Source organism: Antechinus flavipes, chromosome 5, assembly GCF_016432865.1.
Source record: "Antechinus flavipes isolate AdamAnt ecotype Samford, QLD, Australia chromosome 5, AdamAnt_v2, whole genome shotgun sequence".
Classification (NCBI taxonomy): Eukaryota; Metazoa; Chordata; class Mammalia; order Dasyuromorphia; family Dasyuridae; genus Antechinus; species Antechinus flavipes.
The window spans coordinates 55482249-55626427 of NC_067402.1; the positions used below are offsets into that span (position 1 = coordinate 55482249).

Consider the following 144179-nt stretch of genomic DNA (forward strand, 5'->3'; position numbering starts at 1 on the left):
CTGAGAATGAAGCTTTCTGACTTACACAGGATATAATTATTTCACTTAAAAGCTGCAGCTTTACATAGCCTCTTCAGTCTAGGCACAAGAAGGTTCTAGCTAATGACCAACTATTTTGAGCAGGAAGAGAGGGGAAGAACACCAATGAGGAAATGTATTCTAGAAATGGAAATTATGACAGTTTTTAGTGATTATAATTGAGGGATAGGCTGAATTATTTCTAATACAAAGATAACAATTTTCATAGGATAATATGATACTGTTAGATATTAAAAGGTGACTATGTGACTGCTTCCTGAATCATTTGACTGTGGATCCTGCTGGATCAATGTGAAACTGATTTTTCACCTTAATCTCATAGGGATTAGGATTGGGATGTTTCCAAGGGAAATAAGACTTCTTTAAGAGAAATAGTGAATATTGACTTGTTATAAAACTATCTATCATCAGGATGTTTTGTTTTTGTTCAGAAATGTCCAATAGTTTAATTGCTGAATTAGCTCCATTTTTTCAAAAAAGCTTTTATGACAAACTTGAACAGTTCTAATTATGGAATTGAAGGATATAGATTCTAGTCACACCTTTGCCTCATCTTAACTGCTTGATTTTCAATAACTACCTTTGATAGGGACCTTTTTTGGCCCCTGTAAAAGAAATAAACTAATAAAAAAAAACTAGATAATCTCTAAAGTCCTTTCTAATTCTAGTCCATGGATTAAATTAATGAAATATAAATACAGGAGTGCAGAAGAATGTGGAGATTTCTGTTTTTATCATCAAAGTAACAATATATAAACCAGTAAAATGTGGAAGCTAGTATCTATTCATTTTGAGTCAATATTTCCTATATTTCATATACAATTTAGCCAATGTAAGTTTTATTCTTCTAGTCTGTTGAAATTGGTATAATGATATTTCACTTTTTAGAAAATCTCTTCAGTTTATTAGAAATGAATAAACAGAAATGGTTTATAACATTTTATTTATAACATTTTAAAAAGGAGGTTGATAAAGTGGAAATAACCCATGATATATGCAGCACTTGAAGGAAGTAGAGATGTTTAAACTAGAGAAGAGACAAGTTAGGTATTACATTATATCTATTCTCAGATATTTGAAGGGTTGTAATATTTGCCTCAGGCCCCAGAATGCTGAAAGACTTCAACATTGAGATTTTTTTTGGTCTGTGGTTGTCATTTGATAGATACTGGATACTCAAAAGGTAGGGTGTGTTTTCACTGATGCAGAATAGCAATTTATCTATAGACTATTATCTTAGAGAGATGCTTGCATTACTGAGAAATTAATTATGTTGATAAAGTTGTTAAATGTTAAAAGTAAGATTTGAATTTGTTTCTAAACCTAATTCCTATGTTTATTATATTTATGTTGATACTTAGTTAATTGCTACAATAAATTAGCCTAATAATCTATACAACAGAAAAAAACAATAAAAATTTCTTTTGATTGGCATATAGAAAGTATATAAATATTAGATACTGTTATTATTTTGAACAGTATGTGATTTGAATTTGAATGGAAAGTCAATTAATTGAATCTATTAGTTCATATATTTTGGATAGCTGCTGCAAAATAAGTGATGAGATGACCCAAAACAGAATAGAAAGAACAGATTAAAAAAACTGGATGAAAAATCTAAAGTCTGTTCCAATAAGATGAGAGTATGAATTAATTGAAATGTTATATGTATTTAATAACACGACTATTGAGATGATCCCTAAAAGAATATTTGTATTGTTATTTTGTGGTATAGATAGTATTATCTACAGAATAATATGTGTGTATGCATGCACATAATATCCCTTCCATGGTCATGATGTTGTGTAAAATATAAAACATTTCCTATATTTTTTTAAAACATCAAATAAATTAGTCCATACAATTTTCTGTAGAAGTAATGAATAAGTCAGCAAAACCAAATGTGTCTGCTATTGTGACATTAGACATTGCCTTTCGGCAATTCTTCATCATAAAAATAATTAAGATGTGATTATACTTGACATTTGCCATGTAATATTATATTGAGGAAAACAGATAATTTGGGGAAGGACAGTGATATTTTTAATAACTGCAAAGCATAAGGAATTCAAAAGAAAAAAAAACCTATATGTGGAATCAAATATTTTAAAGTAGGTATGTGATCCTGTCCAATACTTTCTTCTACTTTTACCATTGGTTGTAAAATCTAGTGGTATGGTCCAAAATAAATAATATTAAAAACTTTGTTTCTAAAATGTGTTTTCTGCTTTTTCTCAGTTAAAAATTATGTCTGCCATCAGAGTAGTTAATAACTCCTGAAAGACTCAGCAGTAGCACCTTGACCATTGGTGAAAAATCCATTCACCATGGATGCTCATGATCTAATATAAATATCCAAAATGGCTGTCAATCCTAGTTTGTGTCCTTGTGCTTTAGGAATCTATCTCCTCAACAAGATGCATACCCAGTCAAAAGAAATTTCCCTATAATGCACACAACAGAAAAAATAGACAAATGAATAAAGACTCTATATTGTCTTCTTTATGGCATACATTTGAATGGCTAATGCATTTAGGTTACTCCAGCAGTATATATATATATATTATGAGCAGGTATTACAAATACACATTTAACTTGACCAAAAAGAAAAAGGAAAGTGCCTTCTAATTTTTAAAGAATTGTCATATGAAAAATGAATTACTTTTGTTCTGCTTGACCCCAGATGATAGAATTTATAATAAGGCAGTTGAAAAGAATTACCTTTGGTTGAAAAGAAACAAACACTTTCTAACAATTAGAGTTAACTAAAATTAGAATGGGCTGCTTCAAGAAGTAATAGATGTCCTCTAACAAGACAAATTAAGTCATAGGTTGAATGACCATTTGCTGGGATTGATGTTAATGTAAATTTTGTTTAGATAATGTTGGATAGGATGGGCTGTGGGGTCTTTGCAACACCTTATACACGTTACAATTTCACTTTCTAGTGAACAAATGAGAATAATCAAAAAGGCCATTAAGATAATCCACACTTTGAGAACTGAAAGGAATCTTAGAATGTTTGCATTAACTTCTGATGCAAAGAATGAAGAGTAAGAGAATTCTCCTAAGAATTAGATAAAACTTTAAGTTAAATTCACTGAGTACTTAAGTTCAGTAGGATGAAAAATGCAACTGGTTATTCCACAAAGACATTTTAGACAGAAATAACAGTTGTACATATATCTTGGAGATGCTGCTTATCCCAATGACCTGAGTCTAGAATTAAACAGATGGTAGAAAAGATTAGGATTCCATTGAGGAAATTGTACAGTGCTTTCAATAATCCCCAAACTTCCTAAGGAAACTAAAAAATTAATTTTAGTAGTCTTCTGGAAATACTATAGAATTGTGAACATTAAAGTATTATGTTTTCCAAAGAATCAAAATTACCCATCAAGAAGGCATTGGAGGAGTGTTTGTATCATCAGAGTACCTAGACTTCAGTAAGTTGTGAATAGCTTGCATAAAAGAAGTTTGAAAGATAATGGGTTAGGAGATGTATGACAACACAAAGAGCAAACTAGACAGTAATAACAAGGGATTCCAGATGGAGAGCGAACATACTATATTTGTACCCACATAATGGCAAGTAAACTTAATGAAGTCCTCCAATAGACTGGACACAGTCTCAAAGGCTGAAAACATATGAATAAGTTTTAATAAGCTCAGTTAATAAGAGAGATGCAGATTAAATCATAACACAATTAAGTGAAAGCAGAATTTGTTGGTTGCATGGCCAAAATCAAAGAATTATTGTTAAAGGTTCATCGTCAGTTTAGCAAGATTTCTCTAGTGTAGTGCCCAGTAATCTGTGCATGGTCCTGTGCTCTTTAACAATACCCAAATTATACATATACTAATCAAATATGAAAATGATAAAGCTGAGGGACCATCTTCATCCCCTGAAGAAGACCAAAAAATCTGGACTTGTGAGTCAGAGAAAATGATTTGAATCCATCTGAACTGATATACCCATGATCCTCTGAGACACTCTCTGAGTGAACCTCAAATCTTCTGCTGTGTCATCAACCATAAGACAGGATTAAATTCGAACAGGCATCCTGAGTTAGGGACACTTCCTTATTTAAGGATACTATAATATTGACTGAAAATAGGGCAGACATCCTGAGTCAAGGTCACTTCCTTGCTTTATAGCTTTATAATTCCCCTTACCTAACCCTTTTCTGAACTCAGTTCAATTTGCAACTCCAATGCTTGCCATCCGCTTGAGAGAAATAAAGCACATCTACAGCCTAATACTGTTTTATCTTTCTTAGACTGAACTCTGAGGAAAAGTTGACATAATGGATGACAGAGTTAAGATCCAAAAGAATTTTCAGTATAGAGTATTGGACAGAATCTAATAAGATTAATTAATAATGGATTAATAATAAATAATAATGGATTAATGAAACACCATGAATTTATGTGTATTTAAAACAGGGTAGGCACAGATAGATTACATTTGTTCTAAAAAAAGATTTTGTGATTTTAGTGAATCATCAACTCAGTATGGATTAGCAGTGTGATTTAGCAGCTTTAAAGTTAATAACATCTTGAGCTGCCTTGAAGACCATAGCTTTGAAAGAGAGAGTGATAATTGTGTTACTATAATCTTCTTTGGAATAGCTAGATACAGCAGTTGATAGAATTCTGGGCCTGGACTGAATTCCTCATTTTTCTGAGTGAAATCTGGTCTAATTATTTTTGTTAAACCTAATCTGGTACATTGGAGTACCCCAGAACATTAATACGCAGGAGAAAGTATGGAGAAAGAAAATAGAACAGTGAAAGCCCTTCAGTCTAGAACATAGATGGATTAGTTGCAGGACCTGCATATCTTTAATCTTTAAGGAAAAATAAGAAAGGAGAAAGATGAGGAGAAAAAAGAGGAAGGGAAAGAAGAAGAGAAGGCAGAGAAGGAGAAGAAAAGGAAGAAAAAAGAAAAAATAGAAGAAAATAGCAACATGATTGCTGTTATTTCAAGTATATGAACCTGTCCTTTGAAGTCTGGATTAAGCTTGTTCTAGTAGGCCCTGGTTCAGAGAACTAGGAAGTTAAGAAAAATCAAATTTAAGTTTGATATTAAGAAACTTTGCTCAAAAATTAGACCTATGTAAAAGTGGAATGGATTGCCTTAGAATTCTGTTCCATGGAAGTCTTCCTGCAGAGATTGGAAAATGACTTTTCAATTACATTATAACTGTGATTCTTTTGGTGTATTGATGGGACTAGATAGCCATTGTGAACTTTTCTAATATTCAGATTCTGTATTTCTAAGATCAGAAATAATTATCAGAATAAAAAAAATCAACAACAACAACAAAACAAAGCAATGAATCCCCAATGTCAAGTCTCTGAAAAATCAAAAATGTTGAGAATACAAACATACTGATGTGGATAATCTAATAGAAAAAAGTCACAATTGATAGTATTAAACAGACAGAACTTTTCTATATAAGAAAAACACAATGACCCTGAAGAGAGGTTATGCAGAGACAACTCAAGGATAAAAGATAGTCCCTAGCTCTTCAGGGTTTCCTAATCCCTAAGAGGAAAAGTAGCAGCCACCCTTGGGGATTCAGTTCACCAGTATGAGTGGGGATGCAGAGAATGAGATTAGAGCACATTCTTTTCATATATTGTCATGCTGTGAAAATATTGATAATTTTTCTAGACTATTGGTTTTCATTTTAAACATTTTTTTACAAGTAAATGGTAAGCATCCAATATAGGAGCCATATTGGAAATGAAGATAACAAATATATAATATAACTAAAATACTTTGAATTTTAATATTTATTCCTCACATCCACAAACATCCACATACATGAATTCATATTTATTTATACATACATACACACACACTCTGGGCAATTGTATCATGATTATTTTGTCTTTACTTTGAAATGCATCTATCCACATTACTTCTAAGAAAATGAATTCTTGGTACTCAAAGAACTGTCTGATTTATACTTGTTTTTTTTTTTTTTTCAGACCACCACATTATCATTTTATGCACTGAAGCACTAGTTTGCCAAATGATAACCTTGAGGTCTGGATGTGTTAATGAGCCTCTCAAAGAGATTGTACCTATTCTGAGAAGACTTTGCCACTGAAAGAATCTAGTTCATCATACAATAATCTGTGTTATTGTCCATAGCAGTTCATTTAAATAATAACACATTTTAAGGAAAGCTAGAAATGAGGAAAATCGCAAGCCTCCAAATCGAATAGCATAAAAAAGACACATTTGCTTCTCTGTTTGACACTTCAGGCTCCATTCTACCTTTTCAGATTTATTACATGTTATTTCCATTTACCTAGTTTCCCAGCCATCTTGGTCTTCTCACTGTTTGCCAAACACAGTATTCCATTTCTTCCTTACTGTACCTTTGCCCAAGTTTCCATCCCATTCCCTTTAACTCTCTCCCCATGCCTGGAATGGGCTCTCTGCTCCATCTCTTAGACTTCTTAACTTACATTAAGACTCAGCTCATGTGTTACATCTTGTCCAGATCTTTTTCCTAGTTACTTGTGTATACTTCCTTTTTAATACTTTATTGACAGAAGGCATTTTCTACTCCCATACTCTCCCAATCCCATTCATACTCCAAGTAGAATGTATTCCTAGAAAGTAAAGACTTGAGGTACAACCTCCCTACCATCCCTTTTAAACAAACAACAAATTAAAAAGTGAAAAAAGTCATTTATCAGAATAAATCATAACTTCTTACAATTTAGCAATATATGGAAAGTATGTGTTCTGGTTCATTCTTCTGATCCTTACAACACTGGTCACTGATTCCCCCGAGAGCTGCTGATACTTTTCCTGTCCTGTTTCTAGTATAACCTTGGAGAGCTCACATATGAGAGCTTAGAAGTTTCCATTGATGATCACTTGATTTTTTTTGAGTCATCTTTGCATAGTTTCTCTTCAAGACCAGTATGTTGCATTTGTATAATGATCATTGTTTTTCAATTTTTCTTGTGAAATATATACTTGGAAATAACTCTCTAAAGTCCCCTCTCTCTGATGCACTCTGCCAGGGTTCTCAGCATAGCCCTGAATAGATGGGGTTATATTACTCACACAAGAAATACTGCCACTGGCTTATTAGCCTTTTTGTACTTAGATGGAATGTCTTTGTTTGAATTAATTCAACTAACCTGTCTTCCTACCTGTTGAAGGAAATATTTGCTGAGATGAGGTAATTTAAATGGTTAATACAGTTTACTTTGCTCTTAAATTGTACCATTATTTTTTATATTTGTTATTCCCAGCAAATCTATTGGAGTTTTCTTAGCCAAATCCTTAGTCCAAAATTCTGGATACATCTTTAATAACTTGGAGAGCCATTTTTTTTTCAATGACTCCAGGCTCAGGGAAAATCTGTGCGGCACAGTTTATACTTAAATAAAGTGGGTAAATTCTTGCACACTTTTGATGGCAGCCATTAATCCAGATTGTTTTCTTCACTTATTGTGAGCTACTGGAGGGATCCCATATTGCTCCTTTGTAAATTCTGATCAGGTCAGTTTCCCCAGACTGTTATGTTTACATAGAATGAGAGGCTGGAGTTCCTTTGGCTTCTTATTGTTAGTACTTCAGTCTTTATGGAAGCCCAGGATTTCCCAGACTGTCTTGTTAGCATCTTTAAGACAGTCCCAACATTCCAATACACATCCCTGTCACTGCAAAGATCACACCTTTTATCACCCACATCTGCTTCAGAGCTATAAAGATTCCCCTCTTCAAAATCATGTTACAAAATCATCTTTGAATTTTTCCCTGATCTTTTCTTGTAAATAAAGTTACATTTTGGCAAAGAGAATGCCATAGTGATTTTGCACATGCTCATCTTTTGAATCAGGAATTGCCTTTCCAATCTTCATCATTTCTAGATTAATTGTGATAAAATTTTACAAACATTTTTTATAAAATTCTAATACATTGATGCCTGTTATATTATTTGCTAAAAGAGCTCCTTGCTCTGCAAAACAAACAAACATAATAAAGAATGGCAAAAGAAAAGGAAAATTCAATCTTTTGTCTCAAAGAGACAATTTAGTCCTTTTTAAAGTTCCTTGAGCATGCAAAATTCTACATCTAGGGACCTAGAATTGACTGGAAATCACTTGTTCATCTTTCAGGTAAGAAAACAAACTGGTTTGTTTAATACTGTGATGTGGCTGATGTAACAAATGATAAGGTTGTTATAAGCATCAAATGATATTATTTAGGAGAGCACCAAATGTAGGGGTTCAATCACGGGAAGAATTCACAATGGCCATTCTATTTGGCAAAAGGTAGGTTTATTTAAGAGAAGAGGTTACAGAAAATAAAATGAAGAAATATAATAGACACCTGGAATGGTAACTATGAAATAGAGTTGGGAGAACCCATGACAAGGAAAGAAGTTTTAATAATTAATGATGGAAAAGACAAGTTCCTTAGTGGAACTCATAATTACCCAGAAAAAAAGGAAGATATCATGAGGCAGAATGTCATGGTGGACAAATCCAAAGGGGTGCTGCAAAGATGATATGGACCATAGGCATATTTATAGGGAAAATTAACTTCTGGGGCATGATTGATATTTCTTAGCTGGACACAGTAAGATGGGACTGACTACGACCTCCATGGAGGATTGGTCTCAAGGCTTTGACATAACTTGAATCTTTAATGGGATGACTTCCACAGAGTGGGACCACAAAGCTAATGTGATCTCTATTAGAGCCGTTTCCTGCCTGCCCTAGGGAACAATTCCATCCATGCTCCAGTTTTTCTATGCCAACTGCACCCAGCTACTGACAACTTCATCACTCGGTATCAACACTGGCTCTTTGTCTTCAATGAGATTCACTTTATTCTTTCATGAAGGCACTTTTCTGTTCTAGGCTCAGAAAAGCACCAAGTATGTTTGGTTAGACACACAAATTGGGCCCATTGTCTAATTGATGGACTAGGGTACTTTACCATCTTTCTTTCCCACTAAAGTGACAACTCATACTAAACTTACACATTTAAGCTGGGCTTAATCATAAGCTAAATTTGAAAGGAAAAGAAAATCAGATTTGTAATCCAGAAAGAAAACCAAATCCTTACAGAAATACAAAACAATTAAGACTCTCCACATATAGATTATTAGATTGGACTTCACTGTAAATTCTTGCTTCATGGAATCAACCAGCCCTTACTTCTGTAGTCTTAGGGCACAGCATAGTCTCCTACTTATCAAATGTTTATTGGATTGAATGGAATTGATTCATTTAAAAGTTTCCTTTTGAATTCAAAGTCATAAAAGTACTATTCGTCATAAATAATGAGCTTTAGGGTCATTTTTATTATTAAAATATCATTTTCCTATTAAGTTAACACTTTCATCAAAATCACATTTTTATGATATTACCTTAAGTTCTTAGAATTCTGAATATCAAAGACTATAGTTTGCATAAAGGTTCCAAGCCTATTACATAAAGAGAGAACTCTTCACAGGGAACTGAAAAACTATAAAAAATTTCAAGTCTATTACTTAATGCAAAGTAATGGGGTCAAGATTTTACAATTTCTAAATAGTTGCTCACTTGGGCAAGTTTTATCACTTCTTTTTCATGTGTCTGAAAACTGTACTTCCTCAAAATATTCATGTTTAATTGCCAGAGACCATGTCTTCAAGACCATGTTCTTAAGGACATGTCAGAGACCATGTCCTTGAAGACTGCCAGAGACCATGTCCTTAAGAACATGGTCTCTGGCATTTAATCCATTAGCAATACTTTGGGAGGAGGAGCTGTGGAGGGGCTCCTGGTGGCCCTTAATTCTTCTTCTAGGATTTTCTTTATCTATGAAGATTATTATGGATGAGGAAGTTATACATCATTACCCTGAGAATTATGACCTGCATGGCTACACATTTAGTAATCATGTGTTACCTAAACTCATTGCAAAAATGCTGAAATCTACTTGTAGAATAAAGCCTCTGAGGACTCTAATTAATGGCTGTATTGTGAGAGTTGAGATGTTCAGTAACTCTTTTTATCCAAGTGAGAATAGAGGTTCTACCAGGAACAAATGATTTGGCACCACAGCCTGAGAAAAAACTTAACATATTTTTTTTAGGTACAGAGAAATTCTCCTTTATCATGAGTATTGTCTAAATCAGTAAAAGCTAAGAAAATCATGTTTCCTTGAAAAACCACTGCTCTTAAATGGCAAAAACCCAGAAGCAGTACAACATCAAAGTACAAGGAAAAAGATGCAAATATGAATAACAATTGATCATCTTCTGACCTTCAAAAATACATGACTTCCTCTTGAAATGTAATCAAAGATGATCCCATGTAGTCCAGTTGTATTGTTGAGCATCTGAACTCAGTTGTCACAATTTATAAAAAGATTTATAAAATGGAATTTACTCAAGAACGCCTTCCTCATAGCTGACTACAAATTAACTGGGTGCAAAGGCACCTTGAAGAAAGATCAAACATTAACTAAAATAGTTCCTCTTAAAAGTATGTCTATGTCACCAGACTAAATGTGGAAGCTTTAAAAAAATCTATGTAGCTTATTCAAAGTTAGAAATGGCTTTGACACAACCTTTCCCAATTCTTTACATTTAAAAATGAAGATTATAAAATATTGCAAATGAAATATAAATTCTGCCTCTGATACTGTTAGCTGTTTTATAGTCTGACTGATTTACTACAATTTAGCTACTTTATGGCCATTTTTTTTTTCAGAAAAAATATCTTATAAGGATCAAATAAACATCAAACATCATGAGAGTCTTTCCATTGTTGACTTCTGCTATTTTGCTACAGCTTAAATGTTAATTGTTCCTAAAGATTATGTCCTTTTCATATAAGAAATATGTGAGATTACCACATTGAACTTGAAGAGGTTCTTTCCTACATCAAAATGCTGAATGGCTATATAGTTCTCTTTTGTGTCAGGGAATCCATCTTAGAATATTTTTAAATGCACAAAGGAAACTAGTTATATTGAATCATACTTATTATATTATCTAAAAACAAATCCCTAGACCCCAAGAAAAGAATTATTTTTCTTAAGAAAAATGGTGGGATGTTATAGTTTTCTTGCATGTTGTTTTCTTTCTCAGTTTTTTTCTTCCTTTTTGATCCAATTTTTCTTGTGCAGCAAGATAACTGTATAAATATGTATACATATATTGGATTTAACTTATATTTTAACATATTTGATATGTATTGGACTTACCTGTCATCTAGGGGACAGGGTTGGGTAAGGAGGGGATAATTTAGAACAGAAGGCTTTGCAAAGATCAATGTTGAAAGAAAATGATTGGAGTACTGAATTGAGATTCTGGGGCAATTAACTTGACCCAGAGCACCACCTTCAGAAGTTATTAACACCATTTAAGTCCTTCTGAAAGAATAATTATTTGAGTCTGGTGTTAGGCAATAAGAATGAATACTTAAAATTACAGAAGCTACCATCCCAACTGACTTCTATTCCACCTATCTTCTATTCTGGAGCATGTTTTATATGGCTTGCCATTGATGCTCCCAAAAAGGAGTTATATTCACAAAAAAGAAGTTGAGAGTCCTAAATTCTAGTTCCAGATCTTTCCCAAACTGCTTATGTGACCTTGAGCAAGTTATTTCACCTCTCTCAAAAAAACTTTTTCATTTACAAAATAATGAATTCCAAAAAAATTTATTGCTAACATGTTTAGCATCCACTGCTATCAGCAGCCACTGACACATCTAAAGAACCATAAATTTGAATGTACTTCATTTTAGGTTCAATACTCATCAAACCTTCTTAGTGCACCTTCTCTAGAGAATGAAAAAGTATATTTTTTAAAGTTTTCTCTTCATGTATCTACATTTTGCTTTATCTTTACAAACAGTGGAGATATCCTTGTTTGTTGATAAATTTTTGCACACTTCATAGATTCTTAAAGCTATCATGAAATCTCACGCTATATAAAAAACTCTGTTTTGAAGGACATGCAAGCAGACTGTAAAATTCTTTCAGTTTAATTCAATTTAAACAACTTTTATTAGGTCTGTTATATGCATGGCATTCTACCTTGCAGAAAGTTATGAATCACAGAATCAGTGAGATAGAATGAATATTAGTTAGAGGTCATCTTGGTGCAACCCTTTTATGTTACGGATAAGAAAACATGCCAAGAGACAGATGTTGTGTCTAATAAGTAGCTAACAACATTAGGATTTGAACCTGGATTTTAAACTAGTCTGATTTTTATTCTATTAATAGTGGAAAAAGAGGTAGAAGAAGCTGAAAGTTCTTACTATTTGACCTTAAAAAGTAGAGCTCAATTTGACTTAAAAATTCTAATTGTTCTGAATTAGTCCTTTCCTGATCGTCTGTTCTCCAATTTGCTTAAGGTGATCTTATTACAGAATTACTTTGGAGCTTCCTAATTTTTAAATTTGAGGTCATATAAAGCCAGAAAGAAAACTATGTTTGTCTAAGGTGAGACTGCTCATTTTTAATCATGAAAATTAGAATTAGTTTCTGATCCCAAACATAACTTTAAATAACAAGCTTTTGAGCAAGTAGTCCCCCCCACCCAATTTCGAATGACAATATGAATATGGTTTAAAGGGAAAGAACCATTGCACTGAATTAGATCTTATTGATATCATTTTTCTTTGTAACCTCAGCCAAGTCTTGTCCCCACTCTGACTCTCAGTTTCCTCATTTTCTTTCATCGAAAAGCTATACTATCTACAATCCCTAAATTCCTTTCTTATCTTTACACTTCGATTTCTAAACTCTTCCTTAAAAGCTTTGCTTTGCTAACTGTACATGAAGAGAACTCTTCTAAGAGTCACTGCTTCCTCTGATAGAGTTCTTAAGTGCCCATTGCCCTGTAATAGAGCCAATTTCAGAAAAAAGCTGACCCAGTAGAATATGAAAGTGAGGTGGGATTTTTGCCCTTGAGTTCACAGTAGAGCTGGATTGCTCATTGAGATAAATCATTTAGGCTCTAAGAACTATAGTTATGCACGGGGATTGCTACTGGTAATGCAGAAAGAGATATGCATCCTGCCTTTCAAATAACTAGGAAATCCTAAAATCGAATTTGTCAAAAATATCTTTTTTCCTTTCCCTTCTTATGTTTATTGATGCTCTAATCTTCTTATCCCTCCACCACCAAAAAAATAAAAAAGGAAGAAAAAAAGACAAAAAACTGTAGTTTTAATTACTTTAGGAGCCAAGGAAAATGTGCAATAGGTTCTTATATAGCATATAATTTTTAAATGAATAACACTGGCTGCAATAAAAAAGAAAACCAAACTGGCTTCAGGTATGGAATACTCAATGCATCATCATACCATCACATCATCATACCATCGATCTTAAAGTGACTAACAAGGTGTGACCTTTTATTGCTAAAAGGAATTTGGTGTAGGGAAGGGAAGAAAAGGAAGAAGAGGGAAAAGCAAAAGAAAGCATTTTGTAATAAGGACAAGAAAAATTAATGGTGAAAATAAGGTAGTCAAAATATAAATTACTCCTTTAATTAGGTTTTAGCTTCAAGTTAGAAATATACTATATATATATATATATACATATATATATATATATATATATATGTGTGTGTGTATGTGTGTGTGTGTATGTGTGTGTGTATGTGTGTGTGTATGTGTGTGTGTATGTGTGTGTGTATATATATATATACATATATATATATACACAAAGTTTACTGGCATAGCACCATCATTTGTCATCATGCAAGCTGTAATGTACTGCAAAAGAATAAAATATATATAATTGTTTTTGTACGTAAGTCAAAATATTGATAAAGAAATATATATTTTCAATTATAGAGAAGTGGTGAAGTATAAAAGGAGAGAAGAGAAGGAAGAGCATTGTAGTAGGTACAGAAGCCTTTAGATCTTGTCCTAGCTTGGTCATTAAGGCACCAGTGATTTAATTTTCCTTTTTCTTGATTTCTATGACTATTACATGGGCATGATTCTTATTACTTGAGGAGGAAGGATGGATGGAAGTAGAGGGCAGGATCTTGTATATCCTCAGTCCAAAGCATTGTGTCCAAAGCAAAATATAGATTTTGCTTAATAAATGCTTAATTGAGTAGTCAAATGAGACAAAATTGTGAAGACATTTTAAAAATGCAAAATAATCTCTCATTGCATAAGGTATCATTGCCCAGGAAACTTTTCTCAGTTTAGTTAAAAACCTAAGTATAGTATTTGTTTAAACTACTGCAAGGCCACTGAAGGGCTTTACTTCTTTTTTTTTTTTTTTTTTTTTAAACTGAAATTGGCTTTATATTCTTCTGGTTGAATCGAAATATACTTTGTAAAGGCAGTAAAATTGGTGTATTGTGGGGACTGGAGTATATTCTCTTAAAGTAATGTTGCTGTCCTTAGGAAGATTAGACAGGTATATTAGACATGGTATAGTTCCTTAACTAAAAAAAGAGTCAATTTTTTTCTGTCCCTAAAGGATTTAAAAGAGACAGAGAAAGAGAAAGAAAAACAGAGAGAAAGAGACAAAGAATGAAAAACAGAGAGACAAAGAGACAGAGATAGCAAGAAAGAGAGCTACATTTTGAAAGTGATAGTGATATTGAGAAAGAGACAGAGATTGAGAGAGAGAAACAGAGAGACACAGAGAGAAGAAACAGAGAGACAGAGAGAGAGAGAGAGAGAGAGAGAGAGAGAGAGAGAGAGAGAGAGAGAGAGAGAGAGAAGAGAGAGAGAGAGAGAGAAAGAATTTCAGAACTTTAATGAATTGGGGAGAAAAAGTGAGCAAAGCTTTGTCTTTCTGTCTAGTTTGAAAGCAAATATTTCTGAGACCAGAGGTTGTTTATTGCACTACTTACCCATAAAACATAGATTCATGGATTATACTGAAGCCATTCGGATCGAAGCCAAGTTCTCAAATTCAATACAGAAAAATGTGGTTGTAGATCCCTTCAATATAGCCTCCATTTTCCATTTGCATGCCAAGCAGTTTGAGCATTTATGATTTAAGTTATAGTAGCTGTATTCTCAGAAAAATTAAGAAAATATTATTTTGATGTGACTGAGAACACTTGGCTTGGCACATAGTAAGTACTGAATAGATATTTTTATGCATTCATTAAGTTATAGAGGCAGCACTTTTCCTTAAAAAAAACAATGTTGAAAGATATGGTAAAAAATATTTTAAGTCCCTATTCTCTAGAGTGGATTTAGATGTCCTGAAATATCCAAATACAGCACTAAGACCCTCCCTGTATAACCTTAGGCAAAACACTTTTCTTCTGTAGGTCTTAATTATTTCATTTGTAAAAGAAAAGTATGAAGAAGATCTCTAAGGTAACTATTAGTGCTAGATTTATGATCCTTCAGTCTGATATCTAAGAGAACTGGATTTGGAATAGCAAATCTTAGGTTCAAATTCCAGTTTTCCTTCTTAAGTGATTTATAAGTCATTTCACTTTTCTGGGCCTCAGTTTCTCCATCTGTAAAGTGAGAAAGTTACACTCAATGATCCTATGTTTTCTTTCAGCTCTAAATCTATGAATCTATGATGTCCTGTGTAGAGGTTGCTAACAAAACATCAACAAGAGTGTGGATGATTATGAGGCAGCTTCATATATAGTACATAAAGTCCTGGATTTGAAGTCAAGAACATTTGGGATCGAGTCCCATCTCAAATATTTACTATGTAAGTCACCCTGATTGAGTTATATAACCTATGTGCCCTCAGTTTCCTCATTGTAGTATAAGATAATTAAATTTGATGATCACTAAAATTTATACTAACTCTAAATAGGTAATTATGTGATTTAGGTAATTATGTGATTCCCTCAGCCCACCCCAAACAACAGATCCTGTTCCACTACCCTAGCTCTTTAATTAATTCTGAAACTAGTCCTTTTGGTTTTGAAGATCTGAGGATTTTTAGGTTTGTTCTAAAGATGTGTATTACTGATTCATGAGTTTAAAATGGTTGGTCTCTGAAGCTCCTTCTAACTCCCACATTGTTCTCTGGGTACTTTAATTGATTTGATCATTCTTGGTTTTCACTGACTCACCATAAACAGGAAATAACTCCAGTTAATACTGAAGATGCTATGATTGGCAGTGATAATTTTAGAATACTATTTCTTGTTATGTGAAAAACCTTGACATGATCTGACCAAGAACGGGCTCCATTGTGATTGGCACCATGTCCATTTTGATGATGACAAAGGAAGAGTTAAATAAAATTAAATATATGAATTATCTAGAGTCAGCATGAAATCCAAGGTGAGGAAAAACAACTCAAAGTTTTCCAGTTCTTCCTCTGTTCTGGATTATAGTCCACTGTTATTAAAACATATTTAAAATAGATTGTGAGATTTTGTTAAATCAACTCTACAGAATCCTACCACATTCACCACCTTTTGTGTGTTTGTGTGTGGGGGTGGTACAAGCTAGAATAGGAAGCCTACTAAGCTTCATTGACAGAATACTAAGTATTTTACTGTTTCTTAGTATGAAAAAGAACCAAAATGTTTTGAGTTAAGAAGTCAAACAGAATAAGGAAGTCTATATAATTTCACTCTCTTTTCTTTATTCTGCCCTTTTTGGATGATTCTTTTTCAAATAGCTATTGAATGCTCACATCCCTCTAAACATTTGACGTTATAGGAAAGGCAAATGTGACAGTTGATGTGCTTTAGAGATAGTACTATCTAGCTTTTTTTTCTTCAGATTTATTTATTTTTATTTTTTTTATTTTTTAGAAAATTTCTTTTTTTATTTAATAATAACTTTATATTGACAGAATCCATGCCAGGGTAATTTTTTTTACAACATTATCCCTTGCTCATTTCTGTTCCGATTTTTCCCCTCCTTCGCTTCACCCCCTCCCCTAGATGGCAAGCAGTCCTATATATGCTAGATATGTTGCAGTATATCCTAGATACAATATATGTTTGCAGAACCGAACAGTTCTCTTGTTGCACAGGGAGAATTGGATTCAGAAGGTAAAAATAACCCAGGAAGAAAAACAAAAATGCAAATAGTTCACATTAGTTTCCCAGTGTTCTTTCTTTGGGTGTAGCTGCTTCTGTCCATCTTTTATCAATTGAAACTCAGTTAGGTCTCTTTGTCAAATAAATCCACTTCCATCAGAATACATCCTCATACAATATCGTTGTCGAAGTGTATAATGATCTCCTGGTTCTGCTCATTTCACTTAGCATCAGTTCATGTAAGTCTCTCCAAGCCTCTCTGTATTCATCCTGCTGGTCATTTCTTACAGAACAATAATATTCCATAACATTCATATACCACAATTTACCCAGCCATTCTCCAATTGATGGGCATCCATTCAATTTCCAGTTTCTAACCACTACAAACAGGGCTGTCACAAACATTTTGGCACATACAGGTCCCTTTCCCTTCTTTAGTATCTCTTTGGGGTATAAGCCCAGTAGTAGCACTGCTGGATCAAAGGGTATGCACAGTTTGATAATTTTTTGGACATAATTCCAGATTGCTCTCCAGAATGGTTGGATTCGTTCACAACTCCACCAACAATGCATTAGTGTCCCAGTTTTCCCCGCATCCCCTCCAACATTCATCATTATTTTTTCCTGTCATCTTAGCCAATCTGACAGGTGTGTAGTGGTATCTCAGAGTTGTCTTAATTTGCATTTCTCTGATCAATAATGATTTGGAACACTCTTTCATCATGAATGATAATAGTTTCAATTTTATCATCTGAAAATTGTCTGTTCATATCCTTTGACCATTTATCAATTGGAGAATGGCTTGATTTCTTATAAATTTGAGTCAGTTCTCTATATATTTTAGAAATGAGGCCTTTATCAGAACCTTTAACTGTGAAGATGTTTTCCCAGTTTGTTGCTTCCCTTCTAATCTTGTTTGCATTAGTTTTGTTTGTACAAAGGCTTTTTAATTTGATGTAATCAAAATTTTCTATTTTGTGATCAGTAATGGTCTCTAGTTCATCTTTGGTCACAAATTTCTTTCTCCTCCACAAGTCTGAGAGATAAACTATCCTATGTTCCTCTAATTTATTTATAATCTCGTTCTTTATGCCTAGGTCATGGACCCATTTCTATCTTATCTTGGTATATGGTGTTAAGTGTGGGTCCATGCCTCATTTCTGCCATACTAATTTCCAGTTATCCCAGCAGTTTTTATCGAATAATGAATTCTTATCCCAAAAGTTAGGATCTTTGCATTTGTCAAACACTAGATTGCTATAGTTGACTATTCTGTCTTGTGAACCTAACCTTTTCCATTGATCAACTAATCTATTTCTTAGCCAATACCAAATGGTTTTGGTGACTGCTCCTTTATAATATAATTTTAGATCAGGTACAGCTAGGCCACCTTCATTTGATTTTTTTTTCATTAATTCCCTTGAGATTCTTGACTTTTTATTGTTCCATATGAATTTTGTTGTTATTTTTTCTAGATCATTAAAATATTTTCTTGGAAGTCTGATTGGTATAGCACTAAATAAATAGATTAGTTTAGGGAGTGTTGTCATCTTTATTATATTTGCTCAACTTATCCAAGAGCACTTAATATTTTTCCAATTATTTAAGTCTGACTTTATTTGTGTGGAAACTTTTTTGTAATTTTGCTCATATAATTCCTTACTTTCCTTTGGTAGATAGATTCCCAAATATTTTATGGTATCAACAGTTATTCTGAATGGAATTTCTCTTTGTATCTCTTGCTGTTGGATTTTGTTGGTAATGTATAAAAATGCTGAGGATTTATGGGGATTTATTTTGTATCTAGCTACTTTGCTAAAGTTATGAATTATTTCTAATAGCTTTTTAATAGAATCTCTGGGGTTCTCTAGGTATACCATCATATCATCTGCAAAGAGTGATAGTTTGGTTTCCTCATTGCCCATTCTAATTCCTTTAATCTCTTTCTCGACTCTTATTGCAGAGGCTAGTGTTTCTAATACAATATTGAATAATAATGGTGATAGTGGGCAACCTTGCTTCACTCCAGATCTTACTGGGAAAGGTTCCAGTTTTTCCCCATTGCATATGATGCTTACTGAAGGTTTTAAATATATGCTCCTGACTATTTTGAGGAAAAGTCCATTTATTCCTATGCTCTCAAGTGTTTTTATTAGGAATGGATGTTGGATTTTATCAAATGCTTTTTCTGCATCTATTGAGATGATCATATGGTTTTTGTTTGTTTGGTTATTGATATAGTCAATTATGCTAATAGTTTTCCTAATATTGAACCAGCCCTGCATTCCTGGTATAAATCCTACTTGGTCATAGTGTATTATCCTAGAGATGATTTTCTGTAATCTTTTTGCTAATATTTTATTTAAGATTTTAGCATCAATATTCATTAGGGAGATTGGTCTATAATTTTCTTTCTCTGTTTTCAGCCTACGTGGTTTAGGTATCAGTACCATGTCTGTGTCATAAAAGGAGTTTGGTAGGACTCCTTCAATCCCTATTTTTTCAAATAGTTTATTTAGCATTGGAGTTAATTGTTCCTTAAATGTTTGATAGAATTCACATGTAAATCCATCTGGTCCTGGGGATTTTTTCTTAGGGAGTTGATTGATAGTTTGTTCTATTTCTTTTTCTGAAATGGGACTGTTTAGGATATTTACTTCTTCCTCTGTTAGTTTGGGCAAGCTATATTTTTGGAGGTATTCTTCTATTTCATTTAAGTTGTCGAATTTATTGGCATAAAGTTGGGCAAAGTAACTCCTAATTATTGCTCTAATTTCCTCTTTGTTAGTGGTGAGTTCTCCCTTTTCATTTTTAAGACTAACAATTTGATTTTCCTCTTTCCTTTTTTTAATCAGATTTACTAAGGGTTTGTCTATTTTGTTGGTTTTTTCATAGAACCAACTCTTAGTTTTATTAATTAATTCAATAGTTTTTTTACTTTCAATTTTATTGATCTCTCCTTTTATTTTTAGAATTTCAAGTTTAGTGCTTGACTGGGGGTTTTTAATTTGTTCCTTTTCTAGCATTTTTAGTTGCAATCCCAATTCATTGACCTTCTCTTTCTCTATTTTATACAAATAAGCCTCTAGAGATATGAAATTTCCCCTTATTACCGCTTTGGCTGCATCCCATACATTTTGGTATGATGTCTCTTTATTATCGTTTTCTTGGGTGAGTAATATCTAGTTTTTAAACATAAACTATTATTACAAGTAGGAAAACTGAGGCAGAAGAACATAGAAGCACAGTGCAAGCCATCAGCTAGTTAAGTGAGACAGAGGATAGAACAATAGATGTGAAGTCAAAGATCACATAAAATCCAGGCTCTGTTCATTCACCATTTCTATATTTTGTGGCTCAGCTTTTACAACTAAATACCTTCAGCACAATCACAGAAATGCTGATGTAACCATTGGAATTACTTTAAAATTGATTTTAATTCTTAGGGTATTAGCTCCTCTTTTGATTCTAGTTTTTCTATGGCCTTAAAATTGTGAATATAGAAATAAAAAAGTAAGTTATGATACCTCTAGAACAGACCAATTCTTGAAAAGTTTCACTGGTCTCAGGGAATTAGAATTAATTGCATTGCACTTTCAATTCATTTTTTTGCCAATACAAGAAGTGATTGGTTTAACAAAAGTTGAATTCCTTTTAAACATTTCTCTCTGAAGTTTTATTTTCCACTTAAAATATTGCCATCACTCTCTACAGAATGGGAGCCATAAGAGTTGATCTTTTAGTAAAATATTTATGGCTGTGATGGTTATGTGATAACATTAAACATGTTCAAATGGACTTCATCTTATTGTGACTTAGGCTTTGGTTGACCATAAAGTGAATGTATTGCTTTAGATAGCCACTGAGATATCTTCTTGTCCTTAATCTATAATCTTCTCCTCTTGAAAGCTCACAATAGACAATGTTATAATCAGGAATGTCTACTTACTCATTGTTCCTTTAATACAACGTGAAGGAGAGATTTAAACAGTTTGGTACTATTGGGGTTTTATGGAAGGAGATTTTAAAATATGGTGGGTTTTAACCATCTAGGTTAAATAGTACCAGAAATTGGGAGAAAGGAAGAGCAACACCTAGAAAATTGGAAACTAGTTGATATTCAGGCTCTCCATGGTGGGAAAAAGGTTTTTTGACCATTCTTTACTATAATGACACACAGGACCTGAGCTTCCCCAATTGCTTCTTCATTTAGTTTGGTTAATTGGATAATTAAGTACTTATAGTACTTGAATCCCAAAGTATAATTCTCAGACTATTGGTGCTTTAAACTGTTATTATTAACTGGGGGATCTAATTAAGACTTTCCTTTTTTAGAAGGACTTTGACCCCAAACGTAGTTTTATTAATCTAGAGTTTATGCCTTTATATTACTGTGCAAGGTAAAAGCACACAAGAAAGCGAAAAGACTGTTTTCTTTACTGAGTGTTGTTTAATTAAGTAATGGTTTGGGGGTGGTGTCCTTAGCATTTACTTTCAGATTAAATGAGGCTTTTCCTAGATTTGATGACTTAGTCTCAGTGTTTGCATGAGTAGTAAGGATTCTTTTTTCTTTTTAATGGATACTTTGATGAAAGTCAATACATGATGATCCCAAGGGAAATTCTAACTGGGAAGATGTGAGGTATATAGAATATTAATTATCGATCACTACTCAAGAGTGAACTCTGTTTTGTGCCCTCCGTTGAAACAAGGGCTACATATATTCTTTTCTTAGTTATTTCCCTAGTGCTCTGCACATAATTGACATATAAGAAATGTTACTTGATTAGAATTGCACTCATTATTTTAAAAATATAAGCTGATCAGCTCTTAAGGAAAAAAACATAAGCTGAGGGGTCATTGAAAACAATGGAAATTTAGGAGAAAAAGATAGCATATATTCTTCTAGAATGTTCAGTTAGATTTTATTCTCACATACATACAGTTCTATATTTTTTGGATTATATAGTTGTTCATTAAATTCTATCCAAGTTCAAGATTTCCTGACTTCCAGTGTTTTGCATTTTTATTGAAACCTCATAATCATTTAGAGCTTCAGATTTGGAAATAGAATTTCTCTACTAGTAAATACTGGGAACACAAAAATGGAGGCCCATTTCATTTCTGGTTTTCTGGAATATTTTTGGTATTCTATAAGAGGCCTGAAATGTCAAAACATGATCCTTTACTGTTCATATGTCATGCTATATCATGATCATCCCTTTGCTGTTTTGGAACACATGAAATTGTTATGGATGGGAATTAAGTTTGACTGAAGAATGAGTAATGACTGTGGGACTATAGGAAGAAATCTGATGATCAAAAGTTTTGCTCTAAGATGGGGAAAATTGTACTCATATTTTACCCACTAAGAAAACCCTAACAAAAACAGGAAAAAAACTGACAAAGCATGTAAATCATATTTAGTTTCTTTACTTTTTAATTTGCCAAGGATTTCCTAAAAAACACTGGGAGAACTCAGAACTGTTTTTATTTCTATTATATTTCAAACAGCATGACTAAACTGTCCAAGAAAATCAGTTTAGCTTACATTTAACCTCAGAGGTTGTCTTCAAATTAAAATCCATCTCTACTTCAAAATACTTTCTCTTTTTATTTTAAAAATGGAATATTGATAACTATATTTATGTCAAATAGTTTATTTAAAATTAAATTAAACATTTCTAAAGTGAACTAATTTGGATTCTGATAAAAGAAAACAAACGTATGTGCTTGCATATGTATTATAGACATTCTCATATTATCAAATATCAAATACTAATTTTGATTTAAATAATGTCCTTAGCCATTGGAAATTCTAGCCTCATATTTGTTTGTATCTTGATAGTCTATGGAGATAATAATGTTGACAGAATACACTTTTGTTCCCCTAATATTAGTATGACAAAACTATGAAGCTTTGTTGAGTCAATAATTTTGTCAAGTGGTGTACATCTCTGAGAATGCATCATAACCCATTAATGTCTTGTTGTTTATTCATTAAAGTTGTATCTAACTTATGATCCCATAAATTCTAGCACACCAGCTTTCCCTATGCTCCCCTATCTCTCGAAGTTTGTCCAAGCTCATGTTTCTTGTTTCAGTTAAATTATTGATTCATCTCTTCCTCTGTTTTCCCTTTGTCTTTTTGTCTCCATTCTTTCCCAATATCAAGTTCTTTTCCAGTGAGTACTGGCTTTTTATTACATAGCTAAAGTATTTAAGCTTCAAATTCAGTACTTGTCCTTCCAATTAATAATATGAATTGATTTCTTTAAGTATTGATTTAATCTCCTTGCTGACCAAAGGTCTCTCAAAAATCTTCACCAGCACCATAATTTGAAAGTATTGATTCTTCAATGTTTAGCTTCCAATATAGTCCAGTCTCACTGCCATATATTACTATAGGAAAAAATAAGAGCTTTGACTATACAGATATTTATCATCAAGGTAATTTCTTTGCTTTTTGTTATGTTATCCAGATTTGCCACAGCATTCCTTCCAAGGAGCAGCCATCTTTTCATTTCATGGCTGCAGTCACCATCTCCAGTGATCTTTGAGTTCAAGGATATAAAATCTGAAACAGCTTCCATTTTCCCTCCTTATATTTGCCAGGAATTTATGGGACCAGTTGTCATTATGAAAATAATTTGTAATGATAATAATGAAGATAAATGAAGATTTTTTAAAAAATTAAGCTTCAAACCAGTTTTTACACTCTCCTTTTTCACCTTCATCAAGAGGCTTCTTAATTTTTTTAAAAAATTTCTATTATCAGAATGATATGGTCTGTATATCTGATATTAATCTCAGCTTTTGAATAATCCAGACTCTCATTTTACATGTTGCACTCTGCATATAAGTTAATTTATAAAGGAAAATATGTTTTGTAAAAATAGGGATCATCTATTTTTCATCTGGTCCAACTATTATCATATGATAAACCCTGCCTGTAGTACCTCAAAAATTAGTCATCCATCCTTTACTTTAATCACCCAATGATGAGGAACTGACTTGTTACTGAGAAAGTTTAGTCCTCTTGAGGTAGCTCTAAGCACTAGTTCTTTTAGGAGTTAGAGTTGGGATAGACTATTGAGATCCTATGGTTATAATTTAAATTTCTTATAATTAGAGAAACTAAATCACAGAAGGTTGTATAGATGTTTCCACATTTGTATCCAGTTCTTGTGTTAACAAATCAAATTCTCTTTTAGCTGCATTAGAAGGATATATGAAGTCAGTAATAATCAGTTCATTGACAAGCATTTGTTAAGCACCTATTCTTGGATACATAAAGTGCTAAATGCTTGAGGACAAAGAAAGGAAAATAAAAATAGCTCCTGTAGGCAAGAAGATTATAATCTTATATGGAAGATAATATGAAAGTTAATATGAAAGTACAAAGGAAAATGTGAGAAAGAGAGAGAAGGGTGTGGGAGGAGTAATAGAGAGAAGGAGAGGAAAAGAGAAAAAGAGAGATGTCTCAAGTTCCTAGTATTGTTCTTTAAACCTCAGATTCCAAAGAGGTATTTTTCCTTTGGTTTTCCTTTCATTGCAGAAGAATCTGGACTCATATTTGTTTGTATCTTGATAGTCTATGGAGATAATAATGTTGACAGAATACACTTTTGTTCCCCTAATATTAGTATGACAAAACTATGAAGCTTTGTTGAGTCAATAATTTTGTCAAGTGGTGTACATCTCTGAGAATGCATCATAACCCATTAATGTCTTGTTGTTTATTCATTAAAGTTGTATCTAACTTATGATCCCATAAATTCTAGCACACCAGCTTTCCCTATGCTCCCCTATCTCTCGAAGTTTGTCCAAGCTCATGTTTCTTGTTTCAGTTAAATTATTGATTCATCTCTTCCTCTGTTTTCCCTTTGTCTTTTTGTCTCCATTCTTTCCCAATATCAAGTTCTTTTCCAGTGAGTACTGGCTTTTTATTACATAGCTAAAGTATTTAAGCTTCAAATTCAGTACTTGTCCTTCCAATTAATAATATGAATTGATTTCTTTAAGTATTGATTTAATCTCCTTGCTGACCAAAGGTCTCTCAAAAATCTTCACCAGCACCATAATTTGAAAGTATTGATTCTTCAATGTTTAGCTTCCAATATAGTCCAGTCTCACTGCCATATATTACTATAGGAAAAAATAAGAGCTTTGACTATACAGATATTTATCATCAAGGTAATTTCTTTGCTTTTTGTTATGTTATCCAGATTTGCCACAGCATTCCTTCCAAGGAGCAGCCATCTTTTCATTTCATGGCTGCAGTCACCATCTCCAGTGATCTTTGAGTTCAAGGATATAAAATCTGAAACAGCTTCCATTTTCCCTCCTTATATTTGCCAGGAATTTATGGGACCAGTTGTCATTATGAAAATAATTTGTAATGATAATAATGAAGATAAATGAAGATTTTTTAAAAAATTAAGCTTCAAACCAGTTTTTACACTCTCTCTTTTTCACCTTCATCAAGAGGCTTCTTAATTTTTTTAAAAAATTTCTATTATCAGAATGATATGGTCTGTATATCTGATATTAATCTCAGCTTTTGAATAATCCAGACTCTCATTTTACATGTTGCACTCTGCATATAAGTTAATTTATAAAGGAAAATATGTTTTGTAAAAATAGGGATCATCTATTTTTCATCTGGTCCAACTATTATCATATGATAAACCCTGCCTGTAGTACCTCAAAAATTAGTCATCCATCCTTTACTTTAATCACCCAATGATGAGGAACTGACTTGTTACTGAGAAAGTTTAGTCCTCTTGAGGTAGCTCTAAGCACTAGTTCTTTTAGGAGTTAGAGTTGGGATAGACTATTGAGATCCTATGGTTATAATTTAAATTTCTTATAATTAGAGAAACTAAATCACAGAAGGTTGTATAGATGTTTCCACATTTGTATCCAGTTCTTGTGTTAACAAATCAAATTCTCTTTTAGCTGCATTAGAAGGATATATGAAGTCAGTAATAATCAGTTCATTGACAAGCATTTGTTAAGCACCTATTCTTGGATACATAAAGTGCTAAATGCTTGAGGACAAAGAAAGGAAAATAAAAATAGCTCCTGTAGGCAAGAAGATTATAATCTTATATGGAAGATAATATGAAAGTTAATATGAAAGTACAAAGGAAAATGTGAGAAAGAGAGAGAAGGGTGTGGGAGGAGTAATAGAGAGAAGGAGAGGAAAAGAGAAAAAGAGAGATGTCTCAAGTTCCTAGTATTGTTCTTTAAACCTCAGATTCCAAAGAGGTATTTTTCCTTTGGTTTTCCTTTCATTGCAGAAGAATCTGGACTGGACATTCTAGTATGGTCTATGATTGGAAACAAAAGCTAGGGATGGATATATGGAAATGTCCCTCTTTCCTGTAATGGCTCTTTCAAGGTGGTCTTTGAAGGTGACCTGGGGGGGGGATGATCCCACTTTTATTGTTCTTCATGATATCTCTTTCCCCCTAAAATGTACATCTAAAGGTCAATAATGTAAAATGAATCCTGTTTCCTATTAATGGTGGCTGTTGGCTCCTTTACTCTAGAGTTGTATATACAATCTGCTAATGCCTTTTGTGGCTAAGGATATTTACACACATAAGTGGAATAGATGTTATATACTATGAGACTATACCTGCCTAAATTTTTGTCTTTATTTTGTTTTATAGCTGGTAGAGATCCATTCATTTAATTGGCAAATATCTATTTCCTGGGAAATGTTCCTAAGTGAATACTGTTAAAAGGACAGCTTTCATTTTAAATAGTGTGAATTACCTTATTTGGCCAATTTTTCCTAACAACTGGCTACAATGGCTAACTAAAAGAATAAGTATTTTGAATTGTTGGGGAGGTTCACAAAGAAAGGATAAATTTGGAACATGAGGCTATATGCTTCAGTAAAGCAAGTCTTAGTGAATATTTGGGTGGGGGTATTGAACAACAACAAAAGTGATTATTTGAGGATTCAAGGTATCTGAGAGGTTACCTAGTTTTGTTTTGGGCACTTCATACTTAGAATCAATTGGTTGTCACCTATATAATAAATACATGTTCGTTTAAAGAAGGAATATATTGATTGAAAAATGAAACATGGAAGCAGAAGGAAATCTTTTTAACTTACAACTTCCATAACTACATTTTTTCTTGATGCTTTCAAATCCAAGACACTAAACTCTCACAAGAACCAAAAATAGATCAATTCTTTATAATTGGAAAAGGACAATGGGTAATTTTAACCATCTTTTTAATAATTGCTGTTGACTGTACTATAAAAAACATTTTAACCATTCAAAACAATCCCAACTTTATTCCTTGTTTCACTTAGTTTTTGTTTTGTGAATCTTCTGTAAGGTGAAAAATGAAATGGTAAAAAAAAAAATCAGGTATCTACTTCAACCAACTCCATTATGAAACTCGAATTTGCCAACATATTGGCTTCTTAGTCTTTTTCTATTTATCCTTTCTAACCCTCTTGAGTTCCAGAAATTTTAAACATCTATAATCGTTCCTTGATACCATATTTTATCCTGGTGTTTTAATATATGTTTTAATAATAGCATTGTTGTTTCTCTCTTTATAAATACACCCTGACTTTGGTTACCCAGCAGCAGAAAATTCCCTTGTTCACAGAAAAGTTTTTGCCATTTAGTGTTGATGGTAAGTTACAGGTTTGTATAATGGTACTTTATCTTAACTTGTCCTTGTTATTTTAAGAGCCTCTGTCCCAGCTGCCCCACTGAGTTCACCAACTCATTCCACACTCAATAGCCAGTGGAAAGTAATTACTCTTGTCACCTTCTCAACTGGAGTCAAGGTTAAAATGAGGAAATTAGGTTGAAAAGCTATCTTTATCATTCTTAAGAAAATCAGACATATGAATGTGTGGGCAGCAGCTCTAACATATAGTTTATGTGTGAATTGGTTGTCTCTCACTGAGTGAAGAGAACTGGCTCTACTGTCAGAGATGATGAAGCCAGAGGTGAGAATGGGGGGATCAGACCATGACTTGCCTTGTCATTATAGATTTCTTGTCTTCAAAGGATTTTGAAGTCCAGAGGGCTTCTAAATAGTTTCTTCTAAATGATTTCTATTAATGATGTCAGTAAATTATTTTAGAATGCTGTCAGTTGGGTTGTTGATTACTCATGCATGTTATCATCAGTTTCTTTTCCACCATTGTTAACTTATTTACACACAAAAAATTTCTCATAATGGACTAATATGTCTTTAGTTGAAATTTATTGATGTTGCAATATGGATGATATATTGGTTAATTTTATTCAAATAAATAGGGAAGTCAGTTGATTACTGGAAAATCATTTGAGATACACGAGCCACAAGAAAATCATTTGAGATGATATTTTGAAAAAAAGTTCAGAGTTTATTGTGGGTTCAATTTGAAAAAACAGCATGATGAAAAAAAAAAAGAACACTATAATTTCACTAAGTATATCTATTGGATTTATAATTATTGTGTTCTGGAGAGAAATGACTGGTTAAAAATATTTTCATGAGGGGAGTGTGTGTGTGTGTGTGTGTGTGTGTGTGTGTGTGTATGTATGTGTGTGTGTTTATAAGGGGATGTCCTCTGAGGTCCCTTACAATTCTAAGTCTCTGACCCTTTTATTATAGAATTATATATATAGTCCTAATCACACATACAAATATAAATACATGTATGCAGATATATGTGCACATATAAACATATCTATATATACATATACATATAGCCATATATCCATACCTATATGTAAATACATATTTAAAGATATGTGTATGTTTGCATGCAGATATATCTTTCTCCACATAAACATAAATATATACACACAGTCACCAGATTCAAGTTGTAAGGTATATTAGAGACATCTCATTCAATCTCATTTTATATATGAAAAAAAAAAAGAGTCTCAAATGGGTTAAATGACTTCTTAATGTCACAGAAATAGCAAGTTTCAACAGTAGGATTTGAAATACTAAATTGAGGATCTCCATTTTATTTCAGGATACATTATCATCATTCTCATAAATAGTTTGCATTCACATAGTATTTTATGGTTTGCTAAGTGCTTTTAAAATATTGTCTCATTGTTCCCCAAAATAATTCTGGGAAGTAGGCGTATTGTGGGATCCCTATATTACAGATGAAGACACGGAGGTTTAAGTGACTTTCTCTGGGTTGCTAGTAAATGTCTAAAATTAGCATTAGATTTAAACAAAGGATTTCTTTTGTTTCTTTAAATGTATTTATTAATTTTAATACACACTGCTTTATGAATCATATTTGGAGAGAAAAATCAGAACAAAAGGGAAAAACCATAGAAGAAAAAAACAGAAACAAGAAGTGAACATAGTTTGTGTTGATTTATATTCAATCTCCATAGTACTTTTTTTCTGAATGCAAAATGGCATTTTTGGTCCAAAGTATATTAGGATTGTTTTGGTTACTGAACTACTGAGAAGAATCAAGTCTTTCATTGTTGATCATTGCACATTCTTGTTGTTATTGTGTCCAAGATATTTCTGCTTCTGCTTGTTTCACTCAGCATCAGTTTATATAAATCTTTCCAAGCCTTTCTATGACCATCTTATTCATCATTTTTATGGAACAACAATATTCCATTACCTTCATATACCACAACTTGTTTAGCCATTCCCCAATTGATGGGCATTTATTTCTTTTCCAATTCTTTGCTACCACAAAAAAGAGCTGCTACAAACATTTTTGCTCATGTTGGTCCTTTTCCCTCCTTTATGATTTCTTTGGGATATGGCACTGTTGAGTCACAGGGAATACACATACTTAGCGCATACTTCCAAATTACTCTCCAGAATAAACTTAGGATTTCTTGAATCCCAATCCAGCACACTCTCCAGCCTTCTATAGAGCTGCCTCTATGAGTGTGTGTGTGTGTGTATGTATGTATGTATGTATGTATGCACACGATTAGGTGATAGGTGTAGGAGTTAGTGTATTAGTGGTTATTATGCTGGATTTCAACTCAGTAAAAACTGAATTCAAATCCTGCCTAAGATACTTATTAGCTGAATGACTCTGAACAAGTAACTTTATTTCTCTCAGCCTTAAGTTCTTCTTCAAAAATATGGGATAATAAATACCTTGAAGGTTGCTGTAACAATAACCCTTAAAGAACCTTATAAATGATAACCATTTATTAATATAACTTGTGTTTTTGCATATATTTATAATACATACACATACACATACACACACACACACACACACACACACACACACACACACACACACATATATATATATATATATATATATGCCATTTTCCAGAAAATCCATAGTGCTGGTACTCATTCCTACAATGCAGATCACAGTTCTTTCACATCTGCATAACCTCTTGATGAGATGCCAACTCCTCCTGCCCCACCTCCTCTCTCTGTGCTCTCTTTCTCTCTCTGTTTGTTTGTCTGTCTGGCTGTCTCTCTCACATACTCATCGTCGTCATCGTCATCATCGTTGTCGTCGTCGTTGTCGTCGTCGTTGTCGTCGTCGTCGTCATCATCATCATCATCATCATCATCCTTGCCTAGTGGCCATGTTTCTAGGATTAGAAATCTTAAAGTTAAGTATTACTACAATTTCTGTTCCAGTGTCATGATATTGAAATCAGGTATTCAGCATGTACTCTGAGTCAGACATTCTGTAAAGTGCTTGATGTACTTTGAAAAATGAAAAGATGATCCCCTGCCTTCAAGGAGCTTACCATGTTATGGAGGAGACAACATATAAATAAGTAAAAATATAAAGGCTATATAGAGAGTGTTGTTGTTTTCTAGAGGTTCTTTATTCATATCTGACTCTTCATGATTTCTTTCAAGATTTACTTTACAAAACTTTGTAGTGTTCTAGTTAGTTTTCTGGAGGTCTTTAGACCAGCCTTCATTTCAGCAGAATAATCACCACGGATATAGCCAGGGATAAAGTCCAAATTCTTTATTGTCTCTGAGCCTGGGGCTCGACTAGCTTTCTGGAGGCCCTTCAGACCGGCCTTGGCTCAATGGGGGAAGTAGGAGAACAAGCCAGCCAGCCACAAAAGGTGTTGGGAGATGGAGTGAATGTCTGAGTCCCAGGGCTTGTGCTCCAGGCTTCAGCCACCACAAAGGTGGGAGATGGAATGAATGTCTCTAGCTGAGTTTGTTCCAACTAATATACTCTATTATAATTACATCATCATAGGTGTGAATCTTGTAGAACTATATTATCTAATATAATCTATATTATCTATATAATCTAAGTACATGTACTGAACTAGAGAAGTATTAATCACCACGCTAAACTAGATAACCACTGTCTTATCAAGTCCACTAAGTTAATACCATTTAAGAATCCTTGTTTAAGTATATTTCTCCAGAGTTCTGGCCTATTACAAAACTCCTGGAGTGGTGTCTTATTACCTTTACCAGCTCATTTTACAGATGAGAAAACTGAGGCAAACAGGATTACGTGACTTGCCTAGGATCACACAGCTACTAAGTATATGAGGTTAGATGTAAATTCAGAAAGAGGAGTCTTGCTGACTGCAATTCCAGTGCTTTATCCAATGTGCCCAGTAGACGGGAGTTAATCTGAGAAGGAAGGTTCAAGGTGGGAACCAGAAAAAAAAATACATTTTATAAGAGGTAAAATTTCCATTGAATCTTGAAATAAATTAGGGGAATGAAGAAGGAGAGATAAGATAGATTGAGAATTCCAGATGTGAGAGTCAGCCAGTAATGAAAAATGAAAGGAATTCCTCAGTGGAGAAGAAGCATGTAGAATTTAGGGGACCCATTCTCCTGACCTTTAGCAGCTAGCAAGGTCAGAGTTAATACCAATATTCTTTTCTCTAACTGCAGATAGTATAAATGTAAAGAATCAAATAAGAGAGACCCAAACATACAGGTCATATGGTACCCCAGGCAAGCAGCACTCAAAGCATTTCCCCACCCAGAAGCTCCCTCCATTACTTCTCTCATTCACAAGTAGCCAGGTAGACATGAGGAGAGATAAGTTCTCCTTTTGGCCAGTTAGGGCCTTTTGACAGTTCTTAGCTATGGATCATTTCTTCATCCCCTGCTTGACCGACTGGAAGAAGTTACAGAATCTCTGCAAATGCTCCAAATGCAGAGTTATCTCCTGTTCCTACAGATTAAAAGCCTTCATATATTAAGACTTCTTAGTCTCTTTTGTGTGGCAATATCATCAAATGATCACATAGAACATGACCCCAGCCCAAGCCCCTTACTACATTCTTCCCTTATTGAAGAATTTTCTGTCCTTGACAAATTGGTTAATATGTTTTGAACTTATCTAAGTCTTTAATCTAGTAGTGTCCACCAAGGTTCCAAACATCTTTCCATTTGCTTCTGCAGTACCATTCAGAAAAGAATCACAAAAATAATTTGTGTGTCACAATCTAATACAGCCACACATGTACACATGAAAATCGCAGTTATCCCCAAATAAAGTTATGAAGATTTGACAAATAAAGATATTTAATAAAGTTTGCTAAGTATTACTTTTTGAAAAAAATAATTTTGTTACATTTTAAATTTTAGGAAAGGCTAACATTTGACACATTTTAAATATATGCAAAACTATGCTATTCATACTTATATTTATCAACAACGTGCTATTGATAGAACTATGAATTTATTCAATCATTTTGGAGAGCAATCTGGAATTATATCCAAAGTGTGTATGCTCTTTGACCCAGCAATAACACTATTAGATCTATTTCCCAAGGGGATTTTGGAAAAATAGGCAAAGAATTAGTCCTTAGCTAGGGTCTTGGTGCCATAAATGGCTTTCCCCCAAATAAAGATAATAAAAGAAGAAAAAGAAAATTACCTTTTTTTATTTTTGAAGGAAACCTTGTTCTTTCAGTACTTTCCATATCAAATGGAGCTCTTCCCAAAGGACTTTAGGATTTGGGGATGACTGGGAATCATTCCCTCACCCTTAGATGAGATGACACCAGATCATGTGACTTAAAAAGTTGCTCTAGTGTAATGGGCTGAGGCTTGAGTTGATGCACTGAGGTCCCAAGCACATGAGGCTAAATAGTAATTGGACCATACTCTATTAATATATAAGCTTGGAGAAAGAATGGCCCCCGCCTACTCTTTGTGCAAGTCCTGATGTGTTGTATAGGAAATGACGATTCTGGTGGGTGGAGGCAGGGGAGTGAAAAAGGAAGGGGAGGAGAGCTCAGCCCTCACTTGCTCTGCTAGCTGGCTTCCTGTCGCAGCTGCCCATATTGCTATCGCAATCTTTCTTGCCTATATTTGCTATCGCAATCTTTATTCACCTCTTCACTTGAATAAAGACTGAAGATTTTTCCCCTTAACCTGAGTTCCTGACTCCGGCTGATTTTAAATATGCGATCAGTACACTCTAGAGTTCCAGGGGAGATGGTGCCCTTCATTTTCTTCCTCTTCTGCTAAATACTTTCTCTTCCCACACATATATACTCTAGATCCACACTCATAGAGCAGATTTAATGCTGCAAAACAGGTTGTTAAATTTGCATAAGGGCCCAGATCTTTTCAAGATTAAATAAGGTTAAAATGTAATGATGAAATATTTAACAAAAATAAAAATACATAAAACATAGATAATATATAATAGTTGACATTTGTATAGACTTTAGTATGTGCAGGACACTGTGCTGTGAGTGCTTTCCAATTATTAACTAATTTGAACTTCAAAATGCTGTGAAGTGCTATTGGGATGATCCTTGTTTTACAGATGAGAAAATTAAGGCAACTTTTTTTTTTTTTTTTTAAGTTACTTCTCAGAGAGTAGTGTGTTAGTGCCTGAGGGCAAATATGAAGTCAGGTTCTCCTAATTCCAGGCCCAGTGATCTATCCACTGTACTACCAAGCTACATAGATAACCCAAATGACCTTAAATTTCAGAAGTAATTCAACTAAGCTCCAGAAAAAGTCTCAAGGGATCCTCTTTTTTTTTTTTTTCAAATGAAATCTATCACAATTTTAATCATATTTAGATGTCACAAAAAGGATAAAATCTACCCTTTCAAATTACACAGTAAAAAATGGAAGCACCCCATTGTTTCAAAGGTGTGAAATCAAGAAAAATGCATAAGCATAACAAATGTAGTCAAAATTACATTAAATAATAATTCCTGATACACTTTATTTAGATGATATATAAATCAGGTTATAGAAGATTGAGGTAAAGAAATTAATTGTTATTTTAACTTTATAAATAAAAGAGAGGACATTTTTCTGGCAAATTTCCTTAATATCTATATCTTCTGTTCTTTGCCCTTTAGAGAAAACATTGCATTGTAATGGCAGGGATAAGGAACAAGATCTTCCTTAATGTATCTTCTGTTCACACAAGTTTGAGTTGAAGGAAACCCTATTTCCCAGAAATTTTAGGTGTGTTAGAAGTAATATAGCTGAAATGAAAATAGCTGAAATGAAATGTCTTGACCAGGAGGCTAATTTCTTTTCTCTTTCTTCTTCTGGAATATCTGCATAATAAATTTCACATTCTTTATATGTTGTCTAAGTAATTTTCTCCTCTCTTTTTTCCATACCTCCCAAATGTGAGAGAAAGTTTATATTATGGTCTTTCTTTCATCATCTTTAAAATAAGGCTCCACAAATGCTCTTTATTTTACTTTATCAGGTTTATCTTCATATGACTGTTGCAATCTAAGTTCAGTCTTGCCTCCTAATATTGATTGACTACCACACTCTATATCTATTATAGTAATATCCATTTTATATTGAGAAAGATCTACTGCTGGATGTATACTTCACTAGATATTTTCTAAGGATGATTTATCTTGATTATCTTGTAGAGCTTGTGCTTTAGTTAGTCTACAGAGATTTAACTCAAGAATTGAGGAAAATTCACAATCTCCATGTCCTATCCAGTCTTTCATTTTTATTGACTCATAGTCACCAGTAACCTCGTTTCCCTGGCTTTTTTCCTTGTTGGTGAATAGCTGAAAATCGATCAGATAGATCCAGGGGCTTATCTATTAGAGACTCTCAATTGATGGAAAGATGAATATCCCCTCACAAAGGAAAAAACATTTTCTTTATCATAAGAATTTTGGAGCAATGTTCACTGTCTTTTTCAGTGTTCTTCCTTTTTGCTCCTCTGCCTCTCAGTGGTTTCAATGGCACAAGAAGATATATTTTCAGGAGCTTCATCTTTTGGATTATCAGTCTCAATCTATATACTTACTGATTTATTTATGTTCTTTTTCACAAATATTTGCTTAATGAAAGAATGATCTACGACAGTGCTTGGTTGAGAACCAAAATTAAGGCATGTAACAAAAGCTAGTATCTTCAGATTTTGAGCTAATTTTCTGGAGACTAGAATTAGAAGAAATGTTGAGGGAATTTGTAATGAGACTTTTCCCCAACCTCTAAAAGAGAAGGGAACAAGCTTGGATTCAAGTCTAATCCATTTTTCACATTAGAAGTAGCCCCCCAAACAAGAGAAGATGTCTGAGCAGCCCACTTAACTTCTGGTAGAGTTTTTAGAGAGAAATCTGAAAATCTCAAACCATCTTTGCTATTTTTTTGTGGATTCCTAAAAGAATTCTTTAATTGGCTTTGCTTCCTTTTGAGAGTGCAGTTCTTTATTGAGGGGATTCAAAACACTTTTGACTCAGTCTCTCCAGCGCCCAGTCCAACTGTTTCAGCTACATACAACTGCAGCTAAGTTAAAAGATGATTTCTCAAGGGACAACCGTTGACATCTAGGATACTGATCCTAGGAGATGATGTTTGATCACAAGGATCTGCCACAAGAATTGTTGTAGTTGAATTGAAGACTAGATTTTTTGCTAATCATTTGTACATAGAGCCGGTCCTCAAATCAGTATGTGTTTGCTCTATATATGGGACATGTAGGTTCTCCTTTCTTCTATTCCATTCAGTCCAGAAAATGAGAAATGTAAACATAGAAGAATCAGGGATAACTTCTTTCTCAGGCTCTGCAGCTTTATGCTGTTTCTTTTCAATTTTCATTTGCAATTGCTCTGAAAGTATGTAAAGCATTCTTGTTATTCATAAGTAATAAGTTAAAGATTTTGTTGCCAGATATTTTGAAACTCCTGTTTTTTCCTCACATGTTCTTCAACTGTCACATAACCCTGTTCTTAACTGATCTTCCAAATGTTTAATGGTGTCATGAATGGCTGCCACTCTCCCAATTGTTGATTTTTTTTGGGGGGGAAATAGATAAATGAATGAAAACAAAACAAAACAACAACAAACCAAAACCAAACCAAAACAAAACAGCAACAACAACAAGCTTCCAATCTTTACGCATCTAAAATCCATTCCTTTTTCAGCTTGGTTACTTTGATCTGTAAAGCTTGTTAACTCTTCGTCTCAGCACGCCTTCCATTTTACTCCGAGGTCTTTAAAAATCTCTGCCTGTTTCAGCAGGATTGGGAACTACCGCAACGACCTGCAGGAACATTCATCTTGCTTTTCTGCTTCCCTGAAGTCCTCTGCTCACCTTATCGTCACATTATATAGTTAGGAAGTTGTCTCTCCGTAGAGAGTGGGTTCGCCCCAGCGCGCCCTCGTGGGGCGGAGGGAGGAGGAGCGCTCTTCGCCTGACCGGAAGTGGAGGGAACTCCGGAAGAGAGAAACACGTGAGGGAGCCAGAATCCCCGCGAAGATCCCTGGTCGCCTGCGGGACTGAGAAGCAATCCTGGTAAAGAAGAGCCCCTCCAGGCTCTGAAGTGAGACGTTCCTTCTTTTCGCTGCTCCCCTCCAGCCCCTTCCTCCTCCCACACCCTCCATTGGAGCCCGGCCCGCGGAACCTTGATCCCGAAGCCAGCCACTGCTTTTGGGGAGGGGGAGGGCACTTTTTAAATACAGGGAGCCCCCAAATCCTCCAGTGGATCCCTGATACTACAAAATCAGTCTGAATAGATTTCGAGTCAAGAATAGGGTAAGAAAACTCCTTTTGAGAAGTTGAGTTTCAGACTTACCTGATCTTATGGGCTGGTCAAGAAACGACAGTATCCTCCAGCAGGGGGCTGTGAATTGCTCCTTTGTTCTTTATTCTGTGTGTCCTTTGGGTGGAGGTTATCACAGATTTTTTTTTTCACTTCTACATGAGTCAGCTCTTTCAATAACTACTTGAGAATGACTGACTAAAATAATTCTTAACCGATAATTTTGTGGGGAAGCACAAGAGTATTAGAAAATTACCCTTGATTCCTCCAAGGTACCTCTAGAAGTGTGAGGTGAGGTATCCTTGTTCTGGGTAGACATAGGAATGAAGATTTATCATATATGTATATATATATATATATATATATATATATATATATATATATATATATATATGTATATATATGTATATTTTATTTTATATATATACATAAATATATTTTATATATATAATTTATTTTATATATGATATATATAATATATATATAATTTATTTATATATCATATATATAAATATATATAATTTACTTTATATATCATATATATATATATAAATGTCTTTCTTATATATAAATATCTAGTTATCTATGTATATGAAATTACCAATAATAAATTAACACTCTACTGAGGTCTCGGGATGCTGAGTCACATACTATTAAAGAGGCAACATGGAACTGAGAAGGGAATTAGGAAAACCTAAATCCAATCCCACCTCTGATCTTTATTAGTTAAGTAATAAGTAGTTAGTAGTTTATTCGCAAAGCCTCATCTACAAAATGGTGATGTCACTTGTAAACCTGCCACATGAGTATGAGGAGACTTAGGTAAGATCATATGTGTAATGCACTTAGGAAATTTTAAAGTTTGACTTGAATAACATATACTCACTGTATGACAAAACTGAAAACAGATTCTGGGATAAACTTTTTTTATCTGCAGAACAGGTTAACGAAGCTGTCATTGAGATTTATTATCAGTTTGCTTTCACAGGAGTAAATTCTTTGGGGATAGAACAATTTTTGAAGCCTGGTTTGCAATTTTTGGATGGAGTACCTACAACCTGGATCTTAAAATGTTGAAACCTTGAAGTCTCCTATCATATTTCTACTTACATGTGTGTCAGACTTCTAGCAACCTTGTCTATCTGTGGAAAAACTGATCTCTGAACAGAGCAGCTGATTTTGATATAGTAAATTAGTAAAGCAAATCCCAATATTTTCTTTTTAAAATAACTTTTATTGATAGAACCCATGCCAAGGTAATTTTTTACAGCATTATCCTTTGCATTCACTTCTGTTCTGATTTTTCCCCTCCCTCCCTTCACCTCCTCCCCTAGATGGCAAGCAGTCCTTTACATGTTGAATAGGTTACAGTATATCCTAGATACAATATATGTGTGCAGAACCCAACAGTTTTCTTGTTGCACAGGGAGAAAATCCCAATATTTTCGCAAAAGGTTCCCAAGATTTAACTCAAAGACTATACTCTTAATTTGTACATACTTCTAACAAGGGTAATTTTCAAGCCAACAGGAAGCACTTAATGTTTGTTGACTGACTTTATTAAATTGACATTAAATTACAAGGATTCAAAGCTCCTAAAAGCAAATACAAAGTTTCAGTAGGCATACCTTGAAAATAAAAAGGGAATCACAATAATTAGAAAAAAGATAGAAGGGGCAGTGTTTGAATCTCAGGGAAACATGCATACAGACTAGACTATCCCCAAAAGCATCATTGTATCATAGCATAGTATCATAGGGTTTCAGACTACAATTAATTGTTTTTTCAGTTATTTTTCAGTCATGTTTGACTCCTCATTACCTCATTTGAGGTTTTCTTGGCAAAGATCCTGGAAAGGTTTGCCATTTTCTTTTCTAGATCATTTTACAGATGAGAAAACTGAGGCAAACAAAGTTAAGTGACTTGCCTAGGGTCACACGGCTCATAAATGTCTGAAGTCAGATTTGAACTCAGAATGATGAGTCTTCCTGATTCTAGGTCAAGAACTTCATCTACTGTGTCACCCTTTACAATAAATTATAACTCATAATTGTGACCCTATGCCAACAACAACAAAGTTTAGTTATTTTCAAGCAAGCATCATGTTGAAGTGGACAAAGCATTCAACTTGGAACCTAAGTACCAGGGTTCATATTCAAGCTATGTAACTTGTTCCATAGTGAATTTGGAAAAGCCATTTCACTTTTCTAGGTTTGTTTTTTTTAATTTCTCATTTATAAAAAATAGGTAATTTGATTGACACCCCAGCTCTTCCAATAACTAGAAATGTAAATTTTATATCAATAATATCAACATATATCAATATACAATTTTTTGTACCTTAGTTTCCTCTTCTCTAAAACAGTAGAACTAGGTGTGTTATATTTCTACTAGCTCCAAATTTTTATTATTTTAAGCTTGAATAGTCTTTTGAAGCATTTTTATCTTTATCATCATCATCATTAACCATTATCCTCCTCTATAAAGCTCTAGAACTCAGGGATCTCACAGGGTATATAATAGAACTCTCCGTCCTCATTTAATACATTATAAACCTGAGATGTTGGGACATTAAATGATTTGTCCAAAGTTATATCAAATAAATATCAGGGGTGGAATTTGAATCTAACTTCTTAGACTCCAGAACCACTGTTTTTCCCCCTTGACAACTTCTGTAAATAATTTTGAAAATCATAGAAAAGGCCTTCATTACTAAAGAGTGATTTGTAAACTTGACCCACTTTATTGATCCAGTTCTTGGTTCATTCAATTGGAACATGAAGAAATGTAGGCAGTTGTAACAAATTATCAAAATAACAAGACCTAGCTTTGAAATCTTACTTCCAGATTCATATTCTTTCATCACTTGGGGATTACAAGCAGCTGATTTGAATCCTCTCTTCACCTATTCCAAGACATATTTTTGATTCCCATGGGGAATCAAGGAATTGTATAACAACAGGACTTTCTGTTAACATTTACATGTAATTTTCTTCCTATTTAGAAGATTGGCTCTTGACTTCAGGCTCTCTCTTTTATTTTCTGCATTATTACTTCTAGATCCTCACTTTAATTACTTTAGGTTTCCCAAGGCAACATGTTTTAAGTGGAAGCAACTGGAGCACAGTTGGTTAGGAGCTCTGAGCAATAACACATCACCAGCCACTCTGAGTCAGCTGAGCATTTTATTTGTTTATATATGGTATTTCAATTTCATTGATCAAATAAGTTTCCAAAGAGGCAAGCTTTAAAAAATAATTTGAAACAAAGTGGAATCATCTTATCCTGGATCCATCATTTTGTTTTCTTTTTCATCATAGTAAATTTATTTATTTTTAAAAACACATTGCTTTATGAAACTTTGGGAGAAAAAAATCAGAGCAAAAGCAAAAAACCATGGGAGAGATCAACAGAAAAAAGAAGTGAACATAGTATGTGTTGATTTACATTCAGTATCCTCAGAGCTTTCTTTCTGTATGCAGATAGCATTTTCTGTTCAACTTCTATTGGGATGGCTTTGAAACACTGTATTGTCAAGAATCAAGCCAAAATTTCATAGTTGATCACACATTCTTTGTCTTATTGTGTACTATGCATTCCTGGTTCTGCTTGTTTCACTCATCATCAGTTCATGTAAATCTTTCCAGACCTTTCTAAAATCAGCTTGTTCATCATTTTTATAGAGCAATAATATTCCATTACTTTCATGCACTACTCTTGTTCAGCCATTGCCGTGATAGGCATCTATTCCTTTTCCAGTTCTTCACTACCACAAAAAGAGCTGCCATAAACTTGTTTGCGCATGTGGCTCCTTTTCCCTCCTTTATTATTTCCTTGGGACAATAATAGCACTGCTGAATCAAGAGGTATGCACAGTTTGATAGCCCTTTGGACAGAGGTCCAGATTGCTCACCAGAATGGTTGGATCATTTAACAATTCCACCAACAATGCATAGCTTCCTTGTAAAGTTCTGCTATTCCTACTTAAGTATTTAGTTCTTCTACATAAGTAAGAATTAGTACCAGATACCTTTGTTGCTTTTTTTCCCCTTTTAAAGGAGAAATTATCACTAAAATAACTTTTAAAATTCTTATAGACTCAACTTTTGACAGAGAGAATATTGCAACAGATGTCCAGATAGTTGAAGTTCCTGAGCAGTGCTATACTATACTTTTATGGCAAGCTCATCATCTGTTTCCCCATAATTACAATAAAAATCAGTTAGAAAATTTCCTAAATACATTTCTATAAAAAATATAAAATCACTTAAAAGTTAAAAAAAATAGGTCTTTGGGGGAATGGGTCCCTAAAGCAAAGAAGTCAGACAACCGGCTCCTCTCTGCATACATGAAAAGATGAGTCAGGATGCCATATATGGTCTTAAAATCCCTCTAAGATGTCTCATGTTTTCACTCCTGTCCATTCTAGTTCTAACATCATATTTAAAGTACTTATTTGTAAACAGATTTTATATAGAGTCAGATAGCAAGGCTTGTGTCATCATGTATGTTGTTGAATTTAATTTATTTGTTCAGGTGGACAGGCTGCACCCAGAGATGGTTGCTAGATGAATAATCATAAATGGTTATGAATAATTTTGATGAAGGGAATGGATACTTTACATGGAATAAGAGAAGACCAGAAGTCAAATCTAAACCTTGTATGACCTTGAGTTCGATAACACTTTAGAACTCAGTTTCTCTGTAAAACAAAAAGCTTAAATTACATCATCTCTGGAGAATCTTTCATGTCTTCATCTTATGGTCCTATACCTCATATCTTACAGTAATTAATTGGAAACTTAATGACCATGTTGGGGTTTTTTATGTTGTGTTGTGTTGTTTTGATTTTATTTATTTATTTCTGTTTTATCATAAGACCAGGAAATTTTGGGAATACTTTGGGCTTTTTGTCTTTGAGCCTTCAGTACCTACCATTGTGTCTGATTCACATTAGTCTCAATAGGCTACTTGTTTACTCTCCACTCAAGAAAACATAAAATGAACAATAAACCACAACTAACTAGTAAATATTTCTTTATATAACTGTATTCTTAGTTTTGAATACTGATGTTAGCATTAAGCAAAACAAAATTAAATAAAGGCAAATATTCCACCTTACCATACCTCAGGGTAAAACTGTTCTTATTTAGGAAAAATTACAACTAAGAACCACTGGTTTTTGAACTTATTAGTATGTGACACACCAAATGTTTCTGATGGAATAAGATAAGTTGGGAGGATAGAGTTAGCCAATAATACTGGCCTATTAAATAGGAGTCAGGAGTTCAGCATTTTTAGATTTGTTAAATGTAAGCTAAGGTCACTATTTAATATTGGATAGAGCTACCAATGAGCAATGGTGATTTTACTAGGCCAAGTACATAACCAGTCCAAAATCCCACATGATAGAGGCCACACTGATAGAGACATATGAGGTCAGTGGCCAGAGTACCATCTGGATATGATAAAGTAGGAATTAATCTGCAATCCATCAGGGTTTTTCTGGAGTTTCAATATTTATGACTAGAAAGAAATAACCTGCCATCCCCCTGATGTCACATACTCATTGTATTCTTCTTTTCTCTCAACACCAAATGATTTCAGGTCATCTGTGAGGCTGGTTGATTGGTTGAATTGTTATCTCTTTGAATCAGTCATTCAAGCAACATTTATAAAATGTTTTTTGCGAGCCCAATACTGGGAATTGCTTTATAAAATGTTATCTTTTTTATTTCAAAGTAGAAAAGAAGGGAAAAAGGAGAGAGGAAGGAAGGGAGGAAGGAAAGAAGAAAGGGAGGAAGGAAGGAATTAGAATGGGAGGAAAATAGAAAGGAAAGGATGATAAAGGAAATCCTTATAACAAATATGTATCATCAAACGAAGCAAATTTCTACATCGCTCTCATTCTGCATCTTGAGTCCACTGACCTTTCTTTTAGGAGTTGGCTAGTATGTGTCATCTTCAGTTCTTTGGAATAGTGGTTTGTAATCACATTGTTCAAAATTCTTATGTCTTTCATAAGGTCCCCCCCCAATAATGTCACTGGTATTTATATATTGTCCTCTTTGTCCTGTTCATTTAACCCTTCATGAATTCATAAAATTAATGTTGTTTTTCTCAGAAATTATTAATTTAATCATTTCTTATGTTGTAATGATATGCCATTATATTTATATTCCATAATTTGTTTAAATATATTAAATATACCTTTAGATTTCAACATGTCTTTAGATTTGTTTTTAATTACTATTAAAATAGAACTGCTATAAAGATCTATCGACATAAAAATTCTGTAATCAATTTCTTTTTTTTTCTTTTTTTGTCATTTTAACCAATTTGATAGATGTAAGATGTAAAGATAGAATATCTTTAATATTTACCTCTCATTATTAATGATCTGGACTTATTTCATGATCATTTATAGCTTGTACTACTTCTTTGGAAAATTATTAATATTCTTTGGCCATTTATTTGTAACTATTAACCATATATATTTAAATGAATTTTATTTATACTTGGCATAAAATTTTGATAAGAGAAATTTGCTGTACAAATTTTCCCTCCAGTATTGCATTTGCCTTCAAATTTTAGCTTTATTGATATTGTTTCTATAAAAGCTTTAAAAATGTTTTCTATAATCAAAATTCTACATTTTATCTCCTGTGCTTTTCTCTGGCCCTTGTTTGGTCATAAACTCTTTTCTTTTTCCATAAATATAAAAGATATTTTCATTCTTGTTCTGTATCATTTATGATGATATTTTACATCGGTCATTTATCCAGTTATAGCTTTTGTTATACATGTTATTGTATATATGTGTTTGCAGTATAAGTTATTTTCTAAACTTAATTTCTACAAGACTGAATTCAAATTTTCTAGTACCTTATGAGGTTCTTTTACCCCCAATAGATGGGGCCATTGTGGTAATCTAATACTGTGTTACTATGTTCATTTGCTTCTGTACATTCTGTATTTAATCTGTTTCACTAATCAAACTATGTTTTGTTTTGTTTTTTTAATCAGAACCATATTATTTTGATAAATATGAGTTTGAAGCACAGTTTGAAATCTAGTACTGTTAGGCCTCCTTTTTTCTCACTTAAAAAATTCTTAAAATTATTTCTTCTTTGTTCTTCTAGATGAGATTGATTGCCATTTTACTTTTTTAATAATTCAATCTTTTTATTTTATATATGATAAGACTGAAACACAGGGAAGTCAAATAGCATAATTCAATACATATTATAATTATTCATACATGTTTCAATTGTCATAAGTTGCAATTTTTCACTGGTGTCATTTAATCTCATTCTCACTCCTTACTCAATTCCCAGGTCCCTTTATCAGTGATTTTACAGGAAGATATAATTTGAGTTGAAATGGTTGTATTTCCTTTACTGGTATAAATATGCTCATTGTTAATTGTTGAGAGAATTTGAACATTTTAATTTCTTGAACTTAGAAAATTCTGTATCTTTTCTTATATAATTAAAGCTCAGTGACTAGTATCAGAGATAAATTGACATTTTTGGCTTGGTGAATTTACCCTGAGTCTCAAATTCAAGAAATCACAAAATTTAAGCAATAGAATAAATGTCATAGTTCACCCATTCCAAATAATAGAAGAATTCCCACTACAACATACTAATAATTATTTATTTTTTCACTAATGACCTCCATGGAGACAAAATTCAATATATCTTGAAATAACCCAATTCTTTTTCCTTCCTTCCTTTCTTTTTCTTCCTTCCTTCCTTCCTTTCTTTCTTTTTCTTCCTTCCTCCCTCCCTTTCTCCCTCCCTCCCTCATTCCCTTCTTTCTTTCATTCCTTGGTTCCACTGTATAATTATTTTGAATGGAATTTTTTTCTCTCTCTCTTCCTACTAGTTTTTGTTGGTAACATATAGGACACTAAGAATTATCTTTAAAAGTATAGCATTATACATACATATATATGCCATTTTAACTCAGTAATTCGCTCTCCCTACTAGTTTTTGTTGGTAACATATAGGATACTAAGATTTATCTTTAAAAGTATAGCATTATACATACATATACATGTCATTTTAACTCAGTAATATTTCCACTATCTTCTCATTTATGTTGAAAAAGCTCTATCTGATTTTCTTTATGGTATGTGTTCTAAACAGATAGTTCTTGTTCATCTCTTGGAATTAATAGCAATGCATAAAATGGTTAGTATTCTAGTTCTTAGGTCTCCTTTTTAATAATTTTAGAAATTCACTTTTCTTCTTTAATCAGGAAAATGGATGCAAAGATTTTAAATTCAACATATGGGTGTAGTCGTTTTCAGTTGCCGAGATAAAAGTGATGTTCCCAAGATATTACTAGAAAAATGTTGTGATTCTTGAATACAAGTTGTACGGTATCTTTACTTTCTATAACCATGAATTCCCTCTCCCTCCATCCCCCCACCCCGCTCCCCCTTGCTGTCAGCACTATCATATTTGTAGCATTTCTATTTCAGCTTTCTCCAGAATGCTCTGGAGAAAAAGAGAGCCCATTCCAATGAAGATTCATTTCCCTTTCCATTTCTATTTAACCCATTACTGCATCATGATTCCTGTTTCTCATTTTTTTGCCCTTCCATTTCCCCATTTTTGTTTTCTGTTGGTATGTATGCACTTTCCTCTGATAGTGTAGGATTCAAGAAAATCTTCTTTACTGATTTTAAAAATTAATTGTTTTTTTTCTTTCTTTGTATAGAGTACCACAAAAAACCTTTTTACAGTTTAAAATTTTAACAGCTTAAAAGTGCACTAAGAATTTTAGTATCCTGTATCTTCTCTCTCTCTCTCTCTCTCTCTCTCTCTCTCTCTCTCTCTCTCTCTCTCTTTCCATCTTTCCCTCTATTCTTCTTTTTCTCTTTTCCCTCCCTCTCCCCCTTTTCTCTCTTTCCATCTCTCCCTCCCTCTTTCCCTATCCCCTCCTATCTCTCTGTCGCTCTCTTTCCTTCCCTCCCTCCTTCCTTTCTTCCTTTTTAACAGCAAGGTATACTGGATGACATATTAGTCTTACAGTCTAGGAAGCCCTAACTTCAAATTTTGCCTTGCCTCTCCTTTCCTCTTCTCCTATTTACAGAGTTTAGAACCAATGAAGACTTCCTTTCCTTGTTATTTGGCTAGTTTACTCCAAATTTCAGAATGTTTCATTGGATTCCTCTGAGAACTGTATCAAATAGGATGCACATTTTTTCCATTTATGATCCTAGAATTTCTGAGTGGAAAGGTATTTTAGTGATTGCTTTAATTTTCTTTCTCAGTCTCTGCCTTCTTCTATTATGGCTTCTATCAGAGAAACAAATCTTCCAATTGATTAACTCTTATCTATACTCCTGTATCTCTAGTTATGTTCATGTCATTCCCACTTGAGCACATTCTGTTCCTTCTAGATGACTATTTAAAATCTTATCTTCCCAGTCTAACTTCTGCATGTGTGGTCACTTCATTTCTCTCCAAAATAGATTATTAATTCCAACCTATCAATTGGCAGGTTTGAGATTTCCAGAAAAGGATCACTACTATGCAATCATGAATCAAATTCTTTACAGTCCCAGAAGTAACACTTGTATGTTATGTATTGGCTGCTATACACTTCCAATCACCACTAGAATCTCTGTGCCCCTATTAGTATATATCTCATTTATATAAAAGCATTCCCAATGATATCATGACTCTTAAAAGCAAATAATTTAACAGTAACATAAAAGAAAAATGATAAAATTACATTTAATCAATGTGACAAACAGTAATAATCCATATACCACTATCAGCACATAAACCTAAATCACAGTTGTCCATCATTGTAATCCCTGAATGTGTGGGAAAGAATAAGCACACATTTATAGAAACCCAGTAGGTCAAATTATAAATAAGGAAAATTCCACGTGCTTAGGGCAGCATACAACTTAGAAGTCCTTGTATTCTTCAGGAACTACTTATGCCATAGAAAGTTGGTTTTCTGTTCTTTCTTTCTGGCTTTCGAATCTTTCCCTGTGGACAAATAAGCTTCATTTCTCTACGGAAGCTAATAAAATAGTAACAGACACTTACTTCATAATTAATATAAAGTGATTTTTAACACTGATAAAATGTTTCACTATAAGAATGACATTCACTGTCCTTAAATTCAAGAAAAGCTAAGTTCCTTGGGTCATTTCTTTAGGTAATTTCACTTGTAAGATCTTGCATGATGTAATTAGTTCTTAGGATCTTGATACAGCAGAGCAGATGAAAAACCTATCTTTCCCTATTAATTTCACAGTGGGCTATAAAGGACAATCACACAGTTTTAAAAGTTTTAACCTTTCTCAATTTGAAGATGGCTTTTGAGGATAAAAAGTCAAACCACAGCAGAATTCAAATAATTTCCAGTGAGCTTCTGGCCTTTCACCAGTCAATTTGTAAACACCCAGCACAGCAACTGAAAACCTTTCTATCAAGTGGTATTCTGCCAGATTCTTCCCATTAAACTCCAAATTTCACTTACTTCTTCTCTGTTAGGTTTAAAATCAGGACACAGCTGGATTTTCTACTTTCCTATGGCATCAAATCAGAACCTCTGGATAGTCAATGATTTATTTGCCTTTTTCTTATGAAGTAAAACTCATAAATCTTTTCTTTTACCTATAAAGACAATAGCCCTAGTTTTATTTTCCTATCATTTAACAATTAGAAAATTTTTCACTTTATCAGCTTCAAATTCGCAAACTCTTAAAAACAATCAAATACAAATTAACTAAGGGATCACAGTGACCCTTAATTTTTCTGTTTTAAATTAGCAAGTCTTCTCATTAATCTAAGAGGCAGTTCTCTATCCAGTCTTCCTAATTATTTATGTCTCCCATATTTTTACAGGAAAAAATGTTTCCTCATATTTAGTTTTATTAGTTTTTATTTTAAATGTTCCTTTCATGTCCATTGTAGTAACCAAACTCTCCTTGTTACAAAGAAATAGTCCTTTACATTCTTCCCAACTTTCTTAGCAAAACAATTCATTTTTTTCTGGCCCTTTCAACAATTAAAGTGCTCATATATTAAAGAGATAGTTTTTACACTTAGGAAAAGCTACTTTAATGATACAAAGCAAGAAGATGGCATTGCAAACTACTAACTGTGCTGCCCCATAAGAAATCTTCAAATAGTCTTTCTTAAATTATTTCAAGTCTCTGCTTCTCTGGTTCAGAAATCCCCTAAATCGTATGAAGTAATGTAAACTTGTGATTAATCTTTCCAACTTGATGATTAATATTTTTTAAAGTGAAAGATATGTTAGATTTTCAATATGAAGGATGAATAGAAGAGAATAGAAATAAAAATAGAAATGAGGGAAAAAATTAGCTATCTGCTAATCCAAAAGAATTTTCTTTATAACTACCTAAGTTAATTCTCTGATGAATTTGAATATCATTTATATAATTCACAATATCTTTGCTTTGTATATGTGTTTTTAGTGAATATATCTTCTAGAGCTGGACTTATTTATGTGCCTCCTTCTGAATGAATTAAAAAGTTATCCCATCATCATCTCACCATTTTTTCACAAAGAGCAATATTTGCTTTGAATACTTATATCTTAATTTTTAATTTTCCAAACCTGAATTTTCTTGTTTATTTTTCCATTTTGAAATGAGATCAGTTTCATTTATATTAAACATATTATTCATAAAGATAAATGCATCATTCACTGTATCCTAAGGCATGTTAGACACTGTCTAAACTTATATGTAATTCATGAAAATGTTTCATTGGATTCCATTATAAGTTAACATCATGAAATAATCATTTTTATTTCTTTGGTAAGGTAATTCCAAATACTCTTCAAATATAGATGAACAAAAGTATGCAGCATTCTTTGGAAAAAGAGAGAAACATATAATATTTGAGACACTGTATCCATCTCCACAGCACAATATAAAATGGAGATGTGGAGACTATAGTGAAAACTCTGTTGTATGGCATATTGTATAAATAAAATAATGTGTTTGTCAAGAGTTCTAATTAACACCTATTCTATATTATGCCAGGATAGCTTCCTATTTAGAGAAATAATTATCTTTCCTCCTGAGATCTGTATGTAAATAGAGGGGCAAAACCCCCAAACTTATACAAATGGAACCTTGTTTGTAAAATCCATGTGATGAAAGGATTTAATAATGTTTATTCATATTTCGCAGTGTTCATTAAGAAAAATGAAAATAACTTCCAATAATCATAGAAGAGTTCTGGATTTGGATTCAGATGACCTAAATTTAAATTCAAGCACCATTAATTATTACCTATGTAGCTTTGGGAGGAGAAGAAAGAGAAAGAAGAGGAGGAGAATAAAGAAGAAATGAAAAGAAGGAAGAGGAGGAGAAGAAAAAATGGCTATAGAGCTGTAAATCTCTTCCCAGATTTCTCTATATTCCATCTGCATTTTCAGATGGTAAGCCATTCTCCTCAGCTCCTCATGATGCCAAACATTGGGCTATAAATGTTTTAAATACTTGGATTTTTCCCTGTTTGTTGATGCCAAATTTTGGATTTAATAGGATCATACATTTAGGGCAGTAAGGGACAATAGAAACTTCTTCAATTCCCTCATTACATAGATGAAGATCCCGGAGCCCTAGGAATTTAAATTTAACCATGGTCACACAGAGTGTAAATATTAGTGATAAGGATGATCCCACACAATGTGAAGGCAGAGACTTGGGTTTCATAGTATACTATAATTTGAGTATGTTTGATAAGGAATGCTGTAACATAAAAAACAAGATAGTGGATAGTTAGATCACTTCACTTTCATTAATTGGGTATTAATAAAATATTATTATCATCCTTGTTTCTTCATTTAAAAAATGTGGGAAAACTGGAAAAAATAAAACAAGAAAAAATTATAAAATATTTAAGAGATGAAAAATAGGTCCTGAGGAAAGTGAATTATTTTTGATAATTGATGTTGTTTAGTGTATAAAAGAAAAGGCTTACCAGTTTTCAAATTTGTAAAGAGCAGTATAAGGAAGTTACCAATTGTTCTTCAACTCAATAGGAGACAAACAAGGAAAAATGGTCTTACATTTGTTAGAAATAAGAAAGATCTGTACCAAAAAAAGATGATTGAATTATGTAGAATATTAAATCAAACAATAACATTTATCTGTCTGGAAGTTTTTAAATCTTAGTTCAATTTGGATGTCAATATATTTTATACACACTGCTCCCTAAGTACAATTAGTTGATCTTTTGCTAGTCTCCTCCAGAAATTTGTTGATGTAATTCTATGAAAGTTATTCCTATAAACAAAGATTATTCCTTTTTCTCGAATCCCTTGAAGGGGAATTTTAGTTGTGGAACAGTATTAAAGTAACTGGCCTTTTTTGTTATTTTATTTTTGTTCAGAATTTTGAAGAGTAGTCAGATTTAGTTGAAATAGAGAGAATTCCCTCTGTTAGCAAAAGCTTAACATTTTAAAGCCCAGCAAAATAGAAATATTATATTAAGGTGATTCAATTCTTTTATTTTCATTTTCAACTATACCTAGAAATGAAAATAAGCTTTGAACAAAGTCTATCAAGCCTCTTTAACTGTTGTTACATTCTTAAAGTGAGATGATATTTGTAAAGCTCTTAGTATAGTAACTGGCCCATAATATGTGCAATATAAATGCTAATTATTGTTAAGTATAGATAATAATTTCATAAGAGAACTTTAAAATATAGACATGAATGCATGCTCACACACACATATACAATTAACATAGTAGAATTAAACTTAAAGCCAGTCAGTCAAAGACCATTCATAAGAGTCATTTGAGATAAATCAAAAATGGAATATATTTACCAAGATTAAATTTATAATACATATGTATTCTAGAACACTATATATAGAAACACTATATTGTTTCCTATCAGTAGTAATTAGTCAAGTTGGTAGTACAATGATGCTAAAGGCACCAAGATATTGAGTTCAATCTCTAAATGTACCTGTTAATTAGACTGTGTTTTCTGACTATGTGTTATCCACATTCAGCAAATGTGTGATTTGATCTCATCATACATTTGCTTTATATCTTGGGAGTATTTTGTTCTCCCCTAGAGAAACATATTGTAGGAAGAACATTGATACACCCATGAGAAAGACCACCCATGAGAAAGCAATGAGGATGAGATTAGATCATGTAAGGATTGATGGAAGAAACTAGGAATGTTTAATTTGGAGAAAAGACCATGTGGCAGCATATGCTTGTCTTTTTCAAGAACTTGAAGAGTTCTCATGGGAAATTAGGATTAGATTTTTCCACTTAGCTCCATAGCAAAGAGCTTGGAGCAATAGGTGATTTTTGATAGGAAAAATTAGTCTTTATGCAAAGAAATATTTGCATAGAACTCTGCAAAAGTGTCATACCTCCAGTGATAGTGTATTTATTTTCATTCACTGTATATTTTCAAGATAGGCTTGATAATCATTTCTATTATAGGGCAAATTCTTGTTCAGCTATAGGTTGGACCACATTTTGAAGTGTTTTTCCAACTTGGTGATTCTTCTCTGGTTTTAATGTAAGACAAAAGAGTCCGTATGCATTAGTGAAAATCTGTGACTACTATTGAGACTAGCAAGAACTTAGAGAACTAAGACATCAGTGTAGATGCATACATAAAAATAAATATAGATATAAATGATCAAGATACATATGTGTGAACAAATATAATTGTATTAATAGTATAGATACAGATAATATATGTATAGAATGTAAATTATTTAGTTATAGAGGTAGGTATAGAGATTTATTGTGGTTTAATCATTTTAGTCATATCTTATTTTTAAAGATCCAATTTAGGATTTTCCTGACAAAGATACTAGGGTGGTTTGCCATTTTCTTCTCTTGCTTATATTTTATAGATAAGAAAACTTAGGCAAACAGGATTAAATGATTTTTCGAGGGTTTCAGAGAAAATAAGTGTCTGAGGCCAGATATGAACTTAGAAAGAGGAGTCTTCTAGACTACAGGACATCTACTGAGCTTTAGATATAGAGCTAGACATCTTTTTTAAAAATTACATTACCATTTTAAATGGAATACAGAAATAAAACTAATAGAAGGGCACTCTCCAGGATATCTTCATGGCTTGCCCTGTAACTTCTCCCTTGCCTGTACCAATGGCACCACTAATACTAGATCAGTGGTTGTGTCTACATATGAACCTGAAAGCCAAAAAAAAAAAAAAAGTGAGTAGTGACTTTCAGACAGATCACTTCATTCCAATCCTACTGCTTCATAGCTAGAATGACTTTGGCAGCTTGACCAAAAGTAATTATTGGGCTGTGCTATTGCCAGGCAGCTCAGACACCACTGCTGTTCTACAGATACAGGAGTGAATTCATAACAGATCATTCAAACCCAATGGTAACTTACAAATTGACAAAATCACATTCATGCCAAGAGTGCAATGGTCCAATCTTGTCAAAAACTTTAAGAGCCTAATCCTCCTGGAGAATGAATCAGACATTTTAGATCTACACAAGCCATGTCAAGTCATTGGCTTTTCATTTAGCACATTGATATACTAATTTATCAAATCATTCCCTTGAAGCCAGGGAGGAAGTGATTGTAGATAGAATAGTACTTTTATAGACTTGGAAAACCTGTATCAAAGATTTGATTCAAACAAAAATACTCAAAAGGTAATAGTTTTAGAGATGAAAGGACCTTAGAAGACAACTAGATCATTTTGTAGATGAGAATTTAAGTGGTTTACCTAAGGTCATCCACGCATGGGATAGAATCAGGATTTGAATCAATATCCTCTATTGATGTTTATTTTAAAATCTTATTTAAACCTTTTAAAATGAATATGAAATCCTCAGTTAATAAGACTGGACATCAAAAACGGCAGTAAGGAACTCTGTCAATGTGGATTTAGCAGGTATTCCCTTACTTATAATGTGTGTGTGTGTGTGTGTGTGTGTGTGTGTACGCACACATACACATATACATATGCATAATATACATGTACATACATAATTATAATTTATTATTTTTTACTTTATATAATAATTTCTTTTTCCCTCAGTTACAGGAAAAAATAATTGTAGAGTTCTCTCATTCCTATCCCTCTCATCGAGAAGGCAAGCAATTGTATTGGAGAGAACTCTCAGGAAGTAGAGACTTCAGTAACTGGGGAAGATGTCCCCCTCCTGTTGCCCAGTTACTGAAGAATCTAGCTTCCTGGGAGTTCTCTACCTCTTTGAAATAGGACAAGGAATAAAAATTATTGAGGATCAGACAATATTGGTGTGTGCTTATAGATTCACTAATTTCTGTATGATTAACAAGGAATACAATGAGTTAGAATGGGAATGGGATAAAATTAGAAATCACTTTAATGGATTATGGGGAAATTCAAGTGTTACTTTGGATATTGAAGATTTTCAAAAGATTGCTGATATGTTAGATAATGAATCACCTGAAAATCTGGAACCTGACCAGACTGCTCAAATAATTGCTGATTGGATTAAGAGAGCACAAAGAATATTTAGTGCCATTGCATATGAAATTATACTCAGCATGTGCTGTAATTTTACTTATATGTATCTCTATCTGTGGACCTACTCTGGTAGGCTGTTTTCTGACCATAGTTAAAAGAATTATAGAGAATGTCCACAGGCAGGTTCTTAGCCTTCAAGACTTGAGAGCACCTCAATAAACAAAAAAGAAGAGATGTATAGAACTTCCAGGAAGCTAGAGACTGGTAATTGGGATGTTCCCCTCCTCCAAGCTTGAAATCATAAGAAAATGTAAGGTACTGGCACAATTACTGGGGCTTTTGAACTTTACATAAGATTGAGTCTCCAGAAACTACATAAGATTGAGTCTCCAGAAACTAACAACATGCTTCAGAGAGTTAGATCATAGAAAACAGAAACCAGGGTTGGTCACAGAACAATGCTTTTTGTAATAACATATGGTTTTAAAGTATATAAGCAGCATGATTTATCTTAATAAATAGCTCTGTTGCATTATCAGCAACCTGTCTCTTTATTTTCAATTGCCACTAGCCCATTTGTGTTGTGCTGGTCACAACACTGGATATAGATTATACATATGTAGTCATGTAAAACATATTTCCTTATTAGTCATGTTGTTAAAGAAAACACTGAGCAAAAGAAAAAAGATAAGGAAAAAAATTAAACATATGCTTTGATCTTCATTAAAATTCTATCAGTTCTTTCTCTGGAGGTAGATAGTATGTTTCATTAGTAATCCTTTGGGATTGTCTTGGATCATGGTATTGCTGAGTAGAGCTAAATCATTCACAGTTTATCATCATTCAATATTGTCGTTTCTAGGTAGTTTTCTCCTAGTCTGTTCATTTCACTCCCTACCACTTCCTGTAGTCTTTATAGTTTTTTTTTTTCCTGAGAGCAATATGCTCTGCATTTTCATAATAGCACAATAGTATTATATCAAAATCACTTGCCATAATTTGATCACAATTCCCAGATTCATTGGCATCCCCTCATGATCCAGTTCTTTGCAACTGCTAAGGGATGTGCTATGAATATTTTTGTACACATAGATTTTTTTCCCTTTTTGTTTTTTATCTGTTTGAGATACAGATCTAGTAGGCTGGATCAAAGGATTTTTTAAACTTTAAAAATATTTTGCAAAACTTTAAAATCCTTTGTAAATATTTCCAAATTGCTCTTTGGAGGGGTTGAATCGATTCACAACTCTATCAACAAGGCATTAGTGTCTCAGTTTTTCCACATCCCCTTCAATATTTGCCATTTTCCTTTTCTGTCAGTTAATCTGAAAGATGGGAGGTGGTACCTTAGAATTGTTTTAATTTGCATTTTTCTAAGCAGGTATGATTTAGAGCACTTATTCATACACTAATAAATAGTTTTGATTTCTTCATCTGTAAACTGCTTGTTCATATCCTTTGGCCATTTTGTTACTTATAGTCTTAAAGAAAGACTTTTTCCTGGAGGACTAGAAGGTTAAATATTTTACTTGGGACCATATATTCAGTATGCATCAGAAGCTGGGTTTGAATCCAGGTCTTTTTAACAGCTGTCTTTATGTTTCCATTCATTAATGCAGGAACAAAAATATACTGTAGTGTTTTAATAATGGATATCTTAATTATTGCCATATGTTTCTTTGTTATAGTTTTGTTTTCCTTCTTTGTCCTAGATGCTGTCGCAACACTGCCAATACTCTGAGAGGTTGACCAGTTCTACTGCATTACACACTCCTGTGTGTGCTGCTATTTGGAAAAGGTAATGGGCATGAATATTGCATCATGGAATTGATGAGTAACATTGTCCTACCAGGTTTCCTCCTCAAACCTGTCAAACCTCAAAACTGTTCAGTAAATGAACGCATTCCATCCCTTTTGCTTTGTGATAGAGAACCCCGCTGCCAATTTAATGAAGATGAATCTACTTGTTCTAAGTCACTTTCTCTATGCCACTGTTCCACTACTACAGAAAGATAAAGAAACATTGACAGATGAAATAATACAAAAAATACTCCAGTGGTCTTCCATGAATGAATTATCAAGTATCTACATGTACATGGACCTCTCTTGTGTGTCACACACACATATATACATATATACACATATATATAATTGTATGTATACAATATATATATGTCTATTATGTCTATATATAATTGGATACATGTATGTGTGTTTATATATTTATGTATATGCGTATATATTAACACATATTTCCCTAGGGAAAAGATATATAACACATACGTAACTACTCTAAGGAATTTTTATCCTTTGTCATTTGATAAGCCTATTCGGCTCTTAAAACCTAATCATTATTTATTTATTAAAATTGGGAAAATATCCTTGGGTAGATTTTGTTTATTTTTAAAATTGTGGATAGATGTGATGATTTTCAGATTGTCTAGTTAGATTAATAGGTTAAGGAAATAATTGCTTCATGCTTTCTGCCTCAATTACAGTGGGCCATAAACAATAGTTATCCTGTTTGGGAACAAAGGCAGAGTAATGAATATATGGAAAAAAATTGAAAGATCTGGACCATTAATATAAAATAACTCAACACTGAGCTAGGAAAGTGGTAGGTTGAAGGAGAAACTATCATGTTAAATCATATTCTCATAGGAATTTAGTAATATTATATATGTGTAGGTTAGAATGGAGGGAAAAGAATAAAGGATAGGAAAGATCATAATAATTTGATTAAGAAAGGGTAGACTGAAGCACTTGATTGGCAAGCTAGGATTTGAATCCAATTCAATTGCATGTCCCTGGGCATGGCCTTTGATCTCCATCTGCCCAGTTGCAAAATATGTATAATAAAAGTATGTATCTTGTTGGATTGTTGTGAGAATCAAATGAAATAACATCTGTATAGCATGCACACATACATATTGTTGTCCATTTTCCAAGAGGACCAAAATGACATCACTATGTTAGAAACGAGTTACAGCGTGCTGATGGTGATTGATCAGAGCAATACGAGCTCAGAATGCTCTGCCACAGGTCGGACACAAATAATCTATATGAGCATTTGGGGTGGCTTCTCTAATGTTGTATATTTTGCGTTTCCTTTGGGCTAATTCAATTCTGATTTGGCTCATAGAGCATAGCACTTTCTGTGATGAGGGCTTGCCATATTGGATGGTCCTCTGTCATTGTCTTCTATGTCATACATGGAATCTAAAATTCTTAAGAGAGACCTTGGGAGTGTCCTTATATTGCTTTTTTTCTGACCATCTTGGGAGCGCTTGCCCTGTGTGAGTTCTCCATAAAATAAAATTTTTGTCAAGCCTACATTTTGCATACATGTATATATACACACATACACATCTACATATATGTACATAAATATGTGTGTATATATGTTTATGAGATTAAATTTATGTATGTTTGTATACATGCTTGTGTGTGTACATATATATGAAATAATGAGGAAAAAAAGAGCAAATAAGTTAAAATGAGAAGAATTTTAGTGAAACCATTGAGGGGAATAAAAGAATAATGGAGATTTTCCAGGTTCAGTTCTAGACTACCACAATAAAGTGAGGGAAATGATTTTTTAAAGTTTCTCAGTGCATACAAAAATTATACTATGCTGTTGTCTATTAAATGTGCAATGTTATTGTCTAAAAATGCACATGTTTTATTCACAAATGACTTATTGCTTTAAAAAATCATCCTAACCATAATCTAAAGTATCAATGAGTCATAATAATCTTTTTGTTACTAGATGGTCTTGATGTTCATGGCTGCTGACTAATCAGGTTGGTGGTTGTTGAAGGTTTGGGTAGCTGTGGAAAATTCTTCAGATCAGACAGCAATCAAGTTTGCTGCATTATTTGACTCTTCCTTTCACTTGAACATATAGAGAACATTTTAGGGTTATCAATTGAATTAATATCAATATTATTTCATCTCAGGGAATGGGGAGGCCCAAGAAGAGGGATAAAGATAAGTATTGACAGGTCAGTGGAAGGGTGATGTATTATACATGTATAGTTTGTGTTGCCCCCAAACAATTACATTGAAGATCCCTGATCACAGAACATCATAATTGGTATAATAATGAACAAATTTTAAATATTTTATGAATTTTCAAAATATGACACAGTGCCATGATGTGAACAAAAATTGTTGTAAAATTGAGCCAATAATCTTAATCATTTCAAAGTTACCACAAACAATCCATTTGCAAAAATGCAATAGCTGCAAAGAACAATAAAATGAAGTGCATCAAAACAAAGTATGTGTAAGATTATTCAATCATTTAATCAATAAGTATTCATTACCTATGGAAGAAGTGTATTTAGCACTTTTGAGGAGCCTAATGTGTGGAAACCTGAAGACAAGGAATATAGGGAAAGAGGTATTGGAAGAATAAATGTTAGCTGAATGGAAATTGAAGATCTTGAATTCCTCAAGAATTGTCCAGGAAAAGAGGGTCCTTAGTTTCCTTGAGGCCTTTATCTTTAGTAATGGTATCCAGGATACAATATTGATTTAAGAAAGAATGAGTATATCTCTTTAGATATATCATAAATTTGTTTTTCCCATGTGCATTTAGTTTTGTAAGATTTTATGATATTTTAATATAGACAGATTTTAAAAGGTATTAGGCTGGTGGAAAGGAAGAATGAAACATCTACTAGTCACTAAGTTTACTTTGATCCAACCAGTACTTGAATTTGGCTTAGCTAGTGATAGGCTCCATTTAATTTACATTTCAAGAAGAATAGCATATTATGGACAAAATAGAGGCTCTTTATAAAGCATAAGAAACTTCTTATTGTCACACACCAAGATGAATACCATAACCATTCTATAGAAACTGGCTAATTTCTGGATAAGCTGAAGATAGAATAAATACTTGTTCAGCATAGTTGTTATGGTGAAGTGGGAGGTATTTTAGTAATGAGAAATAGTGTCATGCTATATTGTCTACAGGGAACACTATGTAAGAGACAGTTATATATTGGCACATAATAATATAGAATGATAGAGCAAAAAAAATCATCAAATCATGAAGAGAGTAATTGTCTTTCTATATATAAAAATAGTCAGCAGTTCTTCTTGATCAGAGAAGGGGCCATTAGGGCAAAGAATGAACTCAAGATCACATAACAGTTATAAAAAGGCTCTTCCTCATATTTTAAAAGCCTTTTATTATGCACAAAATAAATTTTCAGCTTTTAGACTTTATAGTATAAACCTACATTTCTTTGAAACGAATTCATATTATATGGTTTATTTTTTTGTGCAGTAAAATCTTTATAGTTTACAAAGACTCCCTACAAACTCAGACCCAATCTAATCCTTAAATATAAGTAACAATTCCTATTGGACCATGAAGAGTATTTGTAGAAATATTAAAAACAGGAAGGAATTTTTGAAATTATCATAATGTAATACAATTTTCTTTTTATAGATGAAAAAACAAGATATTAAAAGATAGTAGCTAATGTGTAGGTCTTTGATTCCAAGTCACCTAATTTTTTTCACTAGTGTTCTCTTCTTTTCCTAAAAGTCAGAGCTTCATAATTTATTTTTATTAAAGTTTTTATTTTTCAAATCATATCCATAGATAATTCTGCAATATTAGTCTTTGCAAAACCTTGTGTACCAGTTTTTTACCCCTTCTCCCACTCCCCTAGATGGCAAGTAGTGTTAATATATGTTAAATACAAAATATGCCTACATATTTATACAATTAACTTGTTATGCAAGAAAAATCAAATCAAACCAGAAAAGAAAATGATGAAAAAAATAAAATGCAAGCAAACAACAAAAAAAAGAGTGAGAATGCTAGGTTGTGAGCCATATTCAATTCCCATAGTCTTTTCTCTGGATGTATATGGCTTTTGATCACAAGACTATTGGAATTGGTTTCAATCATCTTATTGTTGAAGTTAACCATGTCCATCAGAATTGATTATCATATAATATTGCTGTTGCTATGTACGAGGATTTCCTGGTTCTACTCATTTCATTTAGCATTAGTTCATGTAAGTCCCTCCAGCCCTCTCTGAGGTGGTCTTTTCTTACAGAAAAATAGTTATACATAGGATTCTGTGAAGTTGGGGTTAACTCCCTGGAGACCTCAGAATCAGCCGAAGTCAGGATAAGCAAAAGTTCTTGGTCTTTAGGGGGAGAAATGAAGGGAATCAACAAAACTACCACACACTCTCCACCAACTGACCTCCCTTCTCTTCCAAAGTGACTCTGGCTTGTCTCACTCCACCACCTAATCCCTTCTATGATTATCTGTAGACATCAAAAGATTGAGCCAGCACAGAATAGTGAGAAGGGCCATTTTTCCAAGAATATGCTAATAGAGTATTGTTTAATAGGTAATTAGCCTTAAGTGCTCAATTGTCTGATTCCAGTGTACTTATTCAGAATTTCAGCCCTTTACAGCATTCATATACCATAATTTATTCAGCCATTCTTCAACTGATGGACATCCATTCAGTTTCCAGTATCTAGCCACTACAAAAAGGACTGCCACAAACATTTTTGTACATATGGGTTCCTTTTTCTCTTTTAAGATCTCTTTGAGATACAGGCCCAGTAGAGATACTGTTGGGTAAAAAAGGGTATTCACAGTTTGATAACTCTTTGGCTGTAGTTCCAAATTGCTCTTCAGAATGCCTGGATCTGTTCACAGTCCCACCAACAATGTATCAGTGTCTCAGTTTTTCCACATCCCCTCAGATATTTGTCATTATCATTTCCTGTCATCTTAGTCAATCTGAGAGCTGCGTAGTAGTATCTCAGTGGTATGTCTTAATTTGCATTTCTTTCATCAATAATTATTTAGAGCACTTTTTCATATGATTGGAAATCTCTAAAAAAGGTCATATTCTTTGACCATTTATCATTTGGAGAATTGTTGTGATCTAGTTCAGATGGATCTGAATCGGTCCCTGTTCAGGCGCCAAAATGTGGTGAGCTTTTTCTTCTCAAAAAGCAGCCAGGTGATAAAAGTTCAGATCTTTTATTATCTCCAATATAGCCCGGTTAGCTTAGAGGACTATCTCTCTGCTTGGTTCCAAGAGCTCTCTCCGAATGTCACCAAATCCAAAGGTCTGGTCCTTCAGCCTCTGCCTCTGCTTTCTTCAGCCTCCAGCCAGTTCCACTCTTCATGTCATTCCGGTGAAATCTGACCGAGAGCCTTTGTCTGTTTCTTTTATCCAAGAGGGAGGAATTGTGGGATACGAGAGAGAGAGATTATGGGTTTTCTCCCATAGTGCTCTCTGGCCCAAAGAGCTTCAAGGGAGGTATGAACTCATAAAGGTACAAGTTTACTTTGTGAAGCTGGCATACTTGTGAACTCCAATGAGTAAAGGTGTAAACACAAGCCTTTTATTAATTAGTCCTACTTAGTACCTCGTTTCACGTTCTGCCCAAAACATCTTCTTGTAAGATTAGATCAACTCTAATTAGTTAGCAGTTTGTAAGGATTCCAACAGAGAATGGCTTGAATTCTTATAAATTTGGGTCAATTCTCTATATATTTTAGAATCTTTATCAGAGGTCTTTATCAGAATCCTCGAATGTAAAAATGTTTTCCCATTTTATTGCTTCCCTTCTAATCTTGTCTGCATTAGTTTCGTTTGTACAAAATCTTTTTAACTTAATATAATCAAAATTATCCATTTTGTGATCTATAATAGTGATCTCCAGTTCTTCTTTGGTCACAATTTTTTTTCCCTCTTCCACAGATCTGAGAAGCAAACTATCCTATGTTCTTCTAATTTGTTTAGATATTATTCTTTATGTCTAGATCATGAACCCATTTTGATCTTATCTTGGTATATGGTGTTAGGTATGGATCAATGCCTAGTTTCTGCTATACTAATTTCCAATTTTCCCAGCAGGAAATTGCAGCTTTTTCTCAAATAGTGAGTTTCTATCCCCAGCTGGAGTCTTTGGGTTTATCAAACACTAGATTACTATACTCATTTACTATTTTCTCCTGGGAACCTAACCTATTCCACTAACCAGTACCAAATAGTTTTGATGATCACTGATTTATAATAAAGTTTTAGATCTGGTACAGCTAAGCTACCTTCATTTGCATTTTTTTCATTAATTCCCTTGAAAATTCTTGACCTTTTGTTCTTCCAGATGAATTTTGCTATTTTTTCTATGCCTGTAAATTAATTTCTTGGTAGTTTGATTAGTATACTACTAAATAAGTACATTAATTTAGGTAGTATTGTCATTTTTGTCATATTTGCTTGACCTAAGAGCTTTGATAATTTTCCAGTTGTTTAGATCTGACTTTATTTGTGTGAAAAGTGTTTTATAGTTGTGTTTATATAGTTACTGACCTTTACTTGGCAGGTAGATTCCCAAATATTTTATACTATTGACAGTTATTTTAACTGGAATTTCTCTCTGTATCGCTTGCTGTTGGATTTTGTGGTGATGTATAAAAATCCTAATGATTTATGTGCATTTATTTTGTATCCTGCAAAGTTACTAAAGATGTGGATTATTTCTAATATATTTTTCATTGATTCTTTAGTGTTTTCAACATATACCATTATATCATTTGGAAGGAGTGATTATTTGGTTTCCTCATTACCTACTCTAATTCCTGTTATCTTTTTTTCTTCTCTTATTGCCAAAGCTAACATTTCTAATGCAATATTAAATAGTAATGGTGATAAATGGGCAACATTGTTTTACCACTGATCTTATTAGGAATGGTCCTAGTTTATCTCCATGAAATATGATGCATGCTGATAGTTTTGAATAGATGCTACTGATTATTTTAAATAAAAGTCCATTTATTTCTATATTTTCTCATATTTTTAATAGGACTGGGTTTTGGATTTTACTAAATGCTTTTTTTGCATCAATTGAGATAATCATATGGTTTTTCTTAGTTTAATTATTAATATAGTCAATTATGCTAATAGTTTTCCTAATATTGAATAAGCTCTGCATTCCTGGTATAGATCCTACTTGGTCATGGTGTATTATCCTGGGGATGACTTTCTGTAATATTTTTGCTAACATTTTAATTAATATTTTTGTAGCTATAAGGAGCTACATTAAGAAGATTGGGCTATAATTTTCTTTCTCTGTTTTCATCCTAACTGGTTTATCTATTAGTACCATGTCTGTTTCATAAAAGGATTTTGGAAGGAGTCCTTTTTTCCCTATTTTTTCAAATAGTTTGTATAGTATTATAGTTAATTATTCTTTAAATGTTTGGTAGAATGCACATGTAAATCCATCTGGTCCTGGAGATTTTTTTCTTAGGAAGTTGATTAATAGCTTGTTCTATTTCTTTTTCTAAAATGGTACAATTTAGTAATTTATTTCCACTTCTGTTAGTCTAGGCAATCTATGTTTTTATAGGTTTTCCAATTCACTTAGATTGTCAAATTTATTGGCATAAAGTTGGGCAAAATAACGCTGAATTATTGCTCTAATTTCCTCTTCATTGGTGTAAATTTCTCCCTTTTCATTCTTAAGACTAACAATTTGAGTTTCTTCTTTCCTTTTTCTAATCAGATACCAAAAGTTTTATCTATTTTGTTGGTTTTTTCATGAGACCGACTTAGTTTTATTTATTAATTCAATAGTTTTTATTTTCAATTTTATTAATCTCCCCTTTTATTTTTAGAATTTCAAGTTTGGTATTTGATTGGGGGTTTTAATTTTTTCCAGCTTTTCTAATTGCAAGCACAATTCATTGATCTTCTCTTTCTCTATTTTATGGAAGTAGACATCTAAAGATATAAAATTTCCCCTTATTATCACTTTGTCTGCATCCCATAAATTCTGGTATATTGTCTCATTGTTGTCATTCTCTTGGATGAAATTATTGATTGTGTCTATAATTTGCTGTTTTACTCATTCATTCTTTTTTTTTAATAACTTTTTATTGATAGAACCCATGCCAGGGTAATTTTTTTTACAGCATTATCCCTTGTATTAACTTCTGTTCTGATTTTTCCCCTCCCTCCCTCCACCCCCTCCCCTAGATGGCAAGCAGTCCTTTACATGTTGAATAGGTTACAGTATATCCTAGATACAATATATGTGTGCAGAACTGAACAGTTTTCTTGTTGCACAGGGAGAATTGAATTCAGAAGGTAGAAATAACCCGGGAAGAAAAACAAAAATGCAAGCAGTTTATATTCATTTCCCAATGTTCTTTCTTTGGGTGTAGCTGCTTCTGTCCATCTTTGATCTGAATTAACTCTGTTTATCGAAGAGATCCACTTCCATCAGAATGTATTCTCAAACTGTATCGTTGTTGAGGTACATAATGATCTCTTGGTTCTGCTTGTTTCACTTAGCATCAGTTCATGTAAGTCTCACCAGTCCTCTCTGTATTCATCCTGATGGTCATTCCTTACAGAACAATAATATTCCATAACATTCATATACCACAATTTACTCAACCATTCTCCAATTGATGGGCATCCATTCACCTTCTAGCCACTACAAACAGGGCTGCCACAAACATTTTGGCACATACAGGTCCCTTTCCTTTCTTTAGTATCTCTTGGGGGGTATAAGCCCAGTAGAAACACTGCTGGATCAAAGGGTATGCACAGTTTGATAACTTTTTGAGCATAGTTCCAAATTGCTCTCTAGAATGGCCGGATGTGTTCACAATTCCACCAACAATGGATCAGTGTCCCTGTTTTCCCACATCCCCTCCAACATTCCACATTATCTTTCCCTGTCTAGCCAATCTGACAGGTGTGTAGTGGTATCTCAGAGTTGTCTTAATTTGCATTTCTCTGATTAATAATGATTTGGAGCATATTTTCATATGTCTATAAATAGTTTCAATTTCTTCGTCTGAGAATTGTCTGTTCATATCCTTTGACCATTTATCAATTGGAGAATGGTTTGATTTCTTATAGATTAATGTCAATTCTCTATATATTTTGGAAATGAGGCCTTTATCAGAACCTTTGATTGTAAAAATGTTTTCCCAGTTTATTGTTTCCCTTCTAATCTTGTCTGCATTTGTTTTGTTTGTACAAAAACTTTTCAATTTGATATAACCAAAATTTTCTATTTTGTGGTCAATAGTGATCTCTAGTTCTTCTTTGGTCATAAATTCTTCCCTCTTCCACAGGTCTGTGAGGTAAACTATCCTATGCTCTTCCAATTTATTTATAATCTCATTCTTTATGCCTAGGTCATGAACCCATTTTGACCTTATCTTGGTGTACGGTGTTAAATGTGGGTCAATGCCTAGTTTCTGCCATACTAATTTCCAATTTTCCCAGCAATTTTTGTCAAATAATGCATTCTTATCCCAGAAACTGGTGTCTTTGGGTTTGTCAAACACCATATTATTAAAGTTATTGGCTGTTTTGTCCTTTGAACCTAACCTATTCCATTGATCAAGTAGTCTATTTCTTAGCCAATACCAGATGGTTTTAGTAACTGCTGCTTTATAATATAATTTTAGATCTGGTACAGCTAGGCCACCTTCATTTGATTTTTTTTTTTCATTAATTCCCTTGAAATTCTTGACCTTTTGTTTTTCCATATGAACTTTGTTGTTATTTTTTCTAGTTCATCAAAGTAGTTTTTGGGGAGTCTGATTGGTATAGCGCTAAATAACTAGATTAGTTTAGGTAGTATTGTCATCTTTATTATATTTGCTCGACTTCCGGTTAAGATGGCGGAGAGGAGGCTCACAGCTGCATAAGCTCCACGCTTTCTCTCACTATCCACTTCATTACAAGCCTCTGAATCAATGCTTGACTGAAAAAAACCCACATATAGTTACCAAGAGAAGCCATCCTTGAGATCCGCCAAGAAAGGTCTGTCTTTACTGGAGGGCTGGGACGGTTTTAGATCGGGCGCAGGCGGCAGGCAGCGGCAGTGAGAGCACGGGAGCAGACTGGAGAGGGGGTGGGGAGTGATCGCAGCCGTCTCTGCAGGGAGAGCTTTGCTACAGGTTTGGATACTTTGCTCCGGCAGCAAGTCAGCAGCCCAGCAGAGAAGCTAAAAACACCGGGGCTGAAGAATACAACCCCAAACAGCTGGAGTTTCTTGGGACCTGGCCGCTCCCCCCTTTTCCCCCCCACAGTGACTCAGCACGCTTTGGGATCTCAGAGCGCAGGCGCAGCACAGTCGGGCTAGTGCCTCACTGCTGCCCCCCGCAGTCTGTAGAGGAAGCTCGATAACACACCCAGCCCCCCCCCCCCCCCCAAAGAAAGACTCCAGTTTTTTCTGTTTTTCTTTGGTAGTTTGTCTTTGATTATTAGACAGAATGAGCAAGAAGCTGAAGAGGACTTTAACCCTTGACAGCTTCTATACAGATAGAGAGCAGACTCTAAATCCTGAGGAGACTAAAAACAGGCAGTCCCCAGGTGAATCCCCAAAGGAGGAGATCATCTGTTCCTCAGCACAGATGAACCTCATAGAAGTGATTAAAAAGGCTCTCACAAGGGAGCTAGAAGAAAAATGGGAGGCTTGGCAAAAGAGCCTGGAGAAGTCAGTTAAAGAGAGAGTGGATAAAGAAGTAAAATCCTTGAAAAATAGGATTAGTGAACTGGAAACAGAAAACAGCTCTCTATAAAACAAAATTGGCGAAATGGAAAAAAATTCCACAGAACAAAAGAACTCAATTGGACAATTAGAAAAAGATTTTAAAAAAGTGAGTGAAGAGAATACTTCACTGAAAATCAGAATTGAACAAGTGGAATTGAATGACTCGAGGAGACAAGAAGAATCAGTCAAGCAAATCCAAAAAAATCAAACAATGGAGAAAAATGTGAAATACCTTCTGGGGAAGACAACAGACCTGGAAAACAGATCCAGGAGAGACAATCTGAGAATCATTGGACTCCCAGAAAAACATGATGAAAAAAAGAGCCTGGACACTATTTTCCAGGAAATTATCAAAGAGAACTGCCCAGAAGTCATAGGAACAGAGGAAAAAATAAATATTGAAAGGATTCATCGATCACCCACTGAAAGGGATCCTAAAATCAAAACACCAAGGAATATAGTGGCCAAATGCCAGAACCCTCAGGTGAAAGAAAAAATATTGCAAGCGGCTAGAAAAACCCAGTTCAAGTATCAAGGAGCCACAATAAGGATCACCCAGGATCTGGCAGCATCCACATTGAAAGACCGAAGGGCCTGGAATATGATATTCTGAAAGGCTAAGGAACTTGGTATGCAACCAAAAATAACCTACCCAGCGAGAATGAGCATCTTTTTCCAGGGAAGAAGATGGACATTCAACTAAGCGAATTTCATCTATTTCTGATGAAAAAGCCAGAACTTAACAAAAAGTTTGATCTACAAATATAGAACTCAAGAGAAATCTAAAAAGGTAAAGATTAATCTTGGGAACTATATTTCGACTATATAGATGTATAAAGAATACATGTATACCTTGTTCTAGAAATTGATGTGGAAAGGACATTGTACCAGAAAAAGGGTAAAGTGGAGGTAGTACATCTCATGAAGAGGCATAGGAAACCTATTATATTTGAGAGAAAGAATGGAGCGGGATGAATATAGTGGGTATCTTACTGCCTTCAGAATTGGCCTTAAGTGAAAAATCTTAAGACATATTCAATCTATGGTGAAACTTCTCCCATCTCATTGAAAAGTGAGAAGGGAAAAGTGAAAAGGGAAGGAATAAGCTAAGAGGAAGGGAATACGGAAACTGGGAGGGAAAGGGGTAAGATAGGGGGAGGAAATCTAAGGCGGGGGGAGGGATACTAAAAAGGGAGAGCTGTGAGAAGCAAGTGGTGCTCACAAGCTTAATACTGTGAAGGGGGGGAAAGGGGAAAGAAGGGAGAAAAGCATAAACCGGGGTTAACAAGATGGCAAGTAATACAGAATAGGTCATTCTAACCATAAACGTGAACGGGGTAAACTCCCCCATAAAGAGGAAGCGGTTAGCAGAATGGATTAAAAGCCAGAATCCTACAATATGTTGTTTACAGGAAACACACCTGAAGCGGGGAGATACATGCAGGTTAAAGGTAAAAGGTTGGAGCAAAATCTACTATGCTTCAGGTGAAGTCAAAAAAGCAGGGGTAGCCATCCTGATCTCAGATCAAGCTAAAGCAAAAATTGACCTAATTAAAAGAGATAAGGAAGGACACTATATCTTGCTAAAGGGTAGCATGGATAATGAAGCACTATCTATATTAAACATATATGCACCAAGTGGGGTAGCATCTAAATTCTTAAAAGAGAAACTAAGAGAGCTGCAAGAAGAAATAGACAGTAAAACTATAATAGTGGGAGATCTTAACCTTGCACTCTCAGAATTAGATAAATCAAACCACAAAATAAATAAGAAAGAAGTCAAAGAGGTAAATAGAATACTAGAAAAGTTAGATATGATAGATCTCTGGAGAAAATGTAATGGAGACAGAAAGGAATACACTTTCTTTTCAGCAGTTCATGGAACCTATACAAAAATTGACCATATATTAGGACATAAAAACCTCAAACTCAAATGCAGTAAGGCAGAAATAGTAAATGCATCCTTTTCAGACCACGATGCAATGAAAATTACATTCAACAAAAAACCAGGGGGAAGTAGACCAAAAAATAATTGGAAACTAAATAATCTCATACTAAAGAATGATTGGGTGAAACAGCAAATCATAGACATAATTAATAACTTCACCCAAGAAAACGATAATAATGAGACATCATACCAAAATGTATGGGATGCAGCCAAAGCGGTAATAAGGGGAAATTTCATATCTCTAGAGGCCTATTTGTATAAAATAGAGAAAGAGAAGGTCAATGAATTGGGTTTGCAATTAAAAATGCTAGAAAAGGAACAAATTAAAAACCCCCAGTCAAACACTAAACTTGAAATTCTAAAAATAAAAGGTGAGATCAATAAAATTGAAAGTAAAAAAACTATTGAATTGATTAATAAAACTAAGAGTTGGTTCTATGAAAAAACCAACAAAATAGACAAACCTTTAGTAAATCTGATTAAAAAAAGGAAAGAGGAAAATCAAATTGTTAGTCTTAAAAATGAAAAGGGAGAACTCACCACTAACGGAGAGGAAATTAGAGCAATAATTAGGAGTTACTTTGCCCAACTTTATGCCAATAAATTCGACAACTTAAATGAAATAGAAAAATACCTCCAAAAATACAGCTTGCCCAAACTAACAGAGGAAGAAGTAAATATCCTAAACAGTCCCATCTCAGAAAAAGAAATAGAACAAATTATCAATCAACTCCCTAAGAAAAAATCCCCAGGACCAGATGGATTTACATGTGAATTCTACCAAACATTTAAAGAACAATTAACTCCAATGTTATATAAACTATTTGAAAAAATAGGGATTGAAGGAGTCCTACCAAACTCCTTTTATGACACAGACATGGTACTGATACCTAAACCGGGTAGGCTGAAAACAGAGAAAGAAAATTATAGACCAATCTCCCTAATGAATATTGATGCTAAAATCTTAAATAAAATATTAGCAAAAAGATTACAGAAAATCGTCACCAGGATAATACACTATGACCAAGTAGGATTTATACCAGGAATGCAGGGCTGATTCAATATTAGGAAAACTATTAGCATAATTGACTATATCAATAACCAAACAAACAAAAACCACATGATCATCTCAATAGATGCAGAAAAAGCATTTGATAAAATCCAACATCCATTCCTAATAAAAACACTTGAGAGCATAGGAATAAATGGACTTTTCCTTAAAATAGTCAGGAGCATATATTTAAAACCATCAGTAAGCATCATATGCAATGGGGGAAAAACTGGAACCTTTCCCAGTAAGATCTGGAGTGAAGCAAGGTTGCCCACTATCCCCATTATTATTTAATATCGTATTAGAAACACTAGCCTCGGCAATAAGAGTCGAGAAAGATATAAAAGGAATTAGAGTAGGCAATGAGGAAACCAAACTATCACTCTTTGCAGATGATATGATGGTATACCTAGAGAACCCCAGAGATTCTACCAAAAAGCTATTGGAAATAATTCATAATTTTAGCAAAGTAGCTGGCTACAAAATAAATCCCCATAAATCCTCAGCATTTTTATACATCACCAACAAAACCCAACAGCAAGAGATACAAAGAGAAATTCCATTCAGAATAACTGTTGATACCATAAAATATTTGGGAATCTATCTACCAAAGGAAAGTCAGGAATTATATGAGCAAAATTATAAAAAAGTCTCCACACAAATAAAGTCAGACTTAAATAATTGGAAAAATATTAAGTGCTCTTGGATCGGCCGAGCGAACATAATAAAGATGACAATACTCCCTAAACTAATCTATTTATTTAGTGCTATACCAATCAGACTTCCAAGAAAATATTTTATTGATCTAGAAAAAATAACAACAAAATTCATATGGAACAATAAAAAGTTGAGAATCTCAAGGGAATTAATGAAAAAAAAAATCAAATGAAGGTGGCCTAGCTGTACCTGATCTAAAATTATATTATAAAGCAGCAGTCACCAAAACCATTTGGTATTGGCTAAGAAATAGATTAGTGGATCAGTGGAAAAGGCTAGGCTCACAAGACAGAATAGTCAATTATAGCAATCTAGTGTTTGACAAACCCAAAGCCCCTAACTTCTGGGAAAAGAATTCATTATTTGATAAAAACTGCTGGGATAATTGGAAATTAGTATGGCAGAAATTAGGCATGGACCCACACTTAACACCATATACCAAGATAAGATCAAAATGGGTCTATGACCTAGGCATAAAGAACGAGATTATAAATAAATTAGAGGAACATAGAATAGTTTATCTCTCAGACTTGTGGAGGAGAAAGAAATTTGTGACCAAAGATGAACTAGAGACCATTACTGATCACAAAATAGAAAATTTCGATTACATCAAATTAAAAAGCCTTTGTACAAATAAAACTAATGCAAACAAGATTAGAAGGGAAGCAACAAACTGGGAAAACATTTTCACAGTTAAAGGTTCTGATAAAGGCCTCATTTCCAAAATATATAGAGAACTGACTCAAATTTATAAGAAATCAAGCCATTCTCCAATTGATAAATGGTCAAAGGATATGAACAGACAATTTTCAGAGGATGAAATTGAAACTATTACCACTCATATGAAAGAGTGTTCCAAATCATTATTGATCAGAGAAATGCAAATTAAGACAACTCTGAGATACCACTACACACCTGTCAGATTGGCTAAGGTGACAGGAAAAAATAATGATGAATGTTGGAGGGGATGCGGGAAAACGGGGACACTAATGCATTGTTGGTGGAGTTGTGAACGAATCCAACCATTCTGGAGAGCAATCTGGAATTATGCCCAAAAAATTATCAAATTGTGCATACCCTTTGATCCAGCAGTGTTTCTATTGGGCTTATATCCCAAAGAAATACTAAAGAAGGGAAAGGGACCTGTATGTGCCAAAATGTTTGTAGCAGCCCTGTTTGTACTGGCCAGAAACTGGAAAATGAATGGATGCCCATCAATTGGAGAATGGCTGGGTAAATTGTGGTATATGAATGTTATGGAATATTATTGTTCTGTAAGAAATGACCAGCAGGATGAATACAGAGAGGACTGGCGAGACTTACATGAACTGATGCTAAGTGAAATGAGCAGAACCAGGAGATCATTATACACTTCGACAACGATATTGTATGAGGACATATTTTGATGGAAGGGGATTTCTTTGACAAAGAGACCTGAGTTTCAATTGATAAATGACGGACAAAAGCAGCTACACCCAAAGAAAGAACACTGGGAAACGAATGTGAACTATCTGCATTTTTGTTTTTCTTCCCGGGTTATTTATACCTTCTGAATCCAATTCTCCCTATGCAACAAGAGAACTGTTCGGTTCTGCAAACATATATTGTATCTAGGATATACTGCAACATATCCAACATATAAAGGACTACTTGCCATCTAGGGGAGGGGGTGGAGGGAGGGAGGGGAAAAAAAATTGGAACAGAAACGAGTGTCAATATAAAGTAATTATTAAATAAAAAATTTAAAAAAAATTATATTTGCTCGCCCAATCCAAGAGCATTTAATATTTTTCCAGTTGGTTAGATCAGACTTAATTTGTGTGGAAAGTGTTTTGTAGTTTTGCTTATATCGTTTCTGATTTTCCCTTGGCAGATAGATTCCTAAATATTTTATGCAATCAGTAGTTACTTTAAATGAAATTTCTTTTTGTAACTCTAATTGTTGGGTTTTGTTAGTGATATATAAGAATGCTGATGACTTATGTGGGTTTATTTTATATCCTGCAACTTTGCTGAAGGTGTGGATTGTTTCTAATAACTTTTTCTGCATCTATTGAGATGATCATATGGTTTTTGTTAATTTGATTATTAATGTGGCCAATTATATTGATAGTTTTCCTAATATTGAACCAGCCCTGCATTCCTGGTATAAATCCTATTTGATCATGATGTATTATCCTGCGGATGATTTTCTGTAGTCTTTTTGCTAATATCTTATTTAAGATTTTAGCATCAATATTTATTAGGGAGATTGGTCTATAATTTTCTTTCTCTGTTTTCAACCTACCTGGTTTAGATATCAGTACCATGTCTGTGTCATAAAAGGAGTTTGGTAGGACTCCTTCATTCCCTATTTTTTCAAATAGTTTATAAAGCATTGGGGCTATTTGTTCTTTGAATGTTTGGTAGAATTCACATGTAAATCCATCTGGTCCCGGGGATTTGGGAGTTGATTAATAGCTTATTCTATTTCTTTTTCTGAAATGGGACTATTTAAGGAATTTACTTCCTTCTCTGATAATCTGGGAAGCCTATATTTTTGGAGGTAGTCATCCATTTCGCTTAGGTTATCAGATTTATTGGCATAAAGTTGGGCAAAGTAACCCCTTATGATTTCTTTAATTTCCTCTTCATCAGTGGAAAATTCTCCTTTTTCATTTTTAAGACTGCCAATTTGATTTCCCTCTCTCCTTTTTCTAATTAGATTTACCAAAGGTTTATCAATTTTATTGGTTTTTTCATAAAACCAACTCATAGTTTTATTTATTAGTTCAATAGTTGTTTTTTTTTTTTTACTTTCTATATTATTAATTTCTCCTTTTAATTTTAGAATTTCAAGTTTAGTAATTGATTGGGGGTTTTTAATTTAGTCTTTTTCTAACTTTTTAAGTTCCAGGCCCAATTCCTTGAGCTTCTCTTTTTCTATTTTATTCAAGTAAGCCTCTAAAGATATAAAATTTCCCCTTATTACTGCTTTGGCTGAATCCCATAAATTTTGATATGATGTCTCATCGTTGTCATTATCTTGAGTGAAATTATTAATTGTGTCTATAATTTGCTGTTTCACCCAATAATTCTTTAAGATGAGATTATTTAGTTTCCAATTACTTTTTGGTCTATTTACACCTAACTTTTTGTTGAATGTAGTTTTTATTGCATTGTGGTCTAAAAAGAAAGCATTTACTATTTCTGCCTTCCTGCATTTAATTTTGAGTGTTTATGTCCTAATATATGGTCAATTTTTGTGTAGGTTCCATGAACTGCTGAGAAGAAAGTATACTCCTTTCTGTCACCATTCAGTTTCTACAGAGATCTCATACCTAATTTTTCTAATATTCTATTTACCTCTTTAATTTCTTTCTTATTTGTTTTGTGATTTGATTTATCTAAATCTGAGAGTGCAAGATTGAGATCTCCCACTATTATAGTTTTGCTGTCTATTTCTTCTCGTAACTCTCTTAACTTCTCTTTAGATGCTATACCACTTGGTGCATATATGTTTAATACTGATATTGCTTCATTGTTTATAGTACCCTTAAGCAAGATATAGTTTCCTTCCTTACCTCTTTTAATTAGATCAATCTTTGCTTTTGCTTGATCTGAGATCAGGATGGCTACCCCTGCTTTTTTGACTTCACCTGAAGCATAATAGATTCTGCTCCAGACTTTTACTTTTACTCTGTATGTATCTCCCTGTTTTAAATGTGTTTCCTGTAAACAACAGATTGTAGGGTTCTGACTTTTGATCCAGTCTGCTATCCGCCTCTTCTTTATGGGAGAGTTCATCCTATTCACATTTACAGTTATAATAACCAATTCTGTATTTCCTGCCATCCTAAGATCCCCAGATTATACTTTTCTTTTTCTTGCCCTCCTTCCCTTCTTCCCTAGTATTAAACTTATTGGTCTCACTAAGGTCGCGCAGCTCTCCCTCTTTAGTATCCCTCCCTCCTCCCTTTGAATCCCTTCCCCTTCTCTTGTTCCCTTCCCTTATTACTCTTTTTCCTTCTCCCTTTTCCTCTCTCACTTTTTAATGAAGTGAGAGAAGAATCTATGTAAAACAAATATGTCAATTGTTTCCTCTTTGAGCCAACTCTGATGAGAGTAGGATTCACACCATGTTCCTCCCCCTCTCTAAATTCCCTCATATATGGTAGGTTTCCTTTGCCTCATTGTCGCATTTAGTTTCCCTTTTTATCTCCCCTCTTCCCTTTTTCTGTATGTATCTCCCTGTTTTCCCTTTCCATTTCTTCTTCCCTTTTTTATGTTATATCAGTAAAATCAAATTATACATATGGTTTTTATGTATATCCACAACAGAAATACAATTCTCAAGAGTTCCTTTTACCTTTTTCTACTTCTCTTGATTCCTGTTGTTGGAGATCAAATTTTTTGTTTAAGTCTGGTTTTTTCCTTAGAAACAGATGGAATTCCTCTATTTCATTAAATGTCCATCTTCTTCCGTGGGAAAGAATACTCAGCTTAACTGGGTAATTTATTCTTGGCTGCATTCCAAGTTCTTTTGCCATTCTGAATATCTGATTCCAGGCCCTTCGATCCTTTAATGTTGAGGCAGCCAGATCTTGCGTGACCCTTATTGTGGCAACTTGGTATTTGAACTGTTTTTTTCTGGCTGCTTGTAAAATTTTTTCTTTAGTCTGAAAATTCTGAAGTTTGGCCACAATATTCCTTGGAGTCTTTATTTTAGGGTCTTTTTCAGAAGGTGTTCGATGAATTCTTTCAACACCTATTTTCCCTTCCGGTTCTATTACTTCTGGGCAGTTCTCTTTGATAATTTCCTGTAAAATAGTATCTAGGCTCTTTTTTTCATCAAAATTTTCTGGTAGCCCGATGATCCTCAGGTTATCTCTCCTAGATCTATTTTCCAGGTCTGTTGTTTTTCCAAGTAAATATTTGACCTTTTTTTCCAATCTTTCATTTTTTTGGTTTTGCTTGACTGATTCTTGATGTCTCAATGAATCAGTCATTTCTTTTTGTTCAATTCTGATTTTTAGTGAGTTATTTTCTTCATTAGCTTTTTTTACTTCTTTTTGTGTATGTCCAATTGAGTTGTTTTGCTCTATGGAAATTTTTTCCATTTCACTATTTTTTTTTTTTTTTAGTGAGTTATTTTCTTTTTCCAATTCTCAGATTCTCTTTCCCTGCACTTCTTGTGAGTTTTTTACCTTTTTCAATTCACATTTCAGGAAGTTGTTTTCTTTTTCCACTTTATCAAATTTTTCTTTTAGTGAGTTATGTGCCTTTTCTGTGCTCTCTTGCATAGCTTCTCTTTCCTTTCCCCATTTCTCTTCTAGCTCTCTTTTAAGGTTTTGAATAGTCTCTTTTAGGAGAGCCTTTTGTATTGGAGACCAACAATTGCCTGGAGACTGTCTGCTATTGGTCTCTTCAGGGTTGAAAAGCTGTTCTCTTTCTGTGTAGAAACTATCAATCGTTCTTTTGATTTTTTTACTCATTTTGTTAAAGCCTGTAAGGTCTGCCTTCAGAGCCAGGAGGTTACCAGCTTCCTCTGCAGAGCAGTAAAAGGTGTATGGACGGGTAGCTGTCCTGCCAACCTGCTACAAAAGGCAGGGAGGTACTGGAGTGCTCTGGGAAAGAGTTCCCCACCAGAAAGTAACTCAGGCCTGCCGGGCTGAATGGGAAAGTGCCCTTCAAAGAACCCAGCTGTGTGAGATAACTGCCCTGGGGCTAGATACTGAACAGTGAGAGTTTCACTTCCCAAGTCAAACCCTGCCCTGGGGCTGTGGGTGTTAGCAGCTGAGCAGTGAATGGATTTGCAGGGACAGGAAGTGTCTGCCCCAGGAAGCACAGTCAGCTGGGGAGCTTCTATTGTCTCAGGCTGAGTCCCCACTCTGCAGATTAGTAACTGCCCCTGCAAAAGCCCTGAACTGCAGGATGTGGCCACAGGGCTGCAGTAAAGTCTGTCTGAGTCACTTCTGGGTTTGAGTGGTTACAGACCACTCTTTAGGTATCTCTTTAGGTTCTGGCGTTTTTTAGAGGACCCTCTGTTTTAGGCTTTAATTTCTCTGCCAGTTTACTGCTTTGTAGTCAAGGCAGAGCAGTCAGCCTATAGCAGAGTCGTTTCTATAACTTCTCTAGCCACAGAGATCACCCCTGCCCCTGGTTTGCTCAGGATGCTAGTCTCTCACTGCCTGTGCTAGTCTGTTCCTGGCCCCTCAGGACAAACCTTTCCTGGGGAGCTTTCGGATCAGCTGGTAAGTTGTAGTGTTTCTCATCTTCATGAATTTAAGCAGTGAAGAGCTATTTTTGAGGCTGAATTTAATAGTTGGGTATGAGGGGAATGAGAGGAGCTTAGAGAGTCGTGTATGCCTGCTCTGCCATCTTGGCTCCGCCCCCAGAAGTCCCTCATTCATTCTTTAGGATTAGATTGTTTAGTTTCCAATTACTCTTTGGTCTATTTTCCTGGCCTTTCATTGAATGTAATTTTTATTTCATTGTGATGTGAAAAAATGCATTTACTATTTCTACCTTTCTGCATTTTATTTTGAGGATTTATTTGTATCCCCTAATATATGGTCAATTTTTAGATTGGTTCATGAACTGCTGAGAAAAAAAAGTGTACTCCTTTCTGTCTTATTCAATTTTCTCTAAAGATCTATCATACCTATCTTTTCTAGTATTCAATTTACCTCCATAACTTCTTTCTTATTTATTTTGTGGTTTGATTTATCTAGTTCTGAGAGAAAGGTTGAAATCCTCCAGTATTATTGTTTTGCTATTTATTTCTTCTTGCAACTCTTTTAACTTTTCCTTTAGGAATTTAGATGCTATACCCCTTGGTGCCTATATGTTTAGTATTGATATTTCTTCATTATCTATAGTACCATTAAGCAGGATGTAGTTTCCTTCCTTATCTCTTTTAATCGTCTATTTTTGCTTTTGCTTGATCTGAGATCAGGATTGCTACCCCTGCCTTTTTTTTTTTTTTTTTTTCACTTCACCTGAAGCATAATAAATTCTGCCCCAGCCTTTTACCTTTACTCTAGAAGTATTATTCTACTTTAAATGAATTTCTTGTAAACATTATATTGTAGGATTCTGGCTTTTAATCCAATCTGTTAGCTGCTCCCATTTTATGCGTATGTTCACACCTTTCACATTTAAAGTTAAAATGACTAATTCTCTATTTCCCACTATTTTATTTACCCCAAATTATGCTTTTCTCTTTCCTTTCCTCCTTTCCCTCCTCCCTCATTTTGCTTATGAGCTCCACTTGCCTCAAGGAGCTCTCCCCCTTTAAACCTCCTTTCCTTTCTTATATCTTTCCCTAACTATTTCTCTTTTCCCTTCTATTAGCCTCCTCCTTTCCTTTTTCATTTTCCCTGCAACTTCCCTATTAGGTGTGAAACCAAATATGTCCAATATTTTCTCTTTGAGCCAAATCTGATGAGAGTAAGATTTCCACAATGTTCATCCTCCTCCCTTTGCCTCTTTAGGAGATTAATTTCCCTCATTTTACCTCCACTTTCCCTTTTTCCAGTATAATATCCCTTATATATCTAATTTTTTTAATATTATAACAGTAAAATCAAATTATTTATGTACTCTCTATGTATACCCATAACAGAGATACAGTTCTCAAGAGTTCTTTTTTTACATTTTTATGTTTCTCTTTAGTTCTATATTTGGAGGTCAAATTTTTTGTTCCACTCTGGTCTTTTCATTAGAAATAAGTTAAATTCATTGGTTTCTTTGAATGTCCATTTTCTTCCCTAAAGAAAAATGCTTAGCTTATTTATTCTTGGCTGCATTCCAAGTTCCTTTGCCTTTCAGAATATCAGATTTCAGGCCTTTCTATCCTTTAAGGTGGAAGTTGCTCGGTCCTGAGTAATTCTTGTTGTGTCTCCTTGGTATTTGAATTGTTTCCTTCTGGCTACTTGTAATATTTTTATCTTCGTTCTATAGTTATGGAATTTTGCCACAATATTTCATGGTTTTCATTTTGGGGTCTCTCAAGAGGTGAGCAGTGAATTCTTTCAGTGGCTATTTTACCTTATGTTTTCAAAAGATTGGGGCACTTCTCTGTCTCTAATGTCTAGGTTCTTTTTTTCATCATAGTTTTCAGGAAGTCCAATAATCCTTAGATTGTCTCTCCTAGATCTATTTTCCAGGTCAGTTGTTTTCCCAAGTAGGTGCTTTACATTTTTCCTATTTTTTCTTTTTCTTTTGGTTTTGCTTGACAAATTCCTGATGTTTCATTGAATCATTCATTTCCATTTGTTCAATTCTGATTTTTAGTGAATTATTTTCTTTTTTTATTTCTTTTTGCATTTAGTCAATTGAATTTTTAGATGAGTTGTTTTATTCTGTGAATTTTTTTCCATTTCACAAATACTGTTTTTCATAGACTTGCTGTCTTTTTCCATTTCCATTTGTAATCATTATATCTATTTTATAAGCTTTTTTTTTTAATTTTGCTAAATATATTTTGTAAGGAATTTTTTTCAGATGATTTCTATGTTTCCTTTTCCGAACCCTCTTTCAAAGTTCTCATTTTCCCTCCATTTTTTTTCTTCTAGCTCTCTTTTAAGATCTTTTAAAATTTCTTCTAGAAGAGCCAAGTATGACGGGAACCAATTTATATCACTCTTTGGGGCTTTATCTGGAGATGATGTGCTTTTAGTGACCTCAGAATTTGAAATCTGTTCTTCTCTTTCACCATAAAAACTATCTATGGTCAGAGTCCTTTTTGATTTTTTTTTTTTAAGTTGAAATCTGCTTTTAAGGCAAGGGAGTTAGTTCCAGCTTTTTCTACAAGCAGCAGTGGCTTCACTGGGTCAGTGCTGACTGAATTCTAGTGCTGGGTGGGCATGGCCAATTCCCATGAGATTCTGGCATTTTGGGGTTCACTAGTTATCTTTTATGTTTGTATTGGATGTTTTCTAACTTCTCTACTGATCTACTGGATTGCATCCAGGGTAGAGTAGCCTACACTGCTCTAGATTCTTCCCTGTAGATTATCCAGTGCGCAAAGCCCACATTGCCCCGGGATTGTGCGCCACCTGCACTAGTGTCTGTGTTCGGCCTGCTTGAGCTTGGCCACCTCCCTCCATGCTGGATTGAAACAGACCTTTTCTGGTGATCTTTGAAATTGTCTCCTGTTGGTAATTTGTTACACTCCCAGTATTTGTGGATTCTACCAGTCCAGAGCTTATTCAGAGGCTAGATTTGGTCATTACTGTGAGGGTCATGGGAGGAGATTAAAAAGAAACATGTGTCCTTCCTGCCATCTTAGCTCTGCCCCAGAGCTTCACAATTTGAATGGATGGAGTTTTAGGGGCTCTCTATTACAACCCCTTTTCTTTTTATAGATGTAAGAAAGGAGTCCTAGATAATGAAAGAATGAACAGCATGTATTAAGTGCTTACTGTGTGTCAAGATTTTTGTTAAGTGACAGACATAAGTAATACAAGTCTTATTTTCCTCTAGTGAAAGAGATGACACTCATACCGTGGAAATTAAATGAGAGCTCAGATCCACTGATTCTAAATTGAAAAGTGGTCCTGATGTTGAAATTTGACAATGTTTATGGCAGGAAAGTTTTATGTTTCAAAAATCTGGTTTATCAATTCCAACCCCTTCCATCCTCCATAACAATTTGCTCTGATACTAGTTCTTTTTTAAAAATGTACTTAACTTTTAATTTATATAATAAAACAAGCATTTTCATACCATGGTATAATTTTTTAAAAAGATGAATGCACATGAAACTGAAAAGCTACTCTGCAAAACTTGCTATTCCTTTCAAATATCTACAAATTATCATGTTAATTTCATTTCCCCCCTTTTTCTTTCCCTACCACCACCTTAAAATAGCTATCATTAGACAGCTGTATAGACAGATGTATACACACATATATGTTTACATATATCCATGCACACTTATACTTATATATGTATGTATATAAAATATTCTAGACATATTTCTATTAATCAGTTCTTTCTCTGGATGCAGATAGTGTTTTTCTTTATATGATCTTGACAAGTAACTTAGGTTTTTATTATAGTCAAAATACCTTATTCACTCAAAGTTATTTTTAAAACAATATTGCTACAACTTTCTCTTTTCTTCTTTTCTTTTTTCATTTTTTTCTTCTTTCTTTCCTTCTTCCTTCCTTTCTTTTTTCTTCCATATATGGTATTATATCCTTACTTTTGGATGCTCTGCCCAAATGAATGTCCTATCTATATCTATCTATACATCCATCTATCCTTATGCATCATAAATTTATACACAAATATTTTTCTTTGTGCACAACATGTGTGTATGTGTATGAGAAAGAGAGAAAGTGAGAAAGAGCGTGTGTGTGTGTGTGTGTGTGTGTGTGTGTGTGTGTAAAATTTGGATCACTGATACTTCCTAGGGTATCTTGTGGTTTACTGGCTAGAGTTCTTTCTTAAGGACCACACCTAAAACCAAATCATACTGGCTGTTCCTGATTGTCCAACAATCATAAGTCCCAGGCCAAATCCCAATTGGCCATTATTTGGGTCCTGATTAACTCAGGGTGAGAGTAAATAACAGTTGTTAGTGTATTGGCTAGAAACCTTGAGGGCTGTTCCTCCTTAAAACTGATTTTTACTAGTTCAAAAAGGCCATTTTTTGACCCAGTTAATCATTGATTGAGCATTTTCTCTATCAAATTGAGATAAGTTAAAGGCATTAGCTGAAAAAGGCCAAAGTCTTCCATTGCATTCAGGCATCCTGATCCACATCCTGCCACTGAATCCAGATGGCTCTGATGGAGAAAGAAAGGCTGATAACTTTGTACAATCCACCCTCAATTAAATTCAACTCACCTGCATATAATGGCATCGCCTATCTAATGTCATGTTCTTTTCAAGAATGAAGGGCCAACAATATTCTAAATTATTTAGCCATTGTCCAATTGATGATCATTCCTTAAATTTCTACTTCTTCACAACCACAAGTCGAAGTTTTATACACATTTTGGAATATATAGGTTCTTTTCCTTTCTAATTTTAGTTCTAATACAAACTGACTGTAACTTTAAAAAAGTTATTTTTTATTCATCTGGGATTCAGTTTGTTCAACTGTCATTTGAGAGAGTCAAAATAAAATGGCTCTAAAGTTCCTTCTAGCTTTAATATTTTGTTATCTATGATCTATGAATACTATTTTAGAATGTGGGTAATCATTTTTATCTGGCTGTATTTGTATATTGAGTATGTACACATCTGATAATAAATAAAAACAAAAGACAGGAAGAGAGATAGTATATCATCTTCACACTCATTTTGTTCCTTGGTATTTATTGGTATTTCATAAAGGTGAATATATTTGTAGTGGTTGATTTTACATATATATATATATATATATTTTAGCTTAAGACATCATATATATGTGTATACACACACACACACACACACACACACACATATATATATATTAGCTTAAGACATCATTATTTGGACCCAAAGTTGTTATAGCTATAAAACATATCATGAATGATATTTTTGTTATTTTACTAAATGTACTTTGGTATGCACATTATTTTAGTGGTATTTTTACAACAGAGAAAGCTAAAAATTGAATTGAAAGGATTAAAAGAGAGTAATATTTTGCTTGTAAGTAGCATTTATATTTATAAATAGGTCAAGATGCTAATTTTTTGATTAGTCAAAACATCTCATTTTTCCCCGATAATAAGACCTATCCCGAAAATAAGCCCTCCCCTTACTGTGTAAGATTCCTCTAAAATAACCACTCCCCCAAAAATAATCCCTATTGAGATTGCTACTATAGTGAAGGTGATCCCCTGCGCTACACGCTACATTACGGTACCCTCTGTATGCACCGTCTCCCCCCCTCCTGGGTGAAACATACGCCGCGCTCCGAACTGCATCCAATCAGAGTTGCAGCAGTGAGCGCGTCATCCTGTTCTTCTCTGGTGATTTGCTTGCTGGTGCCATTGAGAGCAGTGCCACGGAGGAGAGCTGAGGCAGGGCAACATAAAAACCCGGGATATAAGCGGGAGTGAGGAGGCATGATGGAGGATAAAAGGGGTATGATGGAGGATAAAAGAAGAACTCAGGGGGCATGATGGAGGATAAAAGAAGAACTCAGGGGGTATCATGGAGGATAGAAGGAGCACTCAGGGAGCATGATGAGGTTAAAACATTATTGAGGGGCATGATGGAGTGAAAAGAAGGACTGATGGTCATAATTTTATTATTCTGTCTGCACGGGTCTCCTGTGCTTTGGCAATTTGTTTGGATGGAAAGAAAGCCACACCTCTAATCATCAGTAAGGGCAAGAAAGATAAGATTGAATGTGTATCAGGCATTTACGTTCTTGAAAACAAAAAAGCCTGGTGTACACAAGCCATTATAAGAAAGTGGGTCGATTTAATGCTGCCACTTGTTATGCGAGGTAACCAAAGAGGTTTGATAATCTGGGATTCAGCCAGCACTCACCGCACTAAATAAATGAAGAACTTCCTTGCAGAGAGAAGAATAGATCAAGTAATGATTCCTGCAGGAATGACTGCCTATCTCCACACCCTTGATATTGCAATAACCAAGCCTTTCAAGGACCATTTGCGCATGGAAGTCAATGACTACATTGAAAATAGAATGGAAAGAAATCAGCGTGGAAACTTCGTGAAGCCCCGTCTGCAAGAAGTCATGACTTGGGTGAAGAAGTCATGAGATAAAATTACTGACAGCTGTGTCGCCAAGGCATTACAAGCAGGTTACTTGGACAAGACATGTTCATTTAAAGAGAGCTATATTGCTGGACGTGACAGATTGGGTCCACTTCTTCTGAAGGAAATAGAGGCGCAAGACATCCAGGACGGAATTCAGGGTATGGACACTTATGACAATGTTGTTGAAGAAGATGACATGACCATTATTGAATAAAGGTACTTTTTTTGTTCACATTTACCTGTTTATTAAAATTACTGTCAATGTTCATTAAAATAAGCTCTCCCCTGAATATAAGCCCTCTGGGGTTTTTCTGTCCAAAAAAAATTAATAAGACAGTGTCTTATTATCGGGGAAACACAGTAGGATACAAAGTTGGGAAAGAATCTTAGAGATCATCTGATCAAACTGTCTTCTTTTACATATGAAGAAATTAAAGGCTACAGAGTCAGATGACTTACCAATAGTAAATGCTTAATGAAAGTTGAATTTTCCATGGTCATTCAGGGAGTAAATACAGGACCTGTTCATTGCAAATGAAGCATTGGTGCATCAATAGCATCATCATGTAGAAAATATAATATATAGCATGCCTGAAGGAAATCATATAGCACTGTCAAATTAGCTCGATGTATGAAACCCATCAAAAGTTTATGTTTTAAAAGTTTGAGATGCTCTAAGAAGAAGTAAATAGATGGCTAGCCACAGTCTTCATATGATTCCTCTTGCCAGATTTGGAAAACAAAAATGTTTCTGGGTTTTGGGTCTTTAGATTACAAGGAATTTTAGAATGCAGAAAATCAAAGATATAGAACCAACATAGAGTTTTCCAAATGGTCATGGAAAAGTTGAAATGCTCTATATAACACTGAAGTTGCCAAAAATGCAAATAGGTAGCACACTGGATAGAGGGATAGGCCTCTGTAAGTTTTGAGTTGAATTTTTTTTTTAAATTGTAGTACATTTATTTTTAATACAAATTTCTTTATGAATCATGTTGATAGAGAAAAATAAGAGCAAAAGGGAAAAACCACGGGAGAGATTTTAAAAAACCCAAAAAGAAGTGAACATAGCTTATATTGATTTACATTCAGTCTTCTTAGATGTCTTTCTGGATGCAAATGGCATTTTTTGTCCAAAGTCTATTGGGATTGCCTTTGATCACTAAACCACTGAGAAGAACCAAGCCTTTCATAGTTGATCATTACACATTCTTGGTGTTATTTTGTATAATGCATTCCTGGTTCTTGCTTGCTTCACTCTTAGCATCATTTCATGTAAACCTTTTAGGTCTATCTATAATCAGCTTGTTCAGGATTTGTGTAGAACAATAAAATTGTATTACCTTCATATACCACAGCTTGTTCAGCCATTCCCCAATTGATGGACATCTACTCTTTTTCCAATTCTTTAGTGCCACAAAAAGGGCTTCCATAAACATTTTTGCACATGCGGGTACCTTCACCTTTATTTGGGATACAGAAATGGCACTGCTGTGTCAAAGGGTATGCACTGTTTTAAAGCACTTTGGGCATAGTTCCAGATTGCTCTGCAGAATGATTGGATCATTTCACAATTCCACCAACAATGCATTAGTGTTCCAGGTTTTCCCACATCCCATCCAACACTGATGATTATGCTTTCCTGTGATCTTAGCCAATCTGAGAGGAATGAGGTGCTGCTTCAGAGTTGTTTTAATCTGCATTTCTCTAATCAATAGTGATTTAAAGCATTTTTGTATAACTATAAATGGTTTTCATTTAATCATCTAAAATTATCTTTTTACTATTTATCAATTGGGAAATGACTTATATTCCTCTAAATTTGATACAGTTTTTTTTTACATATTTTAGAAATGAAACCTTTATCAGAAATACTGGCTGCAATTTTTTTTTTTTTTACCAACTTGGTTCTTCCCTTTTAATCTTGTTTCTATTGGTTTTATTTGTGCAAAATCTTTTTTAATTTAATGTAATCAAAGTTGTCCATTTTGCCTTTCATAATGTTCTGTAGTTCTTCTTGGGTCATAAATTCCTCCCTTCTTCAAAAATCTGATAGGTAAATTATCCCTTGTTTTCCTAATTTGTTTATGGTATCATCCTGTATGCCCAAATCATGACCTTATTTTAATATGGGGTGGGAGATATAGGTCTTTCTGAGTTTCTAACATTTTTCAGTTTTCCCAGCAATTTTTGTCAGATACTGATTTCTTATTCCAGAAGCTGGGTTTTGGAGGTTTATCAAATTTAGATGGCTATAGTTATTGACTATTTTGTCCTGTAATCTCAACCTATTCCACTGATCTATCACTCTATTTCGTAACCAGTACCAAATGGTGTTGATTATTGCTGCTTTATAAAATAGTTTTAGATTTGGTACTGCTAAGCTACTATCCTTTGTAATTTTTTTCCATTAATTCTCTTGGTATTCTTGACATTTTGTTCTTCCAGATGAATTTTGTTATTATTTTTTCTAGTTATATAAAATAATGTTTTGGCACTTTGATTTCTCTGGCACTGAACAAGTAGACTCATTTAGGCAGAATTGTCATTTTTATTATATTAGTTCAGCCTAGCCACGAACAATTTATATTTTTCCAATTGTTTACATCTGATTTTATTTATGTGAGAAGTGTTTTGTAATTGTGTCCAAATAGTTCTTGGGTTTGTCTTGGCAGGCAAACCCTCAAATATTTTATTTTGTCTACAGTAATTTTAAATGGAATTTTTTTTTCTATCACTTGCTTATCAGTTTGTCAGTAATATATAGAAATGATGATTTGTGTGGGTTTATTTTATATCCTGAACTTTGCTAAAGTTGTGACTTTTTCCAGTAGGTTTGCATAATTTTCTAGGTTTCTTTAAGTATATCATCATATCATCTGCAAAGAGTAATACTTTTATTTCCTCATTGTCTATTCTAATTGCTTTCATTTCTTTTTCTTTTCTTATTTGCTAAAGCCAGCATTTCTAGTACAATGTTGACAAATATTGGTAAGAATGAGCATTCTTGTTTCACCTCTGATCTTACTGGGAATGCATCCAGCTTTTCTACATTACAAATAATACTTGCTATAGGTTTTAGATAGATATTGTTCATTATTTTAGGGAAAATTCCCTTTATCCCTATGCTAGAAATAGGCATTGTATTTTATCAAAAATTCTTTCTGTATCTATTGAGATTATTATATGATTTGTCTTGATTTTGTTATTGATTTGAGTTCAGATTTAGACTTTTACTTACTATCTATGTGACACTGTGTCCCCATCTTTCTCAGTTTCTTCAAGTACAAAATGATGATAACAATAGCACTTACTTTCTAGTTATTGGAAGGATCAAATGAGATAACATTGATAAAATGATTAGCCCATTGCCTGCTATAATAGTATGTAGGAAATCAATGCTTGTTTCCTTCCTTGCTTTACTTTCTTGAATGTATTTCAATAGCATTCTTTTTGGACAACTCCCATGGGGGATTTAAAAAAAAATGTAACAATGCATATTCCTACATATATCAAGTTAATAAGTATTTATTTAGCACTTCATCTTTTTTGTACATGCTCAGCTCTAGCAATACAAAGTCAAAAAAGAGCTTTCTGTCTTTCATGTTCTTCCATTCTAAATAGAGAGACAAGAAATAAACAATTAGGTATGTACCAGGATATATATTGAATATGTGAAAGATAATTTCCAAAGAGAAGGTACTGATAACTAGGGAAAGCAGGAAAGGTCTCCTGAAAAGATAGAATATGAAATGAATCTTTAAGGAAGCCAGGAAACCCACAGATGGAGTTAAAGGGACTCTAGAGAATTCCTGTAGTAGGGTACAATCAGTGCAAAGACACAGTGATAGAACGAACTTGAGAGGAATTGGACTAGCTTAGCTGCAATTGCAGACTTTATATAGAAGAATACTGCATAAAAATAACTAAAAAGGTTGGAAGGTGTCATGTTATGATGTACTTTAAAAGCCAAGACAGTTTAATTGATCCTGGAGGCAATAGGGAACCCCTGGAGCCCTTGACCAGGGGGCCAATATGGTTACACCAGTGCCATAGGGGGATAATCATTTGGGTAATTGAGTTGAGGATTTTTTTTTAAATAACTTTTTATTGATAGAACTCATGCCAGGGTAATTTTTTACAACATTATCCCTTGCACTCACTTCTGTTCCGATTTTTCCCCTCCCTCCCTCCACCCCTTCACCCAGATGGCAAGCAATCCTTTACATGTTGAATAGGTTACAGTATATCCTGGATACAATATATGTGTGCAGAACTGAACAGTTTTCTTGTTGCACAGGGAGAATTGAATTCAGAAGGTATAAATAATCCGGGAAGAAAAACAAAAATGCAAGCAGTTTATATTCATCTCCCAGTGTTCTTTCTTTGGGTGTAGCTGCTTCTGCCCATCTTTGATCAATTGAAACTGAATTAGCTCTCTTTCTCGAAGAGATCCACTTCCATCAGAATACATCCTCAAACAGTATCATTATTAAGGTATATAATGAACTCCTGGTTCTGCTCATTTCACTTAGCATCAGTTCATGTAAGTCTCGCCAATCCTCTCTGTATTCATCCTGCTGGTCATTCCTTACAGAACAATAATATTCCATAACGTTCATATACCACAATTTACTCAACCATTCTCCAATTGATGGGCATCCATTCATTTTCCAGCTTCTAGCCACTACAAACAGGGCTGCCACAAACATTTTGGCATATACAGGTCCCTTTCCCTTCTTTAGTATCTCTTTGGGATATAAGCCCAATAGAAACACTGCTGGATCAAAGGGTATGCACAGTGTGATAACTTTTTGAGCATAGTTCCAAATTGCTCTCCAGAATGGCTAGATGTGTTCACAATTCCACCAACAATGTATCAGTGTCCCTGTTTTCTCACATCCCCTCCAACATTCCGCATTATCTTTCCCTGTCATTCTAGCCAATCTGACAGGTTGTAGTGGTACCTCAGAGTTGTCTTAATTTGCATTTCTCTGATTAATAATGATTTGGAGCATATTTTCATATGTCTATAAATAGTTTCAATTTCTTCGTCTGAAAATGGTCTGTTCATATTTTTTGACCATTTATTGAGTTGAGGATTGATTGAGTTCAGAGACTAGAAGTTAAAAAAAAGTAGTTATGGAATTCATTGAAACAGGTAACAAAGGATGAGGATTTGCTTGAATTATAGAGACAGTCCCATTCTGAATAAGAAGGAAACTTATTTTTAATTTTATATTTCTAGAACCTAGTGCAAAGTCTTGTGCATGATATGTTCTCAGCAATATTGTTTATAATTAGTTGAATTCCTGACAATAGTAGATACTTCTTTTTCATTTGTAGCAAATGGGAGGTTGAAAAACTTAAGTTTTAAGGAATAAATGGTGTTTTCCTTAAAATGATAAGCAGAATTTTCTAAAATAATTTTAAGTTTTAAAAAATTGTTTATAGAATAAAAATAATTAGGCTATGAGCAAGTCCTTAAAATCTTTATTCCAATTAGAAAAACTTCAATTCTATTTAATTTTGCCAATTTTATTGTATTTGATTAAGATCTAGAAATAATTTGTTATTACATGTGCTACTAGAAGTGAACAGGGCAGGAAGGTTGTGATAAACAGATTCCATAATAAGAAAGAATGAACAAGGTTTTATTAGAGAACATTTGCTTCCATTTGACATGTAGTTACTTATTTTGTGAGAAGTCAAATTGCACTTGTGATAGTGATAAACAAAAGCAGTAATACACACAATAACAATTTTAGTTTTTACTTAAGATATACCTATACCTTGCCCTAGCTCTCACTGTTGCTGTATCTACATGGGCAAAGATATAGAAAAGCTCAAGGGTTGAAGATAAATGTATTTTTTGTTTATTTGTTTCAACTGTTCAGGAGACATTAGGCAATTATCATCCTTAATTTTAAACCTGAGTTCTAAGGGAACAAAAGGTTATGTTTTGATATTTCCTCATTAGCCCTCATAGCTGAGTTCCTATTCTAGTTTATTAAATATTATTTATTAAATAAAATAGAGAAACTTCTTTTCTCAAGGCTTCCACTCATATTTCTTGAAACAGAGCAATTCTCTAATATTCTAGGCTTAAATAACCATGAAAGATTGCAGAATATACAATTTCTAGTGTAACAAAGTAAAAAAAAAGACAAATCATTATTTATAATATATTATTTGTGAGAAGGATCACAGTCAAAGTCACCTTTAACTTAAACCTATCACTTCAATTCATTACTTTTCTATCCTGGAAACAAAGACCAATCATTCATCTTTCTTAGGATAGCGATTAAGTTTTCCTTTCAATAATTCTTATTTGATTTATAAGATGAAAATTAAGAGTTTCTCAGAAAATAAATTACCTATTTTTCCCTATTTTCTGTTTCTCTCAACATGTCAGTGTTAACAGTCTCTATAGAATTGTTGGTAAACACTTATAGACTCCTCACAAACTCCAAAAAGAATTAAAAATAATATCACATATAGAGATTTACCTCTGGAATTATGGATTTTTTCTTTTCTTTATAAATTTGTTTTTTAATGATGTCCCATTGTAATAATAAATATGAATTATCTGCCAATACTATTGCCAATTGATGACATTTAAGTGACCTGTTTTATTGTTTGATACAAATTAATTATATATAACTTATTTCATTTTTATTTTTTTATAAGTGGTATTTAATGAGTATTTCTACATTATTGATTTTCCAGATGCAAATAACTGTTTGAAAAGTACTTAAAATGACAACTGATATACTTAATAATTATTATAAGTGGATACATATAAAAACATAGATTTTGTGAATGAATTCTACATAAGAATAAGAACATTAAAAAATTTTAAAGAGAAGTAGAGAGATGTAAAGTAATAATTAACAGAATAAACAGTCAAGAGAAACTGTTCAGTCAGCATATCTTTTAATAATTAGACCAAGCTGACTGCTCTAAAATTCCTGCAACAGTAACACTGGGGGATGATGTATGAAAATGGATCTCTAAACCATCCTTTGAGAAAGAAGAATTAATTTTTAAAATTAAAGACTTTTGTGCATAGAGATTTGTCAATTAAGAAAATCTTCACGTGTAGGTAATTCTGCTTATATATTTTTATTTCACCAAAAAATATAATGTGTAAAGAATTTTCTCAGATCAGAATCTCAGCTCTTTTTATAAAAAATCAAGAGGTTTGGATCAAGCCCACTACTAAATTGTCCCAATGCTGGCAGGAGTCTGAGTTGAAAAAATGTGTCAATTTTGTGTCAAGTTAACCTGGCATCAACCAGTTGTTTTGTTTTAAAATAAGTCAAATTAACGCCTTTGATTTTATATCACAGTCATTTCCTGGATATAACAGAACTTTCCCCCTCTACCCTCTCCTGTCTGGTGGCAGTTGATATGAAAAGGAAATGGGAAAATAGTTGAAGGGAATTGAATTCTAGGCATGAGAAACAAACAGAGCAGAGACTTTTGAATGGAAGATACAGTGCCATATGCATAACATGCAAATATGCAGACATACCTATATACATATATATATATATACACACATTACATATATGTATGTATACATATATACACATATACACATATACATACATATATATGTATATATATATATATATATATATATATATACATAAAAATATAATATGATGATCATTAGGAAACTTTATCTAGAAAGGAGAAGCCAGATTATGAAGCTCTTAAAAAGAAAAGATAAGAGTTTATATGTTATCCCAGAGCAAGAGAGAACCACTGGAAATGTTCAAGCAGGAAACCAACATGGGCAAGCCCATGCCCTAGAGATATCTATTTAGTGGGTTTCAAGAGAGTAGAGGATAAATAGAGGTCTTCTTTCTTATGCTGAATTCCCAGGCATGCTTTCTTATCCCACAATAATATTCCATTACATTCATGTACAGCAGATTATTCATCCATTCCCTGTTGAATTGGTATGAATTTTTTCCCAGTCTTTCACTATCACAAAAGTTATTGCTAAGATTAATTTGGTATCTATGGAGAAATTTTATCTTTGATCTTCTGGGATATATGCCCAGAAATGAGTCAAATAATATTAATATTAAGTTTCCTCAAATAATTCCGAATACTATTTTGAGCACTTGTTTTGAATACTATTATTTAAAAAGAATTCATAAATGTTTAAGTTATTCACTATATGTGTATATATGTATATATACAGTATATGTGTAAACACAACATATAGATATATGTATATACATCTATACATCTTTACATGCATATATGTATATGTACATATGTGTACATATATGTTCATGTGATTGGTGTATATGTATGTGGATATATACACACATATTTATACATACAACATAAGTTTATTATCACAGTTTGGTTTTGCTGTGCCATTCATTAGACTTTCTGTTTTATATCATTGCATTTCCCCTCCCCCACTCCATTTTCTCATTCATGATTTGGAACATATGTAAATAACACAAATGCTAATAGTAGCCTTACAGAAAAACTATTGAAAAAAATATGTGTGTGTGTGTGTGTGGGTGTGTGTTCAAGAATCACTGAATAATGCATTCTAATGTCAAATTTAAATGTCTGGATTTTTAAGCCATATATTTATAGGGTAGTTTTATATATTGTTTAACCAATAAATAGCTAAGTACGTGCCCCTTTTAAACTTTTTTTAGTGATCTCAAGAATAACTAACATGTACACTTGTATTGGACTAAGATTAAAGGAAAAGAGAGCAACTATGGTGAATAGCAGCAAAATAAATTAACAGAATCAATTCTAAAGCAAATAATATTGGAATGCTTTTTATTTCAGTATGCCTCCCCGAATCTTTAGAAGGGTTTTGTGATTATTATAATCCAAACTTAATTAGCTTTAAACTTAATTAGTTTTTCTTCTGTCAATTTATAGATTGGAACTATTCAGTCTTTTGTAAATAGAGTATTGTAATAGGTGAACGAGATCTCTTGTATCTCATATATCTTACCCTTTCTCCACAACTTGACTTCAATATACCTTTTCATCTTACCTTCTATTAGTATAAAGCTAGGGATATTAGAGTGGAAATATTCAACTGTATTTGTGAATTAAAGTGGAAAATCAGAATTTTCTTCTTGCTCTTGGACTAGAATTAAGAAGACCTTTAGCTAAGACAGGACAATTGAACTTTGGCCAAGGAAACCAAAATTTAAAGGTGCTGATGACTTCTACATTTACTAGCATCAATGAAACATTTGAGCCTAACAACTAGTTATCAAGAATAATTGGTTAAATCAGAACACATTGACATTGACTGCCACCCCTCTACCCCAAAACCTCCAGGGAGGAGACCCAAATGAGCTCAGTTCAGAAGAAGCCCACTCTCGGAGGCGGAACCAGATTCATTCACCCCATCTCACACCACCACGGTGGCAGGCTCTCCTCCTTCACTTCTCCACTGAAAGATAGGCCTCTAAGAAAGCTACCCGGTTCCAAGGAAAGAAAAGTGATTTGGAAAGAGAAAACAAACGTTTGGATTTTATCAACTGGCTGTATTTGGAGTGATTATTTCCTTGAACTGAAACTAAGGCTGCCTCCAAAAAACGTCCCCAAGAAACCTGCTCAGAGAGAACCATTATATTTTAAAGAAGAAAACACTACATTTCTTATCCATTCTAATGTTCACCTCCTCTTTCCCACCAAAAACAAAACAAACAAACTTTTAGTCTAGGTATTGTGCTTTATTCATCTTTGTATTCTCTCCACAACAATTAGTGTTGTACTTTTGATTCATGTCATTCAAAAAACACATATATTAAATGCCTACTTTATATGAGGAATTATGTTAGGTACTAAACATACAAACACAAAAAAAGAAATAGTTCCCTTTTTAATTTAGATGTATAATTTATCATATAGGAAATAAATATGTATAGGGAAAAGAAGATAAAGGAAGGAGGAGATAAAAGGAAAATATGTGGTCAAGGAACAAAAAAAGGAATTTATATTTATTGACTAAAACTGAGAAAAATGAGATAGATAGAAGTTAAATGATTTTCTAGGACAACACACCAGTAACCATCTGAGGACTATCCAGAATTTTTTGATTGCATGTCCATCTTTCTATACACTGTTTTATTCTATAGTCTTCAACAGCATATAATCCCATGTAGATCAAACTGGTAGATAATATGATACTAGGAAAGGAAATTGGCATGCTGGATGACAGATCTCAGACTTTCAAAACTCTTGATAGCCAGAATAATGGACTTAATTAAATAGGATAAAATTTAACAGAGATAAATAGAGTCCTGCATGTCAATTTCAAAAATTATATGATTTAAATGAGAGGAAGACTTGGCTATACAACAGTTTAACAAGCAATATTTTGAAGAATCTTAGTGAGTGATAGCAATATGAAATATAAAAATATAAAACAATATTAATAAATATATAAACTAAATATAAAAATATTTTTAAACTACTTTACTTTTTTTTTCTTCTTATGGTTGAGGTTATCATAAATTCATTAATGTACATATATCACATAGTAGAACTTTCTTGCCTTGATAGTAATGTACCAATACAGATCAATCAATACTTATTGTGCTAAGAACTCTGTACCAATTATTGAAGTAAAGGCTGGGGTTACAAAGAAAGGTAAAAGATAGCTCCTTGAGGAGTCTACACTCTGATAGAAGAAACAATCTGCAAACACCCATGTACAAATGATCTGTGTGGTAGCATTAACAGGGATATGGAGAAGCTTCTCATAAAGATTGGATTTGGGCTGAGACTGAAAGTAATATGGTTTAGGAGAGCCATTCCTAGTTACAAATGATGTGTCTAGGGTTCAGGCTCCAAATGTTGGGGTTTGGTCATGTGAAGAATTCATAACTGCCGTTCTCTTTGGCAAAAGGTAAATTTATTTAGGAGAAAAGTTTACAGACAAAATGAATAGATGCAATAGACATTAGGAATGGTAAATATGAAATTTAGGGAGAGCATATAATTAGCAAGGAAAAATGTTTTAACAATCAATGATGGAAAAGACAGGTTCCTTAGTGAAACCCTCAATTAACCAGAAGAAAAAGAACACCTCATAAGATTGGAGAGTGCCTTTCTCTGGCAGGCTAAATCTGTAGAGGAGTTCAGCTTCCTGAAAAAGTTAGTGATAAGAAGAAAAAAAAATCATCAAGAAGCATAGTGGGGGAATCAGAAGAGAGATACCATGTGACATGGAAGATGCATGAGGGGAAAAACATCACAAGGCAGAGTGTAGAGCCCAAAGGGGTTAAAAAAAATGCCATGAGCCATGGGCAAAAATAGTAGGGAAATATAATCTCAGAGGTTGGACCTAAATTAGATTTCTGACCATACATAGCAAGGTAGGACTGCCCACAAACTCCACAAAAGGTAGGACTATGAGGTTAAATTGATCCTCTTCATTGTACTTTCTGCCTGCCCCAGGGAGCAATTCCATCAATACTCCAGTGCCTCTCTGTCAACTATACTCATTTACTCAAGACTTATCAAAAGGAAAAGGGAAAAACAATAAGTTACTAGGGACATTGAGAGATTAGATGATTTTTCCTATATCACATAGCCAGTAAATATTAGAGATTGGTCTTGAAACCAAAGCCTTTTGACATTCTATCCACTATCACCAATTCCTTAGAACCAATCCAAATGGGTGTCATTAAAAGAGAAGTAGAAAGGTGATATGCTACTATGGTCAGTCCTTATCAAATGACATTGGAAATATTGGGTTTACTTCAGGTACCATGTTTTAAAATAATCATTTATACTCTACCTAAAAGAAGGATGAGTGCAATGGTATCAGAATTCCAAGCGGTTTATGGGAGAATCAGTCCAATCTATGAATTAATCCAGCTAATTGGATTTGATAGGAGAAGACTTGAAGTGAATGTGGGGATACAGTTATTTATTTCAATTTTTTAAAGAACTACCATCTGGATTAAAAAGAAATTTTATTTTATCTGAGGTAGATTCAAGCTCAATATAAGGAGAATCTTCTTAATGGGTTCAAAAGTAGAACCAGATGTTTCCCAACACGGCTTATTGTGTTTAGTTATAGGATGTCTTTCTTGAAGCTGCACCTCAAGTACCATCTTTAATTTATAATTTCTAATCTCCCAAAATATTAGAGCATTCTACTTTTTATATCACTATTCTCTCTCTCTCTCTCTCTCTCTCTCTCTCTCTCTCTCTCTCTCTCTCTCTCTCTCTCTCTCTCTCTCTTCCTCGCTCCCTCCGTCCCTCTCTCCCTTTGGAATTTCCTTACATTGATGAAATTATGATTTAAAAAAATAATGAAGGAGATTTTTTGATTGACAAATCAATGTTGTATATACATGTATATGGAAATATGTATGGGTTGGCTTTACATTTATGCTGCATATATTTTTAAATATACTTGTATCCCCTAGTAGTATATAACATTACTAGAAGTAGAGATTTTTTTTCATTCTTTGCACTTTTATTTTTAGCTTTTAGCTTAGTGAGTGTCATATAGTAAGTGCTGAATATATTTTCATTGATTAAATTTCCTTTTAATAATAGTCTTCAAACAGAGGTTAGATGACCTCTTTTATGAAAGGTTATACAGGAGATTCCTGTTTAGGTACTTTAAGACCAGATGTTCTCACTTGTGCCTTCCAACTCTGAGGTGAATCTATGTTTAATAACCATACAGAATTGCATAAGAATTTTTGTGTTCGTGTCTTTGCTATTGATGGATTTAGTGGGTGTTAATTCTTAAAAAGCTTACCTTTTTGCTCTTTTGTGAAAACCAAAATGTCTTCTAGATTATTTTGTGCTAATAGAGGAACATGTGTTAAACATATGAGCTTTCCCAGGAGGGGACTCATCTGAGAGGGCCATGGGCTCCTGATTACACCTCAGTGGCACTATTATGTTCCTAATTGTAGAGATAAACAGATAATTTCCATATTCAAGCCTAAGGGTTGTTTTGGTTTTATGCTATCCAATCAATTAGAATAATTAGAGCACTCCCCAATGTTTATTCTCTCAGGGAGCTAATACTCAGAAGTGTTTGGTATTCCATGAAACTGTCAAATCAAAATGTGTTGGTTTCCCGGAAGGGAATGGTAAATCATTGGTTCCAGATATGTTCTATTTTAATTTTATTTTTTTTATTTCTGAAATTCCAACATGAGAAACTAAGAACAGAGCTATCATGAGGAAGGCATTTTAAGATTAAATTGCTTCTATGTTTGTTTGTTTTTTCCTACTCCATTTGCTAATTTTCACTGTTTTTCTGAAAAAGAATTCAAATAAATTATAAGCAACATTCCCTGAGCTATGATGAATTGCAATATTTTTCAATGGTATCATTCAGGATACAAGGTTATGCTTTTAATAAATATTCATCCCCTTAGGTGGTTGTTATGGTCAAAATCAATTAAGTATACTTACAGAGCACAAAGAAAATCAGCTGGATGGTAGATAGATACTTGGCTTGGGATATCTTTTCCTCCAGTCCCTTTTTTTATGGAAGTTGAAAATATCCTTATATTCAATGAAGAAGTTTGAGCTGAGCTCTGGATAGAAGAAAGAAAGAAAGAGGGGGGAGGGGAGGGAGGGGAATAGAGAGAGATAAAGTGAAGAATCTACAAGAATATATGAATTCTTTTTCTGTATTTTATTTTCATTATTTCTGTGTTTCTCCTATTACCTCTATATGTGCAGGCTCATATTTACTTGAGCCTTGGCCAGCTATAAACATATTTACTTAACCTGAGTTGATGACATTTATCGCTATTTAGTCTATTAGCTGGACCACTATCTACTTGATTAAGGCTGAAGGCCTGATTTTCTGTTTCCTAGAAATCAGGAGATTCCGGGGAAACAGAAACCTTCCATTTCAATCTCTCTGGATAGTAACAACCAATTAGATGTTTCCCTCTCCCTTTCTCAATGTTCTCTTACTTGTGATGTAATCTCTCTTTTTTTTAATTTTTATTTAATAATTACTTTATATTGACACTCGTTTCTGTTCCAATTTTTTTCCCTCCCTCCTTCCACCCCCTCCCCTAGATGGCAAGCAGTCCTTTATATGTTGGATATGTTGCAGTATATCCTAGATACAATATATGTTTGCAGAGCCGAACAGTTCTCTTGTTGCATAGGGAGAATTGGATTCAGAAGGTATAAATAACCCGGGAAGAAAAACAAAAATGCAGATAGTTCACATTTGTTTCCCAGTGTTCTTTCTTTGGGTGTAGCTGCTTTTGTCCGTCATTTATCAATTGAAACTCAGGTCTCTTTGTCAAAGAAATCCCCTTCCATCAAAATATGTCCTCATACAATATCGTTGTCGAAGTGTATAATGATCTCCTGGTTCTGCTCATTTCACTTAGCATCAGTTCATGTAAGTCTCGCCAGTCCTCTCTGTATTCATCCTGCTGGTCATTTCTTACAGAACAATAATATTCCATAACATTCATATACCACAATTTACCCAGCCATTCTCCAATTGATGGGCATCCATTCATTTTCCAGTTTCTAGCCACTACAAACAGGGCTGCTACAAACATTTTGGCACATACAGGTCCCTTTCCCTTCTTTAGTATTTCTTTGGGATATAAGCCCAATAGAAACACTGCTGGATCAAAGGGTATGCACAATTTGATAATTTTTTGGGCATAATTCCAGATTGCTCTCCAGAATGGTTGGATTCGTTCACAACTCCACCAACAATGCATTAGTGTCCCCGTTTTCCCGCATCCCCTCCAACATTCATCGTTATTTTTTCCTGTCATCTTAGCCAATCTGACAGGTGTGTAGTGGTATCTCAGAGTTGTCTTAATTTGCATTTCTCTGATCAATAATGATTTGGAACACTCTTTCATATGAGTGGTAATAGTTTCAATTTCATCCTCTGAAAATTGTCTGTTCATATCCTTTGACCATTTATCAATTGGAGAATGGCTTGATTTCTTATAAATTTGAGTCAGTTCTCTATATATTTTGGAAAGGAGGCCTTTATCAGAACCTTTAACTGTGAAGATGTTTTCCCATTTTGTTGCTTCCCTTCTAATCTTGTTTGCATTAGTTTTATTTGTACAAAGGCTTTTTAATTTGATGTAATCGAAATTTTCTATTTTGTGATCAGTAATGGTCTCTAGTTCATCTTTGGTCACAAATTTCTTTCTCCTCCACAAATCTGAGAGATAAACTATTCTATGTTCCTCTAATTTATTTATAATCTCGTTCTTTATGCCTAGGTCATGGACCCATTTTGATCTTATCTTGGTATATGGTGTTAAGTATGGGTCCATGCCTAATTTCTGCCATACTATTTTCCAATTATCCCAGCAGTTTTTATCAAATAATGAATTCTTTTCCCAGAAGTTAGGGGCTTTGGGTTTGTCAAACACTAGATTGCTATAGTTGACTATTCTGTCTTGTGAACCTAGCCTTTTCCACTGATCCACTAATCTATTTCTTAGCCAATACCAAATGGTTTTGGTGACTGCTGCTTTATAATATAATTTTAGATCAGGTACAGCTAGGCCACCTTCATTTGATTTTTTTTTCATTAATTCCCTTGAGATTCTCGACTTTTTATTGTTCCATATGAATTTTGTTGTTATTTTTTCTAGATCATGTGATGTAATCTCTTATATAAAAGCTATGTATCTTTACTACTTCTTTAGCCCTTCTACCACAAGCTTTCTCTTTCTTATCTCTTGATGGGACAGCTCATCCTCCGAAGATTTTCAATAAACAACTTTTCTGCTTTTTTTATTGAATGATCTCTGAGTAGTCATTTTGGGTAAGGGTCTTTTACATCCCTCATGGAAGAAGGAAGGAAGGAAGGAAGGAAGGAAGGAAGGAAGGAAGGAAGGAAGGAAGGAAGGAAGGAAGGAAGAAAAGAATTTGTAAAACAGGCAAAAAATTTAGTATTTATAGTTTATCTTTTATATAGTATCTTAAAATTTACATGGCATTTTATGTTTCCTTTTATTCTCACAGCAACTCTGAAAAGTGTTATTTTTCTTCCATTTTTCAAAAGAAGAAATTAAAGTAGGCATAGTTTAAAGGACTTGCCCAAAGTCACATAGCTAAAAAAAGTGTCGGACAGGATTTGAGTTAGGTACTCCTGATAGCTAATGTGTAGCATTATTTCCATTGTACCTCCTTAGCTGCCCATGAAAATGTGATACAGAGCTGAGAATGAATTATAGTAGTCAGAGTAGTAGCAGATAAAGTGATAATCAGTCACCTTCTTTACTCAAGAATCTATGAATTAAGCCCAAAAAGATATTGGTAGTACAGTGTAAAGTACAGTGAAAAGTATTTAGAGAAACAAGTTTAAGTGATTTACCCAGGGTCACAAAGTAAGCAAGCATCTGAGGCTAGATCTGAATTCAGAAATTTGTCTTCCTGACTCCAGGCCGGCCACCTAGCTTCCCAAGAATGTAACATTCAGTAAGAGCATAGTAATTTTTTATTAGAACACTTAAACATGCAAAAAACCCATAAACAAATAGTCACGAGTTTTGATTTATTGTCACACCAGATCTCCATCTTATTCTAGTTTGAGTTCATATATCTGTCTATCTATATGTCTATATGCATACATATATACATATATGTGTACATGTATGTGTGTGTAGATATATTGCATTATGTGGCAGAGGTTAGCTCTGTTATAGACTCAGAGAGAGCTTTTTCCAAATTCGCCAAACTAGGATAAGAACAAAGACTCAGTTCTTATTCAGACCTGAGGCCCTTTCAAATATATTAATCATGAGTGGGTGAGATAAAGATAAATATTTAAAAATGTTTGCTTTTAGGGTCAACACTCATGGATTCATGGGCCATTTACTAGTATTACTATCACCATCTCTTCTCTCTCCCAATGAAGGGCCCTAGTCTAAAAGCCCAGCCCATATTAGGGACTTGTGCTTGAGATCACCAGCTACAGGCTACTTGCTAATTGGGGACATCTATTTTTGGAACAAGAATTTTCTTCTACTCCTCTTAGTGACTTTGTAAGGTCATTTAGATTTTCCTGAATCTTTAAGTTTACTCAGCTATGAAGGGAAGATAATAACACTTAATCGCTTACCTATTGCTCAAGGGTGTTGTGAGAAATAATTAGCTAATGGTTCTAAAGCTATTTGAAGATGTAAAAAAAAAAGTACTAAGTAGAATTATTGAGGTTCTTTAATATACAGTACATAATCTATGAGTGATCTATCATTTCAAAAATCACCTTTCAATTTACTGACATCAGCATTATTAAATCCAAGCTTTGGGATTACATTAATATACATTAAAATATATGCATTATATATGCATGTATTTAATTTGTATTTAAAATATAGAGTACCTATAGGTATATGTAAGTAATTGTAATTTGCATGTAATTGCATTTATAATTTACACACATAAAAATTTTATGTTTACATATTAATTGAATAAGTAAGTTAGTTTGGGAAGTAAAGCATGGGGGGTGGAGGTGGGAAAGTTTTCATGCAAAAGATGCTGTTTAATTTGCATGTTAAATGAAGAGAAGTTTTCTATTATATGGGAGTAAGTAGAGAATGCATTTCAGGCACTGGAGATAGTCAATGAAAAAGGAGTTCATGAAAAAACTTTGTTAAGAAAAGAAAGAGCTAATTTGATAAGGGGCATAATGTCCAACAAGATTAGAGAGATGGGTTGGGGTGAGGTTGTATGTGATATTAAAGAGAATTTTATATTTAATCATAGAGGCAATATGAGTTACTGAAGTAGTTTGAATGTGGAATTATATATTAGATCTTTGTTTTAGTTATATATTAGTTTATATATATATGTGTATATATATACACATATATATATTTAGTTATATATTAGATCATTTTCAGTGATGTGTAGAATGGAAAGAACTGGTAAGAGAATAAAGTGAGAGACTAATTGGAAAACTATTGGAATTATGTTTGCTACAGGCGATAAGGGCAAGGTAATGTCTGTATGAGGGAGAGAGAGAGAGAGAGAGAGAGAGAAGAGAGAGAGAGAGAGAGAGAGAGAGAGAGAGAAGAAAAGAGAGAGAGAGAAGGAGAAGGAGGAGGAGAAAGAGAGGGAGAGGGGGAGGGAAGGAACGAGAAAGGGGGAGAGAGGAAAAGAGGGAGGAAGGGAGGGAGGAAAAGAAACAGATTGATAGACAAAAAGATCTGGGAGTTACCTACATAATGATAACAAATAAACTTATGGGAGCTGTTGATATTGAGCTTAGTGGCAGTTAGAGAGTTGTTAAAATCCCTTTTTGGTCAGTGCAGGTTTTTCATGAAAGAATTCATGAAACCCTGAATTATTAATTGGCAAAAATGAAAGTTTATTGTTGGACAGGAAGCCAGTTCTGCTAAGAGAATGACTTCTTTAGTGGCAAGATCCTATTAGGGAAATGGAGGCTGACACTAAGAAGAGAAGGCAGAGGGTCCTCACAGGCAGATATGCCAAGGAGAAAGAAAGATTCCTTGGCATGGCATATTGTTGCTTTGGGCCTCTGCAAGAAGTGAGTTTAGAAACTGCCCTTTAAAAGGAGTCTTTAGGCTTCAGGAAGCCAAGGCTCACAGGTTTAGATGCTTATCAGTATCCAGTCCAGATCTCCTACTGGAATCAACAACACTTCAAAGGGGTCCTTTTTGACCAGGATGTCTAATTGAATCAAAGGGTCTGGCATCCCTGAAAGATAACTTATCTGGGAGGACATGCCTTCCCCAGGAGGGGCTGAGACTCCAAAAGGGATCACAGATCAAAAGGGAATACAGTTTCAGTAAAGGGAACAGTTTCCCTCCCCCTTCATCATTACTGAGACTATAGAGAAGGCCTACATTCAGTACTAGGCTAGTACTTGGATAAACCTCTTGAGTTAGAGATATGAATAAATGATGATCTAGCAAAGGAAATGAAGTAGTAGTGGTCAGACAAGTATGAGGCAAATAGGGAAAAAGTTACATTTTATAAACAAAAGGGGACAATTGATAAATCATCAAAGGATATGAATAATTTTCAGAAACTAAAGCCATTTCTTGTCATATAAAAATGCTCTAAATCACTATTGACAAGAGAAATGAAAATTAAGAGAAGTCTAAGGTACCACCTCATACCTATCAGATTAACTAATATGACAGGAAAAGATAATGATAATGATTAATATTGGAGAGGATGAGGGAAAACACTAGTATATATTGTTGTTGAAGGTGTGAAATGATTCAATCATTCTGGAGAACTATTTGGAGCTTTGGCCAAAGGGCTATAAAACTGTGCATACCATTTGATCCAGCAGTCTTATTACTGGATTTGTGTTCCAAACACATAATAAAAAAGGGAATAGCATTCATCTGCGCAAAAATATTTGTAGCAGCTCTTTTTGTAATGGCAAGGAATTGGAAATTGAATGGATGCTCCTCAGTTAGAAAATGGCTGAATAAGTTGAGGCATATGAACATAATGGAATATTATTGTTCTAAAAGAAATAATGAATAGACTGATTTCAGAAAAGCCTGGAAAGACCTATATCAACTGATGCTGACTGAAGAGAGCAGTACTAGGAGAATACTCAACATAGTAGCAATAAGATTATGTGATGATCAACTATGATGCTGTAATGGACTTAGCTCTTCTCAACACTTAGGTGATTCAAGACAATTCCAATAAACTTGGAATGGAAAATTCCAATTGCACTCAGAGAAACTATGGGGACTGGATGTGAATAGAGCATAATATTTTCACATTTTTGTTTATTTGTTTTTTCTTTCTTGTTCCCCCCCTCCTTGGAAATGATTTTTTTCACACAACATGACAAATTTGGAAATATGTTTAAAAGGATTGCACATATTGAACCTAAATCATATTGCTTACTTTTTATGAAGAGAAGAGGGAGTGAAGGGAGGGAAAAAATTTCAATCATAATGTTTTACTAAAGTCAATGTTGAAAATTATATTTTCATGTATTTGGAAAAACCAAAATACCATTTTTAAAAAGTAAGAGGGGAGAGAGTATTCAGGTGAAGTGTCTTCAACAGTTAAATACAGCATATATGATACATAATAAGTGCTTAGTAATTGGATAATTGAGAATAATAATAAAAATCAACAATAATGTGCAAAGAACTATAGCATAAAAATCATTTATTAAGTGCATGTTATATACAGAATGCCATACTAAACAATGGAAAAATGTTAAGTCAGTCATTTCAGTCATATCCAGCTCTCTGTGATCTCATCTGGGGCTTTCTGGTAAAGATATTAGAGTGCTTTGGCATTTCTTTTTGCATCTTATTTTACTGATGGGGAAACTGTGGCAAACAGGTTAAATTGACTTGCCCAGGGTCACACAACTAGTATCTGAAGTTAAATTTGAACTCAGGTCTTCTGAACTTCAGACTGAAGGATCTATTCATGGTGCCACTTAGCTGCTCTGGGAAAAATGTAGAGCTTAGCTAAGACTTGTAACTCATAGGCTAGAATTTGACACAACACAAATAATTATAATGCAACAAGAATCTATATGCACAATTCTGCAGTATTTTTAATGATTCTAACTTCTTTCTATTACAGAAAGTTCAGTAAGCCTTGGGTCTAAATTCCACTTCTGACACTACAAATTATATAAACACAGACAAAATATTTAACTTTCTGAATCTCAATTTCCTTACTTGACAAAAGGAATATCAAGACTTACACTATTTCAGAGGGTTATGTGGCTCAAGTGACTCAATATATTTAAAGCACATTTTAAACTTTCCAAATGCTTGTAAGTGTCAATTATCACTGTTAGATTTCAAACACAGATATTCTTCTGGTGATGCAATATGGCCATGAATCATAGGACACTGTGATCTCATAAGAATCAGTATATTCAGTGACCAAAGGGCAATCAAAAGATTCACATTGGATTTAAATAGGGTACAGCATAATTCCAATTATGTCTTGCAATGTGAGAAGTGTCATAAACAACACTAAAAGCATTTATAACTTAAGATGATGAATCAGTCCTCAATGCAGTGTTTATGGCAAGATATTTTACATAGGTTGAGGAAAAATGGATTGATTATCATAAAAGGCAATGTTATAGAAGATAGATTACTAAACTTGGAGTGAAGAAGATGTGGAATTGTATCTTGTCTCTAATAGAGTCACTATGTAAAAGTAAACAGGTCACTAAACCTATATGTACTTTGAAAAAGATAAATAATATATGTGGCATTATTGGTTAACTGTTAGGACTGAAGTCCTAGGATTCCTTTCAGTCTCTGATGTACCCCTCAGTGACTATAGTATATCTCTAAGAATGTAGCTGCAGAGAAGTTTCAGATATACATCGGTAGAGGGAGTTTCCTCAAAAGAAGTTTCCTATACCAAGAAAATTATAGTTGCTGTTGAAAAAGTGTAATAATAACAATAATAATACCTTTAGTATTATTTTGCTCTTTTCCCACCTCCATCAAGAGTGAGAATCTAAGCACTATGGAAACCATAAAATGCCCCATTTAAATGTGAACTATCATTACTCTCTACAGTCTGTCAGTCATCTCAGCCAAGTAATTTCTTCAAGGCTAGATAATCCCCACCTTCTCTGTTCTACTTCTCAGTTGCTAAAACTGTAGATGAAATTAGTTATACATAAAATATAATGCAATTACTGAAATATAAATTTAATCTGTTGAGGCCTATGTGAATCTTCATTACTACATAAGGATCCCATTATTCATTACTAGCATTTTGTAGTGAAAAAAATGGGATACACTGGGTGTAGAATCACTTAGATTTTACTCTTGGCTCACACATTTAGTTATGTGACCAGTGATCATTTGTCTCTTATGCATTTTCAATGCCTCTTTGTGCATACAAACATGTCCAGGCTTCAAAAGCTTTCTTTGTTCCTGTTATCCATCCTCTCCAAAACAATGACTCTATTTCTCTCCCCATACATATGGCCAAACTTCTGAAAGGAGTTATACTCGCTGACACTTATTCAATATGGGTTCAGTGCCTTATTTGTTCCTTATCTCCCTGCAATCTTGTTTCAGCTCTTATGAAACTACTCCTTAAAGTTGCTGATGTCTCCTTGATCACCACATCTAATTAATCTTTTCCAAGTCCTCATCTTTCTTGGATTTTCTGCTCTGTTTGACACTGCTAACTATATCCTCCATCTTGATGCTATCAGTTCCTTAGACTTACAGAACTAATCATTCTGGCTCTTCTTCCTCTTTCACCACTGAATTTTGATCTGCTTTTTTAGATCTCCATTTTAATATTGGCTTTTAAGTGGAGGTTCTATCTTTGGCCCTCCATTCTCTCTTCACTTTCTCTGACAGTTAAATTGTGTATAGAAATGAAGTATCTTAATAGTAGATATTGTGTAATTTATTCTTTGTATTATTACTACTTTAGCACAATGCCTGGAAGTTAGTCTTGATAACTGCTTATTCACAGATTGGTGATTTCATTGACTTTCAAGGCATTGATTATCATCTCTCTCCAAATAACTCCCACAACTTTATTTAGTGTCAACCTTTTTTAAAAGCCCCTTTCAAAGTACTTTAGTTGAATATTTACCTATTTGAATATCTTCAGAATGTTTTCATCTGTAGTGGCCTACAATATCTTAAATTTAATATGTTCAAAATCAAAATATCTTCCCAAGACCAACCCCTCCTCATTCATTTTGTCTTAAAAATTCCACCATTTTCAGTTATTTAAAATCATTAAGGAGGATTCTGTGAAGATGGCGGAATAGTTTGATAAATTTCAAGCTCCCCCAATTTCCCAAACATATAGAACAAATTTGTGCCTAAAGATGAACATATACTGGTGAAAAACCAAGAAGACTTGGGGCAGAACAAAGTTTCTCCTGATACAATCTGAGAATATCTGAAGAAAGGCACCAGGCTGTGATTAATTTGTCTGAAATGCAAATATATTTGAGTTAGCTCCTCAGAAATATCAAGTGGGGAACCCTTGGAGCTAGCTGGATGTGGCTGAAGGAACTACAGAGATTTCAACCTCCTGGACTGTTTGTTGTTGGGTATTTGAATCTGGGAAGACAGGATGAATTACAGCTAATTGGGAATGCTAGGCCCAGCTGTGCTGCTGAGATGCAGGCCTAAATGAGAAGGCACCAGAACATGGTGAGTGCAAAGAAAATGAGACAGGGACACTCCTGGCTATGGGCACTTACAAGAGGAGAAGTTCTTGGTTTGGGGTTTCTGGTCAGAGTGGAGAGCTGAAGGAAAGTTTGCGGCACCATTTCTCCATCCCACAATTAAAAGGGCTTATACTAATATTTCTTATTTAAAAAAAAATAAACCAGCAAAGAAGAAAGAACTTCACTATTGAAACATATTATGGGAACAGGAATGGGATTCATTTTCAGAGAAGGATACTTTAGTTAAAAAAAAAAAAAGCTTCTACCCCAAAGTATAATGTGAAATGGCTTCCTGACCAGAGAGAATTTATAGGTGAACTCGAAAAAGAATTCAAAAATCAAATGAGAGAATCTGAGGAAAAACTCAAGAAAAAAAATAAATCTTTCCAAGAAAAACAAGATTATGAAAAAAGTTAACCAATTATAAAAGAAGGTACAATGTTTCAAAGATGAAAATAACTGTTTGGAAATTAGAATTAGTCAAGGGGAAGTCAATGAAACTGTGAGAAACCAAGATATACAAAAAAGATTTTAAAGAATGAGAAAATAGAACAGAATGTGAAACAACTCAATTAAAAAACCCCCATATATTTGGAGAAACAGTTCAAGAAGAGAAAATATAAGAATAATTGGACTGCCAGAAATTTGTGGCCAAAAGAGAACCTTGACACAAAGCAGGAAACAATCCTAGAAAATTGTCCTAGAATGATTGAATATGAGGGAAAAGTAGAAATAGAAAAAAATCCATCGATCACCACCTCAAATATATACTTTGTGGAAATCACACAGGACTATTATTGCCAAATTTCAAAACTCCCAGATCAAAGAGAAAATTTTGCAAAAATCAAGAAAAAATAATTCAAATATTTGAGAGTTACAATTAGAATTGTACAAAATTTAGTAGTAGCTACAGCAAAAGAACACAGGTCTTGGAATGATATTTACAGAGAAGCAAAAGAAGTAGGCCCAAGTCTAAATATATCAAAATTATATATACTTTTCAATGAGAAAAAATGGACAATCTACACATTCAATGAACTTAACAGAAAATTTAACATATAAGAGCCAGTATCAAAGAACAATTTTAAGGAACACAAAATGGACAAACTGTTTAAACATGAACAAATTATTTTTTTTCTACATGGGAATGTATAAGTTATGTTTAAGATTTATATCAACAATAGGGAAAGCTCAAAAGAAAGATTGGAAGAATAAAGATAAACATAGTGATCATGTTATACAAAGGAGGTATAGAGGAAGAATAGACACAATAGCTTGGAGGGGGGAAGGGAGCTTGTAGTTCTGAAAACCAAATGGGTTCAATAGGCAACACCCATGAAGGGTACAGCACCTTCCAAAATCTATAAAGAAATAATGGGAAAGGGATGGGGAAGCAAAAGATAAGGGAAGATGTGGTGATTATCTTCTTTTAAAATAATAGTTCTCTCTAGAGAACTAGAGAGTTCTTGAATAAGAACTCTAGAGTTCATAGAACTCTCTAGAGAATAAAGGTTTCTCAGGGAGGTTTTCTGGAGGCAGCCTTAGTTGCAGTTGAAAGTAATAATCACCTCAAAATGCAGCTAGGTGATCAAAGTTCAGATCTTTTATTGCCTCCAATATAGCCCGGTTAGTTTAGAGGCCTATCTCTCTGCTTGGTTTCAAGAGCTCCCTCTGAATGTCTCCAAATCCAAAGATTGGTCCTTCAGCCCAGCCAGCACAAAGGTGAATCTGTTTTGCCTCTGGGAGCGGGCTTCTGGCTCCCAATCTCCCAGAGTGCTCCTCTCCGACCCCAGTCAATGTTCCGAAGTAAAACTCCTCACTCAGAGAGGGCTTCTGGCTGAACTCACTTGACGCTCCTTCTCAATCTAAATTCAGCTGAACTCCTGACTGAGTCCGCTTCTTATATATCATCTCCCAAATGTTGACTCCTCCTTCTGGAGGCACACCTAAGGGAGGTGTGAATTCACAGTTACAAAGTTTGCTTTGTGAATCATGTGAACTCCAATGAGTAAAGGTGTGAACACAAGCATTGTATCAATTAGTTCTACTTAGTACCTTGTTTCAGGTTCTGGCCCAAAACATCTCCTTGTAAGATCAAATCAGTGATACTGAACCATGCTAAATTAGATAATTATTGTCTCTATCAACTCTAATGACTTAACAGTTTGTAAAGATTCCAATAGGAAGAAGACAAGGAAGGGATCCCTGGGTGTGGGGAGGTAATAAATAGAAAGTGGTTATGGAGCAGAATTTAATGAAAGAGTTAACAGGAATAGGAAAGATGTATGTATGTGGGGTATGTGTGTATGAGTGTGTGTGTGGACTTATCCCCAATTGTATATACAAATGTATCTTTTCTTACCTGGAGGGGGGGGTGAAAGGGAGTTATGTCTGTGTCTATGTGTTTGTATGGATGTATATCACTTGTATATATAAATATATCATTTATATCATTTCTTAATTATAGCCTGTTTGAGGGTGGTGTGTTAATGCGGGCTAGCTCCCTGGAGGCCTCAAGAACAGCTGGAGTCAGGATAAGTAAAAGTCGTTGGTCTTTAGGGGAAGAAGTGAAGAAGACAGACAAACTGCCACTGGCTCGTCACCAACCTTTCTCCTCCTCGTGTCCTGCTAAAAAGTGAATCTGGCTCATCTCACACCACCCTCTAATCTTTCCTAGGATTATGTGTATACACCAAATGTGAGTCAGCACAGAAAAAGTGAGAAGGGCCATTTTTCCAAATATATACTAATAGAATCATTGTCCAATAGGTAATTAGCCTGAAGTGCTTGGTTGTCTGATTCAAGCGTATCTTTAAAGAGTTTCAGCCCTTTATGATGGTGGTGGGAGGAAATAGAGGGGAAAAGAATAAAGTAAACAAGATATGCAACAGAGAACAAAAGAACAATTTTCAAGGAATTCAAGAAAAGATGGACACTCATGAATATAATTTCTTCTACTAATTAGAAGAATATATTATTAATATTAATTAGAACAATATAATGTATACTTTAAGAAAGTATAGATATATATGTTTCTTAAATTGATATTTGTTGTTATATATTTTGAATCCTTCCTAATGTTCTTCTGGGCACATGCCTTTTGTTTAATTTTGTTTTGTATTGCTTTTCTGTTTTTCTTTTTGTTTATTCCATTTCTTCAAATAAAATAAATTTTTGGGGAAAAAAAATCATTGCACAGTTCCTCTTCCTAATCACCATTCCCTCCTTCCCAATCATTTGGCAAGTACTACTGTTATTATTGCTGCTACCAATCTTGATTTATAGAGTTGAATTTTTTGTAATTGATTCTGAACTGCTCTTTCTACCTTGATGCCTCTATCCATTTACAACTATAAAAGTGATCTTCTAAAAGTAATGGTTTGACCTCTCGTTCCCGTGCTCAGAAATGTTCAGTGGTATCCTGTTGTTTATTAAACAAAATGCAATCTTAACCTGAATTCATAAGCCTCCACAATTTGGTTCCAGTTTGCTTTTTGAGCCTCATTTTACAACACTGTATTGTACCATCAACCTTGAAACAGAACAAGATTCTTTTTTTATTTCTAGAAGAGAAACAGATTTCACCTTTTTGTAAAAGGAACATCCTAACAATTAAAAAACTCCCTGAAAGTGAATTTGGCTTCCTTAAAATGTCATGTGTTTTCATCAATGAAAATCTTTAAACAAATCTAGATAACCTTTGGTGTTTTAGAATATAAAGAGAGAGGAAAGAGATGACTATTAGTACAGAATGTAGAGAGAATTCCTTTTCAGTGCTGCTTAAATAATAATTGATTTCCCATTCACCCCAAATATTCTATGACTATTTGAATCTCTAATACTTCCATCATTTTGCACATTGCTCTCAGACTCAAATTGACTTCTTCCATATTTCTATTAACTTTTTTTTTCTGTTTTTTCAAAGACCAGGTCTGATGCTACCTCTTCTATGATGTTTTGGTAAAAGTAGTATCTACTGTATACAGGTTGAGCTAGTTCTTCAAGAAACTAGAAAGGCTAGATTGTAATTAGGTCAGGTCTGGGAATTAATTCTCAATTCTTTAACTACTGGCATAACTTCCTGGTGTGTGAGGTATAATTGGCTGAGACTATGAAGAGTTAATTGGTGTTTCTGGATTTGGTGAGATGTGAGGGTAATAATAATGTGGTACCTTAGTGTGAACAAGGGTTGCCAGTGGGGAATGTGGAGTCAGAGGGAAAACTTGATTACTCAAATCAGTATTGTATCTTTATTTATACTTTTTTATGCTTGAGTTAACTTCTCTTTATCAAATACTATATGGCTCATGAGTATATTATTGTTTTTCACTATTAAGCTTGAATTACTATACTGGTCTTCTCGATACCTAATTTAGAAAATGTATCTTCTCTCATTTCTCCCAAGTACTGATTGCTTCCATCTCTAGTCACTAATGATATTGTGGCTGATGTCACCTATATTTTTAGTCTTTCACATTTTCTCAACCTCTCTCTAAGTAGATTGAAACTTTCTTAAAATGAAATACTTTTTTCATAATCCATATGTACCTTTGTATATTGTATTGACTTTTTCTTAGAATTAATCTCAACTGCTAAATCCTATAACTTCTTGTTAATCTTCATCCTTCTTAAATCACAGCAGCATATCTCTCCCCTCCCCCTTGTCTTCAGGACACTATTCTTTCTTTGCTCTACTTATATTCTATTTATTTGTTAAATAATTATCACCTTGAATGAATGAATCAATGAATGCACATAAATTAAGTATTCAAATCTGTCCAAAGCCCTGAGCTAAATACTGGAATAAAATAAGAAAAGTAAACTACTCCCTGCTCTAGAGGAATACACATACTAATGAATAAGACAACCCATATGTACAACAATATATTCTAATTATTCTCTCCTCTGTTAGTAATTGGCATTATCTAGAGCTCTTTCTTGCTCCATCTTGCATTGGCTTGTCTTGTCTTTCTACACTCTGTCCATTGCTGGTTTCATAAATTTCCTTGAATTCAATTGGTACCTCTGTTGAGATAATTTCGAATCTATAACTCAAGCCTTAATCTCGCTTCTGAAGTTAAGTTCCGTATAACCAATTGCCATCAGATATCTGCATACCAATATTCAAAGACATTCCAAAAAAATATGTAAAATAGAATTCATACTTATCTCTCCTCCAAACTTTTCCTTTTCTGTTGCCAGTGATATTGAGGGGGGAGAGCAGGGCAAATCATGTCCATAGTATAATGCAATAAAAAAAGATCATGACATATGAAACTACAAATTTCTTGTATACAACTTGCTGCTCCTTTCAAGTATACAACAAAATTATCCTGTTGATTTCTTCCCCACTCTTTTTTGCCTTGCTTGTCCTCTGCACAAGAAATAGAGAGTAAAGTTAGGGGTCTGTGTCTTTCTTTCTTTCTTTCTTTCTTTCTTTTTTTCTTTTTTTCCTTTTCTTTCTTTTTTCTTTTCTTTTCTTTTCTTTTTTTTTTTTCTTTTCTTTCTTCTTTCTTTCTTTCTTTCTTTCTTTCTTTTTCTTTTCTTTCTTTCTTTCTTTCTTTCTTTCCTTTCTTTCTTTCTTTCTTTCTTTCTTTCTTTCTTTCTTTCTTTCTTTCTTTCTTTCTTTCTTTCCTTTTCTTTCTTCCCTCTCTCCCTCCTTCCCTTCTTCTTCCCTTTCTCCCTCCCTCTCTCTCTCCTTCCCTCCTTCCCTTCTTCCTCCCTTTCTCCCTCCCTCCCTCTCTCCCTCCCTCCTTCCCTTCTTCCTCTCTCTCTCTCCCTCCCTCCTTCCCTTCTTCCTCCCTCTCTCCCTCCCTCCTTCCCTTCTTCCTCCCTCTCTCCCTTCCTCCCTCCCTTTTCTCCCTCCCTCCCTTTTCCCCCCTCCCTCCCTTCCTCTCTCCCTTCCTTTCTCCCACTCTCCCTCTCTCCTTCCTTCCTCCCTCCTTTCCTTCCCTCCCTCCCTCCTTCCCTTCTTCCTCCCTCTCTCCCTTTCTCCCTCCCTTTTCTCCCCTCCCTTCCTTTTCCCCCCTCCCTCCCTTCCTCCCTCCCTTCCTTTCTCCCTCTCTCCCTCTCTCCTTCCTTCCTCCCTCCTTTCCTTCCCTCCCTCCCTCCCTCTCTCCTTCTCACCTTCCTTCCTTCCTCCCTCCCTCCTCCCTCCCTCTCTCCTTCTTTCTTTCCTTCCCTCTTTCCTCCCTCCCTCCCTCCCTCTCTCCTTCCTTCCTGTAAAGGGCTGAAACTATGACTTAACATTTTTCCTGCCTGCTTTCCTTTCTTCCTGCCTGCCTGCTTTGCTGCCTTTCTTTTTTTCTTTCTTAATAGCATTTTATTTTCCCTTCAATTACATGACAAGTAATGTTTTAGCATTCGTTTTTACAGTATTTTGACCATGTTACCCATAGCTGTGAAAGAAGAAACAGATCAAGAGGAGGAAAAGCCATGAGAAAGAATAAAGTAAGTGGGAAAAAAAAGACTTTGATCAGCATTTTGAGTCCAATGAGTCTTGATCTTGCTATTGATAACATTTTCCTATGTAAAGTCTTTTTTTTATTTGTCTAAAATCATTGTGATATGAAGAAGAGCTGAATCATTCCTATTGATCATCACACAATGTTGCTGATATTATATATAATATTTTTCTAGTTCTGCTCATTTCACTTTGTATCAATTTCTGCAAGTCTTTCCAGGTTTTTCTGAAATCTGCCTGTTTATCATTTCTTATTGTGCAATAGTATTTCACTATATTCATATACTACTATTTGTTCAGTCATTCCTTAATTGATGAGCTTCCCCTCAATTTCTAATATTTTGTCATCACAGAAAGGGCTGCTAGAAATACTTTTGCACGTGTAGATCCTTTTTTCCTTTTTTCAGATCCTTTTTCCTTTTATCTGATATCTTTAGAATATAAACCTAATAGTGGTGTTGGAAGATCAGAGGATCTATACAGTTTGGTTCCCCTCTGGGTATAGTTCTAAATTGCTCTCCAGAATTTTTTGATCAGTTCACAACTCTACCAATGGTGCCTTAGCATCCTGGTTTTCCCCATCCTTTCCAATATTATCACTTTCCTTTTTTGGGCCAATCTGTTAGGGGTGAGATGGTATCTTAGAGTTGTTTTAATTTGTATTTCTCTAATCACAAGTGATTTAGAGCACTTCTTCATATGTCTGTAGAAAGCTTGAAATAAATTGTTCTTTGAACTTTTGGTAGAATTAAGTGATGAATCCATCTAATGCTGAGAATTTTTCCCTAATGAGTTTATTAATAGCTTGATCAACTTCTTTTTCTAAGGTGTTATTTAAGTTATTTCCTGATATTTTAATCTAGGTTATTTATTTTTATAGGTATTCGTTTATTTCTCATAGGTTGTCAGATTTATTGGCATATAAGTAACATATTTCCTAATTTCCTTAATTTCTTCTTCATCAGTGATGATTTCACCCTTTTAATTTTGGATTCTAAATATTTGTGTTTCTTCTTTCTTTCTTTTTTAAATCAAATAAACCATTGGTTTATTAATCTTATTTTTTTGTCCTTAAAACCAGCTACTTTATTTATTAGCTCAAGAGTTCATTTTACTTTCAATTTTATTAATCTCACTTTTGATTTTTTAAGATTTTTTAATTTGATCTTCAATTGGGGATTTTTAATTTGTTCATTTTTAGAATTTTTTTTGGTTGCAGAACAATTTTCCTAATGAACAATGATGAAAAAATTTTAAAGAAAATATTAACAAAGCTATTATGGTAATATATCACAAGGATTATATACAATAACCAAGTGAAGTTTATACCAGGAATTCGGGGTTAGTTTAAGATTAGAAAATCATTAGTAATTATTGAACATATCAATAAGCAAACCAACAGAAATTATATGATTATTTCAATAGATGCTATAAAATTTTTGACAACATACAGCCTCCAATCCTATTGTGAACATTAAAGAGCATAGGAATGAAGATAACATTGCTTAAAATCATAAGTAGTATCTACCTAAAACCATCAGGAAGCATTATCTGTAATGGGAATAAGTTGTAATTCTTCCAAATAAAATCAGGATGAAGCAAGGATGTTCATTCTCACCATTATTATTCAATATAGTATTAAAATTATAGCTATAGCAATAAAAGAAGTCAGATTTATAAGAACACAAACCATTCCCCAACTGATAAATGGTCAAAGGGTATGAAAAGGTTTTTTGTTTTTTTTTTTTTTTCAGATGAAGAAATCAAAGCTTTTGATTTACTTGATGAATGTGTTGATTTTGCCCTAAGATCGATGATGGACGTCTGGGATCTGTCTAAGGTGGTGGCGTGAGGGATATCTGGCACTACTGGAGCATATAGGTCTGATAGCTTACCTGGTGTTGAACTGGGGTCTTAATAGTTGTGTCTGGTGTGGACTGTGACCAGGTAGGATTTCTGTATTTACCATGGCCTAAACTGGATCCTTCCTGCTTGCCTGGGGAGATGTTGTAGCAAGTGTAAGTCTTGCTTATAGAAGATGACCAATTTCCCAGGGTTATGCTGAGGCATGTGGAAGACTGGCCACTGCAGGATGCCTGTTTGATCAGGGTTATCTCATAGCATGTGGTGATTCCTAGAGCTGGTTTTGCCAAGGCACATGGAAGGTGGTCACTTACCCTACCCCCTGGGGCTTAGGATCTCCGTTTTTTTTTTTTTTTTGTTTGTTTGTTTGTTTGTTTGTTTTGTTTTGTTTTGTTTTTTTGCTAAGGTGAGGTTTGCTGATGGTTCATTGGGCAATTTCTTGTCTTTTACTGCATCATTCCTTTACTCAAGTGAGGAGGATCCCTTTTAATAATTCTCCAAGATTCTTGGGCTAAAAGATTGTTTCACCCCATCTCTATGTTGGTTTTACTGCTCCAGAATCTGTCTTTGCTGCTATTTTATGGTTGCCCAGAAGTGAACATGGGAGCATTTTAGCAATTCATTGCTTACCACACCTTCTTGGTCAGAAGCTGGAATTAGCTGCTTTTCGGATGGGATTTTCTGTACCCAGGCTCATAACTATAGCTGTTTCCTCTTTCTCAATCCCCTAGATTCAGTCAATTGCCAAGCCTTGTCAGTTTCACAGTTTCACCTTTATGACATTCCTCCTATCCCTTCAATTTAAAATTTAACTCTAAGCTTCTTTTTATCTCTCTGGACTCTTTTATCAGCTCCCTAATTAGTATACAATTTCCAGCCTTTGTCTTCTTCTACCAATCTTCCAATCAGGTGCCATCTTGATATTCCTAAAGCATAGATTTAACCTACATTTCTTACCCAATCCTACCCACAGTGACTTTCTTTGTAACTCTCTACATATTTCCTCTAGGACAAAATATAAAATCTTGAACTTGGCAATACCAGGTATGGTTCCAATCTCCCTTTGCAATTTTTTTCATATCATTCCTCATATGTAACATTTTATCTTTCACCCTATCTTTTTTGCATAAGGGGGCTTTCATGTCTAGAATTGTGTCTATTCATCTATACCTCATGGAATCCCCAGCTCCTTTAAAACATAGCTTAGGTGTCACCATTCTAGATGTCACTTGTGGCTGAAAGGAAAGAGGAAAGAGAGCACTCACACAAATGCTGAAATGAGAGCTCCTGACATGTGTTCGACAGAACTTTGGCAAGATCAATCTTGTGTCTCAATTTATAGGAGATCTGTTCCCTATGGAGATCTCAGATAGTGACAGAGAATTTGATATCTCCTTTGGAGAAGAGGAGGAGAAGGAAGAGGAATAACAATAGTCTAAAGAAGATCATGAAGAATTAAACCAGGCATCCCAAGGAAATGTGGAAATTAGCAGCAAAGCAGTTATTAAAGCTCTGGATGAAAAAATTGCTAAATACAAGAAGTTCTTAAACAAAGCTAAAGCCAGAAATTTTTCAACAATCAGAATTCCCAAAGAACTTAGTGAAAAGGTATTTTCCAAATCCAAAGAACAAGAAAAAGGACATACCAAGAAGGGAAAGAAGAGAAAGGCACATGAAGAGGAGCCTGAGAACAAGTGTGAAAAGCATACATCAAAAGGAGGAAAGTGAGCAAACTACCAGAACAGAGCTAAAAAGATCGGAGTTCTATACTATGTGAAATTTTCACAATGTGAAAAACAAGAATAGGAACAAAAAGACCATGCTTCAGGGGGACAAAAGCATTTTCACAAACAATTCAAATAGAAGCAGCAACTTTTTAATTGGTTTATTAAAATTTACAAAAATAAAGACATCTTCTTGGATGTCCAGTTATTAACATTTTCCAAAAATAAATTATTAACATTAACATACATTTCCATATACATATATATTCTAATTATTTGTGCATATGTTACACTAGTCCAATAAGATACAAATGATTTCTGGGGAAAAACTATTTCATTTTTGTCATTATAGCCATGGCTCTCAGCACATAATTGTGAACAAACTACCCTTTTAATAAATATATTTTTTAAATCAACATGATAAATAACTGTCACATTAAATGTTACAAGTACTTTATAATCATAAATGACTTAGGGTCCAATTCAAGTTGAAAATTTAATAATTGATCAAGTCTTCCCTCACTGTCTATTCAGAGGCACATAAAATCATGAACCATAAAAGAACAACTAAGATAATAGCAGAAATCATATACTTACTAAGATATGAAGAAATATAAAAGGTCACTTTGGCCTCTAGAAAATTCTGAGAGGAGCACACATTAGTGTGTATCCTGAAAAAATCACCTCATTCTATTTACTACAATTTAACTAAATTTCCATGTTCCTTATGACTCAATAATTAAGATAGTCCATTAAAAATGCAAATACAATAGCAAACACAAATAAGAAAGACGCAAGAAAGACCCTCCAGTACCTAGAGTTTTTTAACCTTTTTTTTTTTTTAAGTCATGGACTTCTTTGGTGGAAAAGTTTTTTGGAATAGTGTTTTTCTTTTCTTTTTTTGTAATATTTTTCATATTTTATAATATTTTTAAAGTTTTTTATTTTTTAAACATATGCATGGATAATGTTTCAACAATGACTCTTACATAGCCTTGTGTTCAGATTTTTCCCTTCTTCTCTCCACCCCCATTCCTAGATGGAAAGGAATCCAGTATATGTTATACATGTTAAAATATATATTAAATCTAATATGTGTAACCATTTATATAATTCACTTGCTGGACAAGTAAAATCAGATAAAAAAGGAAAGTAAATGAGTAAGAAAACAAAATGCAAACAACAACAAAAAGAGTGAGAATGTTGTTATGATCCACATTCAGTTCCCACAGTTCTTTCTCTGGGTGTAGTTAACTCTCTTCATCACAAGATCATTGGAACTGGTATCAATCATCTCATTGTTGAAAATAGTCATGTTCATCAGAATTGATCATCATATAATCTTGTTATCATGTATAATGATCTCCTGGTTCTACTCACTTCACTTAACATCAGTTCATGTAAGTCTCACCAGGCCTCTTCTGAAATCATCCTGCTGATCATTTCTTATAGAACACCACATTCATATACCATAACTTATTCAGCCATTCTCCAATTGATGGGCATCCATTCAATTTCCAGTTTCTAGCCACTACAAAAAGAGCTGCCACAAATATTTTTGCACATGTGGGTCCCTTTCCCTTCTTTAATATCTCTTTGGAATATAAGCCAACATTGCTGGTTCAAAGGGTATTCACAGTTTGATAAATTTTTGAACATAGTTCCAAATTCCTCTCCAGAATGGTTGGATCTAATCACAACTCCACCAGCAATGTATTAGTGTCCCAGTTTTCCCACTTCCCCTCCAACATTTGGTATTATCTTTTCCTGTCGTCTTAGCCAATCTGAGGGGTATGTAGTGGTATCTCAGAGTTGTCTTTATTCACATTTCTCTGATCAGTAGTGACTTAGAGTATCTTTTCAAATAATTAGATATGGTTTTAATTTCTTCATCTGAAAATTGTCTTTCCATATCCTTTGGCTATTTATCAATTGGAGAATGGCTTGAATTCTTATAAATTTGAGCTGATTCTCTATTTTAGAAACAAGGCCTTTATCAGAACCTTTGAATATAAAAATGTTTTCCCAGTTTATTGCTTCCCTTCTATTGTCTGCATTAGTTCTGTTATACAAAAACTTTTTAACTTAATATAATCAAAATTATCTAGTTGGTGTTCAATTATGAGTTCCAGTACTTCCTTGAACACAAATTCCTTCCTTCTCCATGGAACTGAGAGGTAAACTATCCTATGTTCTTCTAATTTACTTATAATATCACTCTTTATATTGAAATCATGAACCCATTTTGACCTTTTGTTGGTATGTGGTGTTAAGTGTGGGTCAGTGTCTAGTTTCTTCCATATTAGTTTCCAATTTTCCCAGCAGTTTTTGTCAAATAGGGAGTTCTTATTCTAAAAGCTGGGGTCTTTGAGTTTGGCAAACACTAGATTATTATAGTTATTAACTGTTTTGTCCTGTGAACCTAACCTATTCCACTGATCGACTACTTTATTTCTTAGCCAGACCAAATGGTTTTGATGACCTCTGCTATAGCTAGGCCACCTTCATTGACACTTTTTCATTAATTCTCATTGAAATTCTTGACTTTTTGTTCTTCCAGATGAACTATGTTATTATTTTTTTCTAGGTCTGTAAAATAATTTCTTGGGAGTTTGATTGGTACGGCCCTAAATAAGTAAATTAGTTTAGTTAGTATTATTATTTTTATTATATTAGCTCAGCCTATCCATGAGCACTTGATATTTTTCCAGTTGTTAGATTTGACTTTATTTGTGTGGAAAATGTGTTGTAGTTGTGTTCATATAGTTCCTGGTTTTTCCTTGGCAGATAGATTCCCAAATAATTTATACTATTGACAGTTATTTTGAATGGAATTTCTGTTTGTATCTCTTGCTGTTGGACTTTGTTGGTAATGTATAAAAATGCTGATGATTTATGTGGATTTATTTTGTATCCTGCAATTTTGCTAAAATTGTGAATTGTTTCTAGTAGTTTTTTAGTGGATTCTCTAGGGTTACATATCATCATATCATTTGCAGAGTGATAATTTGATTTCCACATGACTTACTCTAATTCCTTTAATCTCTTTTTCTTCTTTTATTGTCAAAGCTAACATTTCTAATACAATATTGAATAGTAATAGTGATAGTGATCAGCCTTGTTTCACTTCTGATTTTACTGGGAATGGTTCTAGTTTGTCCCCATTACATATGATGCTTGCTAATGATTTTAAATAGATGCTATTGATCATTTTAAAGAAAAGTCCATTTATCCTATACTTTCTAGTATTTTTAATAGGAATAGGTGCTGGATTTTATCAAATGCTTTTTCTATATCTCTTGAGATAATTATGAAAAATCATAATTAGTTTGATTATTGATATATTGGTTATGCTAATAGTTTTCCTAATATTGAAGCAACCCTGCATTACTGATATAAATGCTACTTGGTCATAGTGTTTTTATCCTGGGGATGACTTTCTATACTCTTTTTGCTAATATTTTATTTAAGATTTTTGCATCAATATTCATTAGGGAAATTGCTCTATAATTTTCTTTCTCTGTTTTTAACATACCTACTTTAGGTATTTGTAGAGTGTTACAGTCAGTGGATAACTCTAGGAGAGACATAAGACCCTTAACCCAGAGGGAACCTGCTAACAATGTCTGGTTCAGCTCCCCATCTCCCCTAAAGTCTCTCTGCCTTCCTGAGAAGTCAGGAGGCCATGACAACCTGTGTTGTGATCGAAGCAGAGTGATAGCAGGTGGATATGATGCCAGGTGGCAAACTATGTATAATAACAAGTTGTTTATGTGGTCCCACATGTGTAGTGTTGTTTTTCTTAAATTATATAAAGGGGAGAGTTCTTGAAACAAACAGACTCCATTTTTCCACCATCCTCAGGAGTCCCACTTCATCACTTCTCCACTAGGAAGGGATATTTTAATCACCCCAGTATGAGGGCTCTAGAAAGCAATAGTATGTTTTGTTACCCCAACTTGGGGGTTTTAGAAAGCAGGATATTTTAATCACAAAGGTGTGGGGGCTCTAGAAAGCAACGGTACAGTGTGACACCCTAATTTGGGGGCTCTAGAAAGCAGGTCACAATGGGTATCAGCATCTTATCTGTGTCATAAAAGGAATTGAGTAGGATTCTTTCTTTCCCTATTTTTTTTTTCAAATAGTTTCTATAATATTGGAGTTAATTGTTCTTTAAATGTTTGGTATAATTCACATGTAAATCCATCTGACCCTGGAAATTTTTTCTTAGGGAGTTAATTCTATTCCTTTTTCTTAAATGAGACTATTTAAATAAATTATTTCCTTTTCTGTTAACCTGGGCGATCTATATTTTTGTAGCTATTCTTCTATTTCATTTAGATTATTAAATTTATTGGCATGTAGTTAGACAAAATAACTCCTAATTATTTCTTTAATTTCCTCTTCATTGGTAGAAAGTTCTCCCTTTTCATTTTTTGAGACTAACAATTTGATTTTCTTCTTTCCTTTTTCTAATCAAATTAACTAAAGGTTTACCTATTTTGTTAATTTTTTTCATAAAAAGAACTTTTAGTTTTATTTAGTAATTCAATAGTTTTCTTACTTTTAATTTTATTAATCTCCCCTTTTAATTTTCAGAATTTCAAATTTGGTATTTAATTGAGATTTTTAAATTTGTTCTTTTCCTAGCTTTTTATTTTAGTTGTAAGCCCAATTAATTGAACTTCTCTTTATTTTATGCAAGTAAGCATCTAGAAATATAAAATTTCCCCTCAGAATCGCTTTGGCTGTATCCCCCAAATTCTGATATGTTGTCTCATTATCGTCATTCTCTTGGATGAAGTTGTTGAGTGTGTCAATAATTTGTTGTTTTATCCATTATTCTTTAGGATTAGATTATTTAATTTCTAATTAATTTGGGGTCTATTTTCTTCTGACCTTATATTGCATGTGATTGCATCATTATCTGAAAAAATGCATTTATAATTTCTGCCTTTCTACATTTGATTTTGTGGTTTTTGTATCCTAATACATAGTCATGTTTTGTATAGGTTCTATAAATTGCAGAGAAAAAAAAGTAAACTTCTTTCTGTGTCCATTCAATTTTCTCCAAAGATCTATCACACCTAACTTTTTAAATATTCTGTTTACCTCCTTAACCTCTTTCTTATTTATTTTGTGGTTTGATTTATCTAGTTCTGAGAGAGTAAGCTTGAGATTCCCCATTAGTATAGTTTTGCTATATATTTCTTCTTGCATCTCTCTTAACTTCTCCTCTAGGAAATTTGAATGCTATACCACTTGATGAATATATGTTTAGGTGTATTGCTATTGCTTCATTATCTATGGTCCCCTTTAGCAAGATATAGTTTCTTTCCTTATCTCTTTTAATTAGATCTATCTTTGTTTTACTTGATCTGAAATCAGGATTGCTATTGCTGGTTTGTTTTTTTTTTATTTCACCTGAAGCATAATAGATTTTGCTTCAGCCCTTTACCTTCACTCTGTATGTATAACTGCTTTAAATGTGTTTTTTGTAAACAATGGATTGTAGAATTCTGGCTTTTAATTCAGTCTGCTATCCTCTTCTATTTTATGGGAGAATTCATTCCACAGAATAGTGTTTTTCAGTGTATAAAATGAAACATAGAAGAATACAAAGGAAAAGCAACATCTTGGAATGCCCTTAGCAAAATAATACATTGTGCCTAGTTTAGAACTCCAGATTTATTGCAGTAATAATAATTAACATGATAATAATAATTATCATTACCATCTATGTAATGCTTCATTGTTTTAAAATGGCATATCACATCATGATCTTTAAAACAGAGGTAGGAGAAAAGTTGTTAATAACAATCACCATTTTATAGGTGTGGAAACTGAGTCTGAGAGAGTTTGATTTGCTAGTTAATACTGACTTAAAAGTGCCCCACTCAGTATCACACAAACTAATAAGTGGACAAATCAGATTCAAACTGTTCTTTTAATTTTAAGTTCCATGTTTTGCTATACTAAATGGATATCTTTGTGGAAGCTCAATGAATATGAAAAATGTTTATAATTACAATCATTGCTTTTTTCAGTCAATAGACATTGCTTGGATAGCTCTCTAATACATTCATCAACTACAGATGCAATCCAGAATTCCAACATAGTGATGGCTTTCTTGACTGTGCTGATTCCCAATTCAATGAGTCCAGTTGCTCAGGTATTCCACTTTTCATTAAAAACCCATATACAGTATAAACCCAGAGTGATTTTTATTAAATCTGTAGAGTAAATAAAATAAAATATAATATTTTGCGTGTGTCTGGAGTGGAACAGAAACTGCTATGATGAATTTGGAGGTAGCAGGAGGAAAGGTATCACTTCTTGCACCATCGCATAGATTTAAAGCTATATATATATAAAGCTTCAGGAGGTAATCATTCCAAATGCCTTCATGTTAAAGCTGAGGAAAATAATTCCCAGAGATACTGAATTATTTACCCAAGATTATGCAGTTAATGGTGGTAGAAATGGGACTTAAAAACTTATCTTACTCCTGTTCAGCATTTATTAAATATAAAAATAAGAACAGTTAAGTAGCTCATCCTCTTTTTTTTTTTTAATAAAATACACATGAAGAGTAACAAGGAAATTCTTTATTATAAAGACAAACCCATATTCATATAGTGATTTACAAAGTGCTTTACATAGATTATCTCCTTTGAGTTTCTATAAACTTTTGAAATTAGGACTATAGTTTTCTTATCTTCATTTTACAGATCAAGAAACTGAGAGTCTAGAAGGAGTGGTGGTGGTAGAATTTCCCCCATGGTGACACAATTAACATATAACAAAAGAAAAAGACATTTTCTCCCAAGACTTTCAGACTCCCAAACTAGGAAGCATTCCAATTATAGCACCATGCTACCTCACTTTACAACAGAAAATCTAATATAGTAGGGATAAAAACTGCCACATTTCATATCTATTTTTCTTCATAAGGGAGATGACCTTTTCAGTTGCTTGAGCTCCTTCTATGTGAAAAATGGTGATTGAAGTTATTCTCTAGGTCTGTGTGATGTCTACTGTAACAATTCTGATAATCCAAATTAGATTATGTTGTGAAAAATGTATGTCAAATCATCACCAGAACTGGGGCTATAGTTTGAGACAACTAAGATAATATAAAAAATTACTAAAATATATTTTAGCTCACCTTTTTATGAAAAGTGAGGTGGAAAACTTAGGTGACTAACCCAAAGGTATATATTTTTGATATGCAGGGGAATACAATAGACAAATGACCAAATTAAGGTTTTATTCAACAAATTACATTCTCTGGAATTTATTTTATTCCAATCCAGTAAACTGTCCATGTGTCTTTCATAAAATATATTTGCCATATCTTAGCAACTTAAAAGTTAACATAACCAATCTTTCTGATATTGCTGATGGACAAAAACATGTATAAATTTTTCATATACTATAAAGTTTGGCACTTGATTTTAGTATTTTATTTCAAGTTATCATGTACCTAAAGGCAACAACAGAAGTGAAATATTATACATACATACAGAGATACATAGATAGATGATAGATAAATATTGATTATGTTTTCACTATGTTCTAGACACTGTTTAGTGATGAACTTTCTGTGTCCAGTTCACTATGCTAGCCACTAGAAATGCAAAGATAAATAGCACAAAATGATCCCTGTTTTCAAAGGGCTTATATTCTCCTAGGGAGGTAAAAACTGTCTGAGTTTAGAACTATTCTCTCCTCTTTTTTATTATTATAGCTTTCTATTGACAAAACATATGCATGGGTAATTTTTCAACATTGACCCTTGCAAAAACTTCTGTTCCAACTTTCCCCCCCTTCCCTCCACCCCCTTCCCTAGATGGCAAGCAGTCCCATTCATGTTAAACATGTTAAAGTATATGTTAAATACAATATATATAAATATATTTATATAGTTATCTTGTTGCACAAAAAAAAATGGATTTAGAAAGAAGGTAAAAATTATCTGGGAAGAAAAAAAAAACGCAAGCAAACTACAACAGAAAGAGTGCAAATGTTATGTTGTGGTTCACACTCATTTCCCAGTGTTCTTTCACAGGGTGTAGCTGGTTCTGTTCATCACTGATCAATTGGAATTAATTTGGATTCTCTCATTGTTGAAGAGAGCCACTTGCATCAGAATTGATCTTCATATAGTCTTGTTGTTGCCGTGTACAATGATCTCCTGGTTCTGCTCATTTCACTCAGCATCAGTTCATGTAAGTCTCTCCAAGCCTCTCTGTATTCATCCTGCTAGTCATTTCTTATAGAACAATAATATTCCATAACACTCTTATACTGCAATTTATCCAATCCTTCTCCAATTGATGGGCATCCATTCAATTTCCAATTTCTGGCCACTATGAAAAGGGCTACCACAAACATTTTTGCACATGGGTTCCTTTCCCTTCTTTAATATCTCTTTGGGATATAAATCCAATAGAAACACTATTGGATCAAAGGGTATGCACAATTTGATAGCTTTTTGAGCATAGTTCCAAACTGCTCTCCGGAATAGTTGGATTTGTTCACAACTCCACCAACAATGTCTCAGTGTCCCAGTTTTCCCACATCCCCTCCAACATTCATCATTATCTTTTCCTGTCATGTTAGCCAATCTGACAGATGTGTAGTGGTATCTCAGAGTTGTTTTAATTTGTATTTTTCTGATCACTAATGATCTGGAGCACCTTTTCATATGAGTAGAAATAGTTTCATCACTTTTTAATGTCATGCAACATTTCTCTCATTCTTCATGACCTAACAAAGGCCAAGGAAAGTGACTCAGAAATTACTTCTAGTTCTTTCAGGACAATGGGTTGTAAGCTCATCAGATCCAGGGGACTTGAATTTGTCTAGGACAATTAACTGCCCTTTTATCCTCTCTTCTCTACTCTGAAGTATTTTAACTTCATGACTGCCAGAGTTTTAAGCTTTAAACCAAAAACAACAACAATAACAAACCTACACTAGATTGGAAACTTGAAAGAGATCTTTTGACTCTAAACCAAGATCACTTTTCATTCTATGTCATTGATTTTGTCTATTAGTCACAAGGAGATAATCTGGATATAATCAGGTAGCTTTAATATTTTATACTGATTTAAAAAAAACTATGACTAGTTTTATTTGAATGTAGAATAAAGGGGACAGAAAGTGCTATCAGTTGATGAGGGTGTCATTTAAGACACTGGAGGCAGAAAACTTGACACAGAGGAAAAAACATTGATATATATGATAATAGGGAAGAGCTTATCCCAATTTATCAGCTAGTAATTTGCCATTTTATCTAATTAATTTTGCTAAATAGATACCAAGCTCTGTTTTTTTTTTCCCCTACATTGGTGAAAAACCAAAAGTGCTCTTTCATATCTTCTTCATTTTGTATTCCTTTGATTCAAACCTTCACCTTCATTCAGCTTTTTGGTCACCCTAAATGCAATTCTGTTTCATTTCTCCATCATCTCCAAAGTATTACTGCTTCTCAAAGAATACTAGATCCAGCTTTTGAGTCTGAGGAAAACAAAGAGCTCTGTTTTTTTTTTAATTTCATCTTTATTTAAGATGACATGATCATGCAGGTTATCTGTGGCAGATAAAATAGCGGAATGCGACTTAGAAGACTGACACATTAAAGTGAGAGCTTATATTAGGAACAGTGGTTTGAAATTTGTCAAATGTTGCTGATATATCAATACAAGTTACATCAAGTGACTGAATGTGTCTTTCCTTTTAAAATATCAAACAGTGTTAAGGTCATTTTTCCATGAATTTTATGAGTCTCTATCTTATAGCAGCCAACAATTACAACAGTGGTCACAAAACAGATGGTGAACATCTGGTCTCACTTCACCTCTATATTTACACCATTAACAGGAATATCGAACAGACACACTGAATAAATGTTGCACATTAAATATATTTTAAATGTTTTCCCCTTCTGAATAGTATTAGTAAAATATAATTTAGGATTGCATCATTTATTAAAAAAAATAAATACAATGCATTGATCAGATTTTATTTAAAATTAAATTGCATTGTAGTCAGCTAGAATTATGGTTTCCTTTTAGTGTCTTTAAGTAAATTATGTTACTCCCATGAATTCAAGGAATTCAACTGAAATGATTTTCAAACCACTCTACTTGACTTTGGTTGGGATGGTGAAATTTTCAGTGTCCCAGGCAATTTAAAAATTACGTAAAAATGCTGAGCTGGACCAGCAGAGGGAGTTTCCATAAGGGATCTTCTCCATATCAGTGAATTTGAATTCACAGTTACAAACACCTTTCTTTGATCTGTTCAACCAAATAGTATTAGGTAAAGAGGACCAGAAAACAAAAAATAGAAACATTAATTTTTACAGATGTCAAAAGGGGTAATAAATAATGGACATTTTTAAAAGATATCAAAAGAATAGGATTAGACTAGAGGATATTAGCCATTTGTGTGTGTGTCCTATCTATCCTTGATAGACTGACGAAACATTTTCTCAAAATCACAATTTTAAAATCACAAAATTTAAATTATGCCATACATAAGATTACAAAGAAAACCAATTTCTATTCAAATGCAGTCATCAACATATGTTTCTTTTAAAATTCACAAATCAGAGGTTAAGAACCCTTTAGGAAAACAAAAAAAAGTAGGAAATATCATATAAAATATAGAAAATACTACTTTTTATATTCCACACTTCAACAGGATCATATATAAAACAAGCATACAAGGCCCTACCAAAATTGATGTTTATCATTGTAACTAAATCTGGTTAGTAGCTAGCTACCTGCACATTTGTAGGAAGCCTGATGAGTATGGCTAAATCCTGCTGGTTTCCATTTTAAATTAAGCACCTGTTTAAAGAGGAATAATATGTTTCAGTAAGACAAGTGGTAGCAACATAACATTATGTGCAGATATGGCCTAGGAACCCTTTGTGTACTTTGTATACACAGATATTTTTCACTAAAACAGCTTCCAGTTCATGAAAATTCCCAATGACCTTCATCATATATATATATGAGCACTCATTTCCAGGTTTTTGATTTGATTTCCTTTGACTTAATCTTCATCTGCTGAACAATTAATCCCTTCTGTTTTTATTTTCTCTGGTCCTCTGTAAGTTTATTCTGATTCATCTAACAGGAGTACATTGGAAAAGAATAGTTATTTCAAATTTGTACAAAAGAAAAGAAAACTTTTGAAAGAGAGGGAAGCTGTCACAATTCAAGTTGGCTCCTAGAATGTCTTCTGTTTCCTTGCTGTGTACCATTTGTAGTTCCCACTAAGACTTGTTATAGTTGTTTGCATATTCTTTCCCCTATCAGAGAGTGAAAGTCTTGAAGATAGACTTATTTTTTGCCTTTAATTTCCCAGAGAAGTCTCTGGTACATCAAGTGCTGACCCATTGACTATGTTAACAAACATCCAAATGTATGGGCCTTAGAATAATGTATTATCAATAGTGAACTTCCTTGGCAGGAAGATTGCAGAGTCCATTTCTACAGCAATGGAGCTAGTTTTTGTATAGTTTTGGAGTTTGGTGAGATAACAAATGTTATAATCAAGTGAGAAAGAATTTTGGCAATTGCTAGTTATGGTTGGTGGGTTCCTCACTATATTCTTTCTCACCTGACTCAGAGTGGTCTGTGAGTGAAGGAAGTCAGTTAAGCAGCTGAGGAATTTAGTTAGGGTGTGGCCTGGGAGTGTGTAGACTAACCACTTTACCTGGGAGGTAGCCTCTTGGTTCAGTTTATTATTTCATTCTTGCTGTATGCTAAACTGTGTGATAAAAGTGGTTTCCACTGGTTGAAGAGCAAGTGCCATCAACATTCTTTGTTTCAGTATCTGAAAGTAAATTGCCAACTCTGCTGCCAATAGAGTTTTGCTAGTTAGGGGAGTAGGTAAACTATGAACAAAGCACAGGATCAATAAGAGAATGGTTGCTAATGCTGAAGTTTCAATTTGGAAAGTTAAATAGAATTTTATGCTTATAAAATTAGGTAGAAAATGTGAAAGCCCTTTGAAAAAGTTAAAGGTGTAGTTATATTAGATATTTCTAGCAGTTCCTTTAACCTCCAACAATAGCAGAAGTTAGATGAGCAGGAGTGTATAAGTAAGCCAAATTTTCTGTGACAGAGTCACGCCCACATAAGCATTTCTCTGCTTTCCTACAGTTAGTACCATGTAGAGTGCAGAAAAGAAATGCCTTGCCCCAAAGAATAATGTAGAGTCCCAATATGTCACATAGACATGTTCTAAATAAGCACTTTGGACATAATCCTATGGTAGAAAGACTACCCTCTTATAGTTATCCATTCAGGCATATGAAGTGAATGAACTCTTCCAGGACAGCAGGGGACCATTGAGTAAATTTTTTTCAGGGCATTAAAGGGTAGCCTAGGAGAATTCTTTCACATTTTAGTGTAAAGGAATAGTTCACTTTGAGGGAGCTCTTTTCTTGTTTTCATCATAGGGTTAGCCCAGTAATACAGAATGATGTTAATGTTTTCTTCTTGTTCTTAAAAATGTTTATAATTAACTGTATCTCTGTGAGTTTTGTTTTTGGGATGCCCAATAAGATATTGCAGAAATGGTGGCACCTGGATTATTGAGAATTATCTGTCTGTCAGAGAGAATCATTTTAAAATTATTTACTTATAATTGTAGAGTTTGCCTACTTTCAATAGATTGAAGTTAGAATATCTATCTATCTATCTATCTATATATATATATGACTTTATACATAGTACCCTCCTATATGTTGTTTTTTACCTGTACTCTGTTGATTAGAATAAAAAATAAGATATGAATATGTTTTAAAATAACAATCAACTATTGATCAATTACTTTTTCCTCAACTTTCAAGAGTCATTGGGTAGAAAGTGGATCTGTATATTAATATTTATAATTTCTTGTATTTTGTATTATTTATGATGTTTTAATGGGCATCCTCATGAAAAAATATTGTGTTGATAGGATTTAGAAACAAGATTTAACAAAAATCTCAATTTCTTATTCAGAATGAAGGTTTGTTTTTTTTTTTTTTACTTCACCTTTCAACCTTCAATTTCTGTCAATAACAGGTAAAATGAATTCAAAAATTTTTTGTTTGTGCAATAGCTGTTGATTATCAGTTAAAGTTAATATGCAAATATAGAGAGAATTTGCATGTACAATAAGAGAACAAACAAAACAGAACTTGGATTTTCTTTGGAAAATTACTTATAATGCTTATCAAAGATGTTTCACATCTTTTTTTCTAAATCTTTAGGGAATTGTGTGAAAGTTTCATGAACTAATAATACATATTTTAGGATTTTTTCCTGTGATTGCTATAATCAACCAGATTTTCCCAAAAAATTTATTCATCAATTATTAGAGAATCAATTGCAGATTGGCTTTTGGTGTAACTTTTCTCAGTTAAATCAATCATACAAAGGTTTCCAGAATACAGTATTCTATGAGTCATAGTCCTCTGACAGTATTGAAACTGGCATATCTGTGAGAATATCTAATCACTTTTCACAGGATGCCATTTTCCTTCAAACAAGAAAGCCTAGCAAGATAAGTATATCATAATAATAATAAGAATAACCACCAACATTTTTATAGTTTTTTGAGTTTACAAAATGTCTCACATATATTATTTTATTTGAGTCCACAACTATGTGAAGCCAATAGGTAGCTATTCTTATCCCCGTTTTTCAGAAGAGCAAAGATTTAGAGATAAAGTGGCTTGGTGGTATTCACAATAATTCTCAGAGGATGTGTTTGAACCCGTAGGTCTTTTGAAAATCCCAATTTCAGCATTTTAGTCACAACTTCATGCAGATAAATATATTTATATTATATTTGGATATTATGAAAGGCAATGCCCCATAGTGGACAGTAGGCCAAATCTAAACTCTAATACTTCTCTGTATAACCAAGACAATTCTTTTAATTACTCTGAACTGCAGTTTCTTCTTCTGTAAAATGGGAGCACCAACTTCTGTAGCATCTACTTCACAGAGTTGTTATGTGATTCAAATGATATACACATTGTACAAAATTAACTTTTAAAACCCTTTTTCAAGTGTGAATTAAATGTGAAATAGTCATCTGATTTGATCTAGTTGAAATCCTTAAAATTATGGATTTTTTCAAAGAAATCTTCCTTCAAATTCATCATGTAATTTTCTCTCTCTCTGAAACAGAAAAATTCTTAGAATCTTAATGATAGTTTAAAAATACAATTTTGTTATGTAATATTCCATGAAAATTATTTTTATTACAACATGTAACTTGATGGATTGACAAGATACCAACATTGATTTATAAACCTTTCTGACAGAAATTAAAGTAGATGCTTCCGGAATGTCAGTTATTTATTTTGTGGAGATAAGCTTGTAGTTTTAGCCTCACCCTTTCGACTTTTCTGCTTTATGCCAACAAAGTTTTAGAAACCTAAAATAGTTTACTTAATCCAACTTAATCTTAATAAGATATTACCATTCTTGACTGTGTCCTTTCTGGCTCAAATAGGAATTTCTTAAATGACATTCAAAGATTATGGCCCCCAGTTTTCTGATCTCTGTTTAAGGTGGGGCAAAGAGAATTAAGATATAAAGAAGAAAACTAATAGGGATAAAATATTGAAAGGAATCCACTAAAGGGAAAATTCCCTGCTCTAAATATTATTTTTATTGTCATGATAAGTAACCTTTTCAACATCAAATGACTTCATTTATCAGCTACACAGATAATTATGTCTCTTTTGGAATTTGTCCTATCTACACCGTTAATGCATCTTTGGAATAGCTATCAACAGTAGAATGCAGTGCTGTCATTAGAGAATGGAAAAATTGTTTCACATAATCAATTTAAAATGTGAAATCACTGGTGGAGAACTAGAAGGACATTAGTAGTTATCTAATCCATTTTGAAGATGTAGAATGTGAAGTTTAAAAGGATTAAGTAATTTGTCCAAGGTCACTTGGGGCAAAGAAGCAGAGTTGGGAGTAGTATTGATACCCTTTGACTCTGAATCCAGCTCCCTTTTCCAAGAATGGCATCATAAGGTTTTTCCAACCATTCATTACATTTTTGTAAAATTATTTTGAATTGTATTTTCTTCCAAAGATTTTGTTCTATTATAAGATCTTTCAAGATGTAAGGTTGAATGATCAATACAGGGACAAAGCTTTGAGTTTTTGGAGATTGGAAAAGAGTAATAATGCTAATTCTTCCGAGTTATATTTTATTTCTTCTTTGACATAACATGTTGTATATTTTGTTCTTCTCCATACTTGAATTCTTCAAATGAAGTATTTCTACTGAAAATTAACAGCTTAGGACTATTTAAAATAAAAATGAAACTTCGTAGCTCTCTGTGAATGTCTGTGATTCATAGAGTAAAGAATTTTAAAACTAAAGCTTATAAGCCATCTCTTAAATTATCACCTTTTGTGCTGTTATTGTGCATATTTAAAAGCAATCTTCACTTATGACATAAGAGTCCAATTAATTGCAAGAGTACACTTACTAACTTAAGTCTACTTATAGGATGTTTGGATATCTGTCTACCATATATTATGATAATACTAGTATAGTAGTGCATCAATACCTTTTCTAGTGTACCAATTTTAAGAGAGAGAAATTTGAAGTTTCAGAAATTCACATGTTGAGTAAATGTTTCAGTGAAGCTTCTTGGGTTTTCTTAGTTATTTATTTAGAAATATATACATATTTGAATTAATGGCCTTCTTAAGTGTCTATACATACAGAGGAATTTCAGGCAAGACTGAAACAATTGGCAATTCTTGAAACATATACTTCTTTTAGCATAGCCTTCTGAAACCTTTTTTGACTGCACATAACTCTGTTGACATATTAGAATTGCAATCTATCAAAATGCTCAGATTTTTTTTTTCAGGTTATTGTCTGTCTATCCATGCTTCTTATTCTGTCTTCTGGAGCTAACCATTATAAATTTATTCTGCCCCCCACCACCACCACATATTATTCTTTTCAATACTTGAAGAGAACCAGTATGCACTCTTCTCCCACAGAAACTATTTATGGCTGCCCATTTTGTACAAATCAAGTGATTTTTTTTTTAATTTAAGTGTAAAATCCTTCTTCTCTGAAGAGATATGAAAAGAAATTGAAAAATAGTGTCTCCATCCCTTTTCTCCAACTCTACACTTCTAATACTTCATATCTCATAATGAAAGAACACAAGTGTTTCTTCCATTTCATTTTGTGAGAGCCCAATGGGATCAAGAGGTAAAATTTCCATACCCTCTCTCTCTCTCTTTTAAGTTAAATGGTTATGGGAGTATCATCATCATCATCATTATCATTATCAAAAATTAACAGTTACTTTGTACTAACTTTATAGTGTCCTACCTTTACACTAATTTACATATAATTCCTTCACAATTATTTTCTTTTTTGATCCTCATAACAATTGTAGGAGGTAGGTCCCATTCTGCTCATTTTATAGAAGAGGAACAATGATTTAACTAAGAAGGTCACAGAGCTAGTAAGTGTCAGATGCCTGATTTGAATAAAGGTTTTCCTGACTCTGGACCCCACAGTTTATTCATATCTGACTGATCATATTAATTAGATGACAAATATTCTTTTTTCCTCACTCTTTTTGTCTTCTTTATTTTTTCACCTCCTCCTCGAGGGATTACATTTAGTGTGAACTTCTCTTCTTTTTTGCTCCCATACCTCGTGGCTTATTTACTTAATTCTAAGGTAATTTTAAGTTGCAGAGAAGATCAAAGAAATCCTGCCTACTTACCAACAGAAAGTCATGTTTCAGTCCACAAAGTTGCTCCTTTCTAAAGTCTTTGTTCTGGCTTTATCTGTTCTCAGGGGAGGAGAGGAAGGATCAGAGAAAAAGAGAGAAAAGAATATAGGCATTCACTGAGACTCTACAATGTGCCAGACATTATCTTTAGCTACTTTACTGTATTATCCTATTTGATACTTTCAATAACCCTGTAAGATAAATGCTAATATTATCCTCATTTACAGTTGGAGAAGATGAGGCAAAAACAAGTTACATTACTTGCCCAAGGTGATACAACTAATAAGTGTCTGAGGTCAGATTTGAACTCAGATTTTTCTAACTTCAAGCCCACTGCTGGACTTACAGTTAGGATACAGTGGAATGAGATTTTAACTTAATTCTGCTTAATTATAGCATTCGATATTGTCAACAGGTTTCCACACTTACTTTTATCAAGTTTAAATGAGATAATGCTTATGGAATGATTTACAAATGGTAAAGTCTTTTATCCCTAGAACTGTAACCTGTTGACCTTACCTTCCCCTCTACTTCAGTTACCTACACTATTTCCCAATCATCTTACTAGTAGCTATGACTGCATTTTATGCTATTTTGCTGCCCGCTCTCAGACACCCACCTTACTATTTATACAACTGCAATCAAATCAGTGCTGTCATTTCTCCTGGAAAAAAAAGTGTCAATCTCCACCTGCTATCCTCTAACTTTGTAAACCAAAATATCCTTTGGTAACCGCTTTCATTTATGTATTCTTTTCCTTTGATTATAATGTAATTTCCTTGAATACAAGGACAACCTTCTGTTTTTTTGGTTTTTTTTTTTAATTTGTAGCCACCAAAAAAAGCATACCTCTTGGCACAAAGTAAGCACTTAAATGATTTTTTTCCTTTATTCATGTTAATGTTGCTGACTCTGTTGTTGGTCAATGCCATTTTAAATGTTAAGAAGAAATATCATCCTTTACTCATTCTGTATAGTTTTAGATAGTGAAATAAGAGCATCCCCACTTCTTTTCCACAAGAGATAAACAATTCCAATTTAAGAATTATATAAGAATTCTACAGTGCAGAATATATTATTTCTATTTTAAAAAGTTTATTAGTTTTATCAGATTAAAGATTTTTTGATCAAGATCTTTTTTCAATGGAAACTATTATTTAAGCATAAGATTGAGGAACAGCTCTTTTTCTGAAGCTATTATCTTAATGGAAATGTTGGCCTTCCATGATTATCCTTCTTTTCCTAAGAATTCAAGTAAAAGTTCATGATTGGTTAACAGATTTAGTCTGTTTTTCCCTACTTTCTTAGGTATTCTTCCTTTCAATGATTGGTTTTGTCAGTCTGTTTATTAAACAGTTACTGAATATAGAGTACTATCAAATAAATTATTAAATAATGTTCATTTCTGTTCCTATTTGTTCTTTTAGTCACCCCTTTTCAGAGGACTTGCACAACTTTCTCAAATGTTAGCATCTAATTCGTTACTTATAAAATCTATCATTTGGCATATTTGAACTTGCTCATATTTAATGTTATCTTTACAAGTAGATATTCTTTATTTTTACTTCTTAACTTGACATAACCACTTCTGATCTTCTGACAAATCCTTATACTTCAAATGAACCCTAGTGTCTTCTTCTTTTTTATACTACATATACTTCTTGGAGGTAGGAACTATTTCAGTTTTTTGTACTGTCTTATAAGTGTTTAGCATAAAGCATAGCATGTTATGAGTGTATGAGATGCACAGTTATTGAACCATAACTTTTTTTTAACATAAGGTTAAAAATGTAGGAGAGAGAGAATGGCAATAAGAAAATGTGAAAAATACTAAAAGATAATGATTACACATATACATACATGCATGTGTATACATATATATACACACATAAACATACCTAACATATATTTTCAGAACATTTTTGAAAGTATGTAGAATAATTGTGGGGGAAGAGATGGAAGGGTAAGATGCAAATACACTCTCATCCCCTCTCTCCATGTTTTTCTCCCTCTTCCCCTTCTCTCCATAAAACAAAACCTCTATTTAAGAATAATGAGTAAAGAAGTAGATTGCCAAATAGATAAAACTTGGGACTTTGGAGTCAGGAAAATTGTAGTTCAAATTCTGCTTCAGACAATCATTTCTTTTATAATTCTGGACAAGTTATTTAAATTCTCTCAGCTTTGTTTTTCTCTTCTATAAAATGGAAATAGCAAAGACCTTCCATGGTTGTTATGAGACATCAACGAGATAACAAATCTAAAATGCTTTCCAAAACTTAAAGCTCTACATAAATGTTTGCTCTTATTATTATGTTTTTTTTTTTCCTGGAATCAACTGAATCACCCCTTCATCACTCAAACCCAATCTAACAAGTACTTATTAAATGCTCACATTGCTAAAGCCATGGAGGAAAGTGAAATAAAATGGAAGCATGAATCTCTCATTTTCCTCATGCAAATATAATAATCATATGCTAAAAATGAAATAATATAATCTCATACATTTTTCTAACTTAAAAGCTTTCCAAATGGTTGAAGATCAGTACTGGGGTATTCCCCAAATATTTTATTATATTTTTTTAAACTTGAAAAGCCACATGGGATTTTGTTTCATTTCCTTATTATTGTTGTGTTGTTTATTGATAGTTTAAAGCCAACTCCAGGAGCAAGATGAAATGAGTTGGCTGCTTTTCACATGGTATCTTTAGGATAAATGAGCTTTCCACAATTTCCTTTTCTCTGATGCCAAAAAATTCTAGCTCCATTTGGCCTAGTATAGATATAGCAAACAAGGAAAATCTGTCCTTGACTTAGGAAAAAGATGGAGCAAATGGCCATTCCTCCATTTTTGCTGTCCTCCCTCACTCTTTCCTCAAACATGAATTTCTGTTCATATCCAAAAATGTAAAGGGATTCATAAAAGTAAAAAGATCAAGAGTCCATCCTTTTGCAAGGGCCTTTCTGTACCAGCACTTCTCATTTCTGTTAAGTTCATGGAGCGTTAGTACACTGGGCTGTTGTATTGTTTTTAAGTTTCTTGTGCCAATAGACTGCTTTCTCAACTGAGAACTGCCCTGCTTTGACCATCTGATATAAGTGCCTCATGATTATCCCATTGCCTCATTTAGGGAAGGCATTCTTTATGGAAGCAAAGGAAATGGCCCAGGATGAGTTCATTCATCTTCTGTGACAGTGAGTCCTTTTCTCATCATACTAGAAAAAGAATAGAATATTTTATATCTTGTTTAGGACTTCTAAGAGACTTTTTAAAAGAGTGATAAGCATCCAGTAATTTAATCTTTAGAAACTTCAAAGACCTAATGACTGAGCTAAATCCAACTTAACTGGACAAGGAAATGTTTTGCCTCTTTGCAGAGATGTGCCTCATTTATCAGCTCTAGGAACAACATTTTGATGCTGGACATGGAGCAGTTGATCCAAACAGCAACCTTGGATTTTGTCTGTCTTAACCTATCTGCTGAGAGGAAGGAGATCTAGTGGAGCTGAGGAAGCTTAGATGACTCAAACTTGGAAGAAGATTGAGGCAAAGTTATAGGTGACACTTCATTTTTTCACCTTCCTAAACTAGTGGCTCTTGGACTATGGGTCATCTTGTTCTGCTCTGCTTTGCTTCCTGCTCAGACAGCATAAATTTAACTGTCTCTAAGTTGAATCCCTTTGTGCTGTTGCTAGGTAGTTGATGCCCAGCTATAGAGAAGCAACATCAAGCAAATGAAGAACTTTTTGAACTCCAGTTGCTTGCTATTGAAATGTTGACAGATCCACATAACTCCTTGCATTTTAATTCTTTAAAAACCCCTATGGGACTTTTCTTATCCTCTGATAGCACTTTAGAAAAAAAGTCTGCTTTGCCCTAATCAGCTATCCATCTTCAGTGAACTTTACAGATGGCCATTTTCTTTACCTTCTAAGACAGGATAATTTTTTTTTCATTTTCTAGACTGTTGGATTTATGTTATATGCCTCAATACATCCAAGAACAGTCCAGCCTGTCCATAATTCATTAAAAAAAGAAAAAACTTCCCCTTTTGTATATGGGCATAAAATAGAAGTGTTTGACATTAGGATCTTGAAACTGGAACATATATTACTGGATTAAAATGATCAGTTTGCTTGAAATAATAATCATTATAAAAAACAAATTTTCCACTTGACTAGCGAGTTTCTTTCACGTGTAAGATGACAGATATAGATCTGGAAAAGACATTGGAGACAATCTAGTCCAAGCCTTTCATTCCATAATTGGGAAAACAGAATTTTAAGGAAGCTCAATGATTCTCTCCAACATCACCAAGCAGCTAGTGTCAGATGGATCTAATGAAGTGAACTGAGAACCTCTGACTAGAACCAACATTTAAAAGGGTAGATAGGAATATTCATACAAATAAGTGCCCAGCAGTCCTGGAATCAAAAGGAGGAACTTAAAAGGAAAGAGCTCTCTCTTTTTTATTTAAAAAAAAAAAAAAGCAAAGGTAGGGCCAAATATCCAATTCTGTCTTTTTTCTTTCTTGTGGGTTCAACATGTGAACTCATTCCACTACTTTAGAAGGAACATTGACCTTGTGATAGATACCACTGACCTTATACCAACATTGAGATGAGCTTCACATACTCTCTGATTGCATAGGGGGGAGTTCGAATCTCATGCTTCTCTATTTTATTCTAGCAACTGGGTTTATTGCTTTTAGCTCACAAGGGGAAACCACAGATTTCTGCCTGAAGTGCCAGAATAAAAGTGGGTGGTTTGGCTTACTTTGGGGACTGGAACAATGGAAAATAAGATTTGGAAATGTTATTCAATTCCATGTTATTCAATCAAAAATATTTTTCTTTTAAGCTTTCTCTGGGGTGAGCAGGCATGGGTTTGGATGGGTTGAGTGGTTGGGAGTAAAATCACTTCAGTTCTGGACACACTGACTTTTATATGAATAGTTGGCTAATTAACTGAAATGAGTTCTCTTGAAGTACAAATATTCGTGCTATAAGTAACTGAGTAGCTTTTTAGATGTTTTCTTTTTAAAAGAATAGCTCTTTATATAAAAAAGTAATCAGGACATTAATGGTTATATATTTTGTTGAGGGCACTCAGTAATATAGCTTTTCATTTAGGAAATATTACTGAATTTGTAATGAAATATATACAGGATCAACCTCCAGTGTTATAGGGAATAAGAAGTTTGAGACCCACTTTGTGCAACACCAACAAAACACACTAACAAAGCACTATATTTAAGGAAATTGGGGATGCAAAGTTAACAAGAACAGACTGTCCTCAAATACTTTTCACTCTGTTGGTGGTGGGTGGGCTGGGGAGAATGCATCCTATGGTCCAGTCAGATTAGTATTCTTGGGTTGCATCTCCTAATATCTGCACTTTGGCACTGACTGTTCACTGTATGTCTAATTTTCTCATCTCTAGTTCTGAGAGTCCTTCATTTACTTTAAGGCTTAGCTCAACCTCTGTAATCATTGAGGAAGTACCTTCTATGAGCCATGTACTATGCTAAGTGCTGAGGACTTAAGTGCATACATATGCACATAAATATATACAAGTATGTAGTACACATGCATTATACATGCACACATGTTTACATATAAATATACACATAACTACATGCACATATACCTGTGTATACACAGACATGTGAAGATATATGTATGTGTGCTATTGTTCAGTCATTTTTCGGTTATGTCTTACTCTTAGTGACCCCCTTCAGGGTTTTATTGACAAAGATACAATGGTGGTTTTATAGTTTTCTTCCTCAGCTCATTTTACGGTGAGGAAACAGGTAAATAGGGTGAAGTGATCTGCCCAGGATCTCATAGCTAGTAAGTTTCTGAGGCTGGATGTGAACTTAGGAGGATGAGTCTCCTTGCTTCCAAGCAAGCCAGGTAGTCTATCTACTACACCAACCTCGTTGCCCCCATGTGTGTGCATACACACATTCACACACACAGTGGATGTAGCCATAGAGCATCTAATCATTCTCTATTTAAGGTAAAAGTACAAGGAATACTTACTGATCCTGACATAGTCTGTCTTAATAATGAATGTGCATAAGCATATGTATGTGTGTATGCATTTACATGCACACATATGTTTGTACATACATAGACATGCATATATATATACCTATATGTGTAGACATATAAATACATACACTTATTATTCTATGCACATATATACAGATACAGTATAATAAGCATATATACACACATGTTTATATATAAACACATACATATGTGTATATATTTATAGCCATATAGATCTACACACATAAATATATATGTGTGGGTGCACAAATATACACATTTTTGTATGTATATATTATGGCTATGCTTATGTGTGAATATGCAATTGTAACATGACATATAGGAGGCCCTTCTATCTGATTATCAAATGATTGATTGAAGTATAATACAAGGGAAGGCGTGATCAAGCAGAGATCTCACATATGCTAAGATTTTTGAGGAGGGAGAGAAAACTTGAGGTTGGAGAGCTTAGGCAAAGTTACACAGAGGGATGGCACCTGAGGCTAAAATCCAGTTGGAGAAATATTCACAAGTGAAAAGGAGAACAATAATAGCAGGCAATGTGTTGTTAAGTACCAAATATTCCGTATGGATTTAAGTGAATTAAGTTGAGGATGGTTCAAACTGTTTTAAAAACTCTTTGTCATAGAGAAGGGTCTTGAAATGGGATTTAAAAGATGAGTAGTAAAACATAAACTTCTTAAAAGGTGTTTCATGCTTATCTCTTCACGCCCAGAATCTGGCTTAGTGACTTCCATATAATAGGTGTTTAATAAATACTTGTTGAATTAAGTTTGTAAAATTGAGATTGCTGTAGATAAAAGAGAAATGCATTCTAGGTGATTGTGGGGAGTCAGTGGTGATAAAATAGAGATGAGACTTCACACAACAAATCAAGGAGATAAGAGGGGATGTTCTTGCTACTGAACCAGAAGGTTCATGTGGTATCAAGGGTATGTGGAGGGTGGACTCGTTAATAAGGACATAAGAACTTAGCATGGGCCAGCCTTGGGAGGTGTTCCTTTTATTTTCTCAGTAAAAAGATGACCTGGTAACTCCCATGTTCTATGGCTACATTCACTGCAATATGTCTTCCTTCTTTTGCTAAGCCTGGTGTGAATCCACATCAGTCTCTGTATACACATTCATAGTTAGTAGGTTTTCCTTTTTTATTTCTTCCCCTTAGTGTGGACCCTCATATATTTATTCTCTTAAGCACTCTTGTCATTCTCATCTCCACCTTAGCTCCATTTTCACCCATGTATTATTTAAGCTCTCTGCAAGTATTTCTAGGATCCAAATAGTTCCAAATTTCTAAATATGGCCTCATGGGCTATAGGAAAGCACAGACAGGTAAGTGATTGTGAAGGGAAAAGGTGGTAAAAACAGAATGATACATTTTTGAAAGAACTTGGCCTGTACCAAGTCAAGAGGCATGAATCATAGGATAATAGGCAACTGAGGCATGCAAAGGTTAAATTACTTGCCCAGGGCCTTGGAGCTAATAAATGGGAGAAGCAGGTTTTAAGCTTGGGTCTTCCTGACTCCAAGCCTAGCACTCCATCCATTGCCTAATCAAGCTATCTTACACTCTGTTTCTCTTTCTGTCACAGATTTTAAATGAAGCTTCAGACAGAACGTGTTACTTTCCTGACTTAGTTTCCATCCCATAAAACATTAAATGATGATCTTCAACATCCCTTCTAGGTCCATATTTCTGTGATTCTATGGGAACTCATGGGATGTGGTTGATGAAAGAGAAGAGTTAGACAATGTATCCATGCTAGGAGTTTAGAAGACTGGTGTTTTGTTAATGCCAAAGGGAGAATATTCTAGTCAAGGACAGGAAGAGAGCTGTTATTTTTTCCTTCTTTAGCCATACCCTACAATGACTCCATCTGCTGTCACTTTAAGAACGTGGACTGACAGTCCTTGGCTGGTTTGTCTCCAGTGGCTACAGCATATTTCTCAGGCTCAGCTCTCAGATTCCAGTGAAGTCACCACCCACAAAGTACTGTCTGTGGAAGCGGGGTGTTTGGCAACGGCCTTGTGAACGAAGGCCCAAGCCCAAACCATAAGAGACATGTCAGCAAACAGTTTAACTTCCTTTTTGCCATGTGGGTGACCAGAGGAACAGGAAGTCTGGTTTTTATTGAAACCTCATGCAAAGTCAGTTCTCAAAATTTGCTTTAATTGGGGAGGGGAAAAAAGTTCCAGATCCAAGGTTAACTCTAAGCAAAGAAGAACTTGCTCATAAAGGTCAGAGTTGAGAAGGGCAGTGAAACAAGGGTGGAAGGAAGGCTGAGGTAGCAGGAAGGAGGCAGAAGAAGTGCCAACAATGAACATAATTTGTTTGTAATGAAAAAAATCTTTGTATCACAGAAAAAAATAATTGGATAGAGAAATAGAAAAAAATAAAAATGTTTTGTTCTGACAGCTTTTTAAATAAATATTGGAAGTTGTGAAAATCTAAATGTGAAAACAAGGAAAATTTCTGCTATGGACATCAATGCTTAATAAAATTATTCTAGATATAAAGTTTATATAATTAATGAGAAACAAGACTGACATAGTGAAGGAATGATATTGTTGTTTCCTGTGATCCATTTTCAAAATAACCAAGACAACCTGTTCTTAGGTAAAAAATTTCTGAATCCCCTTCTAACTTTATTATCCTAAAATTCCTAATGATTGATGTTGAATATATCATAAGTGTCTGGTATTGTTATTACTAATTGCTGTTCCCATTTGATAGATGAGGGAAGTGATGATTAGATAAGTTACCTTCTACTGAGATCACACAAAGCTCCTAAATAGCAGAGTTGGGATGTCAGCCCTGGTAGTTTGAATGCTAGTGGCTAGACCAACATTCTTTCCACCATACCAAGCAGCTTGCAGTGATGGTTGACATAAACATGACCTAATGTGCTCTGTCTACCATCTGTAGACAGCTAAGACATTTATCTGATAACTTTCCAGTACATGTAACTTGTCTCAGTGGGATGGATAAATAATGAACTATGTGGGGTTCCTGGAGTGCCTTTATTGTGGGAGGAGTATCTGCCCTCTACTTACCCACCTATCTGGGGTCTTCGGGGTACCGCCGGCTTCCAACTAGGAAGAACTGCACTGAGTCGAGCGCCGTGGAGTCAAGATGATGCTTTATTCAGGGATCGGTTACATGGTGCAGAAAGGGTGCGGCAGGCTTGCTTGCTTGCTTACTTGCTTGCTTGCTTATACAGTCCGGGCATATTACAACTTATATACTCTTTAAGTAACGGCGAGTTCTAATCACAAGACTAAATGTGGAATTTTCCTTTTATGGTGGTATGGCTATATACAGAATTTGATGACTATGTGTCTTATAACTGTATATATAGAATTTAATGACTAAGTGTCTTAACCTAAGGAAGTGTGTACATGTCACATGCCTGTTCCAAGGGCCTCATACTCCCCTCACTCAGCAGGAGATGTAGGTTCAAGTTGACCCGGTCAGCAGGAAATGTAGGTTCAAGTTGACCCTGTACTCCAACAATTCCCCCTTTTTCTTTAATCACGGGAAAATGGCCACATGTTGCTAAGGAATTTTCTAGCCATTGAGTGCTGGCTTGGGTCGCGGAGTCAACCCTTGTATCCAAGGTGCACCTGCCATGCCAGGTCCCGCCATTGGTAGGGTTACTCCAACGTTGCCCGTCATGGCACTGCAAAGGTCTTACAGACATGGCTTAGCATATTCTTTAGTACCATGGCACGTGAAAATCCTCATCCGTGAAACAAAGAGGTTCTGGTGAGTTTGGAGTACTAGATAAGGCGAAAAGATCATCCACTGAGTCAGAGGGATGAAGCCTTTGGTAAAGGACCTGGACATTTTTCTGTACCACCGAGTCAACTTGACTCTTTATAAAGGTAGTCAATTTCCTAAATAGCCAAGGGCCGAATGATATAAGGAGAAGAAAACCTATAAAGGGACCCAGTATAGTGGGGAGTAATGTGGTCAACCAAGGTGAAGTGGAAAACCAGTTTTGGTACCAGGGGTCATTCATAAAGCTGCACCAGGCTCGTTGATGTTGAGGTTTTAACAAAATAAGGGATTCTAAAACTAAAGCATCCAAATTCAATCTGAACTAGTGAGATAGGGGGTGGGGCAAAAGTGCTTAAAGCAAAGTGAATAGGAGCTAGGTGTTCCCATTCTTTCAGGTATTTTGAAAAAATATATACCAGTTTCCCCAATGTTCTATCTTTTCCTCCCTTTTTTTTTTTTTTCTCATGGAAAGGAATTATCAAATGACCATTCCCCATATAAATTCTGAGAGTGAATCAAAATCCCTATACATAATAGACTAATACAGTAGCATTTCCTAAAGTACTAAATAATACAATTAATTAGTGATAATAATAATATCAATAAATATTTTCTAAAATTTAAAATAACAGAGTTTTCAAAGTGCTTTACAAAATGTCTCATTTTATCTTTATGTCAACCCAGTGATGTAGGTGATATTAGGTAGGTGATATTATGTAGGTGATATCCTCATTTTACATAGTTTACATCATTTCACAGATGATGAAAACTAAGACAAGAAATATTTAAAGAACTTACACAGGGTTATAGCCCATAAGTATTTGAGGCTGCATTAGAACTCTGACTATAGATATAGAGTATCTATCCATTGTGCAATCTAACTGGTTCAAAATAATAAAAGTACATCAAATAAATATGGTAAAATCAGGTAGGCATATTTTCCTCCAAATTTTTCTCCTTTATACCAAACTAATCTCTAATTTATTCTTAGTGTATATGCATGGACTTTTTTTCTATAATAGCAAAGAAGACTGTCTATTTTTATTTATATTTAGCTGACACCTTTTATTTTTATATCAAAGGTATTTCTTTATATGTTCTTTGCTCTATAGCTTTTCCATTTAAACAAAGAGGAAGAAACTACTTAAATTAAACTATGTGATGAGTCATATTTGACTACAGGCAATTTTCTAGCTGCTTAGTGTATACCTCACTATTCCAATGAAAGAAGGAACATAGGTGTCTTCCGCCAAAGCTTCATTTTGTGATTCTGTTATGACTATTTTCTTGTAAACATTTGTATACTTTATTTCCTTTATTCATTTCATATATATCTTCCCATACTTCTCTGCATTCCTTACAATTATGATTTTTAGGGCATAGTGATATTCCTTCTTATATGCTACTATTTGTTTATTCACTCCTTGAAGTTTCCAGTTCTTTGCTCCCCTACCCTCACCACAGACACACAAAAATTGGCATATATGAAATCTTTTTATCTTCAGAGAGTCATGTTATTCACTGTTAATTTAAGTCTAAATAAATAAGACTAAGTCTAGAGTGATTGACTTCTATGAATTCAGTAAGTGGAAGTAAGCCTGAATAAAGCCTTGAAAGATACCACTTACAATTTTTTATTTTCTCTTTTTCTACCTTTCACCTAGAAATGAAGTCAGGTTGGGGCAATTAGGTAAAGCAGTGGATAGAGCATCAGGCCTAAAGTCAAAAAGACTCATTTT

At 33.9% G+C, this 144179-nt stretch overlaps 1 pseudogene; it reads right to left on the reverse strand.

Moving 5' to 3' along the window:
• Positions 1-34250: 34250 nt before the first annotated feature.
• On the reverse strand, positions 34251-114150 carry LOC127538544 (DNA endonuclease RBBP8-like; annotated as a pseudogene).
• Between the last annotated feature and the right edge of the window lie 30029 nt (positions 114151-144179).